Consider the following 120,592-nt stretch of genomic DNA (forward strand, 5'->3'; position numbering starts at 1 on the left):
CCATACAGGTAGTCCTTGTCATACTATAATTGAGCTTGCCCATTATGGTCATATGTCATAATATTTGTACAATGGACCGATCCAGTTTTAGAATGTCTCCTGCAGCAGTCCTTAATGCTTCACTGTGGGTGTGTTTTGCCCGAAAACTGACTTGGATAAGCAAAATAAATGAGGGAAGCTAGATTCACTTAATAGCCATGTGATTCACTTAACAACTGCAGTGATTGCCTAAAACTGTGTCAAAAAGGACATTAAAAAGGGTGGGATTCAACCGCCTTACTTAGAAATTCTGATCTCAGTTGTGCTCGTAAGTGGAGGACTATTTATACTAAAAATTCCCCAGAATTCTGGAGTTAAGTTGGTCTGGAAGCTACCCTCTTTGACTTGGTTGCAATTTTAAATTGTGTGAGTCAAGAATGTTAGTACAATTGCAGTAAGACCAAAAAGCCCTTAAGACATCAAGTAAGTCAAGAGATGAGTAAGTAACAAAGGTCAAGTGGTATGCTGACATTCAGATGAAGTTGGATGATACAATTCCCAAGAGGCTTTGTGAGGGCAGCAGGCCAGAATGAAGAGGGAAGAAAAAAGAAGGGAAGGAAGGAAGGGTAGGAAGTTAAAACCCACCCCTCTCCTAGAAAAATGAAATATCCTGGGAAATATTGAAAAGGCAGAATATTATATTTCTCTGGATAAGAAATGGAGAAACATATTTTAAGGCAGGAAACAGACTCACTCTTAATAGTCCCCACCTTTGTCAATGGGCCATTTAAAGGCCTGAGTCGGTCTATTCTACATAACACAGATCTCCCCCTTTAGCTCCAGGTTGATGGGATTTAGGCATGATCGTATTAGCCCTTTACCCATCTCACCACAGGGCACCTGGGAAGAAGAAAGGTTAAACCAAACTTGGACTCAAAACACAGCCTGAAGAGTTGCCTCTGCATGGCCCCATGGGAGTCAGACAACCAATCAGAATACAAGATCAAGATCAAAGGCCAGAGAGGGCATAAAACCAGTAACTTTCAGCATCTCGCTCTCTTTTCTTCTTCACCCAACATCTGGAAGTATGTGATCTTCCTTTGCTGTTCAGGAGCTCAAGCCATGGGATTCTGTCCACCATTAAACCATCTTTGCAAGCAGCCTCCATGTTTCCAGTGTCTTTTTCCCCACTTGGAACTGAACCCAGAAGGACATTTCTTCCAAAAGAAGGAAGGAAGGAAGGAAGGAAGGAAGGAAGGAAGGAAGGAAGGAAGGAAGGAAAGAGAGTATAATGAGAGTGAGGGAGAGTCTAAGGGAAGTCCTTCCTTAGCACTTGGCCACCATAGGTGTCCCTCCGCCACAAGTCCTGTTTCACGCCCACCATGGCCACTTCCACTCCAAGCCCTCCGAGGTCAAACACAACCCTGATGCGGCCCTCAATGAAATTGAGTTTGACACCCCTGGGCTAAACAGAGACAATCAACCACCCCAAAAGCGAACAAAAAGACCCAAGCCCCTCTCCACCAGTAATCAGCAACCAGATCAGCATAGATGAACTCTGGACCAACCATCAAGCAAGCAATGCCCCAATCAAGAAATTGCCAAAAAGCCATCAGTAAACAAATCTCTAAGACTGCCTCCACCCACCCACAGAGACAGGCAAGTTACCAGAATATAAACTGACAGCGAACAGCACTCTTTACTAGCATAGCATTGATCATGTTACCTATTTAAGGTAGGAAATTATTACGAAATCATTACGAAACATCTGCAAGAAAACAAGCAAACCCTAATGGGGTATACCTGAGTGAGGGGAAAACAACAAAGGAGGGGAACAGGTTTTGTCCCACAGGTTTTGAATAGTTGTGCTACAGATATTTAAAAACTAGAATTCAATGAAGCATAAAATTAAGTTCTTAAGGTGGGCCACCGTTAGCCTAATTGAGTTGAGAATAAAGTGGGAGAGGCCACCATAAACACTGAATGCAGTGTTAGTTGATTAGGACAGTCAAATATTCCAAGCAGGAGCAGTCTATCTGAATACAGGTAATCCTTGATTTATGACCAAAAGTAAGCCCAAAAGTTCTGTTCCTAAGGGAAAGAATGAAGTGGATTTTGCCCCATTTTATGATCCTTTTTTGCCACAGTTGTTAAGTGGGTCACTGCAGTTGTTAACTCATTTTTTTCAATGCCGTTGTAACTTTGAACGGTCACTAAACGAACTATTGTAAATGGAGGAGTACCTGTACTAATAGTAAGGATTCACTGATCTCTTAGCTGCTCCTTTCACCCTCCCGCTTACCTTCAGGAAAACAAAGCATCTACCTTAAGGAACTGAAATTATTTTGTCAATGGGCCATTGGGCCCTGGGCCAGTCTATTCTACATAAAGGTAGGATTAGTTTTATACCCATCTCACCACATTGCACCTGGGAGAATTGCATCAGCCAGCAGGGCAAACAGGCTTGGATCGCAGGACAGTTACAAAGTTAGCTAAGTACCCCCCCACCACTCCCTGGGAGTCTCACAACCAATCAGAATACATTTCTTACACAGGGACAGGAAGTGGGGCCAAGGCAGTGGTAGGTTCCGGATCCCGTTGCAACCGGTATGGTGCAACGGGGCCAGGAGCCCACCACGCGACGCTTTAGCTGCTCGGTAGAGCATTGCACAGGCACCGTACGCTCTGTGCTTGTGCGCAAATGGCCCGATCGGCTCAAATAGCGGTAAGGAGAGTGGGTAGGAACATGGGTGGGCCCTCCGGAGCACCGTACCAGAACGGTACTTGGTGCTCCCAGCAGGCATCGGTCGTTCCGGGGCATACCGATCGTATCTCACCATTGGGCTGAGGAGAGGACTCTCAGCATTTATTCCCTTTTTCTGTTTAGGAGTTCAAACCATGGGATCCTGTCCACCATTAAACCATCTTTCCAAGCAGCCTCCATGTTTCCAGTGTCTGTTTCCCCACTTGGAACTGAACCCAGGAGGACATTTTTTTCCAACACAGCGATGTTATAACTTTGAATGGTCACTAAATGAACTGTTGTAAGTCGAGGACTACCTGCACTGTATTTCCACCATACTCCTGTAGGTGCAAAGAAAGGAAACCTAACTGCAGAAGAACTTGCCCTTCAGCAGTGCTGAGGGAACATGTCAGAGGGTCGCAAAAGGGGAGCACATGACCCCAGGACTCTGCAAGTCATAAACATGAGTCAGTTGCCAAGGCTTTGAATTTTGATCATGAGACCATGGGGATCGGTCGTTAAGTGTGAAAAACGGTCAGAAGTCGCTTTCCCCGGCAATGTTGTGACTTCAAACGGTCACTAAACGAACTGCTTGTAAGTCCAGGACGACCTGTAATCTTAGAAATAGATGGTCGTTCTAACTATCAGACTTCCTTGCTGGCACCCCCACGCAAGTGATCAGCCCGACCTCCAGAACATAAATGAGCAACTGTTGGAAGAAATGTCCCTCTGGGTTCAGTTCCAAGTGGGGAAAAAAACACTGGAAACATGGAGGCTGCTTGGAAAGATGGTTTTAATGGTGGACAGGATCACATGGCTTGAGGTCCTGGGGAAAAAGGAGATCACATGCTTCAAAGATGTTGAGTGGAGAAAAAGTAGCGAAGGGGTTTCCTGAGAGTTCCTGAGTTTGTTATACTTTCATTTCGGACCCACCTCTCTGTTTCCTATTCCTGTGTAAGAAATGTATTCTGATTGGTTGTCAGACTTTCAGGAGCGAGGGGGGGGGGTGTTCTTAGCTAAATTTGTAGGATTGTGTGTCTTTTGAGTCCCAAGCTTGGTTGTGTTCCCAGGTGCCCTGTGGTGAGATGGGTAAAGGGCTAATACTGTCATTCCTTAATCCCGTGATGGCGAACCTATGGCACGCAGAGCCATTTGTCAGGGCACGTGAGGCGTTGCCCTGTTAGCTGACTAGGTGTGCGCTTGCCAGTTGACTTCAGCCTTCTTTTGAAGCCATTTTTCACCCTCTGGAGGCTCTTGAAGTCTCCGGAGCGCGAAAAACCGGCCCTATGGGCAAACCATAACTTTGGGAACGTATTTCCGGTTTGCTTGTAGAGTCATTTTTTGCCATCGGGAGCCTTCAGGGAAGCCTCCGGAACGTCCTTGAATGCTCCGGAGGGCTAAAACCAGCCCTATGAGCAAACTGGAAGTCTTTCCCGAACTTCCGGTTTGCCCGTAGAGCCGGTTTTTCGCGCTCCAGAGGCTTCAGGGAAGCTCCTGAAGCCTCTGGAGGGCCTCTGGGTGGGGTGGGGGAGCTGGGGGGCTGTTTTCACCCTCCCCAGGCTCCTATAAAGCCTCTGGAGCCTGGAGAGGGTGAAAAAAGCACGCCAAAAATGGGAGGGAGCACTGGTTGTGCGCATAGCATTATGGGTGTGGCACACCTGCACACGACCCCCTGCGCTCTCCCTGGTTTTGGCACATGAGCCAAAAAAGGTTCGCCATCACTGCCTTAACCCCATCACCCCGGAGCTGAAGAGGGGAGATCTTTGTTATGTAGAATAGACTGGGTCAGGCCTTTTAATGGCCCATTGACAAAGGTGGAGGCTATTAAGAGTGAGCCTTGTTTCTTGCCTAAAAACATGTTTTTTCCATTTCTTATCCAGGGAAAATAGAACATTCTGCCTTTTCAATATTTCCCAGGATATTTCATTTTTCTAGGAGAGGGGTGGTTTTCTTAGGAGAGGAGAACTTTCTACAGTTCAAACGGTCACTAAACGAACTGCTTGTAAGTCCAGGACGACCTGTAATCTTAGAAAGACATGATCGCTGTAACTATCAGACTTCCTTCCCGGCAAGCCCGCGCAGCTCCGGGAACATAAACGCGCAACTGAAGGCGCTGTGCAAGAGCTTTTTTAGGCTCAGTTCGGGAGTTCAGGCTGCAGTTTATGAACTAGAACGAAGACGACCAAATGAGCTCCACCCGAGCCCTGAGGCGCCCTCCTCGGAGCTTCCCGCTCCCCAAGCGCCCTTTTCGCAATGAGGTTGACCCCCTCCTCTCCGCCCCCGATCCGGATCCACGCACGTGTCCCATCCCTGCTATTCTGGCAATCCCTGCCCCTGAATAAGCCTAGCGAAGGAAGGAAGGAGGGAGGGAGGGAAGGAAGGAAGGAAGGAAAGGGCCAGCCTTTCGCGCTGTTACTTTGATCCCGCGACCCCAGACGGTCGGCAGCTGCTCCGCAGGCGCCTCCAAGGTGGAGCCTCTTCCTCAGCCTGCCGCTACTTCACCTCCCTTCCCAGCGCAGAGACGGCCGCGCGGCGCTGCCAAAGGCTCGAAGGAGCCGCTGCAAACGAGGCTCTCCCGGTGCGCCTCCCAGGTAGGGCGAAAGTAACGCTTTGGATGGGGGCGCTTAGGAAAAGGCGGGGGAAGGGTCGCTTCTTTCGATGCCAGCGGGTTCCCCCCCCTCCTTCCTTTAGGATCAGGCAGAAACGCAACAGGTGCGGCATCTCCAACAGATGGCCGTGTGGCCGTGTGTTGACATGCCGTGGTGGGGGACGGAGGGGGGGGTGTTGATGGCTCTAACGCGCTGAAGTTTTTGGTAGCCTTCCCGTGTGGAAGCAGCAAAAGGATCGACGGCGGTGGGAATAAACAAACGGGGGGTTGTTTTAAGTTCTGAGGGAACTAGAGGAATGAGAGTGGCAGCGGGAAAAGGGAAAACTTTCCCTCCAGCTTGTATGTCACACGGTTTTTGCTGACGGGAGTGCGGGATGGTGGTATTGATAGCGCTTAGACTTATATACCGCTTTGCAGCCCTTCCCAAGCGGTTTTTTTTTTCAGAGTCGGCACATTGCCCCCCAACAATCTGGGCCCACGTTTTGCCGACCTCCGAAGGATGGAAGGCTGAGTCAACCTTGAGAGGTTCAGGATTGAGGGAATTGAATGATAGTTTGAGTAACCTATAAAGACGTTGGCTTATGGAGGAGTTGCCTGGCAATCTTACTGGATGGACTGAGTTGCTGGTGCTACAAAGTTAAGATCTGCCTGTGTGAAACCTACAACCAAGGATCCCGGTTGAGGTTGCCAAATCTGTTATGCAGCAATCCAGATGAGCACCAGAAACCATCTTGCTGCGCTAGCCCTTCCCTAAATTTGGAGCCAAAAGGGGCTCTCCCTCATTTTCTGAGACAGTTGGTAAAGAGACTCCATCCAGTGTTGCTGAATTATATCTCCCAGCTGCTAGTCATGTTGGTTGAGGGTTTTGTAGTTTATGGGGTAGGTGATTACAGATTCCTACCCAGTATCTTCCTCTTTATCTTTCAAAAGGTCCACTGCAATTGGCTTTGACCTAGTACAACACTCTAGAGAAGGCGTCTCCAACTTTGACAACTTTAAACCTGGCGGACTTCAACTCCCAGAATTCCCCAGCAAATCTGGCTGGGGAATTATGGGAGTTGAAGTCCGCTAGGCTTAAAGTTGCCAAGGTTGGAGACCCCTGCTCTAGACTATGTAAAGTGGGACTTCATGGTCTGGTTTGGCAAATTATGGGAACTGGCATCATTATTTTAGCTTATTCTAAAAATGAATCCTGCCGTCATAGTTTATTTTGGGGATGTAGTAATTGTGTTTTGTTAGGCCAAGTTTAGGGTGCTAAGTTACCTAATATGTTGCTATTAAATGTTAAGAAATAAGCCCTCACACAAACTTCAGTGTCTGTGTTGGTAGGACTGCAGCAATAAGATAGATTAAAAGTGCTATCACTTTTAATCAGCGATAAATCATTTAGAATTAATGAGTAAAGACTGGAGGCAGTGTTCTCTTGCTTCCTCTTCAGATACACTTAGGATAACATGAGGTTTGAATCAACTACAGTATGTTTCTCAAATATTACACTAGAGGTATGAATAATGTAAAAGATATTTAAGTGACCAGATTTATCCCTACTCTTATGAAACACTCCTCGAAGGCATAATGTGACTTGTTTGTCTTATATAATCTATGATTTAGTGATTACATCACGGTTTACCATTATGTATGAACTCAACCTGTGTGAGTTAATTGGGGATGAGAATGAGCCTTGATTTTTTTTTTTAATTCTGCTTTACATATTAAGGTTTTATGCTTGACCCAATAGGGGAAGTTTGAATTCTAAATTTATTTTGTTTGTATCCTGCCTTTATTAGCTTTGCCAATAATTCAAGGCATCAAACATATGCAACACACCTTCCTCCTCCTGTTTTCCTCACTACAACAACCCTGTGAGGTGAGTTGGGTTGAGAGAGAGTGAATAGCCCAAAGACACACAGGTGGCTTTCATGGCTACGGTGCTACTAAAACTCACCATCTCCTGCTTTCTAGCCTGGTGCCTTATCTTTCAACCGAACTGCTTCTCAGTTTTAATGGATGGCATGGAACTTGATAACAATGAGTAATATATGGCATGCAGTTGCATGTTGTTACTCTGGACTCCCCAATGCCACAATCAACCAAACTCTCAGCATTTTTAGAAGACACCGGCTTATGGAAAGCTGCTGTAGATATTAAGGCATAATGCTGAAATGCATCTTCCAAAATAATAGTCTCATTAGTTGTTCTTGGCTCACTTGCACAATCCTTTCACACATGAATTTGAGGTGATTAAAGAATGGTGTAAGATGGATGTACTTTTTGCATTCATGGAGGAAAGATTGAACCTTGGGAATTGGAAGCAAGCAAAACTTTTCTTCAAAATCACCTCACCTGAGACACATGATTTACCCACTGATGGGACTGCTGGGAATTCATGCTGAAGGATTCTGGGAGCTGAAGTCCACACATTCTTAAAATTGCTGAGGTTGAGAAACAGTCGTATAATAGACATAACTGCGATATTTTGTTCAAAGGAAACTTTCAAACAGTACCGCAGACTCTCAGTACTTGGGACCTTAAAGCAACATCTTTAAGTTGTGAACTAGTGATACATGCTGCCCTGAACTAGGGAATGCTCTGGAATGCAAAAAATAAAATAAAAATATGGATTGATTATGTGTCATCAAGTTAATATCAACTCTTGATACTAACTTGATTTTAGAGTTTCTCCAGGAGAATCTGTGCCCAGACTGGTCCTACAAATTTTCAAACTGTTTACTAGACTTCTTAATCGGCTTTAAGCAAACATGCATTCCTGGATCTCTTTCAAGTAAGGACTTAATAAGGTTTATTCCCCCAGGATACATTTGCCTTGATTGCCTCGCTTGAGTACAAATAGGCAGTCTTAGTTTTAAAATTGATTTATTACAATTGTAAGGTGTGTGTTTGTGTGTGTGTTTGTGTGTATGGATGGATGGATGTGGAGGAAGAATATCAGGCAGCTACCCTGTGTTGAGGATGCAATGTGATAGAAGCCTCCTTTGTTTATAGACAAGAATTTGTGCCTCACTCACACTCCCCGCTGACCACCCTTTCCTTCCCCTTCAAGCATTCTTGCTGTCTGAGCAAACTTCAAAGAGAGAACCAGCAGGATGGACGGAAGGCAGGGCCACTTTTGTTTGAAGAAAGGCATGGAGAAGGAGAAATGGTTTTCTGAATGTTGTTCCACACAGAGGAAAGTCAGGACTGGCCTGTAGGAGGATCATAGGCAAGCGAAGGAGGATGGCTCTTCAAATCCTGTCTGTAGTTTGGCCAAAAAAGGAACATTGCTAGGTACAACTTGCAGAGGTCTGCATGAACAGCTGGGGGAGTATCAGCCTTCTTCCTTAAGTCATTTGTCAAAGTGAGAAGCTTCCTTTGCTATTCTTGAGGAGGCGTATTGGACAGAAAACAGCTGAGGCCGATATGTGGCATATATTTTTGTGCAGAGAAGCTCCTGCTGCAGTTAAGAGCATCATGAAACTGGTGTTGGGAAACCTTTTCTTTGCAGCTGTTCTAGTACTTGGAGGTTATCCTCAAGATGGACAAATTAATAACTGACCTTTCGGAGGCCGTTGTGCTCTTCCTACAATGTTTTCATCTTATCATGAAAAGAGGGACAGAACATACCTTTCTGTAAAGTCAACGGGCCTATCCAACTGCATTTGTTTGGCTCTTGCACAAAAGAGACACCACTTGGGGATTTTGTGTTTGATTTTGAAAGGCTTAGGGCTGACCTTCTCCTGCATTTTAGTTGTATTGATTAGACTGCAAGACTACTTCTTTTTGTTCTGGAAAGGCAACAGTTTCCTATATTGCCGTGATGGCGAACCTATAGCACGCGTGCCAGAAGTGGCACACAGAGCCCTCTCTGTGAGCATGCATGGCATTGCTAACTGCTTTTCTGGTGTGTGCTGGAGCACCGGAAACCCAAAGACCAGCTGGCTGGGTGCACATCCATGTGTCAGAAACCCAAAGACCAGCTGGCCGGTGTGTGCATGCCATTTCAGCGCACGCGAAAACCAGTTAGCTGTGTGCATGCGTGCACCAGAAACCCAAAGACCAGCTGCCCAGCATGCGCATGTGCGCTGGACACCTCGTCTTTGGATTTCCGGCACTCCGGCGCGTATGCGCATTTCTGTTTGGGCCCTCAGTGCTGAAAAGGTTCACCATCGCTGCTATATTGCATTAAACTAGGAGTCCTAGAACTGGGTGGCAGAAATTGAGGCGGCAAAGAGATTTAGAAAAATCTAACTCTTTGTTGCCCTCTAGTGGTTCTCTGAGTTTTTGTAAGCTGAATTTGTTAGCTCTATATTGAACTAGAAGCAGGAAACATGTCTACAACCGGACCCTTAGTTTTCCATTTTTTAAATTTATAGGGGACCCCAATAGCCTCAGAGGGTGTGAATGTTATGTTCCTTTTTTAAAAAAACAAAGTTTTATTGGTTTTTTGATATTTTACAAAGGGAAAAGGTAAGGGAAAGGTTACAAATTTTGGCAGCTGCGAAATGCGGTAGGTGCACCCCCCCTCCAAACTCATCGTATACATTTGCATAAAATTGAATATTAAGTAGTAACATATAGTCAGTGTGGTAAATTCAATTGGTAATTTCGATCCGTTTATATCAAGTGACTTTTCTTACTCATTTTTGTGATCTGAGCTTTCTTGATGTCGCCCCATCTCCCCCCGCTGGCAGAGCTCCGGCCCCTCCCGTGTCTTGTGTGTCTGTTGTGAGATCATCTGATTTATCTAGGAGTGCTTTATTTTTTTCCATAAAGGCCTGCGCCTCTATGGGTGTATTAATTCTAACTCTTGTCTCCTCCCAGAATATTAACATACCTTCAGGCATCAACCATCTAAACCACACCCCCTTCTGGTATAATTTATTCGCCAATTGCGAATAATTTTTTCTTCTTTCCCTCACTTTCTTGGGGATCTGTTTCAGAATGGTTATCTCCTTATCTTTGTATGTCAAGGCTTGCCCCCTTTGTGTACTCAGAATTTCATCTCTTGTGCTTTTCCTAAGAAATTTAATGTGTACCTCCCTGGGAACATTGAGTTCACTCTATAAGCCAGGTCTATTTCCCACCCCATATGTTGTTTCTCCTTCTGAATATACTCAGCCAAAATGTTTGTCATGATGTCCCTTATATTTTCATCATCTGTCTCCATCACGTTTTGGAATCTAAGATAAAAGGACATTCTCTCAAACTCTATTTTCATTTGTTGGGTGTCAAGTTCTTTGTTTCCCTTCTGCACCCCCTCTATCCCCTCCCTCATCTCAGCCGCCCCACCCTCCAAAAGATCCAGTCTCTGTGAGTTCTTATTAATTTTATCCTGGTTCTCTTTAATTTCTTCTTTCATCTCCTTCAGTTGTCTCTTTATTTCCTCTTGTCCCTGTAGAATTTGCTGAAACATTTGATGAAACTCCAGCTCCGTAGATTTAGGTTGCATTAGGGCTGTTATCGTTGATTGTGTACTAGGATTGGAGGTTGCAGATGTCGGGGCAGAGGCAGCAAAGCCAGGCTTTCCAGGAGGTGGTTTTTTAGATGGCATTCTTTATACCATAAAGAGTTCAGTCAGTATAGAGAATGGTCAATCAGAAAGGCAAGGCAGCTAGGAGAGTCCAAGAGACAGAAGGTTCAGGCAGAAGAGAGCTTTTGTTTCCTCTGGCCCTGGCAATAGAGCAAAATTTCCACTCCAGGGAATTCAAAGAACAGTAATCCACAAGAGATTTGTCTGAGTAGCACGGAGACAAAGACCGGAAGCCTGAAGTTTTAAAGGTGGAGTCAGTTTTCACATTTCATAAAGACAACGGAAGTGTGCCATCTTGCCCTGCCAGCTTCGGGTTTAGAGGCAACAAATAAAGTTTTCAAAGTTCAAAAGTTCAAAATTCCCAAAGCTTCCAGATCCTCATTACATTATACGTTTAAGTCCAAAAATCCACTTATTAAGGGTGTGACATCATTGGTTTGGCTCTCCCCCTCCTCCTTCCCTTGGGGCTGAGAGCACACTTGTTTCCAGCCGCTTGTCCGAGGGGGTGGGGAAATCCCCCTCCCTCCAGCCGCGCCTCTCCAAATCAAGCCGAAAAGTAACGTTTACACAACTGACGAGTTTTAAAGTTAGTAATGGGAATGGAGGAAGTCTACGCCTCACCGCACCGCCGCCACATCCTTCAGCTTTCTTTATCTCCTCACGGCATCACAGCGAAGACGCCGGAGCGTCTCCCCATCGTGCTCCCCGGTGCCTGGAGCGAGGTGGGGGACCTCCCGCTGGCCGCCGCTGATCCAGGGATCCCGGTGCCGCCCCTTCGGCAGGACGCCTCTACGGGGCGTCCTGTGCCCCCCAAGGAGTGGGAAGCCCACCAGGGAAGCGGGGGGCGAGCAAGGCTTGCTCGTCGCCGTCGGCCGCCGGAACCGGAAGTGTATGTTCCTAATGTATTGTTTATATATAACGGTTTGGGGTTTGGGGTTTTTTTGTTTTGTTCTCTGTACATGCCCTGGGCAGTTTTTTGATAATGAGGGGGTATCAAAAAGTCTATTTAATAATAGAAAATGAGACTAAATTGTTACATCTTTAAGGTGATTAATTGCTCAGAAACAAACACAAGTACAATTAGTCTAAAAATGTCGTGAGAGCACTTGAGTGACTTTGCTGGCGCAAATATGTTTACTGTAATCATTTGATTCGAATAACAAGAGGCCGGCGTGGATCACCTTTTGCTACCAGTTCAGTACTTTATTTCTTCCCTGCAGAGTCAGTGAAGGAACACTTCCTTTAATGATGGCAAATTACTCAGACAATGAAATTAATGAAGCCTGGCAGGATTAAAGAGCTGCTCTAAAAGTCATTTGCCTTCATTATAAGTAAACCTTTGATTATAAAATGCATGTCCCTGCTTTACAATACTTGCATCCATAATTGTTTTACAGTCAACTTACTTTGCAATTAACAGCAGCTGATGATTTGCTGTTGCTATTTAGAGACTGCTGTATTCTAAATGCTTAGTCATACCTCCAAAAAAGGTGTGTGTTTTTAAATATATAACACACATCCACACACCCAAGTTATGACAAGACAGTAATGTGAGGCTTTGAAAAACATTTTTAATTAATTCTCTCCATCTCCCACCGTCACATTTTGGGAATGTTTCTGGAAATCAGCTCTGAGGTTTTTTTTTTTCATTTCTGGAATAAAAGAAATATGCCTATGCAATTCTGAAAACAATTGCTTTCATAAGTTACAAATGGTGCGTTTATTCCCTCGCTTGTTCCAAAATATGATGTATGAACATAGGATGTAGGATGACCTATAATAAAAAGTGGTTATTTCTATATATAAATGTATAGAAAAGGGATTTGCAAATCCTCCAAATGCAGCCTGATCAACATGTCTCATAATTCTTTCTCAATTCCACAGCTCGGTTTAAAAAAAGCTACATTCTTTTGGTGAGAGTTGTCCTTGCATCACAAAGCAGTTCTGTCCTTTCAAGGATGTGTTTCTGTTTTCTCAAACTTAAGAAGTGAGTGGGACTCAGAATTTGTGTAGAGGAATTGTGGTGCTGCGGTGGTTAGAATGTAGTACTACAGTATTTCAGGCTAATTCTCCTGACTGCCAGCTGCCACCAGTTTGGCAGTTCAAGTCTCACTGGCTCAAAGTTGACTCAGCCTTCCATCCTTCCGCGGTTGGTGAAATGAGGACCCAGATTGTTGAGGACAATAAGCTGACTCTGTAAACCACTTAGAGAGGGGCTTAGAGCACTGTGGAGTGGTATATACCATGTTTCCTCCAAATAAGCAGGGTCTTATTTTCTTTTGACCCCCGAAATAAGCACTTGACCTTATTTTTGGGGAGGTCTTATTATTTTTGAGGAGCAGTAGGCGGCAAGCGTGATCACCTCATGGCTGCTGCTGTGTTGCAGTATTTTCGGGGAGAGCTTATTTTAGCGCATGCACGAATGGGCTTATTATCTGGGGAGATCTTCTTTTTCGGGAAAACAGGGTAAGTCTAACTGCTATTGTTATAGATACAGAATGACTCAAGTTTGAAACATCTATCTAGGACTCTCCAAAACTATAACCCAAAACTATTGGGTTTCATGGAGTAAAGGGCAGCAATAGGTTGTGATTGTTCTAAAGCTTGCTAGTACATTTATTTGGAGATTTCCCACTTTTGGAAATACGATGCTTACTTTTAAAGTCAAAATTCTTATGCAATTGCCCAATTGGCAATTGAACAAAAACAGAAGAACTTTCTATTTGTGCCTCACATAAATAGTATGAATCATTTCTCTCCCCCCCCCTCTCTTAAAGTTAATGAATAGGAAACTCCTGTCTTTGCTGCTTATTTTCCTGGCCTCCTCTATACATGAAAGTGTGTGGGAATGTTAAAGAGAAAGCAGATTTCAACTGCAAGTATTTTTTTTTTAATATTATGGTTGCACATTGCTGTAGTCATGAGGTAATGGAAAGGATCCAGGGAGTTATTACTTTAAAAATAAATAAATGATGGAACAAAGCTAACTGCATTGACCTTAAATGACTTTGCCTCAATTTTTGCTTCACTGCTGAGTGTCTTCCAAACACCCTGCCTTGATTAGTTTCTGGAAACAGATTAGGAAGTAGCAGTGTTTGTTTTATGTCCTGCTTCAACTTCTGTACTATAGAAGTTTTGTGTTGTATGTCTCTGTGAGTCTGCAGGCTTGTGTATGTACAGGTACTCCTCAACGTATGACAATTGAACCCAAAATTTATGTTGTTAATTCAGAAATTTGTTTGCCTCATTTTACGACTTTTCTCGCTAGATTTGTTCAGTGAACCACTGCAGTTGTTAAATTAGTTACACAGTTATTAAGTGAATCTGGTTTCCGCGTTGACTTTGCTTGTTAGATGGTTGCAAAAAGAGACCACATGACTCCAGGACACTGCAACCGTCATAAATGTGAGTCAGTTGTCAAGCATCCAAATGTAAATCATGCTGATGGGGATGGTACAACAGTCATAAGTGTGAAAAATATAATGTCACTTTTTTCACTGCCAGTGTAACTTTGAATGGTCACTAAATGAGGAATTCTATTCTATTCTATTCATTATCCTTGTTTGAATTTTCAGTATAGTTTGTCCAAAAAGTAACAAAATGGAAGGGATACATGTCATTCTTCTTGTTGCTCCAATTTCCTACAAAACTGTGTTAAAGTTGTGCTAAAGTAGCTCAGTCTTGCTTGAGCCTGATGTCATCCAGCTGGGAATTTTTAGAGGTGCAGTCTAAACATATCAAGAAGGCTCCAGGCTAGGAAAAAAACAGGGGAATGTAGGGCTGTGTTTTATTAAAGTCATCAAGGACAGAGGCCTCAGACCAAATGTTGAACTCTCTTGAGAAGATAACACACATTGAAAGACAAAAAAGTTAAGTATAAAAAGTGGAAAGGGGAGGGGGGGGACATACCTAAGGCAGAATATCAGCAAATAGCCTGAGCCTGTAAAGATGAAGTGAGGAAAGCTAAGGCTCACGATGAAGAAAGGCTTGCTACAAAAGTAAAAAATAACAAAAAAAGCTTCTTCCAACATGTTAAAAACAAGAAAAAAGTTAAGGAAACAAATGGTCCATTTCTGGGAGAAAGTGGCAAGAAGGTGACAAGCAACAGGGAGAAAGCAGAACTATTTAACTCATGTTTTGCATCTGTCTTTACACAAAGGGATAAAACAGTCCAACCTATCAAAAACAGCACCACAAAAATCAGATTAGGAACACAAGTTGAAATAGGGAAGAAAATGGTAAGTGAGCACCTGTCTACCCTAGATGAGTTCAAATCACCAGGACCGGATGGATTACAACCCAGGGTTCTGAAGGAACTGGCAGACAAGATCCCAGAACCACTGAACTATATCTTTCAGAGATCCTGGAGCACCGGGGAACTGCCAGAGGACTGGAAAAGAGCTGATGTGGTTCCCATCTTCAATAAATGGAAAAAAACAGATCCAGGAAACTACAGACCTATCAGCCTGACCTCAATACCAGGAAAGATTCTGGAAAAGATAATCAAGCAACAAATTAGCAAACACCTAGAAGCAAACAAAGTAATAGCCAAAAGCCAACATGGATTTGTCAAAAACAGATCATGCCAGACTAATCTTATTGCATTCTTTGACAAAGTGACAAAATTAGTGGACCAGAGGAATGCCGTTGATGTAGTTTACTTGGACTTCAGTAAGGCATTTGATAAGGTAGATCATAACCTACTACTAGATAAAATAGAAGAATGTGGGTTAGACAGCATCACTACCAGATGGATTTGTAACTGGCTGACCAACCGCACTCAATGTGTAGTCCTCAATGGAATTGCATCTACATGGAGGGAAGTATGCAGTGGAGTATCCCAAGGCTCTATTTTGGGCCCAGTACTCTTCAACATCTTCATCAATGATTTGGATGAGGGAATAAATGGGGAACTCATCAAATTTGCAGATGATACCAAGCTGCCAGGAATAGCCAACACTCCAGAAAACAGGCTTAAGATACAGAAGAATCTTGACAAACTTGAACATTGGGTACTATCTAATAAAATGAAATTCAATGGTGAAAAAAGTAAGGTTCTACATTTAGGCAAGAAAAACAAAATGCACAGGTACAGTATAGGTGGTACCTTGCTCAACAGTAGTAACTGTGAAAGGGATCTTGGAGTCCTAGTGGACAACCATTTAAATATGAGCCAGCAGTGTGCAGCAGCTGCCAAAAAAGCCAACACAGTTCTAGGCTGCATCAACAGAGGGATAGAATCAAGATCACGTGAAGTATTAATACCACTTTATAATGCGGTGGTAAGGCCACACTTGGAATACTGCATTCAGTTTTGGTCACCACGATGTAGAAAGGATGTGGAGACTCTAGAAAGAGTGCAGAGAAGAGCAACAAAGATGATTAGGGGACTGGAGACTAAAACATATGAAGAACAGTTGCAGGAACTGGGTATGTCTAGTTTAATGAAAAGAAGGACTAGGGGAAACATGATAGCAGTGTTCCAATATCTCAGGGTTTGCCACAAAGAAGAGGGAGCCAAGCTATTCTCCAAGGCACCTGAGAGTAGAACTAGAAGCAATGGTTGGAAACTAATCAAGGAGAGAAGCAACTTAGAACTGAGGAGAAACTTCCTGACAGTTAGAACAATTAATCAGTGGAACAGCTTGCCTCAAGAAGTTGTGAATGCCCCAACACTGGAAGTCTTTAAGAATTTTGTATAGCCATTTGTCTGAAACAGTATAGTGTTTCCTGCCTAGGCAGGGGGTTGGACTAGAAGACCTCCAAGGTTCCTTCCAACTCTGCTATTGTATTGTATAATACAATTGATGGCAAAGGCAAACATGGACTCAGTATTTGTTGTTAACGATTTTGGTGCATATAAAATGAATTTTCCATCTTCATCTTCAGACCTATGAAGAATTACCAGTTCTTTTTCCATATGGGAAACGGGGTTAGAGTAATCAAAGCTAAGCTCACATGTGAATGGGAGAGGGTAAGGTTTCAATCTTCTGGTCCCAGAAATCCTCATGGCTTTGGTCCATCTCTCTGTCTTGAGGATCCCCCTTAGTAATTTATGGTTGCAACCACTCTGTTTGCCCTGGAAATGGCTTTATATGACATCGTCCCCTTAACCTCAGCATGTGGGACTGATAGAAAGTTCACTTACTTGCCAGTAAATTGAGAACAATGATAATAAAAACTTGTTTATTAACAAGAGAATAACCTCTGTCATGCCAAGTTCTGCTCTTTTGACAGAAAAGCTGTGATAGAAGAGCTGGAACAAAAGGGCAATTTCTTTTTTTTTTAAATAAAAAAGACGATAAAAAGGTAAATGCAAAACTTATTTTGAGCTTTTCAACCAAAAACTTGTAACGCAAGTCAGTTGCAAGGGAATAAAATAAATCATTTAAGTGTACCTGAATGACTAATTACCTATTGAAAAGAAATCTCTTCTAAAATACTGTGAAGGAGACACAGATCTATGTGAGTAAGATCTGATGCCCAAAGATCACAAGATCTTAGTTTAATATTTTTTGCTTTGCGTAGATGGAGTCAGAGACACTGACAAGAACTTGCAGTTTTATATCATCATATCATCATCCATCATCATCCATCATTTTAAGCCATTGTTTATCCACTGCAGGATGAAGGCCTCTTCCACATGTTATAAATAAATATATTTACAGCAAATAAGATAGGAAAACAGGAGCATTGTCAGGCAAATCAACACAGCAGAAACATCATGAGGTAAATCCCAGAGAGCACACAGAAAAAAAAAGGCGGGAAACAAGGAAATGCTCCCTTTTCACTCATGAATGCGGCTGAATGCACCTTTTTCTCTCAAAAAAGAGGCTGAAAGTCTAGGTGCGTCATATACATTGAATACAGCAATTTTTGCCTCCTGAAACCCCGCCCCCTTCACCAAAATGGCCGTGCATAGCCTTTAGAGGCTTATAGAGTGCTCCTGGGGGCTGGGGAGGGCAGAAATGAGTGAAAAATGGGCCGTTTTTTGCTCAATTTTGCCCCCCCAGCCCCCAGAAGCCCTCTATAAGCTGCCTAAAGGCTATACATGTCCTTTTTTTGATAAAAAATGGGCTGTTTTCATCAAAAATGGGCTGGTTTTTGCTCATTTCTGGGGGCCCCACCTCCAGGAGCATTGTACAAGCCTCCTAAAGGCTATTCATGCCCCTTTTTAAAAAAAACACTGGGCCCGATTTTGCAAAAATGGGCCATTTTTGGGAGGTCTGTAGAGTGCCCCCCCCAATTTTTTTAAAAAATTTGCCTCTTCAAAATCTTGGTGCATCTTATACTCTGGTGCGTCTTATATTCTGAAAAATACGATAATTGGCTACAACTGTGTGTTCTTATTCATTGTCCAATCTTCACTGCTCCTGCTATTCCATTTTAAATATCTTAACACATCGTTTCTGATTAATATTACCTTTGACTTGCTTGTAACTTTTCTGGAATGTCCCAGGGGTCAGAGAACAACCCCTCAGCATCTTCACAATATTCTTTTTCCTGCCGTATTCTTCCTCCTCCTTTGAAGCTTGGATTGAAAAATGTTAATTTTTTTTTCTTTAGAAAGAGAAAAGTCTTAGGGAACGCTATGCTGCGTAGACTACTAGAGCCTCAGATAGAAAGATCGGCAGAGGAGTGAGACAGGAATATTGATTCCATGTCTGGGAAATCACTATTATTCTTCTGATGGCTGAATGACATCCTCACTGGAGCTTATCAAACAAGATTGAAATAAAACGGATGGGGATCTCAGTTATAATATATGGGATGCTACATTGGTTGAGGTCTTCAGCTCCTCCATCTTTCTTTTGGCATTGGTTTTTAATTTTCCCAAACTACCAGTTAGCTTTCTTCAACCAGTGATCATGTTCCATCATATTTTCTTTGCCCCCCCCCCTGTTTTCACTTTTCTGCAAACATTTGAGCCCAAAGCTTTTTATCTTGTATTTGGATTATACTTGTTGACTCCTTAAGCCTGACACTGCATTCATAAAACACACATGAAACACATTAACATAACACAAAGTGATGCTTATTAACGACAATTTATTGGTAAACCCACAGTATCTGATTTGGGGCATACATACCCCATGTCAACAAACCACACCATGCCTTAGTACTGGTATCGCTAAGTAATGCATTCAAAAATCAATAAAATGGTCCTGAGCTCCAGAGTGTATCTGAGAGACCATCTTTTCCTATCTTGATCTGCATATCCCAACAGAATTTTCTCCTCATTGAGATCCAGTCTCGTCTTTTTCTGAGGGGTCATTGATGCTCTCTGAGCTTGGTTGTTTTCTTGCAGGCTTTTTATTACCAAACAAGGTAACATCATCAGTGCTAAGTTTCAGCATTGGCTGTTCCACCTAGCACAGGAGGAGGACCTGTTGCAAGTGTGGGTTGGAATCTGACAAGTGCATGACTTTACATTTTCGGTTTATTATTTTGATGTTTCCATTTGGTGGGTTTATTATTATTTTGGTTTTGGGGGTAATGCTGGTCTTTATTGTTAGCCATCCAAAATTCTGGAACATCTCAATACATATCCTCAATAAGGTTTCAGCCACAGCAAGAACTTGTCTTTTCCATTACCATATTTTTTTTTTATAAATGAAAGATTTTAAAATTACTTATGGAAACTGACACGTAAGTCCTCTCTCCGTAAGTTCTTCATGTTGAACAATATTGTGTCCTTCACATGCAAAACATACCGTAGTTATTAAATATTGCATTGATGTCTTGATGCCCATCTTGAATGGGACTGCAAAAATCCCATCAACAACCAGATGTCATGGAGTTAACATTACTTCCTGCCATTTAATGGCTTTCTGGTTTCTGCAGCCTAGATCTGATAGTCTAACCCCCCACACAATTTCTTATGCGTTACATTTCAGCCCATCAAGATAGCATTAACTAATTTTGGCTAATCTTGAAAGCTAAGCTGGGTTGTTTCTTTTTAATGATTGTATGGGAGAGTGGAAATAGTAGGAGTAGACATTAGATGGAAAGTTATCAAAACATCCTGGAACAAATTAAGGCCAATAGCTTCCATGTTGGTGCCAAGAAAATTACATGAACTGTTCATGAATGCACCAAGAGACTAACTTGTCTGATTAAATACTTTTTCTATTTGTGGGAATAAAGCTTTGAAAAATTAAAGAATTGTATTGCAGTAGCCTTTACAATACCACACCGATTATGCTACTGCTTCTGAAGTGTGATGCCAGTAGTGCTGGGAGTTTATGAAACTATTGTGATTAAGCAATTGTTTTGGTTAGGACATGGTTAGGATGCTGGGCTGATGATTGGCAGACTCGTGTTCAAGACCCAGTTGCTGTTGTGTGGTGGGGTGAGCTCTTGTCACTTGCTCCAGCTCCTGCCAACCTAGCAGTTCACAAGCGGGCAACTTTGAGTAGATAAATGGGTACAATTTTGGTGGGCATCTTAATGGGGACAAAAAAGGGAACCCCAATTGGGTGTCCCCCAGACAACTGTGATGTCACTCTAGCAATAGCAATAGCACTTAAACTTATATACTGCTTCACAGTGCTTTACAGCCCTCTCTAAGCAGTTTATAGAGTCAGCATATTGTCCCAGACAATCTGGGTCCTCATTTTACCCACCTCGGAAGAATGGAAGGCTGAGTCAACCTTGAGCCTGGTGAGATTTGAACTGCCGATCTGCCGGCAGCCAGTGATCAGCAGAAGTAGCCTGCAGTAGTGCACTCTAACCACCGTGGCTCATCACTAGTTGATCCTTTCACCATGAAAGAGCTTTGGTGCTTCTGACAAGGATGAATGGCAGTTGTTCTGTGATGGCGATAAAGCTCCTTCTGAGATGAGTGTAGAACCTGCCAGGGTTAATGTCTGCTTGACATTGTTGAGTAGGTGTAGGATATTTCTGATGACTTTAAAATAAGAATGCAAAGATAGACATAATGGTCTATAACAGGGGTGTCATTGGGGGCCGCATCAGGATTGTGCTTGACCTTGAGGGGCCAGGATGGGTGTGGCCATGGTGGACATGGCCAGCTTGACGTCACTCATGTCGGAGGCGCCTGTTGTGGCCTGAGAGCTCTGCCAGCAAAAATGGGCTCCTGGGCTCCGTTTTGGGCTGCAATGGCTTGCTGCAACCCTCTGCCAGTGAAAACTGCGCTTGGGAGATCCATCTGTGGCCCTTGCAAGCTATGTTTTTGCTGGCAGAGGCACTGTGGGACAGTCCTTCACTGTTTCCAGGGTGGCCCCGTGGGCCAGATCTAAGCACTGGCCTCTGGGCCTTGAGTTTGACACTCCTGGTCTATAAGAAACACTTCAAAATGGACAGTGAATTCTTTAAGGCTAACCAAAATGTCATAAGATAGGAAACAAACGTAAGTTTTTCAGAGGTTTTTACCTGGCTGCATATTAAGGAGAATGAAATCTGGCTGTGATTGCATATAATTCAGAGCTGCAGTTTGTTTTATGTATTGTCTGTTGGGTTTGTCAGAACCAAATAAACCATTTCATTTCTTAGCATCAGTGGTGGGTTCCTCCCGGATCGCACCGGATCGCGCGCGCTCCCTTTCAGCGCTCCACCTGGCTTGCGCGCTCCCTTTCAGCGCTCCACCTGGCTTGCGCGCTCCCTTTCAGCGCTCCACCTGGCTCTCGCGCTCCCCTCCGGCGCTGAAACCGGAAGTACAGTTTTGCCCGGCCCTGGCGAAGCAACGACGCCTGCCTGCGCTCCACCAGCTCGGCTGGGAACGGAGATGTTTCCTCAGCGGAGCGGAGCGCCTGAAAAGTCTTTTCAGGCGCTCCGCTCCGCTGAGGAAACATCTCCGTTCCCAGCCGAGCTGGTGGAGCGCAGGCAGGCGTCGTTGCTTCGCCAGGGGCGGGGCAAGACTGTACTTCCGGTTTCAGCGCCGGAAGGGAGCGCGAGAGCCAGGTGGAGCGCTGAAAGGGAGCGCGCAAGCCAGGTGGAGCGCTGAAAGGGAGCGCGCAAGCCAGGTGGAGCGCTGAAAGGGAGCGCGCGCGATCCGGTGCGATCCAGCAGGAACCCACCACTGCTTAGCATCATATGTAAACCCAGTCACTCTGTTCCTTCAACATACAGCTGACTTCCTTGTCCCTCCTCTTCCTCCTCCTCCTCGACATCTGTCTTGATAGTGAGTTTAAAAGAACTTAAAGCTTTGCTTTTCACCATTGGCAATGAAAGCATTCCCCAAACATGGTTTTTGGAACTCTTGAAATTAGAAATGGTAACTTTCCAATATTTGCATTGTCCTCTTTGTTTTCATCCAAATTTGATAGTTGAATACCTTAAGATTCTTTATCATTGCAGGACAATTTGATCCGTTTCATCCTATCTTTATGAAGAGAGCCATGGTCAGAAGCTTGCTGCTTTCCATCATATCAGAAAAGGACTGACATGTTTAGGAAACTTTTGAAAAATTGCATCAAAGTGGGATTATTGCAGACAGTGACAATTATGTGGTAGACAAGATGTTAGGGTTACTGATGTTAATCTTTCTTTTCTGTTAGATATGTTTCTCCTCCTCCAAACCCCTAATTTATTTGTGTTCTAATATAATACAAATTACTTGAGAGTTTTAACATATATTGTGTTTTCATATATTGTGTTATCATTCATGTTACTTTTTTTTATTTGCCACTTTCAGTGTTCAACTTGATATGAAGCTGTTAAACTGACTATTTTCCATTGTGGGAGGGGGAGTGGTCACGTGTGGGTATTCTCATAGCCTGATTGGTCCAAAGACTGAGAGCAAACGCTTAAATACTCCTGGCTTTCCTTTCCTCCCCAGTTCCTCTCAGTCTTTTTGGTCCAATCACTTGAGAATCAGTGTGTAGTTAGGAATTTATTAAGTTATTTACTTTAATTTGGTCTGGATTTGGCTAATTGGGCATTTTAAATTGTTTTCCAACAGTTTAAAATTTGCGGCTGTGGCCCAAAGGGACAGGGTCTGCCTCTAAACGTGGGGGGGCCCTCTTGGGGGCTCTTGCCTCCCTTCTGAGGGCGTGGAGCCTAGCCCGACCCCCGGGACTGCGGGGGTGCCGGCTCTGGACAGCTGCAGCCGCGCCGAGGCTTGTAGGTGCTTTAAAAGCAGCCTTCGGCGCCAAAGGAAAAAAGTCGGAGTTTAAAGCGGCTGGGAAAGCCGCGGATCGCTAGAAACGGCGTTTTCGCCCGGGTGCGATCTTTTTCAAGTTGTGAGAGGTGCGAGCGAAGGGGGAGTGCGTGCGGGACTGCCGCGAGGCCCCAGGGTGCCGCAAAGCCGCTGCTGCTGCAGCAGGAGGTGGGAGAAGCCGCGCCACGCGGTTTCAACTTATTTTTGCCGCGTTTGTGTTCCGGCGGCCATTTTGAATCGCGCCACGTGCGCGGGGCCTCTGCAAACTCTGAGCTCGCCCAGGCCTACTTGCAGGCGGTCGGCCTAGCACAGGCCTTGCTTCTAGGAAGGTCCAGGCTCCGAAAGGGCCTACAGCGGCCTTCTCTACGCGTCCCCTGGACTACTGGACACGTGAGTAAGCGATGGAAAGGGACGCGGGCATTTCCCAGGGCCAGGCCGAGGTCTGGCAGGAGGGGAACAAGCAAAGGGGGCCGGGGATCCCTCGGGTGCTCCAGGGACGGCCCAGCGACCATCCAGGGCCTCCACCAGGGAGGAGGCAAGGAGACATAGGGCATTGGAAAAGACCTTTGCCAGGGCCGAAAGGCAGGCCAGGTCTGCGGGGCGGGCTTCAGCCAGCAGGTCTCGTTCGCCCATCAGGCCTAGATCAATCCGATCCTCTCCCAGGGGGTTCAGCCCTTCTTCCCCTTCTGTCTATCCACCCAGGCCCCGCAGGTATTCTAGGCGGAGGGAGTCTCCCTCTCCTTCCCCCTCTATCTCACCAAGGTTAGCAAGGGAGGATGAGGATGACCCCTTGGAGGGAACTTCCAGGGGACCTGTGTCCTCACGCAGGCTGGCCCCTCAAAGGCCTGGCTCTTCTTATGGAGGGGGAGGAGGATCTAGAGCATCTCCCTGAGAACATTAAGAGGCTTATTTCGACTGCTATTACTAGGGGCATTGCACAAAGAGATAGGGGTTCCCTTTCTGCTAGATCCCAGTACAGGGCATCGTCTCCGTCTATGGTAAGCGAGGCCTCAGCCCTGGGGGAGGAGAATCCCCAAGGTATGGGGTTCTCTGACGATGAGGAGACTGCCAGGCCCGAGAGTCCTCCGCCCAAGGGGCTTTTTCACCCGGCCATGTTCAAGATCCTTCTGGGCAAGGCTAGGAAGACCACCAAGGTGGGCACAGGTGATCCTATGGTTCCTCCTCCAAGGGACCCGGATATGGCCATGTTTTCAAACACGTCCACTAACAAGGCTGAGATTCCGGCTCCCCCTTTGTTCATGGAGGTTCTGACCAATCAGTGGTCTCGCCCTTCCAATTTCCCTAACCCCGGGAGCAATGACCGTCGCTTCTATAATGTGGAGCAGACTTTTGCGAGTGCCATTCAGCTGCCTTCCATTGACGCCCCGGTGGCCGCCCTGGTATCTTCTTCCCCAGTGGTGTCTGGGGACGCGGCTGATAAGTTGAAGCCCGAAGACAAACGGGCTGAACTTACCTTGCGGAAGAACTTTAACGCCACAGCGTGGGCCATTAGGGCAGCGGCTGCTGCGTCTTATTTCAACCGGGCTACGGTTATGTGGTTACACAAGCTCCAGGATCGCATCCCGATCCAGGACGAACGGTTGCACCAAGATCTGTTCAAGATCGTTGCGGCTGCCGAATTTTCCGCGGACGCGACTTTGGACACAGTAAAATTCGCGTCCAGCGCCCTGGCCACCTCGGTGACCTCTCGCCGTCTCCTTTGGTTGCGTAATTGGCAGATGGATAATAAGGCTAAATGGGATCTGGCGGCCGCCCCGTTCAAGGGCCCCACCCTCTTTGGGGAGGCTCTCGACCCAATTCTTGTCGAAAATAAGGACAAGAAGAAGGTCCTCCCATCTTCTACCAAAAAGTCAGAGAATAGGTCTCATCCTTACCGCAGGCAGTCTTATAGAGCATCTGAGTTTGATCACCAACAACGCTTTTCTTCTTTCAGGTCAGACAGGCAGTTTTCGCGTCAGCCCTATCAGGACAGGAATAGGTTCCAGCATCAGTCCCGTCGGCCCTTTCGGGGGGGCGGCAGTCGCCCGTACCGTAGGGGGAAGTGACTCGAACCCGAGTCGTCCCATAGGCAGCCGCCTGTCCCTCTACGCGGATCGTTGGGACGACATCACGTCAGACACATGGGTGAGGTCCACAGTTCGCCAAGGACTCAGGTTAGAATTTCTCTCCACACCCCCGAACTCCTTCAGATCGTTCCCTACGTCTCGGAGCCTGGAGCGCCGCCGCCTGATGGAGCAGGCAATCAAACATCTCCTGGACATTCAGGCGGTGGAGTTAGTCCCCCGTTTGGAGAGGGGGCTGGGCCACTACTCCAACCTGTTCGTGGTTCCGAAGAGTTCGGGGGGTTGGCGAGCAATTCGGGACCTCAAACGTCTGAACCGTTTCCTGGTGTACAGACGGTTCAAAATGTCATCACTCAAGTCTATTCTTCAGGGCATCAGGAAGGGGGATTTCCTGGCATCGGTAGACCTCACAGAGGCCTATCTTCACATCCCGATCTTCCCTTCTCACCGCAGGTTCTTACGGTTCTCGCATGGGAACCAACATTATCAGTACAGGGCTCTCCCGTTTGGCCTGGCCTCGGCCCCCCGCACCTTTACGAAGGTGCTGGCGGCTCTGGCAGCGCACCTTCGGGCTGTTCCAGTGAGACTACAATGTTACCTGGACGACGTCTTGGTCCAGGCGGGATCCCTTCCGCGGGCGATCTCGGATCTCCAGCTAACTATCCGGACTCTTCAGTCCCTGGGGTTCTCAGTAAACTTCCCCAAGAGCCATCTGTCTCCCTCCACTCGCATCCTTCATCTGGGGACGGTGATAGACTCGGAGGAGGGGGTGGTGCGTCTGTCTCAGGACCGTCAGGACGGGTTGCGCCAGCTGGCGGAAAAGGTCCGCGTAAGTCGGTCCATTTCTGTCCTCACGTTATCACAGTTGCTGGGCAAGATGGTGTCGTGCATTGGGATAGTTCCGTGGGCCAGGCTCCATCTCCGCCCTCTGCAGTGGGAGCTCATTCCGTTCCAGAGGGACCGGATGAGCAACTCGCTCCGTACCCTTTGTCTCCCGGCGGGGGTGCGCGCTTCCCTTCGGTGGTGGACGTCTCCGGCCATTCAGGGGGGCTGCTCCTTCTGGGAGCCGGACAGAGTGACAGTCACCACGGACGCGAGCTTGTTCGGGTGGGGAGCTCTGGTGGGTTCCCGCCTGGCTCAGGGCAGGTGGACCCAGACAGACCTCCGCCACAACATAAATTGGTTAGAACTAAAAGCGGCCAGGCTCGCCCTCCAACACTTCCGGTCCTTGGTGGAGGGTCGGCACGTGCTCCTTCTGATGGACAATGTGGCCACCAAGGCGCACATCAACCGACAGGGGGGGACGCGGTCTCGAGCGCTCTGGCTGGAGGCTCTGAGGCTGGGCACCTGGGGAGAGAAACACCTCTTGTCCTTGGTCTCGGAACACATCTCCGGCCTCTCCAACCATCAGGCGGATTGGCTGAGTCGAGCCACTCTGGACAATGGAGAGTGGCAGATCCATCTGGACCTCTTCCGGAGGATTTGCCAGCGGTTTGGCTCGCCCCTGGTGGATCTCTTCGCGTCTCCGACGAACGCACATCTGCCCCGGTCCTTCACTCGCTTTCAGTCCCGGGGGGCGGAGGGGACGGACGCTCTCAGGAGCAGGTGGCCGGCGGGTCTCCTGTACGCTTTTCCCCCAATTCCGCTCATCCCGGGGGTTATCAGGAAGGTGGTGGCGGAGAAGGCTCTGGTCATAGTGGTGGCCCCCTTTTGGCCCAGGCGGCCTTGGTTTGCGGATCTCACCCAGCTATCGGTGGCCCCTCCATGGAGGATTCCACGGGAGGAGGTGATCTTACGCCAAGGGGTCCTGATCCATCCGGAGCCCCAGTGGCTTCATCTGACCGCATGGTTGTTGAACGGGGATTGCTGAGGGCGGCTCAGCTGTCCGCGGGGGTCATCCGCACCATCGAGGCTTCCAGGCGTCCGTCCACAAATCGCATCTACAACTCAACTTGGGACGCATTCGTGAGGTGGTGCTCCCACAATCAGGTCTCCCCGACTAGAGCCACCATTCCTAATGTCTTAGATTTCTTGCAGAAGGGCTTAGAGAGCGGTCTGTCTCACAACACCTTGCGGCGTCAGGTGGCCGCTCTATCGTCAGTTCTGGGGGGAGTGGGCTCCTCTTCACTAGCTCATTCTCCCCTGGTCAAGAGGTTTCTCAAGGGGGCGGCCAATCTCCGGCCTCCCCCTGTCCACAGGTTCCCCACGTGGGACCTGTCCCTGGTCCTCAGAGCTTTAACGGGGGCCCCGTTCGAGCCGCTTAGATCGGTTCATCTCAGGTTCCTGTCCCTTAAGGTAGTTTTTCTTGTGGCGATTACATCCGCCCGGCGTATCTCGGAGTTGGGGGCATTATCATCCAAAGATGACCTCTGCCACTTTCATTCGGATAGGGTGGTGCTTCGACTTGACCCTACCTTTCTTCCGAAGGTAAACACCCCGTTTCACAGGGCCCAGGAGATTGTTCTCCCGGACTTTTGCCCGGGCCCGTCTTCAGATAGGGAACGGCTCTGGCACCGTCTTGATGTTCGTCGAGCCTTGCGCATTTACCTCCGACGGACGGTAGAGTTCCGCAGGTCGGAGGCCTTATTTGTGTCCTTTCAACCTAGGACATTGGGCGCTAGGGTGTCTTCAGCCACTATTGGCCGTTGGCTGCGTCAGGCCATCCAGGAAGCGTATGCGGCAGCAGGGTGTCCCGTTCCTTCAGGGATAACGGCTCACTCCACTAGAAGTGCCGCGACTACGGTGGCCTGGGCCACTAGGGCCCCCCTTGAGGACATCTGTCGGGCCGCCACTTGGGCGTCCCCGACGCCATTTATCAGACATTATCGTCTGGATTTGTTCGCTTCGGCGGATGCGGCCTTTGGGAGACGAGTGTTGCAAAGGGTGGTAGCAGATACTCCCCTTGGGCCATAGTTTTGGGTTGAGTTTCCCTCCCTTGGGACTGGGCTTTGGTATGTCCCACACGTGACCACTCCCCCTCCCACAATGGAAAAAGAACGTTGGTCTTACCTGAACGTGTCTTTTCATTGTGGTAGGGGGAGTCGTCACGACCCGACCCTAGTGATGTGGGGCCAAGGGGAGCCCGGGGTCCCTCCGGGGAGGGAGGTTGTGTTGTTTGTGTTTATAGTTTCAGTTCTGCTGTTCGCCTTCGAGGAACTGGGGAGGAAAGGAAAGCCAGGAGTATTTAAGCGTTTGCTCTCAGTCTTTGGACCAATCAGGCTATGAGAATACCCACACGTGACGACTCCCCCTACCACAATGAAAAGACACGTTCAGGTAAGACCAACGTTCTTTTTTTAAAAAATAAAACCCATAGTAACATTTTCCTGAGAACTGTGTTATAGAGCACATAAACCATGTGCAGTAAGGCATTTTATTGACATTTCAGCTTTAGTTTTTTAGTAGCATGATGGGTGGATTAAGTGGTAAATGGCAGTAGGTGCCATTATGGAGAAAAACTATGTGTTTGCTGAAAGTTGATACTGACTTGATGGCACATGTCAATTAATACAGTGGTTCGCAACCTTTTCTTTACTATGGGCCCCTTTAAATACCTTTTGTGGCCACAAACCATGGCCATGGACTTCCAAGACTTAACTCAAGTTTTAAATCAAGCCTTCTCAGAACTCCTGTGATGACATCACAGCCCCACACAACTCGGGGTCTACCGACCACAGGTTGAGAATCACTGAATTAATAAATATATACATTCAAGCCTCAATTTAAAAACTACAGTACAGTTACTAGTTCTAAATTATATTTGAAGATAACAAAATTGTAATGAACTTTTTTCTTTAAAAAACAACAACATTGAGAAACAACATGATAGCCTGAAAAGGAAACCCAGAATAATCATCCATAAATATACACCATAAATACTATTGCACAGTAAAATAAATTTTCCACTGCAAAACAGGATTTCACATGGGGATCGGAGGCAAGGGTGAAAAAGGCAGTGAAATTCCTTGGATGTAGTTTTAATTTTTCAAGGTAACCTGAGATGAGAATCTGAGGAGACAAACTTGTATGTGTAGCAAGGATCTTACAGAATGTTCTGTATCCTTGAATGATATTTTGTAACCCTATAATGTACACTATATTGCCAAAAGTATTCGCTCACCTGATTTTACTCGCATATGAACTTACTGTAAGTGACATTCCTAATCCATAGGGTTCAATATGACGTTGGTCCACCCTTTGCAGCTATAACAGCTTCAACTCTTCTGGGAAGGCTGTCCACAAGGTTCAGGAGTGTGTTTATGGGGATTTTTGACCATTCTTCCAGAAGCGCATTTGTGAGGTCACACACTGATGTTGGATGAGTTTACGTGGCCTACCACTTCGTGGCTGAGTTGCTGTCATTCCCAAACATTTCCACGTTCTTATAATACAGCTGACAGTTGACTGTGGAATATTTAGGAGCGAGGAAATTTCACGACTGGATTTGTTGCACAGGTGGCATCCTATCACAGTTCCACGCTGGAATTCACTGAGCTCCTGTGAGCGACCCATTCTTTCACAAATGTTGGTAAAAACAGTCTGCATGCCTAGGTACTTGATTTTATACACCTGTGGCCATGGAAGTGATTGGAATACCTGATTCTGATTATTTGGATGGGTGAGCGAATACTTTTGGCAATATAGTGTATGATAAAAATACTTTTGTTTTTCTTGCAAAACTGTTTATGTCTTCTTTGCCAGAGTGATGCTTTCCAGATGAGGATATAGCTCTCAGTATCCGCAGGTAGCATGGCTGCAGAGGCCTAGCACATAAAATGTCAATTTCTTTGAGGTTAACTACCGTATTTTTCGGAGTATAAGACGCACCAGAGTAATTTTTTAAAAAAGTTTTTGCACTCTGTAGACCTCCCAAAATGGTCCATTTTTCATCAAAAAGGGCATTCATAGCCTTTAGGAGGCTTATAGAGTGCCTCTGGGGGCTGGGGAGGTAAAAACGTGCAAAAATGGCTCATTTTTCGCTCATTTTTGCCCTCCCCAGCCCCCAGGAGCACTCTGGAAGCTTCCTAAAGGCTACGCACAGCCATTTTTCCAAAGCGGGCAGGTTTTCGGGAGGCAAAAAATGCTGTATTCACTGTATAAGATGCACCCAGGTTTTCACCCTCTTTTTTGAGGGAAAAAGGTACGTCTTATGCTCTGAAAAATACAGTAAATTTGAATTTGTAACCTAGTATGTTGGAAATAAGGTGGAAGTAGATGTGAAAAAAAGCCTTCCAATAATGTATCCCTTTATCTGCAGTGTACAGATAGTCATTGACTTAGTTAAGTGAATCACTGCAGTTGTTAAATTAGTTAACCTGGTTGTTAAGTGAATCAGGCATCCCCATTGACTTTGCTTTTCACAAGGTTGAAAAGATGATCCCATGACCCCAGGAGACTGCAACTGTCATAAATATGAAGCAGTGGTCATGTGTCTGGATGAAAATTACGTGACCACGAGGATGCAGCAATATTGTAAGTGTGAAAAATGATCATAAGCCACTTTTTCAGTGCCGTTGTATCTCCAAACAGTCACTAAGTAAACTGTTGCAAGTCAAGGACTACCTGTACAGGCACAATAAGATGTGTGCTAATTGGTTTATTTATTTACCTACAGCTGTCAGGTTATTTAAGGGAAGAGTTTGATTTGTAACAGGAGAAAGCAAGACTAAAAATCCGATTTCTTTCAATCGGTTATTTGCCCCTCTGTTTTGATTTTCAATCACTGTTTGGTCAGTAGACCTACTCAAGGATTCTCCAAATTTCCTGATCACTCATCCACCTTATCTGTCCAAATGGAGCTGCCGCCATAGACCTGCCTCTTTTAGTCCAATTTTCAATGGGAGGATTTCATATAGGCGTGTCACTCATAAACATGGCAAGGGTGCAATACCACAGCATTAAGTATTAGGCTCATGTGGTCTTATATAATCTGAATCATCCAGCACATTTGCCCACAGACATCTGTACAAGTGGGCGTCTTGAAAGAGTTGAAAAAGTGCTTGAAACTGGATATTTGTAAGCCTGCCTAAGTGACAACTGAGGATCACGTTACTGCAGTATTGCAGGGATGGGCATGGCAGCTCTGTTTAGTTCCCAAACTGATTTATTTTTCCCAAAGTCAGATAATACAAGTAGTCCTCGACTTACAAAAGTTTGCTTAATGACCGTTTGAAGTTATAACACTGAAAAAAGTGACATGACCGCTTTTCACACTTATAACCTTTGCAGCATCTCCATGGTCATGGAATCAAAATTCAAATGCTTGGCAACTGACTCATATTTGTGACCGTTGCTGTATCCTGGGGGGGTGTCATATAATCTCCTTTTGTGACCTTCCGATAAGCAAAGTCAACGGGGAAGCCAGTTTCACTTAATAACTGTGTTACAAACTTAATGACTGCAGTGATTCATTTAACAGCTGTGGCAAGGAAGGTTGTAAAAAGGGGAAAACTCACTTTAACAAACGTTGGGCTCAATTGGGGTCGTAAGTCGAGGACTACCTGTGTGAACAAAAAAGCTTTATAGTGGCCTGGGACAGATTCTTCTGCTGCCTTTTTCCTCAGCATTGCATATGGGTAAGAAGCAACCAAAGATCAGTAATAAATAAAAAAATTCCAGTTCCCAGCATTCATAGGAGAAAGTAATACTGAGGTATACAATTGCTGGCTTAATACGTCTTTGAGCCTGAGAGTGTTTCAGGTTACATGGAAATCATGATGTGCAATTAGCTCATGACTCAGATAAAAATTTGCCAGGAATCCTGAAGTAGTGTAGCACACCCTTGTTTGCCTCTGCTGCAAGTTTCTTATTGGCAGCTGTTGGCTGTTAAGTTCATATACCCGCAAAAGAACATCGTTGACGATTCAAGACTTGTAAGTAAAAACAGAAGGAAAACAAGGAGACTTCATCATTCTTTTGTTCTTCTCTGTCCTTCCTTCTGGAAATAGAAGAAATGACTAAGAACGATCTTTAACACATAATGTTGAACTCTAGTTTAATGCTGTTGGGATAAATCTGAATGAATTTTGGACTGGAAGTATTGGGTTCTCTTTCTTACTGGGTCCTTCCTTGAAAATAGACCTATGCCAGTTTTAAAACATATTAAAATGACTAGGTCGTGCTTGGGTGACTTTACACAGCACATGGATAGAAGTAAATCATGGATTCTGTTTAACCAAGAAACTCTACTAGGACCGAATGCAATGAGTCTTACCAGTCACAAATCTGATGAGTGCAACAAACCCAATTTCAAATGATGGCTGTTGTTCTTTTGCTTATTTTACAAAACCACCATTGATACTTTTCTGAAGAGAAACCATAGTTTATTGAACAGGGCAGTGAAAGCTTTTTGTAGATACTCTGAAAGAGAAAAGAGGTTGGAGCACGCAAGCGTGTCTCCTGCACATACTATTAACAAGAGTTTGGAGTTAGAGTCACTGGTGACCCAGGGCAATGTACTGACCTTTTCCATGTTATGGAAGATAAGAAAATATCTGTTGAGCAACCTAAGGTCCTCAGGACGTTACTCAACTAAAACTTCTAGTTTCCTCACTATTAGCATGTTGGCTGTGGGTGCTGGGAATTGTAGCCAGAAACAGCTGGAGGGTCACAGATTCATTCTTTTTTTCCCCCACATGCTTATTTTGCCTCTAGCATTATCATGATGAATCAACTGTTTACTCTGAGTGGAATCCATTAAAATCTTCCTCTCACTTAATTTCCCATTATTGCCTATGCTGGAATTATTGAAATTAAGAATAGGTCAATGGTGAAATTCAATTATTTTTACTACCGGTTCTCTGGGGCCGGTGTGGCGTGGTGGGTGTGGCAGGGGAAGGATACTCCAAAATCTTTATTCCCACCCCACTCCTGGAGGAAGGATATTGCAAAATTTCCATTCCCACCCCACGAATGCCAGCCAAATATCTCTGAACTACTCAAAATTTCCGCTACCAGTTCTCCAAACTACTCAAAATCTCTGCTACTGGTTCTCCAGAACCTGTCAGAACATGCTGGATTCCACCCCTGGAATAGGTAATTTAACAATAATAAACAAACTGGAAATTGGGAAAATAGTAATGATTAGTCAATTTTAGTCACTTTTCCCAATCATGTAGATCAGGGGTGTCAAACTTGCGTCGTCACGTCATTGTCACATGACGTATCGGGACTTCCCTCCCCCTTTGTTAAACTGGATGGGGGCAGGGCCAGCTCGGGTCGCATCTGGCCCGTGGGCCTCAAGTTCGACATCCCTAATCTAGATTGGGGAAAAGTATAATTTGGAGGGGGCAAAGAATCTAGATATTCTTAAAGCCACATTAGCTGTCAAAAGAGGTAAAGAGAAAGCATCCAGATCCAAATATGTCAATTTTTTTTTCAGAATCCTTGAAAATCACTCAAAGGTACAGCCATGGAAACTCAGCTGGAAGCTAGCGCCATGCAATTCACAGCGTGCTAGAATGGCTAGTCAGCAAAGTCAGATGCACAGAAGCAAAATGACTGTTTTCCAAAAATGGAAATCCCAATTTTAAAAAGGCCAATAAAAAGAAACAGGGCCACGGCTCATCCCTAACTTTCATTTTCAAACACTTTAAAAAGCACACTAAAACATTGCAAAAAGGAACACAAACACCGATTTTTGATCCTGTGCTACCCCGTAGAGAAAAAGGAATTGGAACTGCATATACCCAAGAATATTAAGATGAATGACAAAACCTTTTTTAAAAAATAAAGCAGGCAATGGTGAGCAAGACCTTTGATTTTTGTGCAACAAGAGCATTAATTCATTAAGAGCAATTTGTTTTAGGCTGGTTAAGGAACCAGGCTAGAAAGTGGGAGGCTGTGAGTTCTAGTTCCTCCTTAGCCATGAAAGCAAGCTGGGTGACTTTGGGCCAGTTGCTTTCTCTTAGCCCAACCACCTCACAGGGTGGTTTTTTGGGGGAAATTTCCTGCTGGATTGTAAGCAGGGGTAGGCTGCTGGGAGTTTGCAGGGGTTCAGGAGAACTTCTAGCTAAGATTCTGTGCAGTTCAGAGAACCCTCCCAAATCCCACTCCTGGCTCGCCCTATCCACCCCACTCCACCCCTCCCAGGAGTCCCCATGTGGCCCGTTTTGGATGCAGGTAAGTGCAGGGCACGCACGGAGGCTAGGGGAGGACAAAAAATGGGCTTGGGGGAGGCTGTTTTCGTCTCCCGGAGCCTGGAGAAAAGCCTCCGGAGCCCGAGGAGGGCAACCCCCCCCTGCAAGGTGCAGGAGGCTGACTAGGCCACGCCCACTATGGCCATGCCTACCCACCAACCCAAAATTGCTAAAACTTTTGAAGCCTTGAAAAGCACTTTTGGAAAGCACTTCAACTTGCCTGCAGCGAAGGGCTCAATGTTACTGAAGTTTGACTGGCAGTTCTCATGTATTCCACATACAGAGAGATATATATGAGCTACCTCTGTGAAAAAAGCCACCGTTAGATTTTCTCTACTTTATGTAAGGCCTGAGATCATTCAGTGCTAGAGATTGCAGTTGTGAAATGTTCTCACTTCTTCTCAAGGGACAAAAGTCCTGGTCCTTCTGGAGAGTCAATGCCATCCTTCTTCACATGGCATGTCCTGTGTATTTGTCTTGGTCTGTGACTCTTGTTTTGCCCTGAAATTGCCACAATCCTTGATACTTTTTTTTTTTTAAAAAAGTGGTGTCTTTAGAGTGGCAATTGATTTAATTATATCACCTGCCGCTCAAGTACATTTGTTTTTGATTCAAAAGATTACCCAGGTTATGTACCATAGAAAGTGTGATTAGCCAACAGGATCAAGTGACATGCATATCCTGAGAACAGACTGCCTCCAATAATAAACTGAATTTCATCAGTTTAGCCTCCCTTACTAAGCAGATTTATGAAGCTAATCCGGCATAGTTTTTCACATACGAATACATGCAAACTGTTAAACACATTAAAAGTGATTATGTATAATACATGATTGTCACCTTGACTTGGCATTCTGCAAGCGGTGAAGTATGGCGAAGTTTCTTGGGTGTCAATTAGGGCTGTCTGAGCCTGCTGATCAGAATCTGTTTTTCCAAGATGGGTGAGAAGTTGATTGATTTGTTTCATTTAATAGGCTACATTAGTATGGTAAAATCTGGATTGCCATTCACTGCTTACCTTCAACTGGTACTTGTTCTGACAAGCTTTTTGTGGTGTCCCAGATAAAATTGATTCATGTGGATCAATAGTTTTGCATACTTAGGCAAAAAGTATCTTGCCTCATCATTGCGCCATCAAAACAGGTTTTCACAGACCCAGAGAATGTGATGCCTAAGGAATATGTTTTATTTGATTTCTCTTTTTCTTCTTCTGCCATGTGGTTGATCTCCTTTGCTCCAAATTGACTAACCATGACTAACCATGATCACAGGAAACCTAGATTCACACACTTCACTAAACCCTAGTGTGGAAGACGGAATTGGTTTCCGCTTCTTACAGTATAGAAATCATCTATCAAATTACAGCTTAATAAGGTATTCCATTATTTTAATCAACTTTCATTTTTCAACAAATCTTGCCTTAGTGTCATGTGTGAATCAAAACACAACCTCTAGGCTACTAGGATGATCCTGGTTTCAAACCTTAAATGTGTGTTGGAATCTCCCTTGCTAATATGTTATTTCTGTTCTTGGAACACATTTTTATAAGAATTGGGTGTGCGGATAAGTGGATATAATATGTAAATGTAGAAAGAAACTTATAGGTTACCAAGTTAGTTGATAATGCATTTCCAAAGTTATCTTGAGTGTGTGACTCATGTGTGATTGCATAATCAAAACTGCATTCTTTGTTGCTTGTTTCTTTACAAATCCTCTTTAAAAATAACAATCTTGTATTCATTTCTTTATAGAAGTATCCTCCCATCTCTTTGCTTTGATCTGTAGATGGAGACCTATCTTGGCAGTTTCCAATTCTTTGAGGTAAAATGTTTGCCTTATTCCTTCTTTTACAAATGTTGCAACATGAAATACTGTAGAGAAGCTTTTGAGCACTAATGTATGATGGTTTCTAGCAGATTCTACAAAACACATCACGATGTACAGCTAGCTAGCTATAGCATACTCAATATGGGCAGTCCTCAACGTATAACCACAATTGAGCCCAAAATTTCTGTTGCCAAGTAAAACATTTGTAAAGTGAATTTTGACCCATTTTACTACCTTTCTCACCTCAGTTGTTAAGTGAGTCACTGCAGTTTTTAAGTTAGTAACACTGTTGTTATGCGAATCTGGTTTCCCCATTGACTTTGTTAGTCAGTAGGCTGCAGAAGCTGATCACATGACCCCAAGATATTTCAAATGTCATAAATATGAGCCAGTTGCCAAACAGCTGAATTTTGATCATGTGGCCATAGGGTTGCTGCAAAAAATGTGGAAAATGGTCACTTTTTTTTAGGGCCATGGCAACTTTGAACAGTCATTAAATAAACTGTTGTAAGTTGAGGACTACCTTACAATATTTAAGCCTGGCCTTTTCTAGCCTGGGTCCTCCAGCTGTCTGTGAGTATAGTGCCTACAAGCCCCAACAACACAAAGTCCTTTGAGGTCTGGGAGTTAAAGCATACAACTGAAGAAGAGTATATTATCTGTAGTTTGGGAATATTATGACATTATTAATTTTATTTTTATAATCTAGCAGCTAAGTTCTCATAATGGTCATTCATAATGGATATCATTTTTAACCTTCAGAAAATCTTTAGAAATTAACCACAAATTTTATTTTTGATGAAAAGCTGTGGCAATTTCAGGATAAATAGAAGAAAATCCTTCATAGGAATCACACACAGAATTGTCACACTTAACAGTAATTTTCAAGCAAGGTGATCTCATAACTTGGTTAAGAAGAATTCTGTCAGTGTTATGATTTGTTCCGCCATCCAATCAAATCTCATAATTTTTGTGACAAGTCTGTCAATATCTTTTAAATAGAAGTTCTCCAACTCCAACTTCAAACATTCTTAAGCATTCTCTCCTGATTCTTGTGGCTACCTCCACATTTGGATATTTGATTTTATTGCTCTCACAAATCCACTGAAGAACCACAGTGATGGTAGTCAAGAGAAGGTAAAAACTGATAATATGTGACTTGGCTACATACTTGGCATTAAGCATTACACTATTCAGTTAAAAATTCCAGAAGAGGCTGGTTGGACACTTATCAAGTTCACAAGAAAACCCTTGATGTTAAGTTTATGGGATTTTCCAAAAGGCAACTGAACTTTGTTTTTCCTTGAAGACTTTCCGTTTCTCAGTTTCTTCAGAAGAAGCTTTTTGGAATGACAAGTGAAATGTCTTCAAAGAAAAACAAAGTCCAGTTGCCTTTTGAAAAAGCATCTTTGGGAAAATCACATAAACTTAACATCAAGAGTGTCCTTGTGAACTTGATAAGATCTGGATGACTGAGACTCTTCATAGACATTTGTGTGTGATTTTATTCCTAAAAACATACATCAGTATGGATGTATTTGATCTGTTACATAATGAGTATTTTGGGGGGAAAAACCAAACCCAGATATTCTTGCCTCATAGAAGAATGCTCAAGTGATTTTTGGTCAGAAAAAGGTGATGAAACTTAGATCTCTCTCTCAGGTCCTGTTTGTTTGACCTGGAAGTTTCTCCCTTTTCATCCCAGTTATATTGAAGAAATATTTGGTTGCTATTTAAGATTAGTACTAATACAGATTTTTTTGGAAGAAAGTTGAGCCTTCTAATTCCACCAAATATTTACTGCTATCAACATTGATGTTAAAAGTCCACCTTTTTTCATTTAATAACCTGAAAGAGAAGAAACACAAAATACGAATATATGACTCCTATTCAGAGTTATGTATAGTGGTGGCAGATTTGTTTAAAATACATCAACCCTACATAGAACAAATGTTTGCCTCTAATCCATGAATGTTGACAATATATTTCCATTACTCTTGTCAACTGGAGGTAAGAAAGAGAGACCTTGAAAGCTGGCAGGATTCTAAGATCAGATCAGATCAGTAGCCAGTGTATGTTAGGCTGTCTAGCTGTCAATTAAGACAACGTCTGTATTGCTTGTAGCTGTTTGGATTTTGACCCAAAACAGACTCTCAATGGGGCTGAAGTACTCATAAAGCCATTCCTAGATTGGCGTTTTGCAGTGCTCTATTCAAATGGGTGTTCTTTCTAAACCTGAGCTGCTAATTTCTGAAAGAAATAGAAAATAATTCTTTGTTTGGACAAGTGTAATTGGACACACAAGAAATTTGTCTCCGGTGCGCAAGCTCTCAGCCTGTACATACAACCAACAAGTGATAAATCATTATCATAACCATAAAATGCAGTAGTCATAAATAATAAAAAGAACACACAGGGATAATTATAGGATACTAAATAAGCAATCAACATAAATCATACTAGGATACTAACTAAAGCAATCAATATAAATCATAAGATACAAGCAACAAAGTTATAGTTATAAGATAACGAAATAGATAAGATGAAAGCAGAGGTAGGATTCAATTTTTTTTACTACCGGTTCTGTGGGCGTGGCTTTGTGGGTGTGGCTTTCTGGGTGTAGCAGGGGACGGATACTGCAAAATCCCCATTCCCCCCCCCTCATGCAATGTCCTGTATTAGTATTATCTTGAGGGAAGAAGCTGAAACAGTTTATGTCCAGGATGTGAGGGGTCTGTAGAGATGATGTGAAAGCCTGTACTTATCCATTTTTACATTTTGAAATGTATCTCTGAAACATAATTTCTGAGTATGATAACAACTCTTATGGACTCTAGAGTGTGGAAACAGAATCAGATCTTTGCTGATGTGTTCTTTCATGTGCTTTCACATATCATCATGCTTTTCATTTCTCTGTCCCCATTCCATTCCCTGAGGTTCTTGAATCTCTAAATCATGGGAGGACAAAATATGCAAAAATTGTTTGCAACCCTCCAAAAAATCATGCTGACAAATACCCAAGTGATAAAACACAAGTTTTTAAAATATAGCAGTAATTCAATAGAAATGGTCGAACTATAATGGTTTCATTTGTTCCATATCAAAGAGTATTCTGCATTTCTGATCTTTAGGGAGCAGTTAAAAATCACAGATACCACCTAGAAAAAATGTTACCCCTTTCTCTGAAGACAGCTATTCTTTGGTTTTGCAGTTGCCTTGAGCTAATACACAGATTAATGTTACTTTTGTTTGCGTTGCTCATCTTGTTAATTGATACCAAAGGGAAATACCTGACTTAAAGATGATCAAGGTGTGTCTTCTTTCACTGGGTTTTAATGGGTGGGCTTCAAAAATTTCAGCAATGGGTTCTCTACCCAGTTGTTGGGTGGGTGTGGCCATGGTGGGTGGGGCCTAGTCGGCTTCCTGCACCACGTGGGGGGGGGGCGTTTTTGTCTTCCCCAACTCTGGCGGCTTTCCTTGAGCCTCTGGGAGGGCGAAAACTGCCTCCCTGGACTCCGGAGACCTTCCAGGAGGTCCCTTTTCCCTCCCTCCTGAACCTCCGTGCGGGCCCTGCATTTACCTCACATTCAAAATGGGTCGCGTGGAGACTCCTGGGAGGGGAGGGGTATGAGGGGTGGAATGGGGTGGGCGGGGCCAGCCAGGGTGGGATTTGGAGGTTCTCTGAACCGGCCATAATGTTAGCTAGGGGTTCTCCTGAACCCTTGTGAACCCATAGCAGCCCACCCCTGGTTTAATAGAATGAGATTTCCAAATGATCAGAGAACCCAGTACTTGCAGTGCATTAATCTAAGGCTAATACATTCATAGTGGCATTCTATGGAATGGCAGAAATTTCTCCAGATGCGTGAGAGGCAGTGGTGGGTTCCGGATGCCGATGCAACTGGTACGGTGCAACGGGGCCTGGCGTCCACCACATGAACATGTGCACATGCACGCAGTACACAAATATGTCCTTACCTTCTGCGATGCTCTGCAATGCTCCAGCTGCTTGGTGGAGTATCGTGCAGGCACTGTACGCTACATGCGCGTGCGCGGAAGTGCCAAAGAGCTCAAATACAGGTAAGGAGGGCGGGCGGGCAGGTGGGCCCTCTGGACACCGTACCGGAATGCTAACCGGTGCTCCTGGCAGGCACCGGTACGCCCGTCCCGGGGCGTACTGCCTGCAATCCACCACTGGTGAGAGGTAATACTAAATCCTCGACATATATGGTTGAATGGACTGTAAACACTGAGCTCAAATAGGAATAAAATGTGGAAAGGATTCTCTCAGCTTTCCTTCATGAATCATAGCCATTCAGAAAACACTTGGTTGGTGCCAAGGTAGACATGTATGCACTAGTGAGCTGACTAATTCAGTGAGACAACAAAAGTGTTTGCAGTCACTGAAGATGAATACGGTGGATAAAAGAATCATTCTAACCATTTCAGATTGAAATCTGTCATTGACGTCCTTTGTTCCTTTGTCTAGGAACAAAGACTCTTAACGAGTCTTTCTTGCGGGATGCTAAAATAATTCTGATATTGGAGCATAATTCTACTCACCAGACTGGCCTTTTTGCTTTTATATAGTTTGTTGAGAAAGTAAAATTATTGGAGAAACATCTGGTGAAAATGTTTACATTTTAGCATGTGAATCCATCTAAAGTGCAGCATTGAATTCCTGGTTTTGGTTCCATGTCATGGATTTGGTAGTACGGACTAGGTCTGTAAATCTCTCTTGGATAAAAATATTCCATCAGTTTTTGAAAGGACATGACAGGTTCTAGCTTGCAAGACAGGGGCCATGTTTCATAAGTATATTTAATCAAACAAATTACTTAATAACAAAATATTATTAAGACACACTTGTACTGACCTCCTTCCCCTCCACATTTTAAAAATCTTATTAATGGAAATATTTCTTTTCTTTCTCCTTGATGCTGATTTGATTATTGTCCTATTGGTTCTCACCACTTCGGTATGCTGCTGAAGGCTGTGATATTTACAAAACATAAAAGAATCTTAGCAAGGAATTTAATTATGTAAATACCGTATTTTTCGGACTATAAGATGCACCAGAGTATAAGACACATCATGATTTTGAAGAGGTAAATTTTTTAAAAAAGGTTTTGTACTCTGCAGACCTCTCAAACCCTCTGCATGCCTCATTTTCTTTCACTTATGAGTCTACCTCCTCCATGCACATGTATATGTCTTTGTTCTTTATGTATGTATGTGTGTATTTATCTGTATTTTTATATGTTTTGATTTTATATGTTTTGATTGTATTATTATTATTATTATTATTATTATTATTATTATTATTATTATTATTATTATTATTATTATTTTATGCACACACAAAAAAGGGCGTGCAGAGTTTTGGGAGGCTTGTAGAGTGCTCCGGGGGCGGGGGGGAGAACAAGCAAACAATGGCCCATTTCCCCCCGAAATGGGCCATTTTTTGCAAAAAAAAAAAGGCTTTGGGAGGCTTGTAGAGTGTTCCTGGGGGTGGGGGAGGGCAAAAACAAGCAAAAAACGGGCCGTTTTCTGGAGCGAGGGACAGGAGGCTCCAGTAGATGGTATCAACACGCTCAATTGGCCACAAGACTGGGATGAAGCTGAAGCCACACTTCTGTGCTCCACCGTTGACTTCCAGTTCATCTCAGTCCGGCCAAAAAGTGAGACTTATTATTTTTCTCTCCTGAATTTCTACCATTACTGGACCCACCTGGCAATTGCAGCCTCCTTTGGAATTGCTCTCTTCTTCTGTCAGTAAGTTGCCTGGCTGAGGCTCTCTTTTACTGGCCTCCAGGGACAGTTCTTTGCCTTCCGAGGGCTGGGAAGGCTCAGGCGCCATTGCAGCAGCCGTTTGGAGCCGTGCCAGCCATGTGGCTGCAACTTTGTCCCTGGGCGATCGGGAGGCTTGCGGGTGCAGGATTTCCAGCCCCACGGCCTCTCGTAGCTGAACATTACTTGAGATTGCTCCGGTGGCTGGAATCAAGCCACGGCGGTGCTGGGAAGAGCACAAAGACATTGTGAGGCAGTGAGGCAAGCAGGGGAGCAGCGAATCGGCGTGTGGGCGCCACAAGCCGGCAGAAGCCTTGGCGGCAGTACCTGAAGCCCGCTGAGCTTGGTGCTGGCGTTGGGGCTGTCTGGGAAGTAAAAAGACAGCGTTCTTTTTACTTTTCCCTTTTTCTTTGCCTTGCTGCGGCTGAAGAGGGAGCAGAGAGAGAGAGAGCATCAAGGAGGCTTCGCTTGGAGGGCCATGAGTATTGCCACATGGCAAATGGTGGAGGAGGCGCGAAGGTCCCCTTCCCCCCCACCCTCCCCTGGGGAGGGCCCCTTTTCCAGGCAGCACCCCACAGCCTCAGCTAGGGCTCAAAAGGTGGCGGCTGCCTCTCGTCCCTCACGTGCCACACAGAGGGATGAGCTTAGGAGGCACAAGGCCCTTTCTAAAACCTTTTCCAGGGCAGAAAAGGTAAGGGCCCAACAGGACAGACTAAGGGCCTCTTCTCCTCGTTCCAGGTCTCTCTTGGGGGGGGGGTGCCCCACAGCCAGTTTCCCCCCAGGTTCTCCAGATTCTCTTGGGAGGTTTTTGGGGGAGGCTTCCCCTTCGCCACCTCTTTCCCTGGAAGACCAGGACCTGGATTTGGAGGATTCCTGCATGCAGGTGGATCCCAACGGAGATCAGGCCTTGCCCAGGCCTACCCTGGCTCCCCAGGCTGGGGCAGCTCAGGATCCAGTGAATCCCAGCTGGGATTCATTGAATGTGGATGACCTTCCCAGGGGGTTGCAGAATCTGATTTAGAGGGCCATTTCCTCTGGCATTGCTGCTGGCCTGCAGCAGTGGGCCGCCTGGTCCTTAGCATCTGATCAGGGCAAGGCTCTCAGGCCTAGCTCTTCTCAGGCACATTCTCCCTCTGATCCAGTAAGCCATCCTGTGTCTCCCTATCAAGTTAGCAAAGGATCAGTGGCTGGGGATAAGGCCCAGTGGGACCCTGATTTGTCTGAGGATGAGGATGATTGCAAGCCAGATCCTCCAGCGTTCACTGGCCTTTTTCCACCAAATTTATTTTGATCCCTTCTGCATAAGGCGTGTGCCACCGCTCAGGTTGAAGAGGGCAAAGGGTCTAAGGAAGGAGCTAAGGACGGAGCTAAAGAGGAGTCCAAGGATGGGGGGGGGGGGGGAGCAGCAAAGAAGCCAACTGGCCCAGTCTTTTCTGAACCCAAGACGGTTAAGGAGGAAATTCCTGCCCGTCACCTATTTCTGGAGGTGGTAAAGAAACAATGGGAGAAACCAGCTGTCTTTCCCAACCCTGGCAGTAATGATAGGCGCTTTTATAATATTGAGCCAGATTTCTCCCAGGCATTGCATCTACCCACAGTGGAACCTCCTGTGGTCGCTTTAGCATCATCTGCCTCCCTGGTGGCCAAGGGCTGTTTTCAACTTGAAGCTCTTGAACCAATATTTAGCTTACCGCAAAGTTCAAGATGGCCTCACTTAAGTTGGCAGGCATACGGGAAGGGGACTACATGGCATCTATAGACCTCACGGAGGCTTATCTCCATGTCCTCATTCTTCCACTGCATAGGCGTTTCCTCCGGTTCTCCTATCTGGGGCACCATTACCAATATAGGGCCCTGCCCTTTGGGTTGTCATCCGCACCCAGGTCATTCACCAAGGTGCTGGTGGTAGTGGTGGCGTACTTGAGGGGTTTTCCCATTAGATTGCATTGCTACCTGGATGACGTTCTCGTCCACGGGGCATCCCTAAGTCAGACGAGGGTGGACCTTTTACAGGTCATTGACACCCTTCAACTGTTAGGTTTTTCTGTTAACTTTGAAAAGAGTTATCTCACCCTGTCCACTAGAATTCTCCATTTGGGGGCTGTTATAGATTCCCGTGCAGGGAAGGTTTTCCTCTCTCCAGACCATAGGTCCAGTTTGGTTAAAATGGTTAAGCAGGTCCGCAGGGAATGTTATGTTCCCATAGTCCTTCTCTCCAGCTTGTTGGGAAAGCTCATATCCTGCATCGAAGTAGTACTGTGGGCACAGTTGCACGCCAGGACTCTGCAGTGGCAACTCCTGCCGTTCCAGAGGGCCAACACCAGCAGCTTGCCGGCCAAGGTCGAAGCCACCCCTCAGGTACTGATCTCTCTCAAGTGGTGGCTGTCCTCAGCCTTGCTCAAGAGGTGCGCCTCGTGCTCACCATGGATGCCAGTCTGTTCGGCTGGGGGGTGACCTTGGGATCACAGTTGGCACAGGGTCGGTGGTCCTGGCAGGAGCTCCGACACAATATCAACTGGTTGGAGCTCCGGGCGATCCATCTGGCGCTTCGACACTTTCGGACCTCTGTCAAGGATCATCACATCCTGGTCCTCACCGACAACGTGGCGGCCAAGGCACACATCAATTGGCAGGGTGGCATGCATTCCAAGGCACTGCACGCCGAGACGATGTCGCTGGGCAGCTGGGTGGAGAGACACCTGTGGTCGATCTGGGCGGAGCACATCATGGGGATTGACAACCATCAGGCTGACTGGTTGAGTCGAGAGACGGTGGACAACGGAGAGTGGAGCCTCTCCCTGGAGCTGTTTCAGAGCATCTGCCAGAGGTTCGGATGACCAGTGGTGGACCTCTTCGCCACTCCAGCCAACGTTGTAGAAGGTAAAGTATATGGGCCCTCTATTGGATAACCACCTTCTACCATTAAAAAAAATACATGTCAGTGCCTAGGGCTAAGATGATATGTTTGCTTTCTTTTGAGGGAGATGTACATTGTACATATTTAGGTAATAAACGGGCACGATTTGGTACATCTCTGGCTAAAAGGGAATGTAGGAACTGTCCTAGCAAAATTCTCCAAAGAACTCTATCCAGATTTGTGATCTCTCATTATTTCAGCCAGTGGTAGCCTAGAAACCAGGAGATCGTGAGTTCAAGTCCTGCTTTAGCCACGAAAGCCATCTGGGTGACCTCGGGCCAGTCACTCTCTCTCAGCCCAACTCACTACTCAACGTTGTTGGTGTGAGGAAAATAGGAGAAAGATGTGTTGGATATGATTGCTGCCTTGAGTTGTTTGTAAAAATCAACAAAAGCATGGGATAAACAAGTTAATTAAATAAATATTTTCCCTACCTGAAACTTTATCTAGAAATGGTTCAAGCCCAGTAGTATCCAGCAGTCAGAGGTGGGTTACTTCTGGTTCAGACCGGTTCAGACGAACCAATAGTGGTTTGGTGGTCTGGGTCGCTGGAACTGGCAGCGACCCAGGCCTGCCACGCCCCCGAACTGGTTCTCATATGGCGCTGCCATCTTGCTTTTTGGTTCTGCACATGTGCAGAACAATTTTCTTTGTACGAATTTAATTCTTTTTCTTTTTTTAACATTTTGCGCATGCACAGATCTATTTTTGTGCAAATGTGCACGCACATGGAGCAAAACTTTTGCGCACACTAGACCGGCAATAATGCCAGCAGCAAACTACCCCTATCAGGAGGTTAGATGGAGTCACACTGAAAAAAGCAGAGGCATTCTGGGGATGTTGTTGTCTTTTTCAGTTGTCAACTGCAGGAGGATACCGAGCAAGGAGGTTTTTAAGTAAGTTTCTTGACGGATTTTCTCCTCAAACTCCCTTCCTTTACCCCAGCCTGGAAGAAACGTCAGGAAAATAATTGGAAATATGTTCTTCTGAATACAAGATAAAGCTTACTTCCCTTTGAACTATTGCCAGAGTAATGACTAAGATTATTTCCATGAAGTTTACGTCGTCATCTGTTCATTTGGGAATCTGTTCAGTCAAAGGTTGGGCAGCCAAGAGTTGCTTTGAAAGAGAGTTATAGGGCTTCTTAATCAAATGAACAATAAACAGCAAAGAGTGGGCATTTTCTTTGCTGCCATCTGCTGTTCATCTGGAGTTTTGCAGCCCTGATCGAGAAAGTAAACTTAAAAGTAACAGCTTTAAAGCAAGTAATGGTGCATTGCTTTCTTCCCTAACAAATGGATATTAAATTACATGTATTAGCATGTCTATTCAACTGGCTTTTATTTATCAAAAATTGCAAATGTGTATTTTTAATCCAAAGTCTACGGAGATTCTCAGTCATCCAGATCATGGTTGTCCCAGAGGTGCTTTTTCAAGAGGCAATTGGACTTTCTGGTGTTTCTTTGAAGACATTTCTCTTCTCATCTAAGAAGCTCCATGTTGTTTCCAGCATCTTTCTCCCAGCTTGGAACTGAACCAGATAAATTTTCCTTCCAACAGGGGGAGCCAGTTTCACCTTACAACTGTGTTACTAACTGAACAAGTGCAGGGATTCACTTAACAACTGTGGCAGGAAAGGTCACAAAATGAGTGAGAATTTGTCTTCCCTCCAGGAACTCAGTTTTGTTTACCTATAACTCCCCACATATTCTGTTTTTTTTTCTTTTAAATCTACATTGAATTAAGAATGATTGATTCAGAGTCACCCAGGGAGCTGCATGGCTATGGGAGGAACCTGAATCTGTGTCTCCCCAGGTGAACTCCAGCCATACAACCAGTATACCGTATTTTTCGGAGTATAAGACGCACCTTTTTTCCTCAAAAAAGAGGCTGAAAATCTGGGTGCATCTTATACATTGAATACAACATTTTTTGCCTCCGAAGCCCCGCCCCTTCACCAAAATGGCCATGCAAAGCCTTATGGAGACTTTCAGACAGCATTTTCTGCCCCCCAGCCCCCAGCAGCACTCTATAAGCCTCCATAAGGCTATGCATGCAATTTTTTTTGACAAAAACCGGGCCGCTTTTTGCTTGTTTGGGGGGGGCAACCCCCCAGGAGCACTCTGCAAGCCCCCCAAAGCTATTCATGCCTTTTTTTAAAAGAAAAAATGGCCTGTTTTCGTGGGGAGGTTTTCAGAGTGCAAAAACTTTTTTTTCCCTTTTGAAAAGCTCTTTAACTGATTGATGAGAATTAGATTGATCAAGTGGTGTGTCAGCAGAAACAAAGTCTTAGGTGCTGCAGATTGTCAGCGATTTCCTTCTCCAGCACATGGATAAATATACCTGGAAACATCTACCTACTCTACCTACCTACTCTTTCTCCCTACCTACCTGCTGTATTTCTCTCAATCTCTCTCTCTCTCTACTTATCTACCTACCGCCCTACTCTCCCTTCCTCCCTCCCTACTGTATCTCTCTCTCTCCCTCCCCTCTATCTACCTACCTACCTACCTACCTACTCACTCTCTCTCTCTCCCTCCCTACCTACTCTATTTCTCTATCTTATCTTTCTATTTTTCTCTCTCTCTCTATTCCTTTATCTACTACCTACTTTTTAAAAAAATTGTCTCTTCAAAACCTTGGTGCGTCTTATACTCTGAAAAATATGGTAGTTACTTTGCAACTAGTTGTATTCCATATCAGGATAGATTTAAAAGAGAAAGGCTTCCTTCAAGTTGAGCTTAACAGCTGTGACATCATGGACACATGGAATGTTTCTTGGCGGCAATAGGGGTGTGCCATTGTCTTTTATCAGGGTATTTGTTTGGCTTTCCAGCATGACCTACTTTCCTGGAAGTCTCTGAGCCAACTCTCATCAGGCCCAATCAGTCAAGGTTATACAGGTCCTGCCCCTCGTACAGAAGCATGGTTAATACTATGTTCATACTAAAATGTTGCAGAAGGGTAAATGTACAGTAACAAAGGAATTGCGTCTAAGAGTAATAAATAAAATGTCAAGATTTTGCAAAAGCTAGTCCTTCCTGATGTTGACTATGATTTTTTATTTTTATTTTTTAAAAAAAACCCTTTTAGTGATATGTACAAACATTGTGTAGCTTGATGGACTGCAGCAGGCGGTCTGTGGTTGTCTTAGCAGTGTCATTAGAGGCTTTGCCAACTCCACTGGAGGCAAGAGTGCCATGAGATCCCCCCCCCCACAGCATGAATATATTATCAAACTAAATTACTATCAACTAGTCCTTGAGTGGGGTGAAAACTGGCCAAAATGTTTACACCAGGGGTGTCCAAACTTGAGAACATTAAGACTTGTGGACTTCAATTCCCAGAATTCCCCAGCCAGCATGGCTGGCTGGGGAATTCTGAGAGTTGAAGTCCACAAGTCTTAAAGTTCTCAAGTTTGGACACCCCTGGTTTACACTTTTAAGAAAGGTAAAAAGGTAAAGGAATCCCTGTGGATTTTATTCTACTGGTCATTGCTGACTATAGTGGATGGTGCTCATCTCTATTTCAGGGACATTGATCCAGCACTGTCCGAAGTCATTTTCATGGTCATGACAGCATGATGTCACGGTTATTCTGCCCCCAAGAACCTAAATTTGCCAGGATGCCCTACCCAGTTTGGCTTGTTACAGAAGCCACATAGGCTAACGTTTCTGGTACTCCACAATACTGCACATAAGTCCTCAACTTATGATCACAATTGAGCCCAAATTGTCCAAGTGAGACAATTGTAAAGTGAATTTTGCCCCATTTTATTACTTTTCTTGCCCCATTTATTTAGTGAATCACTGTAGTTGTTAAATTAAAAACTGGTTTCTTCGTTGATTTTGCCAGGAGGTTGCAAAAGGGGATCACATGACCCTGGGATACACTGTCATAAATATGAGTCAGATGCCAAACATCCGAATTTTCATCATGTGACTGTGGGGATGCTGCAATGGTCATAAGTATGGAAAATGGTCATATGCCATTTCCCCCCCAATGCCATTTAACTTTGAATGAACTGCTGTAAGTTGAGCACTATCTGTACTCAAGGACAAAATATGTTTAAGTCAGTTGTCACTTACCAGTGTAAACGGTAACCACAGTTCTCCAGAAATGCAAATGGGAAAAATAAGAGCTTAGTTTCTAAACATTTTTTGGGGGGGTTTAATTTTCAAGTTGACTTGGACGCTTTCCGCCATGATTCAGCAAACGTTGGCCCTTTCAAAGGGAAATTTGGTGGCTGTGGTGCTGACCTTCCCTTCACCCTGCTATCTCTGCTTGTAAATTGCTGAGGAAAAAATGCCTGAAAAACTTATTATGTGTCGAAACCTCGACGGAATCAAGATAAAATTAGATAAATGTCTTGCATCATATCTATTTTCATTCCGTTCTACCCCGCAAAGGAAGCAGCTGCAGTATTTAAATGCTTCCCTATGATAGGACAAGATTAATTTGGCCTATTTCAGATAAATGGCAAAAGGTCAAATTGAATTGCTTTTCCCTCAAACTGCACACTCGGAGAGGGTCATTGGATGTGCCTTCTTTGATTCTCATATTTGTAACTGGAATTGAATCAGGGCTGGTTTGTAACCAGGAAATTTGTGGAAGTTAACTGCTTACATCAATGTATACTCAGAGGAATTTTCCACAAGAATGGCCATCCAAATGAAGCAAGGGATAGTGTCTTCCAGTCAAAGCACCCCTCCAAATGATTCGTATGGCCCTAGCAATCTCTAGCATTTTTCATTATTCTAGAACAGGGGTGTGAAACTCAAGACCCGGAGGCTGGATCCGGCCTGCGGGGTGCTTAGATCTGGCCCTGGAAATAGTGAAGGACCAGCCCGCAGTGCCTCTGCCAGCAAAAACTGAGCTTCAGGAGAGCCGTGCATGGTCCTCCTGAACTCCATTTTCATTGGCAGAGGGTTATAGGAGGCTGTCGCAACTGAAAACGGAGCTGGGAGCCCATTTTTGCTGGCAGAGCACTCGGGCCAACACAAGTAATGTCAGGCTGGCCATGCTCAGCCTGGCCACACCTACCCCAGCCCTCCGAGGTCAAACACAAACCTGATGCGGCCCTCAATGAAATCAGGCTTGACTCCCTGTTCTAGAAACCAGTCTAGAAATCTCATGCCAGTTTCTGAGCCTCTCACCCTTGTTTTCATTTTGGCAGAAATGGATAGAAATGTGATCATGTTGCCATTTTATGCTACCTTACGTTCACGGAGAGTTTTCAAGGCTGCAAATGGTGGTGGAGGAGGGGCTAGGTCAGAGCAGATGTTGTCCGGCAAATACCAAGCATGTAGGAATGAGAGGTAAGGCTTACGTACAGGCATCCGTAGAAACTACCATGACCTCAGTGGCTGTTATCTTGGAAGCCTACAAGCTCACATAATTAGCAGAACCAGATGCTGGAATAAGGGAAAGGTGATGCACATAGTCTGTTATCTTTAGCTCATTAATTCACCAGAGCAAAGGCATGAGGTAACCTTGGCCTGAATAGTATTCTTGATTCTCTAGGGAAGATTTGGGGGAGTAAAACCGAAAGTAATGTGTTGTTGCTCTGTGCTTTGCTTGTAAAAACTTTATAAAAGCCAAATAAACTCTGCGAAAGGCAGACAGATATTTTGGACACAAACTGCGTGATGGATTTCTGAAACCTACACAAGCATATTTCAAAACACTAGCATTAAGGGATCTGCTGTGTAGAATCCAAGAATCCAGTCTAACATTTACTGCTGATTTCTTTTTTTAATGGACTGGTAGCTCCGATGTGGCAAAGACCACAATGTAAATAGAATATAATAGAATTTGTTATTGGCCAAGTGTGATTGGACACACAAAGAATTTGTCTTTGGTGCATAAGCTCTCAGTGTACATAAAAGCTATAAGTGATAAATCATGATCATAGTCATCATAAAAATACATTCATCATAAATCTTAAGATACAACATTTAGTGATAGTCATAGGCTACTAAATAAGCAATCAACATAAAGCATACTAGGAAACTAAAGAAAACAATATAAGAAATAAAGATAGAAGCCACAAAGTTATAGTCATAACTTTCAAATTAATTACCAACCTATGGCCTGGTTCTGTGGGAAGCTCTTATAAAGTGTTGGTAATTATGATGTAAGACCGTCAGTGCTAATTAGATATGTTGATCTGCAAATTTATCTTAAGTTACTTTTGATTGTTTACAGAAAAACCGGTCTCAGCCTAGATGGTATCAGATGACATTTGATGAGTCAGCCTCTGATTCTTGTCAGCATGAATACTGTGTGTGCAATAGCTAGTAAGACTGCAGCTGGGCCATTTTAAGTTCCTCTCCAAGACAAACTGTAACACATACCACACAGTTTTTTTCTGAAATCTTAACGGTAATTTAATTCAGAAGGAAGCCATATAACTTTCAACAGCTTTATGAGCTATTAAGATAGATGGTCTAAAGGATTTTCTGCATTTGCTGAGTCCATGGGGGTGATTAAAAAACCATGCACTCAAAGCCCCACCCCTTTTTCAGCTGCCATCTTGTCTTTTTTAGATACCCCTCCCCCTCCCATTGTGGACACCCCTGAGCTTCCAAAGGAAAATTCTGAAAGCACTGATACCAGCCTTCAAGTATGCCAAGGATGGTATTCTCTGCTTCAGACATTGTTTCGCTTGTTCTGAGGTGTATTTTAGTTATTTGTTAGCAGATCAATCGAGGAGGCTTTTAATCAGTTCATCATACACTTTCCTGGAAAATTCTGGGGAACGCCATTTTTTGACTGTATGAGAATATATTCCGACCTAATTCCGTTTCTCTAGCGGTAAGAAATAATCATGGCATCAATCAGATTACATCTATACAATATGCTAACCTGGAAACCCCATTTTGTTTCCAGTGTAGGTCAATATCTGCATGGAATTGCTGGCGGTTATGATCTGGAAATTAGAAGCTGATGATACCCAGATTTATTTGTCTGTTTTTTCTTCAGAAAATGGCCAAGTTCCCCAAATGCCTTTCTGCAGGCAGGAATGGAGTAGATGAGAGATAACAAATGGACATTGAATCCAAATAACACGGAGGTGTCACTTGTGAACAACTTCAAAGATGTGGTAGATCTGTCTGTTCTGAATGGACTTGGAGGAGGAGGTATGCATTTTTTAAAAAAGTGTTTGTGGATCCAGAACTCTCTCTGATTTCTAGATCAAAGCAATGGACAGGAACACCTTTGATCAGCTTTTCTGATATGTCGACAGCATTCCTTTCTGGAAGATAATAACCATAAAGCTATGTATGATGCATGTGCTGGCCACTTCCAGGGTAGACTATAGTAATGAAATTTACATGGGGCAACAGAATAACAGAATTGGAAAGGACTTTGGAGGTCTTCTACTCCAAAACCCCTCCCCCACTCCCCGCTCAACGTTTGTCTCTTATCTGGAAACTTCAACTGATAACAAAAGGTTGGTTTTAGGAAGAATGGAAAGAGACCATATGATCCCTATGCTTAAAGTCTGGTCATTATTTTAAAAGTCATCTATTGCTTAAGTTCAGGTTATTTAGCACATAGACTTATATACCGCATCACAGTGCTTTATAGCCCTCCCTAAGCGGTTTACAGAGTCAGCATATTGCCCCCAATGATCTGGGTCCTCATTTTACCAACCTCAGAAGGATGGAAGGCTGAGTCAGCCTTAAGACGGTCAAGATTAAACTCCTGGCAGTAGGCAGAATCAGCCTGCAATACTGCATTCTACTGCATTCTGCGCCACCACAGCTGTTTTAAGAAAAATTAGGAACTTCCATGTTTACTGAGAGTATTTGTGGACCACAGTTTACCTGAAGCTCATCTGACAATGACTAGAAGTCATCCTTCTCTGTTGCCATCCAAGCTCACCTGAAAAGCTGAGAGGCATAATATTTTCATTAGCTTTTAAATAAGCCCTTGGAACCCATATTTCATGCAGGTTTTTAGATTGTTTTAACTCTTGATTTTAATTAACTTTTTTACTTATTTGCATTTTTCACTGTCATTAAAATTGTGACCTTCATTTGTTTTTGTTTTTTTAAACCACCGAGGTTCTTCAGTCGTTGTTATTATGTCAATTTAGATCGATCAGTAAAATCAAATCAGACATTTTAGATCACTGGGCCATCTTGATTTCTCTAGATATTTATTTATCTAGATTTATCTATCACCTTCCAACAATGTATAGAATTTGTATCTTGCAATCCTTGGAGCTAGAAGTATACCTTAACCTTTGAGAAATGCTTTTTGATTTTTGTTAGAGAACAAAAAATGGCTGGCTTTAATATATTTTTTTCTTTTGTTCTCCTTGTTTCAGATGTTGAATAATCCTTGTAACAGGTAGCATTCCCTGTACATTCTGCCTTCAACTGGCAGTTGCCTTTTTAAAATAACTTTACCTCAGTTTAAAAAGCGGTAATGCCTCATCAAACTATGGCTGTGGCAAAGAAACGTTCAAGTACCTCCCCTCCCGATGGCGGTTGGGGATGGATGATTGTGATTGGCTGCTTCCTTGTTACGATCTGCACTCGAGCTGTGACCAGGTAAACCTTGTGGCCATGAGCCTTTGCTCTATTTTACTCATCTTGTCCTTTGCTTCAAAGTTGCGGGTGATGATTTCTAACGACCGGGATGAAAACAAAGAGAAGTGGACAGCTTGTGGGCTCTTTATTTGTAGGAATATCTTTACATTTCTGCTGGGTCAGCTCTCCTTGTAGTTTAATTGAAACTTTATCATGCACATGTAAGTTCCTTACTTAGTTTTGAATGGCAGTTTCTGCTGCCTTCAGCCAGGGTTCACCAGAACGATCAGTTATTGACTTCACACTCTCCAGCTCTGCTTGGAAAGTGTTCATTTGAACTTTCATTGTATTCATATAATTTCATGAAAAGAGGATGCAATGTTGAAATCCAGAGCGGGAATATTTTGAGTATTATAAGGTTCTTTATGAACCTTAATTGTCTCATAATTTACCATAAGGTTACTTTACAACCATAAAATGTTTTACCATAAGACCAGTTTGGTCCAGTGGCTAAGACGCCAGGTTAGCAACCGAGACCCTGTAAGTTCTAGTCCTGCCTTAGACATCTGAGTGATATCTAGCTGTCTGGGTGACTTTGGGCCAATCACTCTCTCTCAGTCTAATTCACCTCCCAGGGCTGCTGTTGTGAGGAAAATAGGAGGAGGAAAGAGTATTATGTAGATTTTCTGCCTTGAGATATTTATAAAAATAATGAAGGATAAAAATAAATGAAATAAAAATAGGGTTACACATTGATTGCAATTTATCTACCATTTGGGTGGAATTGATTGGTCTTGAGGATTCTGAGCCACAGATTGAATTAAGACTGACCATACTCGCCTTTATGGAAAAAAACAAAATACACCTAGAAAAAACAGAAGATCCTACAACGGATATGCAGGACACGGGAGGGGCCGGAGCTCTGCCAGCGGGGGGAGAAGGGGCAATACCAAGAAAGCTCAGATCACAAAAATGAATAAGAAAATCTCACTGATATAAACTGACCGAAAGTAGTAATATTATATATTATAATGTATTAAACTGATTGAAAGTACCAATAGAACTATTATGCTGATTATATATGACTATGCATTAATGTTTTATACTCAGATGTATACTATGAGTTTGGAGGGAGGGGGCGCCTACCACACTTTGCAACTGCCAAAATTTGTACACCTTTCCATTACCTTTTCCCTTGTAAATTTTAAAAAAACCAATAAAATTTTGTTAAAAAAAAAAAAAGACTGACCATACTGGAGGCATTTCATCTTGATTTCCAAGAATCTCAGCAATAGGAACAGTTTCCTCTTGAGGACTGACATCAAGAGTAATTCTTCTATGGTGAAAGATCTGGCTATTTCCTCCTCCAGCTTTTTTTAGCCCTCATTTTATGAAGCTTAATTAACATTTCACTCAAAAAGTATACAGGGCACTTATTGAAGCAAAAACAAAGCAGAACAGTAAAAGAGGCTCACTTTAACTCCCAACTAAATTCACTCCAAGTAAAATACATTAAGGTGGGAGAGGAGGGTGTTAGATATTAGCATATATCGTGGCAAGTCTCCCCTCTGGTCCGCTGCTACAGCGGGAAACAGGTATCGTTCTGATTGGTCGAGGGGCGTACCCGATCCCTATAAAAGGGGAACCCTCTGACCACAGAGCAAGCTGGATCACTACTACTATTAATAAAGAGCTGATAAGTCACTTCGTGTCCGCAGTCTGTTCTCTCGCTGCCCAGATCTAACATTGGCGACGAAGGTGGGATCGAGAGGCAGATAGGACGAAAAACGCTACCTCCAGAATCTCCGGATTTGATCCAGCCCAGGAATTCGGCAGAAATTCCGGCAGCCATCTCAGATCACCGCAGCGCGGCAAATTCAAACAGAGAAGATGGCGATGCATGCTCCCCCCGCTCCTTTCGACCCAGCAAACGACGAATGGGAAGCCTTCATGATTCTTTTCGAGTGTTTCCTCGAAGCGAACGAATACACGGGGATCACCGACGCGAGGAAGAAAAACATCTTCCTCGGATACTGCGGAAAGGAAGTCTTCAATACGGCCAGAGACCTCACCGCGCCTACTCCAATACAGGCAGTATCGTGGACGGCGTTGCAACAGGCCCTGCAAACTCATTACGCGCCAAAACCTTCCCGCCATGTCTGCCGCAAGGAATTCAACACGAGGAACCAGAAGGCGGGAGAATCCATAAATCAATATGTTGCAGCCCTACGAAAAGCAGCAACTCACTGCGAGTTCAGGGATCTGGACGAGCACATCTTAGCGCAGCTCATCTGTGGGTTAAGAGACATTTCACTACAAAAGAAGCTGTTGGCAAACCCGAATTTAACCCTACAGATAGCGCTAAACGAAGCAAGAGCGTCAGAGTCAGCGGAGAAATCATCGGTGACCATACAACGAGGGGCCAGCATAAACCAGCCAGCACCAAGACAAACCAGAGTACACTACGAGGACACAAGCCCCGACTACGAGAATCCCGAGTTCGAGGACAGTCACATGATGCAGAGCAGTCACTTGAGGCCTGGGGGGAGACCCGGATCCCGTTTGCCGCCCTGCGCAAGTTGCGGAGGGAATCACCCCAGGTCTACTTGTAGGTTCAGGAACATTGTTTGTTCGCACTGCAACAAACTTGGGCACATCGCACGAGTGTGCCGGAGCGGAGTCCCTGCCTCATGGCAGCCACCCATGTACCGCCAACAGAAGCCCAACCCAGGGGCTTGGCGAAATCAGAAAGGGCGCCCAGAGAGAAATCCACAAGTGTATACCCAGAGAGAAAATTCCCAAAGAGCTGAGCGAGCGTATCCCCAGAGAGATTACTCACAAGGAGCTGAGCGAGCGTATCCCCAGAGAGAATACACACAAAGAGCTGAAAGAGCGTTCTATCAAGACGCTCAACGAGAGTATTTTCAGGATATAGACGATGAGATAGAGTTGACCCAGAGAGAGGAGTTGCGAACGTATCTCACCACAATACATCAGGTCCGCCCTAAGCGGCCAAAAAGGCTGAGAGTCACAGTCCTCTTGGAGGGCTCACCTTGCGAGCTAGAAGTTGACACAGGATCGACCCTGACAATTATTTCATGGGCATCCATGAAACAGGCTATCCCTAGCCTCAGAAAGAGCCAACTACGCGCTCCAGACGTCCTGCTACGAGACTACCAGGGGAACCAAGTCCCCATCATGGGCCAAGGCACATTCCAAATCCGTTTCAAGGACATCGAAGCCCAGCTGCCCGTGACCGTCGCCAGCGCGCCATTACAGAACCTTCTGGGGCTTGATTGGTTTGAAGCCCTGGGGTTAGAAGTCACCGGAATCAACGCCGTGAGAAACAGCAGCGCTGAACAGATTTTTAAGGAGTTCGAGGATGTGTTCAGCCCCGGTCTTGGTAAGTATGTGGGTAAACCAATATCATTCAATTTAGACCCCAAAGTGGCGCCAATCCGACTTAAACCGAGACGAGTGCCTTTTGCACTCCGCCCAAAAATAGATAAGGAAATAGATAAGTTAGTGGAGCAAGGAATCCTTGAGCCGGTGGATCACGCGCGCTGGGAAACACCCATCGTGACCCCAGTCAAACCAGACGGATCAGTCCGCATCTGCGCGGACTATAAATGCACAATTAATGTCGCGCTACAACAGAGCGCATATCCTGTGCCTGTAGTACAGCACTTATTGCACTCGTTGGGGCCAGGAAAGGTATTTGCTAAATTAGACATGGCACAAGCTTACCAGCAACTGCCAGTGGATAGCGCCACAGCGGAGGCCCAAACTATAGTGACGCATAGAGGAGCATTCAAATGCAACCGGCTACAATTCGGCGTGAGCATTGCCCCAGGATTGTTCCAGAGCGTCATGGAACGACTTTTGCAAGGGATACCGGGAGTCGTCCCCTATTTTGACGACATCTTGGTGTCCGCTGCAAATGAGGAGCAATTAAATAAAAGAGTCAGAACTGTTTTGGCCAGAATCAGAGAAAAGGGTCTCCGCCTAAAAAAGGAAAAATGCCAAATTAACGTGCCTAGCGTAGAATTCCTGGGTTATAGAATCGATGGTCAGGGAATACACCCCACTTCAAAGAAAATTAAGGCGATCCAGGACGCCCCCACACCACGAAATCAGACCGAGTTGCAGGCCTTCCTCGGACTACTTAACTTCTACAGCGTTTTTCTGAGGCAGAAGGCGACCGTTGCTGAGCCACTACACCGTCTACTCCAGAGGAACGCACCATGGAAATGGGGACCATCCGAAGCTGCAGCTTTCGCCGGGGTAAAGCGCCTGCTCACCACTGACTCACTGCTTGTCCAATACAGCCAGACCCTACCGCTGGTATTGACCTGCGACGCATCACCCTTCGGAGTTGGAGCAGTCCTCAGCCACAGGATGCCCGACGGAAAAGAAGCGCCCATCGCCTTCTACTCCAGGACTCTTTCATTGGCCGAAAGGAATTACAGCCAAATGGACAGGGAAGCACTGGCTGCTGTAGCTGGAGTAAAACGTTTCCACGAATACCTCTACGGCCGCGATTTTGAACTAATTACAGATCACAAACCGTTGTTGGGACTTTTGGCGGGAAACCGCCCCACTCCGGTCTCCCTTTCTCCACGCATGACCAGGTGGACTGTTTTCCTGGCTGCGTACTCATACAAATTGATTCATCGACCGGGCTCCACTCTCGGACACGCAGACGCACTCAGCCGTTGCCCATTACCTGACATTCTGCCAGACCCCACTCCAGAAGTACCGGTATTGCTCATTGACTGTTTGGACTCTGGACCGGTTTCTTCATACGACGTTGCAAGGTTCTCCTCTAAAGACAATTTAATAAAGCAAGTTCAAACTTGGGTTTGGAGGGGGTGGCCGAAGGGAAACGTGGGCCCGGAATTCAAAGTGTTTTGGTCAAAACGGGACGAACTCTCAGTGTTGCAAGGTTGTTTATTGTGGGGGGATCGAGTTGTTATTCCGTATGCGTTACGTAGGAATGTATTAGATGCTTTACATGTGGGTCATCCGGGGATTGTTAGGATGAAGGCGTTAGCAAGAAGTTACGTTTGGTGGCCAAACATGGACAAAGAAATAGAGGAGTGGGTGGCCACTTGCGACCCATGCCAGGAATCGAGACCAGCAGCCCCGGAAGTGCCCGCCACAGAATGGGAGAAACCTAAAGCACCCTGGTCGCGAATACACATCGACTTCGCAGGGCCATTCCAAGGTCAGACTTTCCTTATAGTTGTGGATGCATACTCAAAATAGCTAGAAGTAGTCCTAATGACTTCAACCACGGCAGAGGCAGTCATTAAGGTTCTACGGCGACTTTTCGCCACCCATGGCCTGCCCGACCTCCTGGTCTCCGATAACGGGCCCCAGTTCACGGCCATGCAATTTGAGACATATCTAGCAGGTCAGGGAATTCGGCACGCCCTCGTCGCGCCATTCCATCCGGCATCAAATGGACAGGCAGAGAGAATGGTACAATTCGCAAAAGAGGCCCTCGCTAGGATGGGTCCAGGTGATTGGCAAACACGCATTGATCATTACCTTTTAATTCAGCATATCACCCCAAGTGCAACGACGGGTAGGAGCCCCGCTGAACTACTCATGGGCCGCCGTCTACGGTCTCACCTGGACCGTCTTCACCCAAATTACTCTGCCACAGCTCCCCCAGACTCCACAAGCAAAATTCGGTCTTTTAGCATAGGGGATTCAGTATACGCCCACAACTATGCAGGGGGAACATTGTGGATGCCGGCAAAGGTCATTGGCATCACGGGTCCACGATCGTATCTGCTGGAACTGGAAGATGGGCGGAACTGGAAAAGGCACATCGATCAACTTCGGGGTCGCCTAGCGCACTCAGACCTTCGAAACGAAGACAAGATTTTCCTGCCTACAGAAAGTCAGCCACGCGAGAGCCCCATCATAGAAAACTACGACACCTGCGAACCAAGCTCGGAACAAGAAAGCACGCACGAAGCAGAGCAAACCCCAGGCAATGCAACCGAGCAGACTCCGGAACGCCCTAGCAACGAGGGTACGAAACCTCCCGAATGTGGAACGGGAAAAGCATCCGATCCAGAAATCATTTCTGACCAACCAGAACCACGACGTTCCTCCCGAGTAAGGCAACCCCCAACATACCTAAAAGACTATGTTACCTACCGCAACGTTCCGTCTAGGAGGGAAGGGGTGTTAGATATTAGCATATATCGTGGCAAGTCTCCCCTCTGGTCCGCTGCTACAGCGGGAAACAGGTATCGTTCTGATTGGTCGAGGGGCGTACCCGATCCCTATAAAAGGGGAACCCTCCGACCACAGAGCAAGCTGGATCACTACTACTATTAATAAAGAGCTGATAAGTCACTTCGTGTCCGCAGTCTGTTCTCTCGCTGCCCAGATCTAACAGAGAGGATCGAACAAAGAGCAACTTAGATCTGCATGCTATCAAACCTCGAATATTTATTCTGTTTAACTTCCTTATCTTGTCCTTGGCATGAAAAATCTGGATATTGTCTGTCCTTGGCTATTAATTAGGTACTCCTTGCCTTGTCAAGGCCATGCTTTTGACATAGGGTAAGTGAAGACTGTCAAGGATAAGTTAAGATATGTTTCTCTTCCTCCTTCATGGCAAGGACAGGTTGACGTGTTGATAATCTTGTCTACCCTATTCCCTTTGTCCTTGGACAAGATGAACAGGCATTATCAGCCCTTCCAAGTAGGCCAGAGTAGAAATCCAATGCCCTTTAGATCAGTACTATTTTTGCTGTAAATTATAATAATGGAATCTGAATGGGCTTCCTCCATCTCTCCCTTTATCTTTGTGTGAATTAGGGAAGATAGTTCTATGGTCTCATTACTTCTGGTCCCTGGCTTAGACCTTTTTACCTGACCATTGCCTTGATGGTGGCTCTTCCTCCTGTTCTTCAAAGCCATTTTGTCTTTCCTTCTATTGAAAAGACGGGTGTTATTTCTTATTGGCAGTGAATGTATATAAACAAGAAATCCCAAAGAGGAGAACCTGGGTGAGGAAATACACTTGGTAGCTTGAAGATGGAAGATCACCCTCAGGGATTTCTGAGTAGCTGGGAGTGCAAGGTTCTTTGTCCCTCTTCTTTGCACTTTGCACTCTTGATATATAAACTGTATTTTATTGCTTCTTAAATATATATTTTGTGAGCTGTATTCTATTACTTTTTTCCTTGTTTCTCATACTGCCTTGGAATAAAGTTTAATTACCCATACTATTTATTGCTTTCAAATGCAAAAAATTATTTTTGCATTTGGAATATATACTTATTTGGAATATATACTTATTGCTTCCAAATGCAAAAATACCTATAGCTGAAACACTACACAGTGCTCAGAATCAGGCAGTTATGATTATGACTGATTCCTTTGCTGTTCAGTTACCAAGTATTTTTCCTGTGGTAACAATATTTTTTCGTTTTTGGTCAGTATTCCACTTGAACACAATAACTACTGTGACTATAATTATTTTCTCATTATTACTGGGTAATGTTGTGAGGGTAAAAGTTATATATCAAGATCCTGACTAACAAACGTAGGCAAATCAGAACTTTGAGGCTGAGGTCTTTCTTTAAGACAGTGTTTCTCAACCTTGGCAACTTGAAGATGTCTGGACTTCAACTCCCAGAATTCCCTAGCCGGCTGGGGAATTCTGGGAGTTGAAGTCCAGACATCTTCAAGTTGCCAAGGTTGAAAAACACTGCTCTAAGAACTTCTTTGTTGGGTACATCATATCAGTACACTCAAATGGAAAACCACTCTAAATGTTTCCTGCTGTTTCAGTATAATTAAAATAGGAAATAACTCCCTCCCCAAAAGTCACAGGTCATGTTGGCCAATTAGGTTAATTGGCAGGCTTTCCAGTGACCCCTTCCCTGTCTCTCTCCACCAAATGTAGAGATGGTTCCCACGAGAAAGTTCGGTGTTTTGTCTAGCAATGTATTTCATCCTCCCACTTCCGCTCTCTCTGTGGCATCTGAGGAATAGAAAAATGGCTTCTGCCAGGTTCGATTCAAAGCTGACGGTATCATTATACAACTTACCATTCCAGTGTAGATTCCCCCATATTGGAAACACAACAATGAAGTCTAAACAGTGATGACTGCTGTTTTTTAAAAAAAAATATACTCCCTAATCCATAACACACTTAACTTTTAATTTGTCAAGTGGTAGGATTGGCACTTCCTGAATATAGGAGATGAATTCTTTTGCCATTTGTGTTCCTCACGTTGCCTCGGTCAAAATTTGACTTTATCTGTTCTGTTCTTATCATAGCTCTCAAGTCGTACCACTTAATTCCATTTATTTATTTTGTATAACATTGAATCAAGGCTCAACCTCTGTTTTCCCTACTACTGATAGAAATCCCCCAGCATTGCAAAGTTTCCTCATTATAGACCTGTGGTGGCACATGAACCTATGGCATGCATGCCACTTTGGGCACATGGAGCCTGGCATCCACGGCATCGTCTGTTCCTTTTCCAGGTTTCTGGCGCCTATGCATACGTGACCATCAGCTGGCCTTTGTACATTGCAGCAGTGCCGGAAACCAGAAGAACTAGTCTTCCATTTTCCGGTGTGAGCATGTGTGCCTGTCATATGACTGGCATGTGTACATGCATGCTTACACACTGGAAACCAGAAGTCCATTTTCCAGCGAGTGCATGGCTCCTGGGCATCTCTTCTTCCTTGTCGTGGCTCAGATGAATGTGCATGAAGTGCTCCCTTTTTGGCACTCGGCGCCGAAAAGGTCCGCCATCACTTTTATAAGCACTTCCTTGACTTACAACCATAGTTAAGCCTGGCAATCTCAATTGTTAAGTGGGTCATCATTTGACCTGATTTTATAACATTTTTTTGTGGTGGTTGTTAAGCAAATCTGGTTGTAAAACAAACATGGCAGTGGTAAAGTGAGTCCATTGTTCAACTACTGGCTTTTTTTTTTTTTGCCAAAAACCAGAAGTAAACCTTGTTCTTAAATTCACATACACTTGTTCAATCTGTGTGAAAATCATTGCATTTAGGGAAACGTTTGTTGCTACTGTTATCTTAGGATGATGGTTGATATGGAGGCTGGATTTGCAGATATTGTACACTGCAAGATTTGTATGCTGAAGATGCCATCTTCATATCTTTAAACATGCATATCTTTTTAGAGATTTTGGCTTAGTAGATCGTCGGTCAATTTCTATCTAAATTTTCACTCTGATGGTATCACATCCAGTGATAAGTTTTCTTTTTTCTCCCCCCTTTCCTCAGATGTATCTCAATATTTTTTGTGGAATTCCAGACTTACTTTGCACAAGATTATGCCCGGACAGCTTGGATCCATTCCATTGTAGACTGTGCTACTATGTTGTGTGGTAAGTATTTATGTAGTGTACAGTATTACCTGGCATATGATGCAATCTTCCATCCAGTAATGCTTATATTTCTGCTGTTTTGTATTATGTATCAGACAATAACCTGGCATTGCGTGGATATTTATTTATAGGTGGAAAGTGTCCAGACAAAACATAATTTCTAATGTTGGATTTTCTCCCTTACCAGAAGGAGTCCCCTTGTGGAGTACTGTGAAGCCGTTACCATGGCAATTCCACTGCGCTGTACAATAGAAGCCATTTTACGGCAGTACAGTAGAAGTTATTTTAAGGCACAACAGGCTGTATCTTAACAGAATATACACCCTGAGGGGTTTTAGAGGTGTCTTACCCCCACAGTATTTGCTTCCAGAGAGTAAGTCATCTGTGTACCAAGTTTGGTTGAAATTGGTCGAGGCGTTCCAGAGTTATGCTGGAACGAACACACACACACACACACACACACACACACACACACACACACACGTTTATATATAGAGAGAGATAACCTCCTTATGCTTATCCCAAATAACTAGAGCTAAATGGATCCAGCTCTTGATTTAATCTAATTCAGCTTTCCTAATTCAGTGTTTTAGACTTAAATCCCCCTAATTGTTAATTGGAAATTTGAGGAATTGCATTTGGAAAAGGCAAAAAAACAAAGTGAATTATTATGGACGTGAGAAAAACTTACCTCCATTTGTACACAGGTAAGAGCCTATTTACGGACCTACCTTGTGGCATTGAGAGCGGCCAAACGTAGACATTGTGCCGCTCTTATTGCGTCCGCAGATAACCGCCCTGCCGCCCTGTTTAGGGTGACGCGCTCTCTCCTGTCACGGGACGCGGGGGGCACCCTTGCAGGGTAGAGCAGAGGAGTTTGGGGAATATCTGCAGGACAAAGTCGCTCAGATCTGGAGCGGATGGGCCCCCTCCAGTGGGCCGGACGAGCCGTCAACAGTGAGTCTTGTGAGACCATTCTGGGAGGAGTTTGACTCTGTTGCCCCCGAGGATTTGGACAGGTTGCGTGGACGGCTGCGACCCACCACATATTTAATGGACCCGTGTCCCTCCTGGCTGGTACTGGCATCCTGGGAGGTGACACGAGGCTGGCTTCTGGGCCTGGTGAACGCCTCATTGGGTGAGGGCTTCTTACCAACTGCCTTGAAAGAGGCGGTGGTGAGGCCCTTACTCAAGAGGCCTTCACTGGACCCAATGGAGCTGGCTAATTATCGTCCAGTCTCCAACCTTCCCTTTTTAGCGAAGGTTGTTGAGAATGTGGTGGCACAACAATTTCCACGACACCTTGACGAATCCGAATATCTAGACCCACGCCAGTCCGGCTTCCAACCCGGGCACAGCACAGAGACAGCCTTGGTCGCGCTGGTTGATGATCTCAGGAGGGCCAGAGATAGAGGTTGTTCCTCTATCCTGGTCCTATTAGACCTCTCAGCGGCTTTTGATACCATCAACCATGGTATCCTATTGCGCCGGCTGGAGGGGATGGGAGTCGGAGGCATCGTTTTACGGTGGTTCGGCTCCTACCTCTCTGACCGGTCGCAATGTGTGTTGACAGGGGGGCAGAGGTCGACCCTGAGGTCACTCACTTGTGGGGTGCCGCAGGGGTCGGTCCTCTCGCCCCTCCTGTTCAACACATATGTGAAGCCGCTGGGGGAGATCATCCGTGGCTTTGGGGTTGAATACCATCTGTATGCTGATGATACTCAGCTGTACGTTTCAACCCCAAATCACCCCAGCGAGGCTGTCGAAGTGATGTCCCGGTGTTTGGAAGCCGTCGGGGTCTGGATGGGGGACAACAGACTCAAACTCAACCCCTCCAAGACTGAGTGGCTGTGGCTACCGGCACCTCGGTTCAGTCAGCTGACTCCAACGCTGGCCATAGGGGGTGAACAACTGCCCCCTGTGGAACGGGCGCGCAATTTGGGCGTCCTCCTAGATGCCCGGCTGTCAATGGACGACCATGTGGCAGCCGTGGCAAGGGGGGCGTTCCACCAGGTTCGCCTGGTGCGCCAATTGCGCCCCCTTCTGGACCAGGATGCCCTACGCACGGTCACTCATGCACTGGTGACATCTCGCCTGGACTACTGTAATGCTCTCTACATGGGGCTTCCCTTGGGACGCGCACGAAGACTGCAGCTAGTCCAGAACGCAGCCGCGCGGGCAGTCATGGGGAGTACTAGGTACTCCCACGTAACACCGCTCCTGCGCGAGCTGCACTGGCTACCTGTGGTCTTTCGGGTGTGTTTCAAGGTTTTGACCACCATCTTTAAAGCGCTCCATGGCATAGGGCCTAGTTACTTGCGGGATCGCATCCTCCCACACACATCCCTGCGGCCAATTCGCTCTCACAGGGAGGGACTTCTCCTGGTGCCGTCCACTAGGCAATGCCAACGGGCGACACCAAGGAGTAGGGCCTTCTCTGTGATGGGCCCAACCCTCTGGAATGACCTCCCCCCCGACATTAGAACCACCACTGACTTCCGCTCCTTCCGGCAGAAACTGAAGACACACCTGTTCCGACTGGCTGGCCTGGCATAATTTTTAACGTCTACCTCCTGGCATATATATTTACTACTGGTTTTTAGGGGACTTAATTTTATAGGACACTGGGGTTTTAAATTCTGTATATTTTAAATTATTCATTTAGCAATTTACAGTTCTGTCTATGTTTATCCTCCTCTTATTTATGTATTTATCCATTTAATAATTTTAATTGTTTAAATTTTATTTATGATGTTTTTGATATGGACTGTACACCGCCCCGAGTCCCTTTTGGGAGAGGGGGCGGTCTAGAAGTGCTAATTAAATAAATAAATAAATAAATAAGTATAGTGATTGTTCAAAGTTACAACGGCATTGAAAAAAGTAACTTGTGATTGTTGTTCACATTTATGATGGTTGCAGCATCCCCATGGTCATTCAAAATTCGGATGCTTGGCAACTGGTTCCTATTTATGACGGTTGCAGGGGTCATGTGAAGTCTTTTTGTGACTTTCTGACGGGAAGAGTTCATGGGCAAGCCAGATTCACTTAACAATCACGTTACTAGAGTAACAACTTGCAGGGATTCACTTAACAACTGCATCAGGAAGGGTCACAAAATGGGGCAAAACTCACTTAATATCTGTCTCGCTTAGCAATGGGCTCAACTGTGGTCGTAAGTCAAGAACTACTTCTACTTGCTTTCTGAATTACAGAACTTGTCTTTCCTGCAGGAATTCAGTTTTTGTGTACCTATAACTGTCTAACACACAGTATTTGTTTTCTTTATTTTTGCATTGAATGAAGAATGATTGGTTCAGAGTCACCCAATGAGCTGCATGGCTATGGGAGAACCTGAATCTCTTCTCCCCAGGTAGACTCCTGCCACACAACCATTATACCCATCTGATATTGGCTTCTGTGAGACACTTTGTCCTTGTGAAACGAAAGCTTTGCCAGTATTCTCCAATCGCCTTGAAATTAAGATGCTCTTTTAAAATTGTATTTAATGTTAAACATAAGAATTATTTTTCTCTGCCCATTCAAACTTTATGGAAAAGAGATCTTTCTCCTTCGGAGGAACAAAAAAAAATGTTTATACAAATTCCAACAGAAGGTAAAGGGGACAGTTAAAGTAAATGAAGCTTTGGCACCGCTTTAAATGAAATAATCTTTTTCTGGTATGAAAGTGGCGCTGTGGCTAGTATGCAGTATTGCAGGCTACTTCTGCCTGCTGGCTGGCTGCAATTCAGCAGTTCGATTCTGACCGGCTCAAAGTTGACTCAGCCTTCTATCCTTCCAGGGTCAGTAAAATGGCGACCCACATTGTTGCAGGCAATATGCTGACCCTGTAAACTGCTTAGAGAGAACTATAAAGCACTGTAAAGCGATATATAAGTCTAAGTCCTATTGCTATTTCTTTTCCTTTCAAGCACCTCTTGGGAGTTTCATCAGCAATCATGTCTCTAGCCAAGTGGGAATCATGCTTGGAGGACTCCTTGCATCTGCTGGATTTATCTTGAGTTCCTTTGCCACCACCTTGGAGCATCTTTACCTTTCCTTGGGCATTCTTACAGGTATTATTTTTGGCATGGATATGATTGTTTATGCACACATTAGTGGGAGCTGTTCTATTATCTTCAGTATGCATGGGAGTGTCATCCTGTGCCTGAAGTTAGGATACAATCCAACTGCATTCCACGGAATTTACTCTTGAATTTATTTATTTAGGATTACAGCCAGCGGTGGGATTCACTTGCCTTCCCTACCGCATGCGCATTACGTCGGGGCGCATTACGTCGGGGGGGGGGCTGCGACAGGGTCCACCTGCAGCCGCCGCTACTGGTTCGCCAGAACCAGAGAGAACCCGTTGAATACCATCTCTGATTACAGTTTGAGTACATTAGATCAGAGGTCCCCAACTTGTGGACCGCCACTAATCTGCGGCATATCAGAAACTGGACCACACAAACAAGCACGCAAAACCACACCCCCTCTGATCCATGGAAAAACCTCTCCACGGAACCAGTCCCTGGTGCCCTAAAGGTTGAGGACCATCACATTAGATATTTGAATTAGGCTACTGTAATTCCCTGTTTGGGAATCAAGTAAGAGAGAATGTTTATACAAAGCCATCCAGTGGGAGTTACCTTCAAGAAAATTATCTTAGATATTTAAAATCTTAAACTTATAACATTAGCTCTAGTAGCATCACGTTTTTATCGTTTAGCCTAGTGATCAAAAAGTAACGGCCCAGTTGTAATTTTACTCGTCAAAGCTTTTTTTGCTGGATGATTGCCAAAATAAAGGTATTTGACTTGATATCCGAAGAAAGAATTTCAAGAGAGATTTTATATATATTTTGAACACAAAACCAGCAAAGGAATATAAAGAAACTTGGACTAGAACTAAAATGAGGTCTGGGAAATAATATGCACATTTGAGTCGTGACGAAATCTTAATTTTGGAATTTAAAATTTAGGTTTGCTGTTTTTCATCTGGGTATATATGAGGGCTTAACATTTAATGGTTAATTGACTATATTTACTTGTGGCAGACTGTACTGTCTAGAGTCTTGTTCCCAATGAATTGAGCCCTTCCTTTTAAAAACAGAACAAAACTAAAGCATCCCATTGTTCTCTCCTAGTTCAAAATGAGACATGGAAATGTTTATGCTAAAATTGCTGACTTATTAAAGCTTGCATTGTAGCTGTAGTGATGTGAGCTTACTGCTTAGACCCCTGCTGTTGAATAACAATTTTGCAGAAATATTGCACTGAAATGCTGCCAAGAACCTGTTTATACAAGGAACAAAAATCTGGTGTTATGATGGATGTTTGATGTATTGGGCCAACATTTCTCCATCAACCTTGGTTGGAAGCATTGTCTGTAAATGCATCTGTTTTTTTTAATTGATGACATTATAAAATATCCATAGAGCAGCGGTCTCTAACCTTTGTGGCTTGCCAGCCTGGCTGGAGAGGAAGGGGAGAGGGTAACCGGTCTGTGTGAGCAGCAGGCTGAGGTGCACAGACATGTGCACGCAGCTCAATTTGTGTAAGTTGAGCTTTGCACTTGAATGCTTGCACCAGCTTGCCACACATGCATCCCTGTTCTTGATAGGCCAGTGATGGTTAATCTTTTTGGTGCCGAGTGTCCAAAGTGCGTCCGTGTGTGCGTGAATGCACGTACGCATGCCCCAATTCCCCAAATGCAATGTGAGCACCCTGCCCCCACGCATGCGTGTGTGTTCCCTGTGCATGCCGCCCCCCACACTTTTGGCTTCCAGGTTGATGCAGGAGGCTTTTCAGGCCCAAAATGTGGAGTGGGGGGGGGTGTCGCGATCTCCACAGTTTCTCCCCAACGCTTCCAGGCTTTCTCCTCCCTTCCTGCCGTGGAGAGGTATCTGCGGAGGGGTGGAACCTGTGGAGATCGGGGAAGGCACGGGCGGCAGGAATGCAAAAGAAAGGTAGGGTACGCTGGGCGGAAACTGTGGAGATTGGTGAAGGACCTGCCCCCACGCATGCGCAGCAGAGAGCCAAAGACCAGCTGGATGGTGGGAGGAGCTTGCATGCGCGGCAGAGCTGGGCTGGGGCAACGTCTGGCATACCCGCAGAGAGGGCTCTGTGTGCCACCTGTGGCACGTGGGCCATAGGTTCGCCATTACGGGTATAGGCCATAGAGGATTTCTTAATGGGATTTATTATGAGCAATGAAATATCTATAGAATCTAAAGCTTTAGATATATTAATGATTGGCATCTAAGATAAACAGATTAATAGAAGATAGATGGAATATTAGGTTTCGACTGTGATATATAAGTTGGACTTTTAGCCTTAGGTACAGTGAACCAAAAGAAAGCACACTGCCTTTATGCTGGCTCTTAAGATTTAAGTCCGCAAGTCCGCAAAAATACTAGATCACTCTTCTATTTCAACTCAGTTGTCATAAAGATGTTTTAAAAAGCAGATGAACCCAAAATCGGAAGGATAATTTTTGAAAAAACAAACATACAGTGTTTCACTACTCATTCCCTCTTGATTGCTGCAGTTAATTTATCTTCTGCCTGTTTTGTACGTGTGTGTCGTTCTCTTTCCAGGATTGGGGTTTGCTCTTTCATATTCTCCAGCCGTAGCGATGGTGGGCAACTATTTTCACAAGAGAAAAGCCCTGGCCTATGGAATTGCCATGTCAGGCTGCGGCATTGGGACCTTCATCCTGGCTCCTGTGGTCCAGCTTCTGATTGAGCATTTTTCCTGGCGCGGCGCCTTGCTCATCCTGGGTGGTTTCGTTTTGAACCTCTGTGTCTGTGGTGCCTTAATGAGGCCAATTGCGGGAAAAGAGGAGCAGAAGAACATGCTGGAATTCTCTGAGCTTGAGCTGGAAGCGCCAAAGCCAGACTTCAAGCAGTGGTCTTTCTGTTCTCCTATGATCAAGCTATGGTCTCACAAGTGGGCGTGCCACTGCTCGCAGCAGGAGTACAACTTTGTACTGACCCCAGACTTTGTGGTGCTTGCAGTGTCCATCTTATTCATGGCTTACGGCTGTAGTCCACTCTTTGTTTACCTGGTGCCTTACTCATTAAGTGTCGGAGTCAGCCACCAACAGGCGGCTTTTCTCATGTCTGTCCTTGGAGTCATCGACATCATTGGCAACATTACTTTTGGATGGCTCACGGATCAGAGGTAAGTGGATGGCCGTATGGGAGAAGGAGATAGTCCAAGGCAATAGGCAGTTGGATGCTCTCCTTGCGTGCCAGGAGCTGTTTGCAGAAGATCTTTCTTTGTGATGCAGCCTTTGCATTACTCTCAGAGCATTGTGGACCCAATAGAGTCATCCTCAACTGCTCTCTCCTTCTAATGTAAATGTTTCCCACCTTCTCTTGAGAGAACCCTAAGGGCAGGGGTGTCAAACTCTATTTCATTGAGGGCTGAATCAGGGTTGTGTTTGACCTCGGGGGGGGAGAGGGCTTGGGGGGGGCATGGCCAGGGGGGATGTTGCCATCTTGATGTCACTCGTTTCGAGGGCGTCTGTGGTGGCCCGAGCGCTCTGCCAACGAAAACGGGCTCCTGAGCTCCGTTTTCAGCTGCGTCGGCCTCCTGTCGCCCTCTGCTAGTGAAAATGGAGCTCGGGGAGGTGGTGTTTCCATTTCCACTGGCAGAGGGCAGCCGGAGGCCGTCGCAGCTGAAAACAGAGCCTGGGAGGGTCACCCACAGCCTTCCCAAGCTCCATTTTCACTGGCAGAGGCACTGCAGGCCGGTCTTTTGCTGTTTCTACGGCAACCCTGCAGGCCAGATCTAAGCACCCCACGTGCTGGATCCAACCTCCAGGCCTTGAGTTTAACCCCCCTGCCTAAGGGGTTTGAATGATCTATGAAGCATCTCTGCACCGTGACCTGTCACTCAGGCAAACTTGAAAATTGATTAACACCTCTATCCCAGTCACCCAGCTGCCCTCAGCCATGCTTTAAGGAGCATGATTTGTGATGGTCTCCCTCCCAACCTGATGCAGTTAATTCCTTTTTTGTTTTTCCTTGCTCCCATATTATTATTGTTATTTGAAGGCTCAGACCTTCCTTTGGATGGGTGTGTGCATATAGTCCATGGCCAGGGCTGAAATGTAGAATAAGAGAAGCTGCTTCCCTGCAGCTTTTCCACAAATCAGATGTTCCTTTGGTCAAAGTAGGAATCATAGTTTCCTGAAGTAACGATCCACATAAGGCTCTGCACTTGGTTTCCCTTCCAAACAGTAGCCATAAGTCAATCAGCAATTGGAGCAGAATGCCAATCCTTTGCCAATCCTTTGCAATGACTTTTCCACATTTAGTTGGCAAACTGGAGACAGTGATAATCACCTATGATGTTACCTATTTTAATGAATGAAACATCTGTAAGAGAACACCCAAGCTCAGAGACCATCAAGGACCTCTCATTTCAACCTTGAGCTACAAACATTTTTTAATCCTCATTAAGGTAAAGGTAAAGGTTCCCCACACACATATGTGCTAGTCGTTCCCGACTCTAGGGGGCGGTGCTCATCTCCGTTTCAAAGCCGAAGAGCCAGCGCTGTCCGAAGGCGTCTCTGTGGTCATGTGGCCGGCATGACTAAATGCCGAAGGTGCACGGAACGCTGTTACCTTCCCACCAAAGGTGGTCCCTATTTTTCTACTTGCATTTTTATGTGCTTTTGAACTGCTAGGTTGGCAGAAGCTGGGACAAGTAACGGGAACTCACTCTGTTATGCAGCACTAGGGATTCAAACCAATAAACTGCCAACCCTTCTGATCGAAAAGCTCAGCGTCTTAGCTTCTGAGCAATCATGTCCCTTATCCTCATTAATTATCATTGATCATTAATGATTAATTTAATTTATCATTAATTATCCTCATTAGCCAAGTGTAAAACAGGACATTAGAGATAAACCCTTTATTTTTGTGGGATATCAGAAGTCTCTCCGAAGGATGCTCACAAGAGTCTTATTAGTGCTAGGCTTTTTATGAATCTAGCCTTTACGGACCTGTAAATTGTTTTTACTAGAATACTTTAATTCTTTTAATGCTTCCTCTGAGCCTCTTGAAGCCTTTTGCAGCTGAAACAAAAAGGACACCAAATATTTTATTTCAGCCTTCCTTAGGCCTGGTGCCTTCCTGATAAGATATGAGATTAAATGTAATATTCTTAGTCAGCACTGATAGTTGGAATTCTGAAAATTGCCGACTCAATACTAATTGGGCAGATTTGGGAATGATATACTTAAACTACTACAATGAAACCAATTACATTTATAAAGCAAAAATGAAAGATCAAGCAGCTGCTTGGGAGGAAAATACGCAGGGCAGGAAAGGGACATAATTTTTCCATGATTTTTTTCTGGAAGAATGGAAGCATTTCCATAAGCCACCAGTCTGAAAAACGTTTTCCAAATAAGTTATAATTCTGATTTTATTTTATCCCAGAAAGAGATGAAGCAAATGGATTATGTTTAATTTCTAAAAAATAGACACTACTCTTTAGAGGGAGGCATAATGGCCTTGAGCCAACATGCTTACCTCCCACTCGGAAGGTTGAGAGTTCAATCCTAGGCAGCGACAGATGTTTCTCTATCAGGGAACAAAGAGAAACTACCTGTTGCAAACTCTGTCTAGGTATCAGGAAGGGCATCCGGCCAGTAAACGCTCAGTGACATTCAGTTGCCCCCCACTCCACCCACATAAAAGCGATTACAGAGTTGTAAAAAGAAAAAAAGACTCTACAATTTAGTGTTAGCGTATAACCTGAAAAGCAGCTGTTGTTTTTTATTCGGATGAAATGATAGCTAGCCTGTCAGAATAAAAAAAATCTGTGTAGGCCAAACACAGGGGGAAAAAAAGATGGAACCACAAGACCATCAAGGACATCCCACCCGCTTGAAGAAAGAGGTTCTCATCACAACTAACTCTCTCCTTTCTTTTCTTGACTCTTCCCTCTCAGGTGTCTGAAGAAGTACCGTTACCTTTGCTACCTCTTTGCAGTGGCAATGGATGGCCTCTGTTGCCTCTTCCTTCCGGTTCTCCAAAGCTTTTCACTCCTGCTGCCTTTCTCTTTCACCTTTGGCTATTTTGACGGAGCCTACATCACTCTAATTCCTGTGGTGACAGCAGATGTGGTGGGAACCGCTTCCTTATCCTCCGCCCTTGGAATGATTTACTTCCTTCATGCAGTCCCTTACCTGGTCAGCCCACCTGTTGCAGGTCAGTATAGAGGGGTGAATCAGAATAATATACAGATCTGTTTATATACACCTGTCGAATATGGTTTCATTCAGTTCTGTCAATCGTATCTCTCCTGGATTAAAACTGTCTGTTTAGCTTCATCAGTGCATGTTCAATCATCACTAAAGGTAAAGGTTCCCCTTGCGCATATATGCTAGTTGTTCCTGACTCTAGGGGGCGGTGCTCATCTCTGTTTCAAAGCCGAAGAGCCAGCGCTGTCCAAAGACATCTCCGTGGTTATGTGGCCGCCATGACTAAATGCCCAAGGTGTATGAAATGCTCTTACCTTCCCACCAAAGTGGTCCCTATTTTTCTACTTGCATTTTTACGTGCTTTTCAACTGCTAGGTTGACAGAAGCTGGGACAAATAATGGGAGCTCACCCCGCAGGATGCCATTGTGGCTGAAAATGGAGCCTGGAGGGTCACACACAGCCCTCCCGAGCTCCATTTTTGCTGGCAGAGGCACTGTGGGCCAATCCTTTGCTGTTTCTAGTGTGGCCCTGCTGTCAGACCGGTGTTACCTTATCACCAAGGTGGTCCTTATTTTTCTTGCATTTTACGTACTTTCGAACCGCTAGGTTGGCAGAAGCTAGGACAAATAACGGGAGCTCACCCCGTTATGTGGCGCTAGGGATTCAAACCACCGAACTGCGGACCTTTCTGATCGTCTGCATGCAGCCCTCCGAGCTCTTATTTTTATTGGCAGAGAGCAGCAGGAGGCCGTTGTGGCTGAAAATGGAGCCTGGAGGGTCACACACAGCCCTCCCGAGCTCCATTTTTGCTGGCAGAGGCACTGTGGGCCAATCCTTTGCTGTTTCTAGTGTGGCCCTGCAGCCAGACTGCTGTTACCTTCTCACTAAGGTGGTCCTTATTTTTCTTGCATTTTTACGTACTTTCGAACCGCTAGGTTGGCAGAAGCTAGGACGAATAACAGGAACTCACTCTGTTACGTGGCACTAGGGACATGAACTGCCGATGTTTGTGATTAACAAGTTCAGCGTCTTAGCCACTGAGCCACCGCACCCCTTTCAATCACCACTAGAGGTGTCTAAATCCATTTTAGCCATTTCATCTGCAAACCATCACCTTCATGTGGAAGCTTTCTCTTCCCAATAAACTCCTGGGTCTTTAAAAGCTTCCCTCTTTCCTAACCCGACATCTGTTATTCCGCCATTCTCCTGTGAGCCCCCAGCTGAATGAGAATTACACCTATACCATTTTGGACAAATGGCTGTCCAATCTCTCCTGAAAAACCTCCAGTGATGGAGCACCCACAACTTCTCAAGACAAGATATTCCACTGGTTCGTTGTTCTTGCTCTCAGGAACTTTCTCCTTAGTTCTAGGCTGGTTCTCTCCTTGATTAGTTTCTATCCGTTGCTTCTTGTCCTTGTGAGATGAAGTCAACACATCTATCTAACTGCAAAACAGATTCCCAGTCAAGGTGCTGACATAATGTCAAATAAACTAAGGCAGCGATGGCAAACCTTTTTTGGACACCCCTGCTGTAGACAAATGTGTGTACAGGGTGGCGGTGGTGGGGAATCAATTGGAAAAGTAGAAAGAAGTCAGTTCTGCTTCAGTGAACAATATTTGTATATGCAGGACACTGCTTGTTCACTGCTTCAGTGAACAATATTTGTATATGCAGGACAAGTGTGTCACAGGCTGTGAGGCTGCATCAGTAGGCTTTGGGATTGATGAACCAAAGCCAACGGTCTTCTTGAAGACAATCAGGATATGTCCAACTCCCCAGATGGATAAGACTGCATCTAAAAGTATAACAATGTTTGAGATGTTCAAGAAAAGGGAGCATTGCCCCCTGGAAAACCTACTGGACTAACAACTTTTCACCAAAACCTTTTGAGATATGATGGGAGCTCTGCAGGATGACCATGATCAGCACAGGACATCAGTTCTGCCAGTGGCCTAGTACAGTGGGTTGCCAATTTTGTTACTACTGGTTTGGCTGCATTCCCGCGTGCGATGTCTCTGCGCATGCGCAGAAGCATCCGGGCAGGTGGTCAGAGCCTCTCACCCGCCGCTACTATGGGTTCGGCAGATTGGGGTCAAACCAACAGCAACTCACCTCTGGTCTAGTACCTCACAATATACTGTCCACAAGGAAGAATGTCCTCCAGATCTCTTCCTTATCTCACTTTTTCATTCCTCTTCTCCAAGATTGCTGATCTCCAGCAAACAGATTACTTCATTGAACAAGCAATGTGTCCTTTTAAGGAGAAAAAAACTTGTCTACTTCAATATCCCCATCTACAATCTTCATGTGTGTTTTTTTTGTACCAAGGGAGGCTCATTCAATTTCATTGTACACACATGTTGTGCATTGACAATAAAGGTTTGATTTGATTTGATTTTTGGGGACTAAGAAGGAAAAATTCTTTCCATTTTTCTACAATGTAAAGTCTACTTAAAAGGATACACCACAATTCCATTGAGATTTGGAAGGCATTCTGAAGGACCTTTGTGGACCTCATGAATCTCTGAATCTGCCTACACGTATATGAATATATGATGGGGATCTTTAAAATAATACACAACGGACTGTATGGAATAAATGTTATAAATGTTTATAAACGTTCATTTATAAATGAACACACATGAAATAACAGATAGATGCTCAGTTCTTTGGACAAAATCAGTTCAAAAGTGTGATTTTTTTCATAAACTCAACACTAGAGGGCAGTGTGTTCTTATCTCTTCTCCAGCCACCTGGAAAATAGGGGAAAGGAGTAATATGCACTCTTGTTGCTCTTCTATGAGCAGTACTTCAAGGACTTTGATGAATCTGAAACATGAGGAACTGTTTTATTACTTACTACCATAGTTTGGCTCTTTCTCACCCTTTCATTGCCAAGGTCATTTTCTGTTCTCTGAATCTATGAACTCCTTCAAAAAAACAAAAAGGTGGAGCAATCTAGATCAGTCTATCTTCAAATTGTTAAAGTAGTCAAGTCTTTCATGGCTTAAAAAACTGCTTCAAAGCTGTTCCTGGTTGTCTCCACTTATTTCTGTGCCCACCACCACTTTGCTCCATTCCCCCTCCCCCAGGACCTGAAAACCACACAACTCTGGAAGAAGACCCATCCCCATTTTTTTATTAGAAAAGAAGAGAAGGGTTTTTGTAGGTCCCCGTTCTTCATAATCTTTTCTAATGTTCTGTCCAGGCTTGCTGTACCGTATGCCTTCTTTTCTTCCAAAAAGGAAATTAAGCCAAATGTTTGTGCCAAGGCCCTGAAATTCTGCCAAGATAATCAGACTTAAATTATGTTGATTCAGCAGGTCCTTTCCTGCTGTTTATGTCATACTAGCTGATAACCCGGCATTGCCCGGGTATTTATTTATTTATTGGGGGAAAATGTCCAGACCAAATGTAATTTCTAATGTTGGACTTTTCCCCCTTACCAGAGGGAGCCCCCTTGTGGAGTACTGTGATGCCGTTTCCATGGCAACCCCACTGCACTGTACAGTAGAAGCCATTTCATGGCAGTACAGTAGAAGCCATTTTAAGGCACAACAGTCTGTATCTTAACAGAACACCTGCCCCAAGGGGTGTTAGGTGTGTCTTATCCCCGCAGTAATTTTTTCTAGAGAGTAAGTCATCTGTGTACCAAGTTTGGTTGAAATTGCTCAAGGCATTCCAGAGTTATGCTGTGCACAGGATCCGATGAAGGATGCTGGGATTTATTCTAATGAGACATTGATGAGAAGGGTCAGCAGAAGCTGTGGAGGAGGTGAGGTTAAAACCAGCAAGATGGTGGACATATATTGTGATGGATTCTGTATTTGAAAGGATATACTATAATGCCATCTCTGCTTCGGACCAGCAGATCTTCAAAAGGAGTGGCTCTACATCACAATGCTGTGTCCACCATTCTGCCCACTTAGACATGGACACCACTGAGAATGCTTGCTTTTTTCACCCACACGCATCACCACACAGCATCTTATACTGGGTGATTTGATCCCAGTTTCTAGAAAATTAGGGACTACTAAAACTGTGCAGGGGAATAAATAGCTATTGGGCAATCTTCGTTTCCCATCTTGGGAAAGTCCACTATCCCTTTAACATAACATATTGCCTTTGCAGCTGAAGGTTTATTTCCTGCTGCTCCAGAGAGATATTTTGTCTTTCATGAATGTGAAGAAATCTGGACACCGTAGAATGGAGAAGTGAAATGTTTTGATTCTGCAAGGAGTCATTCATTTAAGGTCTTTATAAGGCTGCTCAACTTGCAAAAATGGGAAGTGGGACAACAATAAAAGCAGAATATAATAAATCCCGCTGAAAGGGTAGAAAAAATCCCAACAAGATAACATTAATTTTGGGGGAGCCCCAGGATATGTCCTACCTTCCAGGACAAGCTCATCAAAACTCTGGCCCCAACATCCATGGGGACATCCATCTTAAGTGCCCTCCTAAAGAGTTAACGGTCTCAGCCATTTGAATGGATTTGTCATTTAATAACTTAGTATGCAGTTTTCTTGCAAGGGTAAGGGTAAGGAAACTCATGTTTTCAATGAGTGCTGGCTGGGTGTATACACGTTGCTAGGTTTTACAAAGAAAGACGTTCTAGCCATGAGCCACAGTGGCGCAGTGTTCGGAATGCAAGCTAACTCTGCCCACTGTCAGGAGTTCAATTCTGAGCAGCTCAAGGTTGACTCAGCCTTCCATGCTTCCAAAATTGGTAAAATGAGGACCCAGATGGTTGGGGGTCATATGCTGACTTTGCAAACCACTTAGTGAGGGCTGTAAAGTGCTGTAAGTGCTATTATTATTTGTACACCATAGTTTCTAGTGTAAACCATAAGCATATTTCCATTGTATAAACCCACCTAACCAGGGGTGGGATTCGACCAGTTCAGACTGGTTTGGGTGAACCAGTAGATCTGACGATCAGTTGGGAGTGAACCGATATCCTCCGACGATCAGCCGGGAACAAACCGGTTTGCTCCCGCCCAATTTCCCCTGCACTTTACTGACCTATATCTGCTCAGCTGATTAGCGAGTAGAGCAGATTGCCACACCTCAGCTGTGTTATTCCCCAGCAGTAACATAGAAGGTAAGTTCTTAAAACTCTGCATGCGCGCAAAGCACGCGATCACCAAACCCGTTAAACCGGCAGAATCCCATCACTGCAGCTGATTGCCAATGAGCTCCGATCCACAAAAGTATGTGAACTAATCCAAATATATGAATGAATCTTTTGTGTTACCTACAGGTTGGCTTGTGGATACAACTGGCAACTACACTGCATCTTTCCTGCTTTGTGGGTTTTCTATGGTACTCAGTTCGACACTGTTGTGCTGCGCACGGCTGGCCAAGATCATACCCACGTCCTCAGGACCAGGGAGCAGAGACACTCAGGCCAAACAAGAAAGTTGGACAAATGGAACCATAGTTTATCTGGTAACTGGAGAAATGGATCAAAGAGGTGAAGAACTGTTGGTTGAGGAGCCAAACAGCCACAGCAAAAGATGACAGATGTGCCAATGCTCCCCTTTTGCCTAAAATAGATATTGCAAAGCTACACAGTTGATTTTTTTCCCTCCAACAGAGGGAGAGAGGAACCACAGAATTTTCATTCAGAAATGTTCTGTCTTCCTTACAAATTAAAAAGCCTGTAGTAAACAAAGGCTTCAGTGATCATGATGATTTTGTTAAATGTGATGGGATCCCAGTATTGTAGTGTGAGGCAAATGAACTCAATGTTAGAAACAACTCGTAATCAAGGGGAAAGGAAAGAGAGACACTGCAACAGGACGCAGAAATGGTTCAAATGATGTGGCGCAATAAGCTCTCTCATGTCATTTTTTAGATCTCTCAAAATCTGTCGAAATGCCTCAGCATTGTTTGCAAGGAACTGTTATGAAGATCCATCTTTGACAATGTGACTTGCCTCCTTTTTGTTGAAAAAAAAAACACAACCCAAGCCTTTTACCTAGATTTGGATATGCAGATTAAAAACGGGCATTGGAAGGCTGAAGCATCTTGGAGGTTTCCTTTGCAAAGCATCTGAAAATAATTTGTGTGACAACATTGGAATGGAAGATCATTCAAGAAATTGGAACCCCCTAGGTGAATTTATCAATCTAAGTTCCCCTTGGGCCTGAGCAGCCCTGGAATTCTGCTGCAATGATGTATTTCTGTTCATAATTCGATTTCCTATCTCGAAGCCACAGAGTTGACTGTCTTTTATGTGGTCCATAGAGGCATGGATGCTGGCCTGTGCAATAATGTCCAAAACACAGCTACCATATTACTGTTCTTGCTGGGGAAACATAAGTTGATAATAAATTTGCACCAGTTTTATTGGAAAGAAATGTCTGTAATACTCACATATATTTTATATGGTGTTTGGGATTGACTTTTATCTGAGTGTGGTTGTTTTAATTCTTGCTTTATATATAAAGAGGTTTATAGTAGAATGTATATGTATGTGTATGTCAGCGTTCCAAATATCATGCAGAATTAAATCAGAGTCCAAGGCAAAACTATCCTTAAAGTTCCAATTTAATAAGTCAGACATGTTGGCACATCTGTGGAATCCCAAATCTGAAAACTTCCTGGGATTCCACCCAGTTGAAAGTTCATGATCTTATCCCCACACCCATAAATCCATCACATGGTCCAATCTTCTTCGGCAACGCTGGCATCTCCACCCAGCTGGTTCTGGTCAGGTGCAGAGGTGCGGAGACAAAAGATGACCTTGGGCTTCTAGAAAAGAATGACAACAACACATTCCACAATTCTACTCCTTTCTATTCACCTCTTATCCCAACTACTACACTAATGAACAGCATAGGAAAATAATAGAGGGTGTGGCAGGCCAAAGATCCTAAAAAGGAATATAACTGCAGGCCTGACAGCGTGTGCATATATCAGGTACATACCCACGCCTACACAGCAGCTCAAAGGTTGACCGTGATGGGATAATTTGTTGGGTAATTAATTAGTTGGGTACTTAATAACTCCTGGATGAGTTACTTGTCTAGACTACCTGGAAGAACCTACACAAATCTTCAGATGTGTGATACATTAGAGTCCATGTGCTTAACACAGAAAAACAAGAAGTGTCCATTCCAATAGAAACTTATTCTGCTCCAGATTTTACCTTCAGCATGGCAAAGTTTAGTTTCAGTTTCCCACAAGCTGGGGATTTCTTAAGTTTCTCTTTTTTCCTCCACCAGGCTTTGCCAATTAATGAATCTCTTCTCTTTGTTTTAAGTGGAAAAATAAATAAAAAAAGCACTCAGTAACTTTTTAGGAAAAAGAAACGAGTTGCTTTCCATTCCACACCTCATAACAGTACTGCAATCATAAGGTAAGGAATTAATAAAAGCGTGTTGGGGGGGGGGTTGTTACATTTCTGGCTTTGATTGTTCATCACAACAGATACAGAAAAGATACAGAATAACAGAGTTGGAAGGGACCTTGTAGGTCATCTAGTCCAACCCCTCTACTCAAGCAGGAAACCCTATATGGGGGGTGTCAAACTTGCAGCCCATGGACCGTCATGTGCTGGCCATGCCCACCCCCAGTTTAGTGAAGGGGGAAAAGTCATGATAGGTCACGGGACGACAGTTGGATACCCCTGCCCTATAACATTCCAGATAAGTGGCTGTCCAGACTCTTCTTGAAAACCTCCAATGATGAAGCACCCACAACCTCTGAAGGCAAGCTGTTCTATTGATTGATTCTTCTCACTGCCAGAAAATTTCTCTTTATTTCTAGGCTGAATCTCTTCATGATAAGTTTCCATCCATTATCTGTCAAGATCCATCTGGATCTTGAGCTTATCATCTAGGGCAGGGGTGTCAAACTGCCGGCCTGTAGGCTGGATGTGTTACGCGCAGTCCACACCCACCCAAGCTCCATGAAGGGAAAAAACATTGCAATATGTCATGTGATGCCAACGTGATGCTGCGAGTTTGACACCCATGATCTAGTCTGTTGGCTCTTCCTGCCAGCTTAATATCTGCAAATTTGAGAAGCTCCCCTTCTAGTCCCTCATCGAAGTCATTGAATCAAATACTTTGGCAACCTAATGAGAAGGAAGGACTCAGAGAAGAACTTAATGCTGGGAAAGATAGAGGGCAAAAGGAGGTTAGGACAGAGAATGAGGTGGCTGGATGGAGTCACCAAAGCAGTAGGTGTGAGCTTAAATGGACTCCAGAGGGTGGTAGAGGACAGGAAGGCCTTGAGGAACATTGTCCATGGGGTAGCGATGGGTCGGACATGACTTCACAACTAACAACAACAAAGTCATTGAAGAATAATAGGTCTAAGATGGAACCTTGTGGTACCCCAGTACTTACTTCCCTCCATGTAGATGTAGTACCATTAAAAACTACTCGTTGAGAACAGTTTGTCAACCAGTTACAAATCCATTTGGTGGTGATGCTGTCCATCCTACATTTTTCTATCTTATCAAGAAGTAGGTGGTGGTCTACTCTGTCAAATGCCTTGTTGAAGTCTAAGCATCCTATGTCCACAGCATTTTGCTGGTCTACTAATTTAGTCACTTTGTCAAACAATGAAATAAGATTGGCTTGGCATGATCTGTTTTTAACAAATCTGTGCTGGCATCTAGTTCTGGTTTGGGATGATCTTTTCCAGTATCTTCTCAGGTATTGATGTTACGCTGTTGGCCTGTAGTTTCAGCCTTAGCATCCATACTCCAGGCAGCATTTTGACCTTCTAACCTATTGCATCATCTTCCTTTAACATCACCAATAGCAACTCAGAATGCTCACAAAAATGAACATGACTTAATCATCACCACCACCACATGGAATCGAATGGTTGCACAAGAATGAAATAAGATTTGTTTGGCATGATCTGGTTTTGACAAACCCATGCTGGCTTCTGGTTATAAATTTGCTTGCTTCTAGGTATTGCTTGACTACGGTAGTATCAGTAACAGTTAAGTGTTCATTAGACTTCCAGTGTTAGGGCATTCACAACTTCTGGAGGCAAGCTGTTCCACTGATTAATTGTTCTGTCAGGAAGTTTCTCCTCAGTTCTAAGTTGATTCTCTCCTTGATTAGTTTCCACCCATTGTTCTACCCTCAGGTGCCTTGGAGAATAGTTTGACTCCCTCTTCTTTGTGGCAACCCCTGAGATATTAGAACACGGCTATCATGTCACCCCTAGAATTCCTTTTCATTAAACTAGACGTACCCAGTTCCTGCAACCGTTATTAAACACAGAAAAATGCAAGCAGCGTCCATTCTTTCCTATCAGTTCTACTGAGTGTCGTGTGTTAAACTTGACCAGATGTATTCGCCAATCTTGACGTTATTTACCCCAAACCGGGAAAAGCCAGCCTGTCCTGCCCGTGATCCCCTTAACAACGACGGAAATAAGAAGAAATGGAAATCGATTCCGCTCCAGACTTTACTTTCAGCAGGGCAAAATGTAGTTTCGATTCTCCCAAGTTCACTGGATCGCCTGAGTTTCGTTTTCCCTTCCCCCCGCCCGCTTTCTTTCTGACCAGACGGGTGGCCGGTTGGAGCAGCCGATCGTCTTCCTCTTCGCTTTCTGAAATTTAAGGCTCGTCATTCCTTTAAGAAAAGGAGATTCCGTGGGTTTTTTCCCCCTCCCAAACCTAATAATAAAACTTAAGTCCTCGAGGCTACGACGCCATTTGTTCTCCCTACAGAACAAAAACTGCAATTATGAGGTAAGGAAACAGATAATAATAGAGGGACATTTTCTTCTTCTTCTTCTTCTTCTTCTTCTTCTTCTTCTTCTTCTTCTTCTTCTTCTTCTTCTTCTTCTTCTTCTTCTTCTTCTTCTTCTTCTTCTTCTTCTTCTTCTTCTTCTTCTTCTTCTTCTTCTTCTTCTTCTTCTTCTTCTTCTTCTTTCTTCTTCTTCTTCTCCTTCTCCTTCTCCTCCTCCTCATTTCCTCAATGTCGGGGTTGTTGCATCCTGTGGAGTTTTTTAATTATACTTCTTGTTGTGACTGGGTTGTGGTTGGATTGCGGTTCCAAGTGAGCGTCCTTTAAAAGATCAGGGCGCCTTAACCGGCGGTTTCTTGTCGTTTTTATCTCTGCAACAACAGCCCTGAGAGGAAGGCTCCGCCGGAAGGGAATGATCTCGCCCATCGTGTTAGGGGTTTTCTAATAAGGGTACAAAACACAAAGACCCTCATTAGCCACGCCCAGCTGTACAAAACGAAGCCCGTGTTTTGTTCTATCATCTTCCTAATCCTAGAAGTTCACAACTCTTTCCCTTTGACTTCATCTATACATTTCTTGTCTCATGTTCTGTAGTTGTATGTACCTATTTCTAAAGTATGTAGCACTGTTTTCTTACCGTGACTATTTCTTAGCTCTTTTAAATCATTCCATTTCCCTCAGTCTTCAGCTCTTGCACACAGAAATCCTTTTCACTGCTTTATGGACTTGCAAGTGGGCTTTTCTCCCCCCCCCCCATCATTCACACTACACCCATCCATCCATCCTTTCTCCAACTTATCCATCTCTCTATATATATCAGTCTATCTCTATTTCTATCATCCACCTATCATCTATCTATCTCTTTCTATATCTGTCTATCTCTATTCGCTCTTTCTCTCTCTATCTACCTATCTATCTCATCCATCCATCCATCCATCCAGTCATTTATCATCTATTTTTCATCCAGCTTATCCATCTCTATCTATATTAGTCTGTCTCTCTGACTGTCTGTCTGTCTCTCTATATATATCTATTTACCCACCTGCTTGCCTGCCTACCTATTGTTGCCTTCACACCATTACATCAACCTGTCCTACCCAATAAGGCAGGGAGGATATGTTGAGTTTAAAGAATTCTGACTTGGGGGGGGGGGTCCAGGAGGAGAACTTTCTCTGCCGTAGAACACTCTCCCCCCACCCTGTGAGGTGGGCCCCAAGCTCGAGGAGGGTGAAAAACAGGCACAATCGTTTCTGAACTTCCGGGTTGTGGGTGCATAGGCATGGGGAAGGGGGGGCTTTGCATTATGGGTGCTGGCATACATGCATGCTATCACGTATGCGCACCTGCACTTTTGGCACCCAACAACAAAAAAGTTAGCCATCACTGCCCCAGATTTTGATTTCATTTTTTTGTCCCTTCACACAAAATTCTTCATTTCAACAAGCCTCTTTTGCAAATTCCAATATAGGAAATTTTTCAGGTCATTCCATTTGTTTGTTATTTACATATTCTTTCTTATTAAGAGATTAGCCAGTTTCTTTTGCATGTCTAGTCCTTTTTCCGTATTATTCTTATAGTCGATGTATCACTTTTAAATACACTTCCAGATCAGTCGCAATCTTGTCAGATAAAAATTGCTCCCCCTTCCTTAACAACTTTTAAACAGAGTCTATCTATATAGGCAGACACCTTAAAGCTAATGTCTGGGTCCATTGTTCCAAGATACCTTTCATATGTCCAGTGTTAAAATACTTTGCCTAATTCTGCGTAAGTCAAATTGTTCTTCTCCTTTTATTGTAAACTATATATTTTTTTAGTTTCCTCCAGTGTCTAAACTTCAAAGTGTCATCTACCCTCTTTTAAACAATTCGAAACAGGCATTTCCTTACGGGAAGGATTGTTATAATTAATTTCAGAATTGTATTTTAAATCAAATTCAATCAAAGTTCTAATAACTTTTTGCTGTTTATTCCCTACATGTGCTTTTTAGAAAAGTTTTTCAACTTGCATTTAAAATGTCTTCCACTAAGGATTGAAGGAAACTCACCTGGTACTTTCTGACTTGTGGAACTAAAGTTTCCTAATAGCTAAAAAGCAGTTAACAAGCAATTCCCAAATAAGTATGAAAAATAAGTATGCATACCCAATGTCTTTAAAGCCGCAAACTGGGTTTGTAGTGCAGCGCTCTAAACAGTTAAAGACTGATGTCTTGCAGTCTCCTTATTAGAAGAGCATTTGTCTGGACCATTTTTCTCTACTTTTCTGCTTTCCGTCTTTTTATTTCACTGTGATAAAAGCACAGGCATCTTCAGATTAACATTTCTTCTCTGGAAGACCATTACTGCAAATAGTACTAATTCCTATCTACCAGTATATTTAAGTACTATCTAAAAAGTACAAAAATCCATCACTAAGTTCAGGTTTTTTTAAAAAAAATCTCTAATTATCATGGATAATAGGACTGTTCCTTATTTTCACAAATGTACAGGTGTCTCATTCTCTTTCCTTTTGTCTTGCAGTCTCCTCTCCCAGGAAGGTTTAAAGGAGATTCTCCAACAACTTGAATGCCATTTTACATGGGAGTTGCAGAAAGAGCATATTGATCCTGACGAATTGGAGGAAAGAATTGCTGAGCAGATCCGGTTCTTAATCAATAAATCCAAAGTTAGAAATTACAACCTTCTTGCCTATGTGAAATTCCTGAACGACAAGAAGGACGAAGCACTGGAAAACTTGCAGAAAGCTGAAGAGACTGTGCCCATAGAATACCCTGGGGATGTGGAAAAGGAAAGCCTGGTTACCTGGGGCAACTATGCCTGGGTGCACTACCACATGGGCAGTCTTACCGAATCCCAAGCTTACGTGGAGAAGGTAGAAAGCACCTGCAAGCAACTTGGAAGTGAGTCTCCTTATAAGATGGAGCTCCCACAGATCGACTGTGACAAGGGTTGGGCTCTCCTAAAATTCGGAGCCAGGTATTATGAAAAGGCCAAGAAGAGCTTTGAAAAAGCCCTGGAAAAAGAACCTGAAAACCCAGAATTTAACTCAGGCTATGCAATCACGGTATACCGCTTGGAAGATTATTATGCCAAAAAATGTTCAGGAAAAGACTCTTCACTGGAACCTTTGAGGCTTGCAGTAAAACTGAATCCCAACGACATCTTTGTGACTCCTCTCCTTGCATTAAAGTTACAGGAAACAAACAGAGCGAAGGAAGGAGAAAAATACATTGAGGAAGTGCTTGGGAAATATCCTGATGTTCCTTATGTATTAAGGTACGCTGCCAAATTTTACAGGAAGAAAGGAGCTGTAGAGACATCACTGCAACATTTGAAGAAAGCATTAAGCTTGACCCCGAACTCTGGATTCTTGCACCATCAGATTGGGATTTGCTATAGGGCACAGTACTTTGCACTGAAAAAAAAAGTGTCCAAAGACCAATTCCAGTCTGTGCTAAAGCAATATGAACTGATGACACTTTGCATTTTTCATTTCCGAAAAGTGGTGGAGCGTAAAACCAAGTTTGTCTATGCTTATATTGACCTTGCTAACATGTATGCCGAAAAACGAGAGATACTGGAAGCAGATAAAACCTTTCAGAAAGTGTTTGCCATCAGCAACCTAACTGCCACAGAGAAGCAGCAGCTTCACTTTAATTATGGACGTTTTCAGGAACGTCACAGAAAATCGGAAAGGAATGCTATGAAACAGTACCTGGCTGGGCTGAAAATTGAAAATCATTCATTTGAACAAAAGAACTGTGAAAGGAGCTTGAAGCAATTGATAGATAAGACAGTTAAGAAAGGTCAAAAATGTGTTGAGATATTCGAAAGCATTGGATTCCTCTCCCAACGCCTTGGATTAAAAGAAAAAGCCACCGAAGCCTACGAATCAGCCCTGAAAATGGATCCTGGGAACGAAGAGTATCTGAGTGCAGTTATGAACTTGAAGCTTTCTTTTAGATTGGGTAATGGATAGGCACACACAGGCTTAACGATAACAACAGCTCTTTATTAAATACAGCAAGTGAGAACAATCCAACGAAGGTTGAGTCTGATAGCAGCCCTTTTATAGGGAGCTGTCAGACCCTTCGACCAATAGGATTAAACCTCTGCTCCTGCGGGAACAGAGGACCTTGGTGGAAACCACTGTAGTTAGAACAAGTATCTAACACTTTCCTTGAAAAGCTAAATGTTTGCTGTGTTTGGAAAGCAAATGGTTTCCAAATGTTTTCAGCTTTGCGTTTCCTGCCGTGTCAAAGCCCTAAACTTAGCAGTTGCCCTGAGCTAGAGTACTTACATTTCTGCTGTGCGTGTGTGTTTTAAAAGAATATTAGCTTCTAATAAGGCCTTCTTAGAACACTAAAAGTCAAAACATTAAACTGAACAGCAAGCAAGGTTTTAAAAACCTGTGTGTATATGGGGATGGGATGAAATCTTACAATGATGCCCTGTAGCTTCAACAAGTCCTTGCAGAAGCTGCGATGGTTTTTGCGTGTATCCCAATTTACCACTGAGTCATGGTGGCACAGTGGTTAGAAGGCAGTTTTGCAGGCTAATTCTGCTGACAGCCAGTAGTTTGATTTTTACTGGCTCAAGGTTGACTCATCTTTCCATCCTTCCCAGGTGGGTAACCCAGAGCGTTGGGGGCAGTATGCTGACTCTGTTAACCGCTTAGAGAGGGCTATAAAGCACTGTGAAGTGATGTATATACCCTGTGTCCCCGAAAATAAGACCTCCCCGGATAATAAGCCTAATTGGGCTTTTGAGTGCATGCTCTAAAATAAGCTTTTCCCCAAAAATAAGCCTTCCCCCAAAAATATTGCAACACAGCAGCTGCCATGAGGTGACCATACTTGCTGCCTCCTGCACCTCAAAAATAATAAGACCTCCCCGAAAATAAGGCCAAGTGCATATTTCGGGGGGGGGGGGGGTGTCAAAAGAAAATAAGACCCTTTCTTATTTTCGGGGAAACACAGTAAGTCTAAGTGCTATTGCTATTTCATCTGCTTCAATGGTCAGGACAGGTGAAGAGAGGCAATGTGGCTGCTCTGCTTCCGTCAGAAAGGAGAGGGGTCCTGACATGTCACGACTTAGCTTTGGGGATGAGACATCATTTAAATCATCAAACCAAAAGATTGCATAGCCTAATCTGCAGGCAACCTCAGTCTTATATTTCTCCTGCAGTTCTATATTGTCATTGGTTCCCTGGGCAAAGAAATTTCAGTCCCAATACATCTGCAGGGTTGGCCTTTCCTCTCAGGACAAAGTAGTGGTTTGTCACATAGAAATAAATATGACTTTGCAAAAAGAGCTAAAATTTTCAGAGCATAATAGTCTCTCAAATTACATACCTAGTATATGGAATTTGACAATTATTCATTCTCCATGCTCTTACTATGGCCATAGGACTGATACTGGAAAGATAAAAGCTATGGCCACATTCTCTCAACAAACTGAAGAGCTGATTGCACTTGCCACCTATGAGTGGATTGCCTAGAGACATAAGCGTGGACAAGCATAATATTATATGCAACACATTTATCCTCAGTAGGCATGATAGTTATAGATGCATATTAAATATATAATGTCTTTTTCAGACTATAAGATGTACTTTTTTGTCTCCCAAAAGGGGGTAAAAATGTCAGTGCGTCTTATAGACTGAATATTGCCGAAGATACACCCACCCATCCTCCCATCATTTTTGGGCCTCTGCGCGCCCCTTTTTCAGGCCTTTTTTCAGCTCGTTTTTAAGGCCTTTTTCAAACCGTTTGTGAGACTTTTTTCAGCCCGTTTTTGAGGCTTTTTTCTTGGCCCTTTTCTGAGGCTTTTTTCAGCCTGTCCCCCCCCCCAAAAAAAAACAGGCTGAAAAAAGCCTTGAAAATGGGCCAAGAAAGGCCCCGAAAACAGTCCAAAAAAGCCTCAAAAATGGTTAGAAAAAAAGGCTGGAAAGGGCCCCCCAAAAGGGCCAAGGTACACAGAGGCAAAACCCCTTTTTTCTGCTTTCCTCTTCTAAATTTGGGTGCGCCTTATAATCCGAAAAATACAAATGTCTTGAATAATAATTATACTTTTTTCTCTTGTATTTTTTAACCTCTTTAATATGTTACTTTTTTGATAATGTAACATTGCTATCATAATTATCTTTGTAAATACCAAATAAATTGGCCTTGCAATTCTCTTATGGATATTAAAAAAAGGGGTGGGAATGCAGCCTTTTTTTTTTTTTGCTCTTATTCTACACAGTGATATATGAAATATGTGGCTCTGCTGAATAAAAGTAAAATATCCTGGCCTTTAAATACTTCAAGGAGGCACCTGCAGAAAGTAGTAATTGCTGCAACTAAATAGTATATAATCTGGACAAGAGCTTTAGGGAAATACCTGTTTAATTGCTGGGTTGTTCATGAATGAAGATGCTATCACAAATAATTAAGGTAGTGGCTTCAAGTTCAGTTTAGTTCAAGTTCACTTCCCAGTTTCTTTATGAACCATATGGTTTTCTTTGAAACTAAGGAAGTAATTTGCCATTAGTTCTTTTGAAATACTGTTTGACTTCTGAGTCTAGCCTAGTCAGGAAGCTAGGCTCCCTTCCAAATACCAACCAAATCTTGTTTTACCATTTTGGAATAAACGAAAGCCAGCTGCAATTCTTCAACTGGTTGCTGAATTCATCAGCAAAGACACCACAATTGAATACAGGTTTGTACATTTTTATTTATTAACGGCATTAGTCAAAAGTATTTTATCCTGTTTCTCTTTGCAAAAAATCTGAAGCAATTTATAATAAAATTCACTAAAAATGAGAGGGGAGGAGGGTTAATGGATGGAGAAAACCATCCTACAAAGAAAAGAGTTATACATCTACTCCGTTGGTGTTGGATCTGGCATATTATAAAGGGGAAGTCATTTTACAGGGTTGCAGCATAGCAAATCATGAAGATAATGGCAATTCAGTTTGTGTGCATGTGTTTGCTTCATGTTACTAGAATAATATTCCTAAGGTGAATGTTTGGCACTAAGTTAAGACAGGTTATGCCAGTGGTGGCTAACCTTTTTGCCATCGCGTGCCAAAAGCAGGGGGAGCGCAGGGGGGTTGTGTGCGGGAATGCCCACACCCATAATTCTATGCGCGCGACCCTCCCATTTTTCGAAAAAGCTTCTAATAAGACCTAGGCTCCTGTTGTGTAGTATATGCAGCCACAATTGTGGGATTTCTCCTACAGGAATACATAGCAGCATTGCTCCCCAAACTAGAATATCCTGACCTGGATACTAATTTATTGCTTGTTTTCCTTGTCTTCTTAGGAATCATGGAGAAAGGCCTTTATTTTTCTACCAAAACCACTTCTTGATGGAAGGGAAATGATCACAAGGAAGAGATGATCTAATGGATCTGGACAGGGGCCCATTACTCACAAAAGGCCACCTGTGGTCAGATACAATACAATACAATACAATACAATACAATACAATACAATAGTAGAGTTGGAAGGGACCTTGGAGGTCTTCTAGTCCAACCCCCTGCCTAGGCAGGAAACCCTATACCGTTTCAGACAAATAGCTATCCAACATCTTCTTAAAGACTTCCAGTGTTGGGGCATTCACAACTTCTGGAGGCAAGCTGTTCCACTGATTAATTGTTCTCACTGTCAGGAAATTCCTCCTCAGTTCTAAATTGCTTCTCTCCTTGATTAGTTTCCACCCATTGCTTCTTGTTCTACCCTCAGGTGCTTTGGAGAATAGTTTGACTCCCTCTTCTTTGTGGCAACCTCTGAGATATTGGAATAATGCTATCATGTCTCCCCTAGTCCTTCTTTCTCTTAAGCTAAACATACCCAGTTCCTGCAACCGTTCTTCATATGTTTTAGTCTCCAGTCCCCTAATCATCTTTGTTGCTCTTCTCTGCACTCCAGATCAATTATGGTTTCTTAGCAAAGGTTTACAAAGTGCCACTTGTTGGCCAGGCTGTTGTCATCTTCAGTCAATTGGCAAGTTGCTCGCCTTCTTTTTTTTCTCACAGGAAAGCTCTAGGGAGGATCCTTGGGGTGTGTATTACATTATTATACTTCAGGTATCATAAAGCTTGCAATCTCTTGTAGGTAATTGAGTGATTTGGATCTTTCTCCATTAGGAATAGTGACGCTCTGCTTCATTTTTCAACATAGCTACCAGGCTTTGATGCTACTTACGTTTCTTTATTTCCTATTGAGGTGAAGGAACAAAAGTCTTTTCTTGAGGCTTAATGTAAGATTAGGAGAAATCTGCTGAAAGCCGTAACATTGGTTGCATGCGTGGACAATTTTGAAAAGAGAACTCCACACCTTTTAAAGAAGATGCAGTGACAGTTTGGTGCAGCAGTTACCGGTAAAGGTGGGAACGGTGAGTTATAGACTTTAGACATGAAGTTTCCTGGTTGGCTTTGAGTCAGTCATTCTTTCTTAGCTCTAGAAAGAAGGTCCTGGCAAGCCACTTTTGAAAATCTTGCCAAGAAAACTTCAGGGACTTGTTCTAGAATTCCCCAGGAATCAGGGCTGTCTTAATGGATCATAAAAATAACAATGCCATCAGTGCTTGTGAATCATAAGCACCACATAGAATCTCTACACCAGGCGGAGAATAGAAACTCCTGGGAGGTATAGGAGACTTTTAACCTTCAGCGTTTTGCTGATTTCTTATTTTAATTATAAAGATTTTTTTTATTTTTCAATTACAAAAATAAATATTCCATCCTTCCTTATGCAGAGTGTCGTCTGGGTATAAACATCTCTGTGCAACATTGTTCCTCATTTGCCACATGTTTCACATTCATATTAACATTATTTCCCTATGTTTAGTATTATAATATATTGAGCATTTAAACGTTGTGGAACTCTCCATTTTTCTTCTTAATATCTCCTAGTGATAATAACATTAACATTAAACATCATTATTCTCATCATACACATACTAACAATTTTTATCATACTTATATCTCTATCTTAATATCTCTTCTACTTATTTTTTAGCCTTCTTCATTTTCCAATTCCTTTTTTATTCTCCAGTCATTGGTAAAATATTTCCCAAGTCATATAATATTCAGTTTTCTCTTTCTCCTTAATTGCTAGTGTTAATCTATCCATTTATGCACATTCTGCACATTTTCCTTATCACCTTCTCTTCAATAGGAATCTCTACCCTTTTCAATAGGAATCTCTACACTTGAGAGTTTTGTTGCTGATTTCTGTTTAGACATTTGATCGAACTCTGAAGAATAGGTTGGCATTTGTGGAGCTTAGAAATAAGATTCACAAACTCAGTTTAGTAGCAAGCACATCATCTTGCTTTTTTTGGTATCAAGCCAAATTCCAAAATCTTCACATCGAACATCTGTTGTATATGTATGTAAGTCCTGGAACATTTCTACTTCTTTCTGGCTGAACAAATTTGATACTTAAACTTTCCTAACTCTTGCGGGATCGCATCCTCCCACATACATCCCTGCGGCCAATTCGCTCACACAGGGAGGGACTTCTCCTGGTGCCGTCCACTAGGCAATGCCAACGGGCGACACCAAGGAGTAGGGCCTTCTCTGTGATGGGCCCAACCCTCTGGAATGACCTCCCCCCCGACATTAGAACCACTACTGACCTCCGCTCCTTCCGGCAAAAATTGAAGACTCACCTGTTCCGATTAGCAGGCCTGGCATAATTACAACTGTCCCTCCTGGCAAATGTATTATTAACTGGTTATTTTAGGGGTATTGTTTTTAATTTTATTGTGTGTGTTTTAGGGGTTTAAAAACCTATATTTATATATACCTTTGTACAGTTCTTTTAATTCCATTTTTAACCCCCTCCATTCCAACTGTACATATTCAATTTTTATTGTATTTTGATATATTTTGCATGGACTGTACACTGCCCCGAGTCCCTTTTGGGAGAGGGGGCGGTCTAGAAGCATAACAAATAAATAAATAATAAATAAATTGAGTAGCTGTTGGTAGAAGTTCTATAAGTACAGATGTTTACCTAGAATTCATTTCTTTTGGGCAATTAACTGTGACATATTTATAAGTTAAACCTATTGAGGAATATAAATGTAAAAATAGACATTAAACTCACTGGGCAATGTATGACCTGAATGCCCCTGAGGAAGGCTGGTGCAGATAATCACATATTAGGCCACTGTGACAAATTGGTAAGACATTTGGGGAAGAAAATTGCTTTTATTCATTCAACATCACTGCCCAGATGTTGGCTGGGCAGATCCATTAAGAGATGACAGAAGCATTCATGGGAGGTGGTTTGGCCTTGTCAATCCTGAATAAGTAGGTGAGGTTCTCTGTGGCATCTGGCTTGCTGCCACTACATTTTTTACTTCCCTTGTTGTCAGGGAGGTAGAGAGATTGGGAAAGGGCATGAATTATCTGCCCTTGGGTAAAGGAGTGCTGCCATCCACCTTGAAGGAACAGATATGCATCTTTTCCAACTGGGCGGGATAACCAGCAGCCTATCTTCTCACTTTCAGTGAAGATTGTTAAGCTTGCAGCTATGGAGAGGAACAGGCAAAGTAGACTTCCTAGGTTCTTTTCAGACTAGTTTCAGGATTTCATGGTTTGCCCTTGTGGATACCCTGTAGGTGGCCAGCATACTTCCTGATCCTGCTGGATCTCCTGGCTTCCTTCAGTACCATCATTAATGGTAATCCTGGACTCTCTGTGAGACAGCTTTGATCCTTGATGCAGTTGTATGTCCTCCATGCAGAATAAAGCTTCAAAATGTTTTCAATGTTGGAAATGCAGATTAAATGGTAACCAGGAGGACTCTTTTTTTATTAATTTTTTAAAATAAGTTTTACAATTATTGCCCCCCTTACCCTTTCCTCCCTCCCTCCCTCCGACCTCCTAAAGCAAAATACAGGGTATAAACATTTAACAACCATACCCTAACATAAGCTAACTAATTTTAACATGTTACTATTCTTGTACTTTAACTCCCCCTTTATTAAACTAACTTTAAATAAATTGTAGCATTCCTTATGCCTTCATTCATAAGCTAACTGAATTTTTTTAGTCCGGTATTTGTTATGAATATAGTCAATCCATCTTCAGTCCAGCTTGTACTTCTCATCTGAGTGGTCCTTCAGATGCGCTGAAATTTTGGCCATCTCTGCTAAGTTTACTACTTTTAACGTCCATTCTTGGATAGTGGGCAACTCTTCCTTCTTCCAATATTGCGCCACCAACAATCTTGCTGCCGTCGTTAGGTTCAAAATCAAATTAGTCTCTATAACAGTACAATCTGAAACTATACCTAACAAAAACAACTGGGGTGTGAACTTTATCCTCTTTTTCAAAATATTTTGAATAACCCACCATATTTTTATCCAAAATGCTTTAACTTTTTTACAAGTCCACCAAATATGGTAGTATGTGGCACCAACACAGTCACATCTCCAACATTTAGATTGTAGATTCGGATACATACAGGCTAGCCTTTTTGGATCTAAATGCCATCTGTACAGCATCTTGTAAAAATTCTCTCTCAAGTTCTGAGCTTGTGTAAATTTTACGTTTCTTACCCAAATCTCTTCCCATGTTTCCATCACTATTGGTTCTTCAAAATTTTGTGCCCATTTTATCATACAATCTTTAACTAATTCTGTTTCTGAGTCTATTTCTATAAATACATTATACAACCTTTTTATGTGCATTTGACCCTGGTCCCTAATTTGTTTTATCAAGTTATCCTCATTTTGGATAATACCAGATTTCTGGTCTTTTTTCCATCTAGCCTGTAACTGACCATACTGAAACCAGGTTTGAATTACCCTTTCGTCTCTTAATGCATTCAAAGATTTTAACTGTGGTACACCTCTATCCATACTAAGAAGTTCTGCATATGTAGTTACATCTTGTTTTTGTTCTATACTTATGGTCTCTATAGCGTGTCCGGGCACCCCCCCCCCAATAGGTATCTTGTCGTTTAGTCTATATTGATATTTTTTCCAGACACGCAGTAAAGCATTCCTTAAAATATGACTTTTAAAGATCTTGTTGGCCTTCTTGTCATATATTAGATAAGCATGCTAGCCATATACCAGATCATAACCCTCAATATTCAATATTCGTTAGGTTAATCCAATCGCTAATTGTTGTTAAAACTGCTGCTTCATAGTATAATTTTAAGTTGGGCACTTTTAAGCCTCCTCTTTCACATATGTCTTGCATTATTTTAAGTTTTATTCTCGGTTTCTTTCCTGCCCAAACAAAGTTGTTGATACCTTTCTGCCATTCTTCCAAATTTGCGTCTTTTTAAAGTATTGGTATCATTTGAAAGAAGAATAGAAACTTGGGCAAAACATTCATTTTAACTGCTGCTATCCTTCCCAACAAAGACGGGAGGACTCTTTGCCAAACTCAGTCTCGTGCATTTGTGATAACCATTCTCCAGCTTGGAGGTTTATTGATGGTCACTAAATTTACAGATCATTTCAATTCACTCTACATGGGGTTGCCTTTGAAGACCATTCAGAAGCTACAATTGATCCAGAAAGCATTGATCAGAGTACTATTGAGCACATCACAATTTCCCCTTGTTTGTAAGCCCAGCTGGTTGCCAATGAACTTCCTGGTGAACTTCAGAATGCTGAACTTTAAAGCTGTACATGGCTTTAACTTTAAAGCCTCATATGGTGCAGGATCATAATGACAAAGCTACACTGATCTTTTCGGGTACGTGAGATCAGAAAACTGCCGAAGTTTGGCTTGAACTGCACTTTATAGAGATAGAGCAGGGGTAAAATCCACTCGGTTCGGCCAAACCGGTAGGGATGATTGTACTTGGTTCTGCGAACCGGTAATGAAAAAAAAAAGCTTCTGATAATCAGGCAGCTCACAGCTGTTCCTCAGAAGCTTACCCACCCACCCTTTTATTAGTGCATTTTTTCCTGTCTATTCGCCCAAACGGGCAGGGAAAAAAAGCTATAAAAAGTGAAAAAAAGTTGGCCACGCCCACCCAGTCACATGACACCCACCACCAAGCCACAGAACCAGTGGGGAAAAAATTTAGATTTCACCACTGAGATGCAGCAACAAAATTCCGAAACCCAGATTGAGTTTGCCTCTCTTATACCACATAGAATTAGGGTAGAGTCAATCTGAACTTCTTTAACTCTTTCCTGGGGTTAAAACATGGCTTATTTAATCATCTGTGCCTAGTTTCTCCAAGGCCATGTCCATGTTCATACATTTACCCTCCTTTATATTCCTCTCCCTCTCAAAAGAAGGATTAGTATCGCAATTTGTATGGAAGCCAAGGTAGCACTGAGATGTTGGTCAGAGCAATGGACACAATCTGGGGGTCATTAGAATTTTCCATTCCCATGTAGACTACCTACGATGATTTGGACTGCCCAATTAAAAGAAAAAGACATAGTATTCCCATAGGTGCCCCTTGCCGTCTTAGGCTGGAAAACCAGCTGCACAAGTAAAATAAATATGTTGGTACTGCATGTCAATTATCTGCATATTAAAATAACTTACTGAAGTTTTTGACATTCTTTTCACATAACAGGGAACCGGATGTGGGAGGAGAAGGTTTTTATAATAATTATGTCTTTAAAAAATGAGGTGGTAGTTTTAATGGCTACAGATCAAGTCACAGATTGGGAAGAAACCAAAGTCTCGCTGAACGTAATTTTCTGTCTTCTATAACATGATATGGCAATGTTTGGCTTCTCAAATACACGAAGCTTCAAAATACCCCCCATCTGATATCACCGTCTTCATTGTTGTCGTCATCACCATCCAAATTTGTATGCCGCAGACTGATGAGTCTACAAAAACATCAATTGCTATAAAACTTTATTGCTAAACAACAACAACCAGAATAGAATAGAATTCTTTATTGGCCAAGTATGATTGGACACACAAGGAATTTGTCTTTGGTGCTCTCAGTGTACATAAAGAAAAATAAAATAGAATACATTCATCAAGAATCATATAACACTTAGTGATAGTCATAGGTTATAAGCAATCAAATTATACTAGGAAACAAAACAATATAAAATTTAAAGTTACAAACAACATGGTTATAATCATAAGTGGAAAGCGATAGGAACTAGGAAGGAAGAGAAGAATAATGGTAATACAGTCTTAGTAGGTAATATGACAGTCTTGTGGGAATTAGTTTAGCAGAGTGATGGCATTTGGGGGAAAACTGTCCTTGTGTCTAGTTGTTCTGGTGTGCAGTGCCCTATAGCGTCGTTTTGAGAGTAGATGTTGAAACAATTTATGTCCAGGATGTGAGACCTATAGTAAATCTAGTGAGACATGATAGTAAGAAATGCATCTGTTTCCTTCATTAATGTGCCTTTCTCTAACCATGTTTTTTCCCTTTAATCCAGTGGTTCCCAAACTTTTTCAGTCCACCGCCCCCTTAGTGCTACAAACTGATCCTCGGTGCCCCCCACCCAGTGGTGGAATTCAAATTTTTTTACAACTGGTTCTGTGGGCGTGGCTTGATGGGCGTGGCTGGGGGAGTCATGTGACTGGGCGGTTTGCATGAAGGAATAAAGATAGTAACAGTAAATTTCAAAACTAACAATTAATTGCACATTTATTCAAAATCCAATTTAAAAACCTTTGTAGTTAGTTAATTCAACAAAATTGTTGAACATGATCCAGTGATACCAGGTTTTCAAAGTCTATTAGTCATTTATCAAGAACCTTAGTAACTAGTAACTTAGTAAACTTAGTAAAATTTAGTAACTACTTCACTGTTCAGTAAATTCTTAATGTGGATGGGCTTGATGAAGTGATACCAGTTTTCCAATGTCTGGTTTTAAGTCACTTAGCAGGAGTCTTAAATCACTACATTCAGTAATCTGGAGTCATTTTCTTTGCTTGGAGAGAAGTTGGATGACCACACTGAAGCCATGTTCCACTAAATATGATGTTGGAAATGCAACAAGGAGCTTCTTAACCACTCTCCATAGTGCAGGATAGCGATCAGAAATTTCTTTCTGTAACCAAAACTCTTGGTACGATTTCTTGAACTTTGGCTTCAGCTCAATGTCACCAACATTTGCTTGAATTATGTGATGAGATTATTGCATGGTACCTAGGGATTCCCAATATGGAAAGTGAGAATGGGAACATTTTAACAGATCTATATGTTCTTGGGTTATAATTTTCACTAAAGAACCATGGGGATGGAAAGGGAAATATAGACAATGGAGTCCAATCCCCTTCCTTAACAGTTTGGAAGCAAAGAATAACTCTAGCAAAATGTAGCCTTTTACCTCTTTGGGGAATCCTTATTTTTATTATTATTATTATTATTATTATTATTATTATTATTATTATTATTATTATTATTATTATTATTATTATTATTATTATTATTATTATTATTTATTTTTCCCAATACAACTCATGCAAAGGGTCATCCACAACTACATTACATTTTCCTCACTCATATTTGTGATTCCTTATAACTTCTTTAAACTAAACATTTTTAGTACAAATCAACGCATTGACATATATATCACTAATGCAGTTTCCTATCTCTTCCATTGACATAATTAACACCTTATGTATTGAATACAAGTATATCAAGTATAGGTTAAACATGAATTGAAAAACATTTAATTCAAATGTATAAGCTGTGAATTTATTATATAATCACAGGCAAACATTGCACTTATGCCTAAATCCTCTACCCATGCACATTAAAAGACAAGAGTTTTTCTTAGTTTTGTAAATATTACTCTGCTAATTCAACAAGAAATGCTAATGCATGAATTATTAATGCAGAACACAGCTAAAAGTGATTTTAGCAATTTTCTTTCCAAGTTAATTCAAAATGTATATTCAAATGTTCCTCTTATTTTTCCCCCAAGCACTAGGGAGGATTATATTCAAAACCAGACACTTTTGCTGAGTGTATGTGTGTGTGTGTGTGTTTGCTTGCTTGCTTCTGGTCTCCAGAGTCAGAAGGGCTGGTTGGGACCCCCAGAGGTCATCTAGTCTAACCCCAGACAGCGGCCCCACATTCCCCAGCCCCACCTCCTCTGGGAAGGCTCTGGTGGGGGGAATGCCGAGCCCCCACCCCTTCTGCTGCTCTCCCCCACCCTTCACTCTTACTCCCTCCCTCTCTTTGCAGGCCGGGCGGCCGCAGCGCTACTGGGACGGTGAGCATGGATCGGCTGTCGCCCCGGGGAGGGGAGGTCTGGCCGACAGCAAAGGGCTTCCGCCGAGGCACCCCATTCAGGCAAAATAGCGAACAAGCAAAGGAGGATCAGGCAGGGCACCGAGGCCCCTTCGCCTCCCACTTTGTCTTGATGAGGTCGCTGCAGCTGCCGGGTGAGGACGGATGGAGGTAGCCAGAGTGGCCCGGGTGGGCGAGCGGGCGAGCAATGGAGGATCAGGCAGCTCTTTCGCTCGCTCGTCTGCCCCCCGGGCTTCCCCACCACTCTGGCTACCTCCGTCCGTCCGCACCCACAGCTGCAGCGACCTCACCAAGACAAAGTGGGAGCGAAGGGAGGCGAAGTGGCCTCCCTTTGATCACTCCCCCCCCCGCCTGTCCGCACTATGCTAGCCCTGCGCTTACTGATTGGCTGGCTCACCAATCGTCCTGCCCACTTCTAAGAGCCCTATCTATAGAAAGCCAAGCAGAAAAAAAGATAACTGGGTTTAGATAGGGCTCTTAAAGGCGGGCAGGGCGATTGGTGAGCCAGCCAATCAGTGAGTGGGCAGGGCTAGCATAGTGCAGATGGGCGGGGGGAGCAAGCGATCGAGTAGCTTCTGGATGGGTGGGGGTGAGTGAGCAAACTGGTTCTGAATGGCTCGCTAGAAGAGGCCACCTCCAGCATTCCTTTGCTGCCTCCCTTGCCTCTTACCGCCCCACCCTAAGCCATCTCACTGCCCCCTAGGGGGCGGTACCGCCCACTTTGGGAATCACTGCCTTAATCTTTCCTTCAAGGTTGTTAAAGTCCTGTGCTTGTAATGCTTCTATTATCTGCTTTGGCTTTGCATGATCAGCTGCTCATTCTTCTATAGGTGCTTGGTTTCATTGCTTTTCAGTATAACTTCCTTTATTAGGGAGTCATTATCAACCCTAAAAAGATAGATTAGACTTAAAATCCAATACTATATAGATCAGGACTACTTTTATGGTAACAGTTATGGTAACAGAATCTGACACAATGGTGCCTTGGTACTCATCGTTAATTGGTTACAGGAGGCTCAATGATGAATACCAAACAATTTGCCCCATAAGGAATAACGTAGTCACAGGGCAGTCGACATTGACAAGTTCTTACATGTGGGTTAAAATAACAAATAATGAGTGCTGGGAGATTTTTACATCAAAATGAGTACCAAATTTGTTGAGTTTCAGAGCAAATGAGTACCAAGGTATCACTATAAGTCTGAATCTGCTTCACTTTTCCACACTTCATATGAATTAGGGAAGACCTTTTCTGAGATAAATTCTCATAACTTTTTCTTGGCCAAGGTTCAGGTCGCCTTATCTGACCGTTTCTGTCCAAAGCCATCATTTCTTATGCTCTGCAACATTATTTAGGACATTTCTTTGCTTGTACTTGGTCCCTTTATCATTTCGAGTTCAAGACTGTCTGGTTTCAAAGTGACCCTCGGCAGCTTACAGTTGCTTTTTTTAAAGGCATATCAAAAAAGAAAAAAAAAAGACAATTAAGCAAAGGGCAGGACCTCAAAAAACCAAACCAAAGGATTTCAATCACCATCCTAACCATAGGCCTGAGAGAAAAACTAGATCTTCAGCAGTTTGTGGCAAATGAAAAGGAGCACTAGGAATCTCGATGATTTTGGATTTTGACTAGCCCTATCTCACCCAGATAGCTTACATATCTGAGGGAAGACTAGAACCTGGATTTCCATGCTCCTGGCCCAGCATCTTAACCATTACACCACATCATCTCTGATCCATCAATAGCAGGGATGGGATTATCTCAGTTCAACAACTGGTTCACTGATCACACAATTTGCATGCCTTGCCGCGCCTGACGTGCTGGTGCAGTTTGATGAAATCTTCACTTTCGGGTTCCTTCAAAGGAGTAACACAGCTGATTTGTGTGGCAATCTGCTCTGCTGAGTGAATCAGCTGAGAAGATAAAGGTAGGAAAATAGTGTGGGCGGGTGGGTGGGCCCATCAGATCATCACGGCAAAATGCTTTGCTCCAAGCTGATCGTCGGAGCTACTGGTTCGCCTGAACCGGTCCAAACCAGTAGAATCCCACCCTGGAATTTCTACACATAAAGAGTTTTTAAAATATTTATTCATAAAATTTATGTAGGCACACATTTCACAGCAATGACTCTAGATAACAAAGAAGGGGTTAAAATCCCAAAGTAAGAAGACAATATACAGTTTTCAAAATAATAAACTAATGCAGTGATGGCGAACCTTTTTTGACTCCTGTGCCAAAAGCAGGGGGAACACGGGGGGGGGGGGTTGTGCACTGGAGTGCCACATCCATAATGCTATGTATGTGCCTCCTCCCCCCGCCCACATGCATGCACAACCAGTGCCCCCCACTTTTCCCACAGTTTTTTCACCCTCCCCAGGCTCCAGAGGCTTTCTAGGAGCCTGGGGAGGGTGAAAACAGCCTCCCCTGCCCACGCCCCCCTGGGTGTCCTCAGGAGGCTTTCCTGAAAGCTCCGGAGGGCAAAAAATGGCCCTACGAGCAAACTGGAAATGACTTCTGGTTTGTCCACAGGTCCGTTTTTTGCCCTCTGGAGCCTTTAGGGAAGCCTCCTGAAGGCTCCAGAGGGTAAAAAATGGACCTACCAGGAACCCGGAAATTCAGAAATGGTGGCTTCTGGTTTGTCCGTAGGGCTGATTTTTGATCTCTGGAGACTTCAGGGGCCTTCAGGAGACTAACATGGGAAAAATTAAAAAGAACCACCACAATAAAATATCAGTCTGGTTATCAATTATGGAAGTACAAATATACCTGAATATGTTGGACTTAGACAAAATAGCAAGATATAAAGATATATTAGACAACCAAGGAAAATTAAAAAGGAAACAAGAATTAAAAAACCAGGGAATTGACATAGATTGGTGGCTTTACATGCAAATCCAGGCGAGATACAAAAAAGATGCAGAAAACAATGGTTTCTATACAGAACAACAAAAGATAGATAAAATATTACAGGGGACGGAGGAAAAAATTGTTGAGATTCAAAATGGAAGAAGAAACGGTAAAAGAAACCATGATAATCTCAGCAAAAAGTTTCAGCTATACCATAGAATTAGAAAATTGGGAAAAATTGTGGGGGGGGGGGGATTATAATTGATAATGTTGGTAGCATACAAAGAAAATTTACATAAAATGTTTTATTGTTGGCATTTATCCCCAGCAAGATTAGCAAAAATGTTTCAACTAGATCAGTGGAATGTTGGAAAAGCAAACCGAAACTGGGAACATATTTCCACACGCGGTGGACATGCCCAGAAGTAAAGCAATATTGGATAAGAATAAGAAAGTGGCTAGAGGAAATAACCAAACAACAAAATAGAGTTAAAACTGGAGCTATTTTGCTAGGCATACTAATAGGAAATTATAATTAAAAAATTAATACATAATGCTACACATAATAACAGAGGCCAGAATTGTTTACATGCACAATTGAAAAAATGAAACTATACCTCTTGATGGAATGGTGATAAAGAAAGTGCTAGAATGTGCAGAGATGGATAGGCTGACAATGGAAATTAAAGAAAGAGAAGAAAGTGAATATTATTTGATATTGAAATATTGGACTATATGGTACAACTGGTTAGAGAATAGAAGTAAAGATAAAGGAATAATTAAAGATGAAATAGGTAATGTTAAAGTTTGATAGTATATATATACATACACATATACATACATACATACATACATACATACATACATACATACATACATACATACATGCTGGTCTTATTGTATTCGGGTCTTTTCCCATATAAGACTGAGATTATCTCAATCATGGGAAAAGACTCAAATACAACAAGACCAGCATACCTACACCTGTGAAAATCTACGAAAACATCCAGCTTATCCATCTCTATCTATATTAGTCTGTCTCTCTGACTGACTGTCTGTCTCTCTCTATATATATCTATTTACCCACCTGCTTGCCTGCCTACCTATTGTTGCCGGTCTTCACACCATTACATCAACCTGTCCTACCTAATAAGGCAGGGAGGGTATGTTGAGTTTCCTGTCAGTTAAAGAATTCCGACTTGGTGGTGGGGGGTTCCAGGAGGAGAACTTTCTCTGCCGTAGAACACTCTCCCCCCACCCTGTGAGGTGGGCACCCATTCTTCTGGCCATCCAGAAAAGGGTAAAAACATGGCTCTGCAGCCTTGCTTGGTGCTCACATAGGAACATGCAATGGGATTGGCTACTGCCCTGAAAGTCATTTTCACTCTCCTTTTTTAATTAACTCTCTAATGTTTAATTTGAATCACCTTTGCCTTTTAAAAAAATGTATATATTATTTTTATGGTTTGATGTTTCATCTATATACTGCCAAGACAGGCAGTTTTCAAATATGATAAATCTTAAAACACAACGCTGGTTGTTCTTAATTGTTGATGGAAAATAGGGAAAAAAGGTAAGAAAAATTAATCAGAGGGGTGTACCTTTACATGTTTTACCGTCGTGGTTAGTTTATGGCTAGGTGTGTTAATGAAATCCTGAAAGTAGAAGGAACAGTACTGGGAGAGGGGATTGACACTATGCAGGCAACTCCCATCTTTTTGAAGTTGCTTTTGACCTAAACTCTCATGTCAACCATCTAAGTGGCATTCATGGCAACAACCACAACAATACTCCCATTCAGACTTCTGGGCTTTGAAATACTGATTGGAAAGTATGGAATATTTTACCAAGAAGATGATGAACAGAACAACAGGTGTTTTGTGGGTAAAAATAATTATAAGTAATTTTAAAAATACTATAATTGGCCTGGAAATCTTTATAACTTATAAATAAATTACTTCTTCCTCTTTATACAAGTATAATCAATTTTAATACTTGATTGTCTTCTTTTAAAATAAAACAAACTATCGTCTTCTCATATTTTATCTCCCACCTATAAACAGATCCTCAGAGTAGGGGGGGGATGATGATGGCCCCTTTATGGCTTACGGACGTATACTCCCAGAATTCCTGAGTCAGCCATAAAAGGGCCCTGATCAGCAAAGTCCCTTGAGGGTCACCAGAGATACCAGTGACGTGCAGTGAGGTTTACGGCTGGTGAGGCTGGTGACGTCATCAGGAAGGGGGGGAATGGGACCACGTGTGCTGGAGGCTGAGGCTGCCTCATCCTCCAGCACACATGATCCCATTCCCCGCCTTCCTGAGCGTGCTCCGCCAGCTCGCGCTCCGCAGTCCTCGAAGCAACTGGGGAACGACGAGAACCTTCCTGCCTCTTCTCGTCGTTCCCCAGTCGCTTTCGTGGCTTCGTCATCCGGGAGCGCTGACAACATTTCTGCTTCCACAGCTCCCGGTCGTGGCTGGACGGAGGTAGCCAGAGTGGCGCCGAGGCAGTCTGGCGGGTGAGTGACCGAGGACCTCCATCGCTCACTCGCTCGCTTGCTCTTTCGTCCGCCCGGACCGCCTCGGCGTCGCTCTGGCTACATCCGTCCGGCTGCGCCCGGGAGCTGCGGAGGCAGAAATGTTGTCGGCGCACCCGGATGACGAAGCCACGAAAGCGACTGGGGAACGACGAGAACCTTCCCCTAGTCGCTTTCGTGGCTTCGTCATATATATCAGGGACGTGTGGTAAGGGAGGCAGAGCCTCACCTCTCTTCATGAAATAATAGTATATAATAATAATAATATAATATATATAATATAATATATAATATATATAATATTATATATATATATAATAAATATATTTATTTATCAGTACAAATACAACACACACACACACACAAACATATATATATAATATTATGATATTATATACATCCGTCCGGCTGCGCCCGGGAGCTGCGGAGGCAGAAATGTTGTCGGCGTTCCCGGATTATGAAGCCACGAAAGCGAGTGGGGAACGAGAACCTTCCTGCATCTGCTGGACTTGCGCAAAGTCCAGCAGAGGCAGGAAGGTTCTCGTCGTTCCCCAGTCGCTTTCGAGGACTGCGGAGCGCGAGCCGGCGGAGCACGCTCAGGAAGGCGGGGAATGGGTTCACGTGTGCTGGAGGCTGAGGCAGCCTCCGCCTCCAGCACACGTGGTCCCATTCCCCACCTTCCTGATGTCGTCACCAGCCTCACCAGCAGTAAACCTCACCGCACGTCACACACACACACACACACACACACACACACACACACACACACACATATATATATATATATATATATATATATATATATATATCATATAATATTATATACTATTATTTCATGAAGAGAGGTGAGGCTCTGCCTCCCTTGCCTCCCCTGACCGCACGTCCCTGAGAGATACCCATGTTTCTATTTTAACCATGATCAAATAAATCAGCCTTGAATCCCTTTTACAACCTTTATCTTTAAATAATGCGTAGATCCATGATGGCAAACCTATAGCACGCATGCCAAAGGTGGCGCGCAGAGCCATATCTGCCGGTATGCGAGCCATCAGCTCCAAAACACATGCACACACTGGCCAGCTGATTTTCGGCCTTCCAGGGAAGGCCGTTTTTGCCCTCCCCAGGCTCCAGGAAAACCTCCGGAGCTCGAGGAAGGTGAAAAACAGACACAATTGTTTCTGAACTTCCCGGTTGTGGGTGCATAGGCATGGGGAGGGGGGGGGGCTTTGCATTATGAGTGCTGGCATGCATGCGTGCTATCACGTATGCGCACTTGCACTTTTGGCACCCAACAACAAAAAAGTTAGCCATCACTGCCCTAGATTTTGATTTCATTTTTTTGTCCCTTCACACAAAATTCTTCATTTCAACAAGCCTCTTTTGCAAATTCCAATATAGGAAATTTTTCAGGTCATTCCATTTGTTTGTTATTTACATATTCTTTCTTATTAAGAGATTAGCCAGTTTCTTTTGTATGTCTAGTCCTTTTCCCGTATTATTCTTATAGTCGATGTATCACTTTTAAATACACTTCCAGATCAGTCACAATCTTGTCAGATAAAAATTGCTACCCCTTCCTTAACAACTTTTAAACAGAGTCTATCTATATAGGCAGACACCTTAAAGCTAATGTCTGGGTCCATTGTTCCAACATACCTTTCATATGTACAGTGTTAAAATACTTTGCTTAATTCTGTGTAAGTCAAATTTATGTGTTCTTCTCCTTTTATTGTAAACTATATATTTTTTTAGTTTCCTCCAGTGTCTAAACTTCAAAGTGTCATCTACCCTCTTTTAAACAATTTGAAACAGGCATTTCCTTACAGGAAGGATTGTTATAATTAATTTCAGAATTGTATTTTAAATCAAATACAATCAAAGTTCTAATAACTTTTTGCTATTTATTTCCTACATGTGCTTTTTAAAAAAGGTTTTGAACTTGCATTTAAAACTTCACAGAACCAGTGGTGAGAAATTTAGATTTTACCACTGAAATCCAGCAACAAAATCCTGAAACCCAGATTGAGTTTGCCTCTCTTATACCACATGGAATTAGGGTAGAGTCAATCTGAACTTCTTTCACTCTTTCCTGGGGTTAAAACATGGCTTATTTAATCATCTGTGCCTAGTTTCTCCAGGGCCATGTCCAAGGTTCTCTTATCTATTGACAGAAACTGGTCTCTCTTCATCTCCTTGTACTTTTTTCAAGTCAGCTTCTCTCTTATCCCTGCTAGGGATTCAGTGATCCTTGGGCTTATTTATCCAAAATATACTAAAATATAGACAGGGCAGCTCACTAATGAGTATTTTTGTACTCTCTAGTTGAGTTGGAAGGAAGATCTGATGATCTCATCGTTCTGAGGTCCATGGCAAATCCTGGACTTGTTCTTTAAAGACAAGTCAGCAGAATCTAGAACATCATGTTCATACATTTACCCTCCTTTATATTCCTCTCCCTCTCAAAAGAAGGATTAGTATCGCAATTTGTATGGAAGCCAAGGTAGCACTGAGATGTGGGTCAGAGCAATGGACACAATCTGGGGGTCATTAGAATTTTCCATTCCCATGTAGACTACCTATGAAGATTTGGACTGCCCAATTAAAAGAAAAAGACATAGTATTCCCATAGGTGCCCCTTGCTGTCTTAGGCTGGAAAACCAGCTGCACAAGTAAAATAAATATGTTGGTACTGCATGTCAATTATCTGCATATTAAAATAACTTACTGAAGTTTTTGACATTCTTTTCACATAACAGGGAACCGGATGTGGGAGGAGAAGGTTTTTATAATAATTATGTTTTTAAAAAATGAGGTGGTAGTTTTAATGGCTACAGATCAAGTCACAGGTTGGGAAGAAACCAAAGTCTCGCTGAACATAATTTTCTGTCTTCTATAATAATAATAATAATAATAATAATAATAATAATAATAATAATAATAATAATAATAATAATAATAATAATAATAATAATAATAATAATAATAATAATAATAATAATAATAATAATATATTTATTTCTTAGCCGCACCCTCTCCCGAAGGACTCGGGGCGGCGTACAACGAAACATACGAAATAAATATGTAAACAAAACAAACATATAGCAAAGACATACACTAAAACATACACAAGGAGGAGGTCGATTGATAAAAACAATTAAAATACAGTATATAAAACCCCTAGAAATTAAATATAATTAAAATACCCAGTTAAAAACCCGTCAGGAGCGATATGGTTAGATCAAAGTTGAGCCAGGCCAGCTGCTTGGAATAGGTGGGTCTAACATGATATGGCAATGTTTGGTTTCTCAAAATACACGAAGCTTCAAAATACCCCCCATCTGATATCACCGTCTTCGTTGTTGTCATCACCATCCAAATTTGTATACCGCAGACTGATGACTCTACAAAAACATCAATTGCTATAAAACTTTATTGCTAAACAACAACAACCAGAATAGAATAGAATTCTTTATTGGCCAAGTATGATTGGACACACAAGTTATTTGTCTTTGGTGCTCTCAGTGTACATAAAGAAAAATAAAATAGAATACATTCATCAAGAATCATATAACACTTAGTGATAGTCATAGGTTATAAGCAATCAAATTATACTAGGAAACAAAACAATATAAAATTTAAAGTTACAAGCCATATGGTTATAATCATAAGTGGAAAGAGATAGGAACTGGGAAGGAAGTGAAGAATAATAGTAATACAGTCTTAGTAGGTAATATGACAGTCTTGTGGGAATTAGTTTAGCAGAGTGATGGCATTTGGGGGAAAACTGTCCTTGTGTCTAGTTGTATTTATTTATTCGAGTATAACGCGCACACCTGTATAACGCGAACCCCCTAGTTTTCGATTAAAAATCGGTATAAAATTTTGTTTCACACCAAGCATTGTAAGGGTCTGTTTATCTATTTCATTAACTTTTACTGAACCAATGCAAGTACTATTATTTTAGTATAATTCTCATTACATTTTGTTTATATGCTAAATGTATTATATCATTTTGTTTGCTGTCCTATATCTCACGGAATCTTTTAAAAAATGATTTCCTTTTGATTTTGTTGCATATGCAAAAAGAAATATTTTTGATTGAATACATGTATAGAATAGAAATTTGGAAAATGTCTAGCTTTTTAAAGCTTAGAAGGAAGATGGGTTATTAAGGAAATAGGTTATTAAGGAAAAAATCCCACTGACAATGTAGTGAAGCAGAGGCACATGGAGAAGAGAAAATATGACATCAGTATAATGGGGGGAAATTATCTTTTACCATAAGTTCTAAGAATCACTGTACCTGCTACTCCCAGTAAAATATCTGCATGCATTTATGCTATAAGTAGAAATTCTGTTGCAATTGCCCCAATTGGTTCACATTTAAGGGAAATAGGACCCGTTCACAGGACCCGCCTCCCACCCTCTTCCTCCTGCCGACTGGAGGAAGAGGGTGAGAGGCGGGTCCTGTGAACGGCGGCAGCAGCGGCGGCAATAGTCGCAACTCAGCTTCCTGCCGCCTTTCCCCTCCTTTGTCTCCCAGCCGGGGCGGCCCGCCGCCGAGTTGCGACTATTGCCGCCGCTGCTGCCGCCGTTCACAGGACCCGCCTCTCACCCTCTTCACGGGTCCTGTGAACGGCGGCAGCAGCGGCGGCAATAGCTGGGAGACAAAGGAGGGGAAAGGCGGCAGGCAGCTGAGTTGCGACTATTGAGCACGGCGCGGCGCCACCTGAGGCCGGGATCGAGGCTGCAGTCCGGAAATTTACAATTTACAATTCGCCTGCGCCCTCAAAACCCCAGCCCTCGTTTATAATGCGCACCCACACGTTGATTCCTTTTTTTGGTACAAAATTTTGCGCGTTATACTCGAATAAATACGGTAGGTAATATGACAGTCTTGTGGGAATTAGTTGTTTAGCAGAGTGATGGCATTTGGGGGGAAAACTCATTGTGTTTAGTTGTTCTGGTGTGCAGTGCCCTATAGCATCATTTTGAGGGTAGATGTTGAAACAATTTATGTCCAGGATGTGAGACCTATAGTAAATATAGTGAGACATGATAGTAGGAAATGCATCTGCTTCCTTCATTAATGTGCCTTTCTCTAACCATGTTTTTCCCCCTTAATCCAGTGGTTCCCAAACTTTTTCAGTCCACCGCCCCCTTGGTGCTACAAACTGATCCTCGGTGCCCCCCACCCAGTGGTGGAATTCAAATTTTTTTACGACCGGTTCTGTGGGCGTGGCTTGATGGGCGTGGCTGGGGGAGTCATGTGACTGGGCGGTTTGCATGAAGGAATATAGTAACAGTAAAATTCAAAACTGTAACAATTGCACATTTATTCAAAATCCAATTTAAAAACCTTTGTAGTTAGTTAATTCAACAAAATTGTTGAACATGATCCAGTGATACCAGGTTTTCAAAGTCTGATAGTCATTTATCAAGAACCTTAGTAACTAGTAACTTAGTAAACTTAGTAAAATTTAGTAACTACTTCACTGTTCAGTAAATTCTTAATGTGGTGGATGGGCTTCATGAAGTGATACCAGTTTCCCAATGTCTGGTTTTAAGTCACTTAGCAACAGTCTTAAATCACCACATTCAGTAATCTGGAGTCATTTTCTTTGCTTGGAGAGAAGTTGGATGACCACACTGAAGCCATGTTCCACCAAATATGATGTTGGAAATGCAACAAGTAGCTTCTTAACCACTCTCCATAGTGCAGGATAGCGATCAGAAATTTCTTTCTGTAACCAAAACTCTTGGTATGATTTCTTGAACTTTGGCTTCAGCTCAATGTCACCAACATTTGCTTGAATTATTTGATGAGATTATTGCATGGTACCTAGGGATTCCCAATATGGAAAGTGAGAATGGGAACATTTTAACAGATCTATATGTTCTTAGGTTATAATTTTCACTAAAGAACCATGGGGATGGAAAGGGAAATATAGACAATGGAGTCCAATCCCCTTCCTCAACAGTTTGGAAGCAAAGAATAACTCTAGCAAAATGTAGCCTTTTACCTCTTTGGGGAATATTATTATTATTATTATTATTATTATTATTATTATTATTATTATTATTATTATTGTTGTTGTTGTTGTTGTTGTTGTTGTTGTTGTTGTTATTTATTTATTTATTTATTTATTTATTTTTCCCAATACAACTCATGCAAAGGGTCATCCACAACTACATTACATTTTCCTCACTCATATTTGTGATTCCTTATAACTTCTTTAAACTAAACATTTTTAGTACAAATCAACGCATTGACATATATATCACTAATGCAGTTTCCTATCTCTTCCATTGACATAATTAACACCTTATGTATTGAATACAAGTATATCAAGTATAGGTTAAACATGAATTGAAAAACATTTAATTCAAATGTATAAGCTGTGAATTTATTATATAATCACAGGCAAACATTGCACTTATGCCTAAGTCCTCTACCCATGCACATTAAAAGACAGAGTTTTTCTTAGTTTTGTAAATATTACTCTGCTAATTCAACAAGAAATGCTAATGCATGAAACATTAATGCAGAACACAACTAAAAGTGATTTTAGCAATTTTCTTCCCAAGTTAATTCAAAATGTATATTCAAATGTTCCTCTTATTTTTTCCCCAAGCACTAGGGAGGATTATATTCAAAACCAGACACTTTTGCTCTGTGTGTGTGTGTGTGTGTGTGTGTGTGGTTATCAATTATGGAAGCACAAATATGCCTGAATATGTTGGATTTAGACAAAATAGCAAGATATAAAGATATCTTTATATCTTCTACTGTGGGAGGTCGGGGTAAGCTGCATCTCCGCATCTACCTTGAAGGCCATCCCTGCTCTATGGAACTGGACACGGGATTGGCCAGGACCATTATGTCCTGGGACACCTTACACTCCCTGCAGCCCCGACCACGCCGGCACCAGTTAGTGCCCGTAAATTGCCGCCTCAGAGACTATCAGGGAACCCCATACCATTGCTTGGCTGCGGCCATTTCCTTATCCGCTATGGCACTTTCCAAGCTCGGTTACCCCTCCTAGTAGTCAAACCTCCTTTAGCTTCCTTGCTAGGTCTCGATTGGTTTAGGGCTCTGGGTCTTTCTATTTCTGGCATTCACTCTACTAATTGTTCTTTTCCTTCCAGGGATGACCTTACCATCCTCCTCTCTGAATTTGAAGATGTCTTTGACTCTTCATTAGGCCGCTATACTGATACTCCCATCTCCTTAAATCTGGACTCCACAGTGGCCCCAATCCACCTTAAAGCCAGGTGGTTGCCCCTCGCTTTGAAAGCTAAGGTCAACTCTGAGCTTGACAAGCTCATCGCCCAAGGCATATTGGAACCCGTCGACTTCTCCTCGAGGGAAACCCCTATAGTGGTTCCTTTAAATCCGACGGCTCTATTACGATCTGTGCAGACTTTAAATCCACTGTGAACAAGGCAAAACAGTCCCACCTTTACCCTGTGCCTGTAGTGCAACATGTGTTGCACTCCTTGGATCAGGGCAAGGGTTTCGCTAAATTAGACCTCGGGCAGGCGTATCAGCAACTGCCTGTCAATGACACCACTGCGACTGCGCAAACTATTGTTACACACCGCGGGGCTTTTAAATGCCGCCAGTTGCAGTTCGGCATTAGTGTGGCTCCAGGGATTTTCCAAGGACTCATGGAGCGCTTGCTCCATGGCATTCCTGGGGTCACCCCATACTTTGACGATATCCTGATTGCTGCCAACGACCGATCGGGACTCGCCAAAACACTGCGGGCCATTTTGCTGCATTTCCGCGCAGCCGGTCTGCACTTAAAAAATCAAAATGCCAGCTGGGTGTTCCTGCCATTACCTTTCTGGGTTTCCTAATAGACCAGCATGGCATTGACCCTTCCCCTTCTAAAGTTGACGCTATTCTGTCCGCGCCCACCCCAACTAATAAAGTTGAGTTGCAGGCCTCTTTGGTCTGCTCAACTTTTATTCCTCTTTTATTCCCCATAAAGCATCTCTTGCTGAGCCTCTCCACCGGCTGCTGGACAGCTCCACCCCATGGGCCTGGACAACCTGTGAGGTGCACGCGCTCATGGCTGTCAAGCGCTCCTTAACTGCTCCCCCTGTACTAGCTCAATACGATGATCGTTTCCCTCTCATCCTTGCCTGTGACGCTTCCCCCTTTAGAGTCGGGGCTGTCCTCAGTCACTCCTACCCTGACAGCTCAGAGGCCCCTATTGCGTTTTACTCCCGCACCTTATCCAAACCTGAGCGCAACTACAGCCAATTGGATGAGGCGGCACTGGCAGCCGTTGCGGGAGTGAAACGCTTTCATCACTACTTGTACGGCCGCCCCTTCTCTCTGGTGACCGATCACAAGCCCCTCCTGGGTATTCTTGCCGGTGACCACCCTACTCCACCCATACTCTCCCCCAGAATGTCTCACTGGGCAGAGTTCCTCGCTTCTTATACCTACTCCCTGATACATAAACCGGGCTGCCATATGGGTCATGTCGACGTATTAAGCCGCTGCCCCCTGCCCATTGACATCTCTGATCCTGCCCCCACTAACTCCCTCTGCCTCATTGACGAAATACACCTGCCCATGTCCTCATCGGACATATCTCACTCCTCCCTAATGGATCCAATTCTCTCCTATGTCATCAATCCCGTCCGCAGGGGCTGGCCTTCCAATTCCAGAGAGCCCCATTTCCTTCCCTACTTCCGACGCCATACAGAATTGTCAATCCTTCAAGGCTGCCTTCTCTGGGGCAATCGTGTCACAATCCCTGCCTCCCTCCGCCATGCTGTACATACCCGCCTCCACGAAGGGCACCCAGGCATAGTGAGGATGAAAAGTCTAGGCCGTGGCTATGTCTGGTGGCCCTCCATGGATGCTGACATCGCTGACTGGGTGCAACGCTGCATGCCATGCCAAGCTGTACAGCCGGCGCCTCCTGCCGCGCATTCCAGGGACTGGGAACGGCCCATGGCCCCTTGGAGTCGCATCCACGTTGACTTCATGGGTCCTATGGCCGGTCTCACCTTCCTCCTCATTGTCGACGCCTGGTCTAAATGGGTCGAGCTTTTTAACATGAAAAGCACTACATCTGGGGCCATCATTCAAGTCCTAGACTCCCTTTTCACAACCCACGGGCTCCCTGACATGCTCGTCTCTGACAATGGCCCCCAGTTTACCTCTGCAGAGTTCCAGCACTATTTGGCAGAGCTGGGCATTCCCCATGCCCCGGTTGCCCCCTTCCACCCGGCGGGGAACGGTTTGGCTGAACACGCTGTCCGTGCAGCCAAAGAGGCCCTCAGCTGTATGGCTCCTCTTCCCTGGTCTACTAGACTAACCACCTACCTTAGATCGCAACACACCACACCGTGCCCTCTTACTGGGAAGAGTCCTGCTGAATTGTTAATGGGCCGGCGACTCCGCACAACCTTAGACCGTCTTCACCCCCTCTACAATTCATCCTCTTTCCATACTCCTAACCCCACTAGGGCTTTTCTGATGGGGGAGGGGGGTTTTGCACAAAATTTTGCGGGCAACCCCAAATGGTTACCCTGTCACGTTGCCGAAATAACAGGGCCCTGTTCCTACAGAGTCCTCCTCGACGATGGGAGACATTGGTGGCGGCATGTAGATCAAATACATCAGCGAACAACGGAGAGGCCTGTGGACAGACCAGCCGCTTCAGAACAAACAGGCCCTACCAACGGACAGACAATCAAAAAAACACTAGCTCTGAGCCCACAATACCCGTTATGTTCTTGCCAGCTGCCTTACCTTTCAAATCTGGCGCCCTGCTCGGGGCTGGACCATCAGCGCGGGCATTACTGCTGATTCGCCAGAACAACGGGTCCGGCACTCCTCCTCTTACAGCGACGGCTCCACCACTGGAAAGAAGATCTCAGCGTGTGCGCAGACGTCCGGCATACCTCCGGGACTACGCATGTGCCATCCAGGGGGAAGGGGTGTTGTGTTCCACCAGGCGCAGCCAGCAGATGGTGTTGGGAGAAACGCCTCTGATTGGTTCTGGCGCGCCTGCCGAATGGCGGGAAAAAAGCAAGCCACGCATTGGTTCCCCGTCTAACAGCTATATGTATAAATAGCTGTCAGACGAGTTAGTGTTGTTCCGTTCCAGTCAGTTCTACTCTGTTAATAAAAAGTTAGTTGGACCTTCGTCTCCTCAGTTATTGCCACCTCAGGTTCCAACATACATACATACATACATACATACATACATACATACATACACACACACACACACACACACACACACACACACATACATACACACACATCAGTTAAAAAATTCTGACTTGTGGGGGGGGGGGGTCCAGGAGGAGAACTTTCTCTGCCGTAGAACACTCTCCCCCCACCCTGTGAGGTGGGCCCCCATTCTTCTGGCCATCCAGAAAAGGGTAAAAACATGGCTCTGCAGCCTTGCTTGGTGCTCACATAGGAACATGCAATGGGATTGGCTACTGCCCGGAAAGTCATTTCCACCCTCCTTTTTTAATTAACTCTCTAATGTTTAATTTGAATCACCTTTGCTTTTTAAAAAAATGTATATATTATTTTTATGGTTTGATGTTTCATCTATATACTGCCAAGACAGGCAGTTTTCAAATATGATAAATCTTAAAACACAACGCTGGTTGTTCTTAATTGTTGATGGAAAATGGGGAAAAAAGGTGAGAAAAATTAATCAGAGGCGTGTACCTTTACATGTTTTACCGTCATAGTTAGCTTATGGCTAGGGTGTGTTAATGAAATTCTGAATGTAGAAGGAACAGTTCTGGGAGGGGATTGACACTATGCAGGCAACTCCCATCTTTTTGAAGTTGCTTTTGACCTAAACTCTCATGTCAACCACCTAAATGGCATTCATGGCAACAACCACAACAATACTCCCATTCAGACTTCTGGGCTTTGAAATACTGATTGGAAAGTATGGAATATTTTACCAAGAAGATGATGAACAGAACAACAGGTGTTTTGTGGGTAAAAATAATTATAAGTAATTTTAAAAATACTATAATTGGCCTGGAAATCTTTATAACTTATAAATAAATTACTTCTTCCTCTTTATACAAGTATAATTAACTTGAATACTTGATTGTCTTCTTTTAAAATAAAACAAAAGGTATCGTCTTCCCATATTTTATCTCCCACCTATAAACAGATCCTCAGAGTAGGGGGGGGATGATGATGGCCCCTTTATGGCTTACGGACGTATACTCCCAGAATTCCTGAGTCAGCCATAAAAGGGCCCTGATCAGCAAAGTCCCTTGAGGGTCACCAGAGATACCCATATTTCTATTTTAACCATGATCAAATAAATCAGCCTCGAATCCCTTTTACAACCTTTATCTTCAAATAATGCGTAGATCTGTGATGGCAAACCTATGGCACGCATGCCACAAGTGGTGCGCAGAGCTATATCTGCCGGCACGCGAGCCATCAGCTCCACAGCACATGGACACGCCAGCCAGCTGGTTTTTGGCCTTCCAGAGGGCCAGGGCAGGCCATTTTTGTCCTCCCCAGGCTCCAGGAAAACCTCCGGAGCTCGAGGAGGGTGAAAAACAGGCACAATAGTTTCTGAACTTGTGGGTTGTGGGTGCATAGGCATGGGGAAGGGGGGGCTTTGCATTATGGGTGCATATTCTTTCTTATTAAGAGATTAGCCAGTTTCTTTTGTATGTCTAGTCCTTTTTCCATATTATTCTTATAGTCGATGTATCACTTTTAAATACACTTCCAAATCAGTCGCAATCTTGTCAGATAAAACTTGTTCCCCCTTTGACAGGGAGGAAGGAGCAATATCGAAGAGGCTCAGGTCACAAAAATAAAAGTATTTGAAATATTTGTAATTGTTGATATACTAGAAAGTGACAAAGGAAAAGTGATTGAACACATGGTTGATTTATTTTATTTATTTATTATTCACACTTATAGACCGCCCCCTCTCCCGGGAAGGACTCGGGGCGGTGATACAATGTAGAATAAGATTCTGGTTTTTGCTTATCTTTTATACGTTGTTTTTAATATTGTAAAAATTGTGAGATTTGGAGGGATTTCTACCGCTAGCGTGGGAGCTGCCAAAATTTTCTATGTACCCATTTACCTTTTCCCATAAATGTTTAAAAACCAATAAAATTCTTTAAAAAAAACTTGTTCCCCATTCTTAACAACTTTAAACAGAGTCTATCTACATAGGCAGACACCTTAAAGTTAATGTCTGGGTCCATTGTTCCAAGATACCTTTCATATGTCCAGTGTTAAAATACTTTGCTTAATTCTGTGTAAGTCAAATTTAAGTGTTCTTCTCCTTTAATTGTAAACTATATATATATTTTTTAGTTTCCTCCACCTTCAAAGTGTCATCTACCCTCTTTTAAACAATTCGAAAAAGGCATTTCCTTAAGGGAAGGATTGTTATAATTAATTTCAGAATTGTATTTTAAATCAAATACAATCAAAGTTCTAATAACTTTTTGCTGTTTATTCCCTACATGTGCTTTTTAGAAAAGTTTTTGAACTTGCATTTAAAACTTCTTCCACTAAGGATTGAAGGAAACTCACCTGGTACTTTCTGACTTGTGGAACTAAAGCCACAGAACCAGTGGGGAGAAATTTAGATTTCATCACTGAGATCCAGCAACAAAATCCTGAAACTCAGATTGAGTTTGCCTCTCTTATACCACATAGAATTAGGGTAGAGTCAATCTGAACTTCTTTCACTCTTTCCTGGGGTTAAAACATGGCTTATTTAATCATCTGTGCCTAGTTTCTCCAGGGCCATGTCCAAGGTTCTCTTATCTTTTGACAGAAACTGGTCTCTCTTCATCTCCTTGTACTTTTTTCAAGTCAGCTTCTCTCTTATCCCTGCTAGGGATTCAGTGATCCTTGGGCTTATATATCCACAGACAGGGCAGCTCACTAATGAGTATTTTTGTACTCTCTAGTTGAGGAGTTGGAAGGAAGATCTGATGATCTCATCATTCTGAGGTCCATGGCAAATCCTGGACTTGTTCTTTAAAGACAAGTCAGCAGAATCTAGAACATCATGTTCATACATTTACCCTCCTTTATATTCCTCTCCCTCTCAAAAGAAGGATTAGTATCGCAATTTGTATGGAAGCCAAGGTAGCACTGAGATGTGGGTCAGAGCAATGGACACAATCTGGGGGTCATTAGAATTTTCCATTCCCATGTAGACTACCTATGAAGATTTGGACCGCCCAATTAAAAGAAAAAGTATTCCCATAGGTGCCTTATGCTGGAAAACCAACTGCACAGGTAAAATAAATATGTTGGTACTGCATGTCAATTATCTGCATATTAAAATATCTTACTGAAGTTTTTGACATTCTTTTCACATAACAGGGAACCGGATGTGGGAGGAGAAGGTTTTTATAATAATTATGTTTTTAAAAAATGAGGCGGTAGTTTTAATGGCTACAGATCAAGTCACAGATTGGGAAGAAACCAAAGTCTCGCTGAATATAATTTTCTGTCTTCTATAACATGATATGGCAATGTTTGGTTTCTCAAAATACATGAAGCTTCAAAATACCCCCCATCTGATATTACCGTCTTGGTTGTTGTCTTCATCACCACCATCCAAATTTGTATACTGCAGACTGATGAGTCTACAAACACATCAATTATTACTAAACAACAACAACCAGAATAGAATAGAATTCTTTATTGGCCAAGTATGATTGGACACACAAGGAATTTGTCTTTGGTGCTCTCAGTGTACATAAAGAAAAATAAAATAGAATACATTCATCAAGAATCATATAACACTTAGTGATACTCATAGGTTATAAGCAATCAAATTATACTAGGAAACAAAACAATATAAAATTTAAAGTTACAAGCAATATGGTTATAATCATAAGTGGAAAGAGATAGGAACTGGGAAGGAAATGAAGAATAATAGTAATACAGTCTTAGTAGGTAATATGACAGTCTTGTGGGAATTAGTTGTTTAGCAGAGTGATGGCATTTGGGGGGAAAACTCATTGTGTTTAGTTGTTCTGGTGTGCAGTGCCCTATAGCGTCGTTTTGAGGGTAGATGTTGAAACAATTTATGTCCAGGATGTGAGACCTATAGTAAATATAGTGAGACATGATAGTAAGAAATGCATCTGTTTCCTTCATTAATGTGCCTTTCTCTAACCATGTTTTTCCCCTTAATCTTTCCTTCAAGGTTGTTAAAGTCCTGTGCTTGTAATGCTTCTATTATCTGCTTTGGCTTTGCATGATCAGCTGCTCATTCTTCTATAGGTGCTTGGTTTCATTGCTTTTCAGTATAACTTCCTTTATTAGGGAGTCATTATCAACCCTAAAACGATAGACTAGACTAAAAATCCAATACTATATAGATCAGGACTACTTTTATGGTAACAGTTATAATAACAGAATCTGACACAATGGTGCCTTGGTACTCATTGTTAATTGATTACAGGAGGCTCAATGATGAATACCAAACAATTTTCCCCATAAGGAATAACGTAGTCACAGGGCAGTCAAAACTGACATGCTGATCTTGTTGTCTTTGGGTCTTTTCCCATGTAAGATTGAGATTGTCTTGGCAACGTTTTGGCGAGGTCTCACTTGCCATCCTCAGGCTGGTGTTTTTGGCTTAAAGTGTGGCTGGAGTTGCCGTCTTTCTAGAAATCTTGGTGGGTGGGTGTGGAGTGCTGGCTTTCTTTCAGTAAGTGGATTGATTGGATGTGTGGCTGTATCATGATTGGTAGATTGGTGCTGATTGCTGCTGGCTGTGGGTCCGTTTTTTTTTTTTTGTAACGGCCTGGGGGGTGGGTGGGGCTTGTTTGTTTACCAGGGCTGGTTTCCAGATGTCTGGTAGGCAGGAGATATTGTCACGTTTATTCATGTTGTGGGTGTGTTTCTCTATTTCGATAGCTTCCATAATAGACAATCTCAATCTTACACGGGAAAAGACCCGAATACAACAAGACCAGCATACCTACACCCATGAAAATCTACGAATATATATATAACAAACACTCAGTGTGTAGATTTGTATATGTTGCTAACTTCTAGCAGTTATAAAGGAATATGTATGTACCATATTTTTCACAGTATAAAACGCACCTGTTTTCCTCAAAAAAGAGACTGAAAATCTGGGTACACTGAATACAGAATTTTTTGCCTCCTGAAGCCCTGCCCCTTCACCAAAATGGTCGTGCATACCCTTATGGAGGCTTTCAGAGAGCTCCTGGGGGCTGGGGAGGGCAGTAATGAGCAAAAAACAGGCCGTTTTTGCCCCCCCCAGTCCCCAGCAGCAATGTTCCCTCTAATTTTTTTTCAGTGTGTGCGGAAAAGTATAGTGTTTGAGCAGCACATTTTCATGCCTGAGCACCTGAATTTTCTTTTATCCATAATTGCCATCAGAGCAGATGTTGGGGAGGGGGGAAAGGAGGAAAAGGGTCCCCTCCTTCTCCCTCAGACCCCCAGGAAGGAAGGAAAGAAAGGAAGGGGAGGGAAAGGAAATGGGAAAGAAGAAAGGGAAAGGAAAAAGGAAAGGAAATGGGAAAGAAGAAAGGTAAGGATGAAGAAGGGAGGGAAAGGGAAGGGAAACGGAAATAAGGAAAGGAAAAGAGAAAGGAAAGGAAATGGAAAAGAAGGAAAGGAAAAGGAAAGGAAAGAAGAAAGGAAAAGATAAAGGAAAGAAAATGGAAAAGAAGGAATAGAAAAAGGAAAGGAGAAATGAAAGGAAAAGAAAAAGGAAAGGAAAAAGGAAAGGGAAAGAAGATAGAAGAATGACAGAAAGGGAAAGGAAAGAGTGGAAAGGATTGGTAACTGCTCAAAAATCAAGTCTCAAGATCCCATGGACCCCTTTGGCTCAGGCAGTCCAATTCCACGCTGCTTCCCTCTCCCCAAAGGGAAGCGATCGCAGAAAGACTGCCCAGCCCAGAACGGGGCTTCAGAGAAATGCAGGCTACAATCAGCAAATCACGTTTTCCCAGGGACCGATGAATCCCCATAGGATCAATGGGAATTCTCCCTTCTGCAGTGTCATCCGTCTTTGGGCAGAGTCTTCCTTGATTTCACCAATCACCAGATGGAGGAAAGAGTTCGGTGCAGAGAGAGAAGGGAGGAAGGGGGGATATTTTCAGTCAAAGAAACACTGCGCTGCAGTTTGAAATTTCTGCTCTGTGTTTTCTTGTTATGTGCGTGACTGCGCAGGCGCGCAGGTTAGAGGGAACATTGCCCAGCAGCACTCTATAAGCCTCCATAAGACTATGCATGCAATTTTTTTGACAAAAAATGGGCCCATTTTGATGAAAAACAGGCCATCTTTTGCTCGTTTTTGCCCCTCACCCCCCAGGAGCAC

The 120,592-nt window shown here is 43.5% G+C and overlaps 2 protein-coding genes across 5 annotated transcripts; both read left to right on the forward strand.

Annotated features, from left to right (window-relative positions):
* The first annotated feature begins 5,093 nt into the window (after positions 1 to 5,093).
* Positions 5,094 to 79,559, forward strand: SLC16A12 (solute carrier family 16 member 12). Of its 4 annotated transcripts, XM_081954198.1 has the most exons (10): positions 8,564 to 8,615; positions 35,951 to 36,020; positions 37,029 to 37,163; positions 51,718 to 51,875; positions 53,072 to 53,297; positions 62,574 to 62,677; positions 66,610 to 66,753; positions 69,276 to 69,861; positions 72,646 to 72,905; positions 78,166 to 79,559. In XM_081954198.1, the coding sequence occupies exons 5-10, from the start codon at positions 53,173 to 53,175 to the stop codon at positions 78,423 to 78,425; spliced, it is 1,479 nt and encodes a 492-aa protein (XP_081810324.1). In that variant the 5' UTR covers positions 8,564 to 8,615; positions 35,951 to 36,020; positions 37,029 to 37,163; positions 51,718 to 51,875; positions 53,072 to 53,172; the 3' UTR covers positions 78,426 to 79,559. The 4 variants fall into 4 exon arrangements, with proteins under 4 accessions (XP_081810322.1, XP_081810323.1, XP_081810324.1 ...); XM_081954196.1 differs by lacking the exons at positions 8,564 to 8,615; positions 37,029 to 37,163 and adding an exon at positions 5,094 to 5,313; XM_081954197.1 differs by lacking the exons at positions 8,564 to 8,615; positions 35,951 to 36,020; positions 37,029 to 37,163 and adding an exon at positions 5,094 to 5,313.
* Positions 79,560 to 82,274: 2,715 nt separating this feature from the next.
* LOC309393518 (interferon-induced protein with tetratricopeptide repeats 5-like) lies at positions 82,275 to 88,837 on the forward strand. The gene is made up of 2 exons (XM_081955829.1): positions 82,275 to 82,629; positions 85,147 to 88,837. Exons 1-2 carry the CDS (start codon positions 82,625 to 82,627, stop codon positions 86,603 to 86,605), a joined length of 1,464 nt encoding a protein of 487 aa, XP_081811955.1. The 5' UTR covers positions 82,275 to 82,624; the 3' UTR covers positions 86,606 to 88,837.
* The last annotated feature ends 31,755 nt before the right edge of the window (positions 88,838 to 120,592 follow it).

Source organism: Natrix helvetica (genome assembly GCF_964273705.1).
Source record: "Natrix helvetica genome assembly, chromosome: 5".
Taxonomy (NCBI): Eukaryota; Metazoa; Chordata; class Lepidosauria; order Squamata; family Natricidae; genus Natrix; species Natrix helvetica.

Coding starts and splice junctions, on each gene's coding strand:
- SLC16A12 (XM_081954196.1), top strand. CDS start 53,173: ATGCCTCATCAAACTATGGCTGTGGCAAAGAAACGTTCAAGTACCTCC. Junction 62,678..66,609: donor CTGTGCTACTATGTTGTGTG/GTAAGTATTTAT, acceptor TTTCCTTTCAAG/CACCTCTTGGGAGTTTCATC. Junction 66,754..69,275: donor TTCCTTGGGCATTCTTACAG/GTATTATTTTTG, acceptor TTCTCTTTCCAG/GATTGGGGTTTGCTCTTTCA.